General features: G+C 42.2%; 1 protein-coding gene across 2 annotated transcripts; it reads left to right on the forward strand.

Moving 5' to 3' along the window:
* The first annotated feature begins 23,355 nt into the window (after positions 1-23,355).
* Positions 23,356-80,288, forward strand: LOC136866443 (uncharacterized). Of its 2 annotated transcripts, none has more exons than XM_067143402.2 (3): positions 23,356-23,415; positions 73,290-73,616; positions 77,489-80,288. In XM_067143402.2, exons 1-3 carry the CDS (start codon positions 23,389-23,391, stop codon positions 78,683-78,685), a joined length of 1,551 nt encoding a protein of 516 aa, XP_066999503.2. In that variant the 5' UTR covers positions 23,356-23,388; the 3' UTR covers positions 78,686-80,288. The 2 variants fall into 2 exon arrangements, with proteins under 2 accessions (XP_066999503.2, XP_066999494.2); XM_067143393.2 differs by lacking the exon at positions 23,356-23,415 and adding an exon at positions 51,329-51,390.
* The last annotated feature ends 63,891 nt before the right edge of the window (positions 80,289-144,179 follow it).

The raw sequence follows: 144,179 nt of genomic DNA on the forward strand, positions 1-144,179 counted from the left end.
AGTACCTCGCCCAGGCGCCCTCACCTGCTATGCTGAAGAGGGGCCTTGTGGAGGGATGGGAAGATTGGAAGGGATAGACAGGGAAGATGGAAGGAAGCGGCCGTGGCCTTAAGTTAGGTACCATCCCGGCATTTGCCTGGAGGAGAAGTGGGAAACCACGGAAAACCACTTCCAGGATGGCTGAGGTGGGAATCGAACCCACCTCTACTCAGTTGACCTCCCGAGGCTGAGTGGACCCCGTTCCAGCCCTCGTACCACTTTTCAAATTTCGTGGCAGAGCCGGGAATCGAATCCGGATCTCCGGGGGTGGGAGCTAATCACGCTAACCACTACACCACAGAGGCGGCAGATGAGTACTTTTTGAGATGTAAATTGTTACAAGTGTAGAGGTAGTTTTACCCTCCTATTGAATTTTGCGTAAAGTAACCTATAAACTAAATATAAAAACTGAATATATTATAGTCACCCCTACCGAATATTTTTAAAATATACGGATAAAAAGTAGAAACGTTATGTAAAGATGTAGAGCAGGTAAAACGAATCATATTAAGCTAAATGTTTCTACGACTAGACTAGTTTAGGAGAACATTAATTTTAAAGTTAAAGGTTGTTTTCACCATCAACTTATTTTTATTACTCTAGAAGTCATTTAAAGTATCAGCCGAGAATTTTCGAATGTTAGAAGTAACATTTTACCCCGAAATTTTGAAAAGAAACAATTAGGGATGAGTTGATGTATGCCACCTGTTAGAGGATAATTTTTGAAACATTATCAGTTTATCGGCATAGAACTTTGGTCAGTAAGGTTGGCAGTCCCTCCCTCTGTCAGACTGCCAAGCCTGCACACGTAGCCATTAACGTCATGTGAAGTTAACGCCATTGCAAGGTTGAGCTTGCACACTGACCAGAATTACGTCATGGTAAGGTTAAGCGCACACACGTAGCCAGCGTGACGTCATGTGAGGTTAAGCCTGCACACGTAGCCACCGTGACGTCATGTCAGGTTAAGCGCACACACGTATCCAGCGTGACATCATGTGAGGTTAAGCGCACACACGTAGCCACCGTGACGTCATGTGAGGTTAAGCGCATACACGCAGTCAGCGTGACGTCATGTGAGGTTAAGCCTGCACACGTAGCCACCGTGACGTCATGTGAGGTTAAGAGCACACACGTAGCCAGCGTGACGTCATGTGAGGTTAAGCGCACACACGTAGCCACCGTGACGTCATGTGAGGTTAAGCATGCACAAGTAGCCAACCACGCCTGCTTTTCAAATCTTCCAGCGCTTAATCCAGTGCTATCACAGCCCTCCTTATAACATTATTGAGCCGAAATGTACAGGAACATATTGAAAGAGAACAAACTTTCTCTGAGCAACAGGACACTTGAAATGTGAATGTGCTTCATTAATCCACGAGATCAGCAATGTTCTCGTTATCGGCTTGTATCTCCCGGAACCAAAGTTTCGTCTGAGGCCAGAGAGATCGATGTGCACTTTGTGAGTGTGTGGACCACCAAAAAAAAAAATACGACACCACAAAAACACACTGTGGGGAGGGTTCTTCCTTCTTTAGATGGTAATATTGCATAGACCTTCCATGACCTATCCTAACCCTTATACAAAACTACGGCCACTCTCCGTGAAGGCCGGAAAGAGGACCGCCACACAGCAGTTGCCTTCTTAATTGCTCTCAACACCGAGCTCGATAGCTGCAGTCGCTTAAGTGCGGCAGTATCCAGTAATCGGGAGATAGTGGGTTCGAGCCCCACTGTCGGCAGCCCTGAAGATGGTTTTCCGTGGTTTCCAACTTTCCATTTTCACACCAGGCAAATGCTGGGGCAGTACCTGAATTAAGGCCATGGCCGCTTCCTTCCCACTCCTAACCATTTCCTATCCTGTCGTCGCCATAAGACCTATCTGTATCGGTGTGACGTAAATCAACTTGTAAAAAAATTGCTCTGAGCTTGTTAGGGGTTGAGATAGCTAGCCACTCCAAATTTGCCAGGAGCCAAGATGGTTCGACGTAGCTGAGAACAAATATCCCAGGCAGGCACTTTCGTAGGTCTAGATGTTAAAAGTATCGTATCTTTTTTCAGCTTAATCCGTAAGTTCGTTCCCACCGAGCTCGATAGCTGCAGTCGCTTAAGTGCGGCCAGTATCCAGTAATCGGGAGATAGTGGGTTCGAGCCCCACTGTCGGCAGCCCTGAAGATGGTTTTCCGTGGTTTCCCATTTTCACACCAGGCAAATGCTGGGGCTGTACCTTAATTAAGGCCACGGCCGCTTCCTTCCAATTCCTAGGCCTTTCCTCACCAATCGTCGCCATAAGGCCTATCTGTGTCGGTGCGACGTAAAGCAAAAAAAAAAAAAGTTCGTTCCTCGCAGTCCCCACGTGGCTTGGAAACCACTCGAGAAAGTGATTCTCTCCTACGAGCGAGTTGGCAGTACGGTTAGAGTCGCACAGCTGCGAGCTTGTATACAGGAGAATGTGGGTTCGAATTCCACCGTCGGCAACCCTGAAGATGGTTTTCCGTTTTTCCCCATTCTCACACCAGGCAAATGCTGGGGCTGTACATTTTCCCATAGTGGCGTCACCGGGAACGTTCGATGTGTTAGTACCACTAGCAAAAAACAAATAATTCCGCCTCTGTGGTGTAGTGGTTAGCGTGATTAGCTGCCACCCCTGGAGGTCCAGGTTTGATTCCCGGCTCTGCCACGAAATTTAAAATGGTACGAAGGCTGGGACGGGGTCCACTCAGCATCGGGAGGTCAACTGAGTGGGTTCGATTCCCGCCTCAGCCATCCTCGAAGTGGTTTTCCGTGGTTTCCCATTTCTCCTCCAGGCAAATGCCGGGATGGTACCTAACTTAAGGCCACGGCTGCTTCCTTCCCTCTTCCTTGCCTGCCCCATCCCTACACAAGGCCCCTGTTCAGCATAGTAATTGAGGCCATTGGGCGAGGTACTGGTCATTCTCCCCAGTTGTATCCCATGCCCAAAGTCTGAAGCTCCTGGTTTGGTTGCCTTCTGTACTCGCCATCTACTATGATCGGTACTAGTATCTTTCTCAAGATCTTCCTCTTCCAGTTTATCCATCAATCCTTTCCTGTTCAGCATCAAGCGTTCTATGGCGTATAGAGCTTTTGAGCGGATAACTACCTGGTAGTGCCTCAATTTGATGTTACTAGAGAGACATTTCGTGTTATAAATTTTTTTTTTGCTTTACGTCGTATCGACACAGATAGGTCTTATGGCGACGATGGGTCAGGAAAGGCCTAGGCGTGGGAAGGAAGCGGCCGTGGCCTTAATTAAGGTACAGCCCCAGCATTTGCCTGGTGTGAAAATGGGAAACCACGGAAAACCATCTTCAGGGTTGCCGACAGTGAGGTTCGAACCCACTATCTCCCGGATGCAAGCTCACAGCTGCACGACCCTAACCGCACGGCCAATTCGCCTGGTTATAAATGTTCTTGGTCAGTGATATGCTAACTCTAGTTTGTTAATCCGGGTTGTTAGTGCTACACCTTCTGACATATTGGGTTCCAACCATTCTCCCAAGTACTTACATCTGTTGAATTTCTCAATCTGGCCCTGTTCCAACTGTATTATTATTATTATTATTATTATTATTATTATTATTATTATTATTATTATTATTATTATTATTATTATTCCTGGCCGTTTCATAATTATTTGGGTTTGAGTCCACAAGTGGATTTTGTCCAGTCTTTGGGCAGAGTATCCTTCCTAACGCCAAGACTACTGTATGTAGAGGGATGTGCTAACTATGTACGTGTTTCTTTGGTGGTTGATAGTGTGATTTATTTTGTGTGTGTGTTTTTTTTGCTATTTGCTTTACGTCGCACCGACACAGATATGCCTTATGGGGACGATGGGATAGGAAAGGCCCAGGAAGTGGAAAGAAGCGGCCGTGGCCTTAATTAAGGTACAGCCCCGGCATTTGCCTGGTGTGAAAATGGGAAACCACGGAAAACCATCTTCAGGGCTGCCGACAGTGGGGCTCGAACCCACTATCTCCCGATTACTGGATACTGGGCGCACTTAAGCGACTGCAGCTATCGAGCTCGGTGGTTTTGTGTTTTAAGACGAACACAAACATCAGTCTCCGAGGCTAAAATACCCGGCTTGACCGGAACCGTGAATCGAATCCGGGACCCTCTGAACCGAAGTTGCTACGTTGTCCGTTCAGCAAGGGGATCGGTGTATTATTATTATTATTATTATTATTATTATTATTATTATTATTATTATTATTATTATTATGTCCGCCTTCGTAGCATAATGGTTCGTGTTATTAGCTGCCGTCCTCGAGGGCCAGGGTTCGATTCACGGTACTGCCATAAATTTAAGAAGGGCAGGAGGTCTGGTATGTGGTTAAAATGGTACGTACATGCAGCTCACCTCCACTGGGGGTGTGCGTGATAAGAGCTGCACCACCTGGGGATGGGAACACGAATTTGCATTATTATTACTTGAACCAAAGGTATCTATACTTAATTTTCCTTCCTTTCCATTCTTCCTTTGTCCTCACTTTGCTACTTATATATTGTGTCTTTCACTTCTTGTCTGCTACTAGATACCCATGTTACTACATTGGCATCTTGGAATTGCTACTCTATCTTCATTAATCACTATCCCTGGTTTTATGAGGGTACAGAAGGAGTGGTGATTAAATGTGACTTGAGAAATAAAGCGTTTCTAGACATTTTCTGAAAGCACTTACTCCAGACCAGGCCACCGACGAAATTTATAGTAGGCTTAAAACTGGGTCCTCCGGGCGAATAACCTGATTTTGCTTGGATTATGCTTGGATTTTTCTTGCCTGAGGTCTAAACGTGGTTTTCAGGGTGAGTAGCAAGGGACGAGGCAACTGGGACCGTCTCTGAGCAACAGACATGTCTCTCGTTATTGTTGAATCATGGCCTCTAACAAGCGCTCTGTAAGCATTTCAGTCTCGACAGCTCTAGATTACCATTTGTAGTAATAAGATTCGAATTCAATAGTAATAGCATTATGTCTGAAGAGAAGAACTACAATTATTATTTCACTCTACGACATTTACGATGTCGAATATGATAGCACGTTTCAACTACTATTCGTCAGTATCATTGGTAATGGAATGTTGTTGCTCGCTTAAATAATTGCATACCCAAGCAGAAAGAAAAGTACATTGCAAGCGACAGTTTTCCAAATGCAATACTTAATGAAAAACGGTACAGATACTGTATTCCGTTCAATACTGCAGTGATAATCTTGTTTTTCTGCCCCTAAGGTAACAATCACTTCCGTACTAGTACAGCTTCTTTTCGAATGTGGGACAGGATGACTAAAGTTGTATTTGTCGAACCATCAGTACGAACAAGTATAAATATCTCTGTTACACATAAAGATAACTAACCACTTGAACGTATGGACATTGTGTGATAATACGTATATCACACCCTCGAACTGTATGTAGAAGTTAGAGATATTATTGTCCGTATTCGATCTATTATTATTATTATTATTATTATTATTATTATTATTATTATCGGTATTTCATTTGTATGTTTTGTCATTCATATTTATAAGCTGGGAGATCTCCACATATGTAGGTATGAGTAATTTGTTTTGCACGAGTGGGAAAAAAATTGCTTTAATAACTCTGGTAATTTGGTTGAGTCATGTGGCTACCCCAGTGTCTTATGAGATGTATTTGTTGTTGTCGTCGGGAAGTTATATGAGTCATGTATATATCCCAGCCTGATGAGATGAGCTTGTTGTTGTACTAGGGAAGTTCGATGACTCATGTAATAAACCCGAGCGTTTGTTTATGTCTTGGGACCATGATTCGCTGGCAAGGACCAATCCAGACGTATCATCTGAGAGGAAGGGGGAATGCTGAGGTCTTTATATAGTTTGACGTCACTACGGAAGAGAACCACTCGGTACGGACAAGAATGACAACTGACACACTGTACGAGAAGGAAGTAGTGCTGATACACGGTACTGGAGTGACACGGCTGCAATGGACTGGACTTCAAACGTTCGTGGAGCGTAGTCTTGTTACGTTCGTGGAAAGTGGATGATTGTGGAGTGCTTGCGCATTAAGTATTGTAGCACCTGTGGCGGCCTGGCATTACATGTTGGTGAAAGCTATCTCAGACTTTCCATAATTTATGTTCAGGATCAATAAGCGTGTGTTACTTAAATGTATATATCTTTGCAACAAGTGTTAAAGTCTGTGAACACAGTATTACGAGGTACAGTATCTGTGTGATGTTGTAAGTAGCGATTTTGAGAATCAGCAAGTCGTATTGATGCAGAGACAGTGAAGGGTATTTATCTACATATATGTACATTGTTCATCGGACTATCTACAAATGGTAGCTTAGTTCTCGCTTTCGTTTTCCCACGGTTTTCATTATTGTTGTTGTTGTTGTAAATGGCGGACGCGTTAGAAGCGAACTGCAGTATTATGTACTTCTAAAGTGGTTTATCTTTCCGATACGGCGCTTTATTTGTATGTAAGTACACTAGCAATATCTAAGGCACAAGTGGATATATTGGTATTTACGAATTAAATTTACAGACCACAAGAAACGATATCGTAAACCGATACAGGTTAGAACAAAAGAGTCACTAAAAGACAGTCGCCATTCTCACGGAAGTCACGGTCAACTAGATTCACCGAACGCTGAAAATGCCTAACGTAGAGGTACAGAGTGATCTAGTGGAGCCTTGCAGAATATGTAGGTGTAGTTTTGAAGACGATGAGGACTCGGTGGAATGTGAAGCATGTGAGAAATGGGATCACAGGAAGTGTGTGGGTTTGACTCAAGGCGAATTTGACACACTTAAAACGGCTAATTGTAAACTCACATGGTTATGTAACAAGTGTAAGCCAAAAATAAGACAAATGGAGGATCAAGAGGTATTTATTCATAAATTTGTAAGATCCATGGAGTCTGTGCAGTCTGCTATAGATCATATGCAGCAGTGTATGGAGACTTTACTTACAAGAAAAGTTCAAGAAATAATAGCGTTAGAAATCGACAAAATCACTCGTCTTCAAGAACAAACAGACGTTGCAAATTACAAGAATTTGGACGCCCCGAGAATACAGGAAAATCATAAGCAGAAGCCGAGAATAAAATTGACAGAGTCACCAGCTGCATCTACACTTAGGAATTCCTTAAACGATCAGCAATCCGGGATAAACTCAAATGCTGTCACAATCGCACCACAAACTTTGGTGACAGAAACAGAAGATACAGGTGACCGATTCGTTGAAAGGGACGCCCAGCAGCCCACAGCTATGGGACTTAAGCGTAGACAAAACAGTCAATATCCAGAACAAGAATTGCAATCAAAAATCGGAAATTCACCAGACTTCCAAAGAGTTACTGCGCCAGTCGGCGTAGAGAGAGAGAGGCGGATGTAGATGAGGTAGTTGTACAACCCGGTAAAGAGGAAGCCCCATGGAAGAAAGTCATAGGACGCACACGTGGACAATACAATCAATATCCAGACCATCAGGTGCAATCAAGACGCAAAAGACCACCAGACGTTCAAAGAGGTACTGCAACAGTTGGAGCACTGAAAGCAGCAGAAAGAAATGTATGGATATATGTGGGTCACCTTAGCAGCGAAACAACTGCGTTTGACATCACCCAATATCAGAAGGAGAATGGTATTGATAATGTCACCGAATGTTCAATGTTGACCACCCAAGGATCAAACAAAGCCTTTAAGGTTGGAGTTCCCATCAAGTTTAAGGAGAGAATATTCAGCCCTGATTTTTGGCCAGAAGATGTGACTTTTCGCTCCTTTCGTATCCGACAGCAGTGAACTTACATGCCTCCTATGGAACGTCGAAGGCCTCAAGTCACTTATGCGCACTCCTGAGATATCCATATTAGTTCAAGATTTAATAATCCTAACTGAAACTTTCCTCCTGGAACCAGTCAGCATCAAGGGCTACTATTCGGTTCATTCACTGGCAACGATAGGACATCAAGGCAGATCGTCAGGAGGAGAATCCTGTTTCTACAAGCCGTCCATGGGTCAAATAGTTAGTGAATACACAGAATTCGACATCGTGATCGTCACTTTTAGACACTTTGCTGTAATCGGAATGTACATAAGACCCAAGAGCACAGAAGTTGTGATCGAAACCATTTTGCATGCTTTAGAAAAAGTGAGTAATAACATGCCAATACTACTAGCAGGGGACTTTAATTGCCGTCTGGACAAACCCGACCGTAAGGCTCTAACTGTTTTCGAAGCCCTTGAAGAACAAGGATTTTCTCTGGTCAACCAAGAACAACTCCCAACGTACATAGGTTACAATGGCTCGAGTGTCATAGACTTAATATTCTTCAAAGGTAACGAATTTCACATACTACGACAGAAACACATTTGGTTACCGATCAGAAAGCACATTCCAATACATACTAGTTTCAAAATAGATGACTTGGAAATCATTGACATTAAGCAACAATGGGCCCCACGGCACATCAACATAGCATTACTGGAACAGTCACTAGATAAAAACGCAATAACTTTATGTCTATCTAGAGGGAATATCGATAAGGCCTTAGACCTACTAGAAAATACCTTACTTAACTCAGCGGGAAAGATGCCCCGGAAAAGAATAAGCAAGCCCTGGTTTGACGAAGATTGTTACACCCAAAGGAAAGTAATCTTGGAGAAATTCCACAGATGGAGAGAACACAAAACAGAAATAACGCTGAAAGAATATTCAAAAGAAAGGAGTAAATACAAGGAATTAATCAGAAAGAAGCGACAAGACTTCATTGTAAAGCAAGAGCTGGAGACAATTGCAGTAGCAGAATCAAAACCGTATAGAATACTTGAACCCCACAGAACGAAAGTGAATCCCACTATACCGATGAAAATATGGGAGGAGCATTTTTCAAGTATATATCAAAGGACCCAAATGGCCGTCATACAGACTCGAACCACGCAGCAGGATCCAATCGTGCCAATCACAGTGGAAGAAGTATGGAATGCATTTCAAAGATGTAAACAAGGAAAAGCGCCAGGTCCGGACAACCTCACAAACGAGCTTCTAAAGGAATCAGTTTCTCTAACTGTAGTTATATGGACAGCAATATTCAATGAATGCATCGTACAGAGGAAAATCCCTAGGAGGTGGAGGGAATCTACTATCCAGGTGCTATATAAAGGAAAAGGGCCAAAGGACTCACCAGATTCTTATCGTGGGATAGCCCTCGAATGTGCTCCTTTTAAAGTATTTACCAAGTTAATATTAGATCGCATTCTACCACAAGCCATGATGTACATACCAGAAGAACAAGATGGATTTACTGCCGGTAGATCAACAATCCAAGCAATTGAGAGGGTACTTAGCATCATATGGGATGCTACAAGCATAACTGGAGGCTTCGTTTACGCTATCTTTGTGGATTATACTAAAGCGTTCGATGGAGTTAACAGAACCATTCTATTTAGGAAACTATATTTTATCTTAGGGCCAGGGAATCCACTATTGCACTTATTGGAAGATATACTAAGTTCTAACTGGCTTACGGTTAGTGATAAAGTAGGCCGGTCTGGACTTATAACCCAGACTAATGGCGTACTCCAAGGGGACCCTCTCAGCCCCATGCTTTTTAATCTGTTGACTCACGATGTCATCAGTGAGGTGGCCTAGGAAGATATTGCAATGTTCCTGTACGCTGATGACATGATATTGCTATCAAAAAAACAGAAAATCCCTGCAGCAAGGACTCAATAAGTTGAACGAATGGTCTCTGAGAAATGATCTAGAGATAAATACCAGCAAAACAAAAGTTATGAAATTTAGGAGAGGAGGAAATATCTCTACAGAATATGTCTTTGAGTGCGGCAATAACAAACTAGAGCTGGTAAACTCGTATCGTTATTTAGGCTTAACCTTGCAAGTAACTGGGAAGACGTTTACTAAACACATAGAGGAACGTTACACTGCAGCGATCAAATCCATATTTTAAATAAAGAGCATTGAGAAACTATCAGTAAGATCCGCCCTCATTCTCTTTAACATTAAGATAGCTCCAATAGCCTGCTATGCCATCAGCAAAATATGGATGCACATCACTATGGCCAACCTGGGGAGACTGGAAGCTGTGAAAGCCACCTACTTGAAAAGAGCATTACGGCTACACAGAACAGTTCGGACACGGTTAGTGTACAAACTTGTAGACACGGACTTTTTCATAAGGGAGATAATGATAAGCAATAATCTAGAATCCACCCCAGTATATGTAGCCCACATCGAACAAAGACAGCAAAAGCTTGCAGCAATAGATCCAGACTTCTATGAAACTCCAGCAATGAACACAGATGTATGGAAAGAGTCCAACTTTGAACTCCGACATGTCTTCACGCGGACTGCAGCGCACGGCTTTCACCACAGAATTTGTCACCAGGTTACCATCATGCTTCAACTCAGTGTTCCTGTTCGCTCTGCGGCTTGTATTGCCCTCAGTACCACTCGATCGATTGTAAGGAGAGGATAAATTCCCTGAATTTCTATGCAAACGATGATAACTTTCAAGGGACCTTATAACCATTATTTGTTAAAAGTACACAGTGTGTTTAATAAATCTATAATAATAAATAATTATAAATATATACCAATTTGTAAACAGCCGATACAGATAACTGATGATGAAATATACTCATAATGTTACGTGCCAGCCCTGTCGTAGCCCCCTTCTGTATTTCCTGGAAGGAATGAGTAAACCAGACCGGGACCACCGACCCGGCCCGAGGACATGCCGCGGCCTCTCCTTCCATTGTGCTTTCATCTGGTTTCCCCGTGTGCCTTCTCGAAGACGAAACGAAAATATTCCCTCACCGGCCGAACCCCGAAGATTCTAGTACTCCATCATCAGGTTATAAAAATGAGGCTGGCCGTGAACAGTGGGTAGTCAGAGTAGAGGGAGTGGGATGGCATTAGTGTAGACTGTCGTCAGTGTCCCACCAGACTCAGTGTCAGAGTAAAGTAGTGTTGGAGTGTTGCTGGTGTACTGTCCTGGATTACTGGGTGGAGTATTGTGTGTGTACTGTCCTGGAGTACTGAGTGGTACTGTGTGTGTACTGTCTTGGGGTACTGAGTGGAGTACTGTGTGTGTACTGCCCTGGAGTACTGAGTGGAATACTGTGTATGTACTGCCCTGGATTTCTGGGTGGCGTATTGTGTGTGCAATTCTCTGGAGTACTGTGTGAAGTACTGTGTGTGTTCTGCCTTGGAGTACTGAGTTGAGTACTGTGTGTACTGCCTTGGAGTACTGAGTGGAGTACTGTGTGTGTACTGCCCTGGAGTACTGAGTGGAATACTGTGTATGTACTGCCCTGGATTTCTGGGTGGCGTATTGTGTGTGCAATTCTCTGGAGTACTGTGTGAACTACTGTGTGTGTTCTGCCTTGGAGTACTGAGTTGAGTACTGTGTGTACTGCCTTGGAGTACTGAGTGGAGTACTGTGTGTACTGCCTTGGAGTACTGAGTGGAGTACTGTGTGTGTTCTGCCCTGGAGTAATGTGTGTGTGTGGAACAGTTGGTGTGAGTAGAGTTGGAGCAGTGTTAATTGTTATTGTTGTTGTGAGGAGTATCGTAGTGCCAATTAGCACTTTTGAGTTGTTGCTCTTTAGTTGTCAGTGCTGAGTAGTTCACTGTGTGGAGCGGCCACGTGAATATACCGTGTTGACTATATGAGTTACCGGACTCATCTGGAGTTGAACCACGGAATAGTCGCCGTTTGTTGCGGTGGTCAGATACCCTGTGTTCGAGCTTGTTGACGTGCAGCTGTTGTCTATGAAGTGACTGAGCTTGCGGAGTAACCTTCAACACAACATTGGTGGTACTGGGGGACTTATACACTGGATTTGGTGCACTTGATTCTTCTGCGGTAGTATTATTAGTATTATAAATTAATCTTAACATGGCTAGAAGTTTGAATCTATAAATAAGAATACTGGCAAGTCTTTCCACACAGATATAAAAGAACAAGTTTTTGGTCTTTCATTACTACACGTAGTTACGTACCCTACTCCATTTTTGTTAAACATGCTTCAGTACACTGTTATTTCACAAGTTTTTCAGTTCCCTAGTACTACCACACCGGACTGCACTGTACCACACGTGTTCGCAATTTCAACTCCACAGCTCGCTCTATGCTATTCGTTCGTATAGATCTTGGTTTCGCTCACAACTACAGCTTCTGATGGTCACTGTTATGTTGTAGACCAATGGTTCTGAAACTGTGGTATATGGGATCGCTGTAATCTTGAAGGGAGGGAAATTTTAGTTCTCACTTCTACCTACCTTCGCAGTTGGTTACACTAGGCATGGACGCAGTCAGATTACCAGCTCGTCAATGCCTACATAGTGCTCAGTATGCATAAGTTCTGAGCACATCATAGCTGCTCTGGGATATCACAGAGCACGGAACACATCAACCACTGGTCTCTATGACAGCCAAAAGGCAATGGGGTGAGGAATATTATCATACCAAATGAAAATAGTGGAATCGAAGATATTGTTGAAATAATATTTGAGAGGTGTCTGTTCAAAAGGTGCTATTTCCACTTCAAAAATATTCGTTATTTCGTCCACATGCATTGAATAGCTAAATACTGTCAATCCACATCAAAAGATGTTGCCTAATTCCTTAAAAGCTGTACCATATCCACTTACGGTACGTTCTTTCTAACTTTTATTAAATAGCATGTGCCCGCGGCTTTGCCCGCGTTTAGTAATTCAACCGTTAGATGTTGCTAAACTCTTTATTTAAAAGCACATTAAAGCATTATATTTATTAACTCACATCTTTTTGACGTAAATTGCATGAAATATATTATTTTATTTTTATTATTACGTTGTTACTTTCAATGCTTAAGGTACCGGGTTGATGGATAGTACAGATAATATTAAAACCATGTAAAAGACCATGTTACATAATACAAAATATATTGTTTCCTTAGAGCTTTGGAATAAAATATAACAATTCATTCCATTTGGAGGTAAGATGTGTACTGTATTGTGTTTGCCTTTCGAACTCTTGAACAATCCACGTACAGCTGACAATGGCAAAAGCACCGTTTTCGAAGATGGAGTCCTACAACGTTAAGCGATTGTCTTACGTCAAAATTTCAAATCACTGTGTGTCGTAGATTTGACTGGGCTTCGCATACATACACACAAACACTTCCGAATATTGCGGGCTGATGGTATATGATAGTAAGAATGAAGAGGATGAAACCCGGCGCCGGTATATAGCCCACTCCTCTCGAATAGCACAAGACTTTACATCCCGATCCGACGGACGAATCATCATCAACAGCGTCATATGCCCTCACAACATATAAGACCAAAACAGTTTCCTACGCCCTGGACGTAAAATGGCTCCTTGAATTGTGTTCTCTACCTATCTTATGTACGTTGCCTAGCGACAGCGACTCTATGCATTTAATCTTGGTGACAGCACGTTGGATTGTCATATCCGAATGCACGTTTTCCGATGGTTTTTCGTTCATAACTCACCAACGAAAGCGAAAATGAAAATTCCGGCTTCGAGGTGCATTCGGACCCCTTTCCATCTACCTATGTTCAAAATTTCAGATCTCTGTGTGCTGTAGATTTTGCTGGGCATCGCGCACAGACAGACAGACAGACAGACAGACAGACAGACAGACAGACAGACAGACAGACAGACAGACAGACAGACAGACAGACAGACAGACAGACAGACAGACAGACAGACAGACAGACACTTCCTTTTATTATAATAGATTTCTTGAGTTTTCCCACAACTTTCCTATGGTGGATATTTCTGATTTTAGTAGATTAACATTTGAGTCAGAAAAGGGAGGATTATCTTTAATCGACGAGGATGATGAAGAAGACGTTGACGATTCCGAAGCATTAGCAAAAAATTCGTCTGACGAGATAAAAGTCTTAGTCGTTGAACATCAGGATCAGATTTGCTTATGTAAATGTTAACGCCTTTCTTCCTACGAAAATTTATTTCACAAAACTGACACTGAATTCATTGAAACATCGTGCGGCTCAGATTCTTGGTATTTCATTTGTCAGTGCCTCAGACGGATTGTGTACAGACTAAGCTCATTGCTAATGGAATGGCTAATTTCCGCTATTCTATAACCACGGCCGACTGGATCCCTTGCTGCAAGGAGCTAGCTAGAGCGACGCATCAAGTCGGCCGTGCTATAACGTATCTGATTATGTATTTACTGCGTCAGTTGAGGGCTTTGGATATAGGAAGGGAAAATGACAGCCTCCTAATGGAATGGTGCATTGATGTATAACTTCCATGCTAAACTGATCTGGAAAGTATATTAGCTGTGTAAGTTGAGTGCTTTGGATCCAGAAAGGGAAACTGACAGCCGCCTAAATATCCTCTTCAATAATAATTTAAGTAGATGTTTTCTTACTTTTTTGTTGTTGTCGGCAGCCCTGAAAATGGTTTTCCGTGGTTTCCCATTTTCTCACCAGGCAAATGCTGGGGCTGTACCTTGATTAAGGCCACGGCCGCTTCCTTCCCACTCCTAGCCCTTTCATGTCCCATCGTCGCCATAAGACCTATGTGTGTCGGTGCGACGTAAAGCAACTAGCAAAAAAAAAAACAACTTTTTTTGTAGTTGAATACGTTAGACAACACTCCATTGTCTGCAGAGGAACTTGATATCAGCTATTATATGCGGGTTTTCTTTTTTAACAGGTAGAAACCTTGGGTTCGTACTTAAAGAAAACACACACCCAGCATTCAATTCAACTTACTGAGATTTTAATTGTTTCAACTTTCTAAAACCATTTATTATTATTATTATTATTATTATTATTATTATTATTATTATTATTATTATTATTATTATTATTATTATTATTATTGCGTCTGGCAGGTGGTATGTCATGAAAAAATGTTCGAGTCGCACTCCTATAGACAATGCATATATCTCATAACAGACCTCGCAACGCTATAAATGGATGGAACTAGCAAAGCTGCTATTGAGTTAGTGTTGTGATGATATCACTTTACGGCTTACCTGCACTCACGTTTGTGGAGATGATATATGAGTGGTAAGGGGTGGTACGGATATGCATGGTTCACCTGGAACCTCAGAAGTACCTGGACAAAATTAGAAACGAGAGACGCCCGTGGCCCTGAAGTACACTCAACCGACACAAAACATGAGTACCAAGTTAATTCGTGGGAGCTAATGTGGTCGCGCATATAGCTAAACACTCTATTCCACTTACTGCTGAGAAAACGGAAAATGAAATCCTTTATCTTTCATTCCTTCAATGTCCTTTATGTCCTCTACAAAGACGATTCTTTAATAATAATAATAATAATAATAATAATAATAATAATAATAATAATAATAATAATAATAATAAAGGTTTTACGGCCCACTGACTACTTGGACGGTTTTCGGAGAGGTTAACGTGCAGTAATTTTGTTCCGCAGTAGTTTATTTGTGTGCTAGTAGTAGTGACATTAAGACGCACCTGGCCTTTGGCCTAATGCGCATACGATGCTCTTATGGGACTTATTCTGGGGAGCTGGAGTCGGGCTATACTAAAAAATGGTTGCTATACATTGCTCTTATGAAACTAACACTGGGGTGCTGGCGCAGGATCTAATGAGTAAGATCGCTACTATACACTGGTCTCCTCCTCAGGGTTTTACAGCTTGTAACCTAGGACTCAACTAGAGTATGGTTCCAGTGTATGGGACCCTCACCAGGATTACCTGATTCAAGAACTGGAAAAAATCCAAAGAAAAGCAGCTCGATTTGTTCTGGGTGATTTCCGACAAAAGAGTAGCGTTACAAAAATGTTGCAATGTTTGGGTTGGGAAGAATTGAGAGAAAGAAGAAGAGCTGCTCGACTAAGTGGTATGTTCCGAGCTGTCAGCGGAGAGATGGCGTGGAATGACATTAGTAGACGAATACAGTAGGTTTGAATGGCGTCTATAAAAGTAGGAAAGATCACAATATGAAGATAAAGTTGGAATTCAAGAGGACAAACTGGGGCAAATATTCATTTATAGGAAGGGGAGTTAGGGATTGGAATAACTTACCAAGGGAGATGTTCAATAAATTTCCAATTTCTTTGAAATCATTTCGGAAAAGGCTAGGAAAGCAACAGATAGGGAATCTGCCACCTGGGCGACTGCCCTAAATGCAGATCAGTATTGATTGATTGATTGATAGAATAGCTGGTACAGGGTCTAATGCACATACATTCTCTTACGAGGCTAACTTTGGGGACCTGACACAGGGGCTAATGCGCATACATCGCTCCAAGTCTGTGGATTTATGGATGGTCTACATAATTATGTCGATGGATCTAGTAGCGTGGAGAGTCCTCGTATGTTGACCTACAGAGGGTCCACATACGAGGATGGAGCTAGCATTGTAGACAGTCCCCGATTCTAGTTTGTTCTGAGCTGAAGGATTCGATCCGCAAGTGTTCTAATGTAGCCTACTAGAAGTCTCTAGAGTTTTTAATCTAACAGCTCAATAGTTTAAATCAGAAATTGAGTATCCTTGTAATAAACAAAAACAGTGCCTGTGTTCAGAGAGTCATGCATAAAGACCAGCTTTGGCTAGCGCACTTCCATGAATATGTAAACGTGATCACCGCATGTCAAAACAACGAGAGTTTGGCGTGTCGCTTGCTCCACCCCACCATCTTGTTCACCCGTTCAACATAGCCGTCTCAATGGTTCACTTACCGAGCTTGTCATGACAGCTGTGAGGAACACGTGCTATGAAAGACAAACATGTCGAAACACATAAAGTAATGGTATGCCATATGATCCGTCATCTTATGTTTCAAAACATACGCACGAGATCGTGATGTAGACCTAGTAGCAAGGGCAGTATTTCCGTTTACCTTGTTCTGACAAATTTCAACCTGTCAAAAAATGCGGAGAAAACAATCTCTCTATCACGTGCTCTAGTAACGAATGGCAGCACTTTCGCTTACTCTGCTCTAACAAGTCTCTACCTGTCAAAACACGCGATCAAACTACAATCACGCATGTGCGCGTGGTTTTCATGACCCGCTACCTTATGCTCGACACATTCTCTGGATGTCAGCTAAAGAACTCTCACGTTCGATCTGCAGTTTATTAGCCATCTAAAGATGCCAGTACCATTTGCACGTGGTCGTAACAGCTATCAAAATGTTAAAACTGTGCGCTCCAATGCACATGATCTGCGACGGATGTCAAAGTAACAGGTCAAAGTAGCAGACGTCAAAGCCAGATGCCAGATGTCCACCATCTTGATTTATTGTCTATGGTGCTGCGCTTTATATCCACCTACCAGGTATGGATGGTGTAGCAGGGATCAACGCCCACGCCATCAGGAGGACAACGACCAATGTAGCCGCCACGCAGACATCCAAGAGGTACAAGGGGCTGAAGAAAATATCGGGTGGTACTGACTTGTGCACTGTAGTTACAACGGAGGCCAAGGACGTGATCGCAGAGGTGGATGGGGACACATCCAAGCTTGGAGATAGAGAGACTCAGGTCCTGTTGCCCTGTTTCTCCAAGTGGACGCAGACCGAAACCGCCTGGCAAGAAAATCCATCACCTGATCGGCCCTTCCCAGGAAGGACGCATCACTCGGGCGCAATCCAAGACGGTGTCCGGACAAATGAACGCAGCACGGGAGTGGAGGACCGGTCAGAGGCTACTACCCAAGTCTCCCGGCTCGCTAGTACCTTTTTTCACGGCACAGACGTCACTCCTTGCTGAACAGAGGTCGTCGAAGTAGGGACCAGCGAGAGGAGCACCCCATCACGTAACGGCAATCAGATGGGATCAACAAGAGCCCCTCAGCAGCGATTGCGGTATTTCCGCTGTATGTGGTGGGGACGTCGTTAGGTTAGCTGTGGGCTCCCGGTACGCTGCAATCGCTGTTCTGGTGACAAGCACCATACAGTTTTCACGGCACCTAGGGAAGCACCGCTGTGCACCAACTGCGCAGGAGGCCACCCGGACTATTTCAGACCGCATCCTTCAGATGTTCTATGTGGAAGATGCCAGATTTTGCGTGTAGACATATACCTCTTTCTGCCTGTGGGTTTCTTCCTGTCCTTTAGTACCAACCTCCAGTGCCACGTAGCCCAATACCTAATCTGCCCGATCGCATGTTTGGCATGAATTTACAGTAAGCTGGAGGCGATGCAGCTTGTGTTGATCACCACGCGGAAGGCGAGGCTTCGCTTTCCCCCCAACCCCCCACCCCCACCCCCCCGAATAAAAATATTAGAAACACTTAGCAGTCCACCGCTCTCGGGTTGAGGGGAACCGGGGGACTGTTGTGGAAACCGGTGAATGCTCACTGGGCCAAATGTTGTGAATTTGTTTGGTGGACCGTTGCAGGGTAACTCGTCTAGGGGGAGGGGTTATCCTCTCTCCCCCAAAACCGGTCACTAACCTGACCGATGGGCTCCTCCAAGGAGACTATGAGAATTGTTTAGGACTGTTAGATTAGAATAGGACGTCATGATCCATGTCCTCGATGATGTCAGAGGTCACTAACCCCGGATGTAATCTTACCCCTGTGGGAAAATGCTGATTCAGCTCCCATTATGTTTCAAACCCTGTTGTGTAAGAACTGACCTCATTTCTGAACTTTTATTATCTTCCGACCGAGACGGTATTTGGATTTCATGCCGTTTACTTTCTTTGATGATGATGCTTGTTGTTTAAAGGGGCAGGAATTATCCCATTTCAGATTAGTGTTAAGAAAAGATAGCGATCCAGTTGCACTTCATCGTAAAACACCATCACGGCCCATTTCCACCCACCACCAGAGAGGTCTGGATTTCTCAATGGGCCAGATAGGTCTGTGCTTAGGGAAGCACTTCGGTAAGCTCAGAAAGACTCTTTCTTTCCTTGTTTGCTTAAAAAGGATATTTTAAGAGATGACCAGCGCTACTTTGAAAAGCCAAAAATAATGACTTCTATTGATTGCCGACGTCGTTGTCAGGATTTAAAACAATTTTGGGGCTGAGCCGGATGGGTGACTGCTATATGAAATGAAAATCCATAGCCTGTTTCCAGTCATTCGACCGGGTCAAGAATGGATTGAATGAAGCCCCCATCTAACGGCGAGGATGGGAATTGTGCCGGCTGCCAAAGCCTATCGGACTCCTCTGGGGCAATGATTAATGAATGAGGATGAACTGAATGAAAGATGACAGGAAAAACCGGAGTACCCGGAGAAAAACCTGTCCCACCTCCGCTTTGTCCAACACAAATCTCACATGGATTTGAACCACGGAACCCAGCGGTGAGAGGCAGCGGCCGGCGCGCTGAGCCACGGAGGCACTGGGCGACTGCTATAATGCTTCAGTAATCACTATGATAACGTGGAAGAAACGCGCTATTCATGCAGTGCAAATTTTACGCATGCTGATCACCACACGTAGAATGAATGATTGCCCAGTTTTATTTCCTTTAAAAACAATAATCACCAACCACCACCACCACCACCATCACCACCACGCGTGGAGATTAGCGCTTGCTTTCTGAAGAACATTTGATCAGCTTGGCTGCGTAATATCGGGGAACTTTCCTCGTCCCTGTCGGCATGTCTGAAGACCTAGCCATACGAACTCGTATCGCTGCGACTTTGTATCTCTGTGTCAGCTTTTACACGAAGAGGATTTTAAGGAAGCGTTTTCAAACTTAGAAATACTCCTCAGATGGCACTGTGTGCATTGCCTAGGTCACCAACTGTTCGGAGAAATTCTCTTTCTCAATTATTCTGAGGCGCGTAAAATCTTGTCGGAGGTTATCCATGATGAGGAATGAATTTCGGTTCGTCACTTTTCAACAATGAAGGAAGGTTGATGCAGAAAACAGAATGTGATGAATTGATAGATTACTTTCTTGGCGTTAAGATAAGGCGGAAAGTATTCGCACAAAGGAGAGGTATATTACAATTTGTCTTCATCCTCCGCTTTTTTCCCCACTTTGATGGGATCGTATGTGCGAACAGCGTCGTACACTTGGACTTGGTCTTGTTTTACGGCCGGGTGCACTTCCTGACGCTAAGCCTCTGTGGAGACTACTGCGGTTCACTGCCGTGGTAGGCAGTGTGGCATATTCTGTGTATCAGAAGTGGAGAGTGTTGTGACGAACGCAAAAACCCAGTCCTTGACTAAGATGAATTAATCAAATGCGATGAAAATCCTCGTCTTTGCCGGGAATCAAACTGAGAAACATTTGAAACGAAGGCCTCTACGTTGACCATTCAGCTAAGGAGCCTGACGAGAGGTATATTACAATTAATTTATATCATCTCTTTATTAATTTTGTCGTCCGGCTCCATGGCTAAATAATTAGCGTGCTGGCCTTTGGTCACAGGGGTTCCGGGTTCGATTCCCGACAAGGTCGGGAATTTTAACCATAATTGGTTAATTTCGCTGGCACGGGGGCTGGGTGTATGTGTCGTCTACATCAACATTCCATCCTCATCACAACGCGCAGGTCACCTTCGGGAGTCAAATAAAAGACCTACATCTGGTGAACCAAACTTGTCTTCGGACACTCCCGGCACTAAAAGCCATACGCCATTTCTTTTTATTATATTTTGTACCAATTTCATGGTGTGGGGTAACTTGCCTGCCTCTTAACCGGAAGCCCCAGGTACGTTTCCCGGTCAGTCAAAAGATGACTATGGCCAAATAGCTTTATAATATGGTTGAGGATTTCCCTTATAATTTTTACGACAACAGGAATGCTGATATAATATTGATTTTCTTGTTGAAACAAAAACTATCAGTTCTATCCTGAAAATAGATGAAGACGCGTGGCCGCACTGGAAATCGATCTCGAACCAGTCGAGCACTACTGTATGTTGATAGAACTGGTCGGTTGTTTGCTTGGCAGCTGGAATAGTTTTAGAAAAAAAATGTTACTAGTTTTACATCCCACTAACTACTTTTATGATTTTCGGAGACGGCGAGGTGACAGAATTTTGTCCGACAGTTGTTCTTCTACGTGCCTGGAAATCTACCGACATGAGGTTAGTATATTTGAGCACCTTCAAATACCACCGGACTGAACAAGGATCGAATCTGCCAACTTGGAGTCAGAAGGCCAGCGCTCTACCGTCTGAGCTACTCTTGGCAGTTAGAACTGACCCTAAATTTCTAATGAGGCTCATTACAGGCATTACATATTTTGTGTCAACAATCAGACTGAAATGATTCCCCTGTGGGTGGGGCGATAGAATACATCTACGGTATCCCCTGCCTGTCATTAGAGGTGACTAAAAGGGAAGCCCGTGGGTTGGTGATTACGGGACTCTTAGCTAAGTATCCCATGTGGGTGGGGGCGATATAATGGAATTCCCTGCCTGTCAAACTAGGTGACTGCAATGGTGAACAGGGGGTTCTGAATTTGGGAGGGTACGTTGGTGAGCACTGTTCTCCTGGCTGAGCCTGATACTGGCTCCACTTGTGCCAGGTTCTTCGCTTTCATATTTCCTATCTGACCTTCCTTCGTCAACTCTTGTTCTCTTCCGACCTTGACGGTGTTATGTTTGCGAGGCCTAAGGCGTCCTTTTTTTTCGCCCTTCGTGGCCTTTCCCCTTTTTGCCGATACCTTCATTTTTCGAAGTGTCAGACCTTCTCATATTTCCCCTCAGATAAATTTTAATAGTGGATGGTCGCCCAGTTGTACTTCATCTTAAAGCAATAACCACCGAGCTCGATAGCTGCAGTCGCTTAATTGCGGCCAGTATCCAGTATTCGGGAGATAGTGGGTTCGAACCCCACTGTCGGCAGCCCTGAAGATGGTTTTCCGTGGTTCCCCATTTTCACACCAGACAAATGTTGGGGCTGTACCTAATTAAGGCCACGGCCGCTTCCTTCCCACTTCTTGCTCCTTCCTGTCCTATCGTCGCCATAAGACCTGTCTGTGTCGGTGCGACGTAACAGGAAAAAAAAAAAAAACCGTAACCACCATTACCACCACCACACTACTGACAATGTTTTGTAAGCGTGTGTGCTCAGGTAGTTGTAACGTGACTGTTATTGTTTTCCTGCCGGCGTATGGGAGTGGCGTCATTTTCAATAGTCCAGGCGCAGTGTTTTATACGTTGTAACATACATGCATACATCATCATTAAAGACTGTTATGCCTTTCAGCGTTCAGTCTGCAAGCCTCTGTGAATTTACTAAACGTCGCCACAATCCTCTATTTGCCACTAGTGCTGTGGCCTTATTTATTTCTATACCTCTTATCTTGAAATCGTTAGAAACCGAGTCTAACCATCGTCGTCTTTGTCTCCCTCTACTTCTCTTACCCTCCATAACAGAGTCCATTATTCTCCTAGGTAACCTATCCTCTTCCATCCGCCTCATATGACCCCACCGCCGAAGCCGGTTTATGCGTACAGCTTCATCCATCGAGTTCATTTCTAACTTAGCCTTTATCTCATCATTCCGAGTACCCTCCTGCCATTGTTCCCACCTGTTTGTACCAGCAATCATTCTCGCTACTTTCATGTCTGTTCTAATTTATGAATAAGATATCCTGAGTCCACCCAGCTTTCGCTCCTGTAAATCAAAGTTGGTCTGAAAACAGACCGATGTAAAGATACGTTGTAAAATTAAAAGAAATGTGAGTTCCTTTCTATGAAGCATATAAAATAAATACTGTTGTAAACGGTTATTGAAAATATACGAATTGTAATTGGGATCACCTACACCATTATTTTATATTTTGACCTACGTTAAAATATGTGTCAGGCAGCTAGCGTTCCCCAAGATTTAGGTAAATATTTTTAGGGTTCCTCGAAACAAAAAAAAAAAAGAAAGTTTGGAAACACCGGTGGAAGGCCTTAAAATAATAACCACCATTACCACGATGTTATGAATGTTCACAGTTCATTTATCATTCGAATTAAGACGGAGTAGGTAACAGTCACGCCTTCTTGTGTGGGAAGGATTGGTCCATTGAACTATCTTTTCCTGCAGGTCCAGGTCATTGTAGTCAGCTTCTTGTTACGAACAGGTTGGTATAAATCAAGATGCACCATAATCCCAAAACCTGTTTTTTAAACAGATAAGTTGTAAAATGCTCTAATTTAAATAATGACTAAAGTAAATAAAATTAACAAGCTTAATAGAAGTCATTCCGCTGCATCATTACATGCTGCCGTGCTCCAATAGCGCAATTCTTTGGTTGCTATAGCAACAGCAGCGAGAGCCACCTGCGGGTTCTTACCAAACAGTTGCGGTCCAGCCTGTACTGGTCTACCTGTTAGAAGCGCAGGAGCAGAAGACAACAACAGACAGCATGACCATGGGCCTTGCGATACAGCTGGTGAGTAACATCTAGTCTCCTTTCACCTTTAAGTTTTCTGAAACACATAAGCATAGAATTAAACAGAGGAATAGAAACACGATTGTGCAGAGTAGGCCTATATCATATTAATACAGTCATTGTTTTATCCTGATGTGTCTGTTTCCAAAGAGTATTTGTCATGCTTATTTGTGCTTCCATAGAAAGGATTGCTCTTAGCAAGGATGTTCATTGGAAATAAAGTAATTTAATGAAATATTTCATAACATATTAAGTAGCTCACGACTAAGTAGAGTAATCTTATATCCTGATCCATCCGATGATAATATCTCAATTCAATTACAGTTATCTTTTCACTGATGAATGAATTAATTGCATTGCATGAATTAAACATACAGTATTATATTATGTGTCGCTCTACTGACACCGTTATTTTTCGTTTTGGCGTACATATTAACTGTCTCACAATGAGTCTTTCTTCTGTAATGAAGTACCGGTAACGTTGCAATTTAAATTCTGGCGGCGAACCAGAACACGGTCAGTATCTTAACAGCTTATCTAACACGGCACCATGCGTACAACAGATACAGTGACAAATGCCAAGTTATTCATTGAAATTGCGATCGTTAATTTCGCATTTATCGTTTTGCTGTGTGAAAAGAACTTCGTAATGTTTCCAGCATCATGTAAGGTACATAGCAACACATTTGTATTTTTATAAAGCACTCGGTTTATTATCAATAATAATAATAATAATAATAATAATAATAATAATAATAATAATAATAATAATAATGGACTTAACCCCAATTTCTTTGGGGCGGCATTTCGTGTGGATTTTGCCCAGTTTTACGGCTAGATACGCTTCTTGAGGTCAGCCACCCGTAGAGGGATGCGTTCACTATTGTTTCTGTCGTGGTTGGTAGCTTGGTGTGTTATATACAAAGATGAACACAAACACCTAGTCCTCGAGATAGAGGAATTAATAATGCGTAGTAAAAATCCCCATCTAATCCGTAATCAAACCCAGGGCCCTCTGAACTGAAGGCAACTGCGTTGACGTCTCTACCAAGGAGCCGAATAATAATAATACAACGTATTTAATGCCCTTCAATTAATATGTTTTAAGAGACGCAGGTGTGCATGAATTGTTTCAGTAATTCGACTGACGTGGGTCACTAGTATTTAAGCACTGCTAAATTCTAAATTCTCTGTGCCAAGAATCAAAATTACAACGTTGAGCATAGAAGGTGAATATTTATTATTATTATTATTATTATTATTATTATTATTATTATTATTATTATTATTATTATTATTATTATTATTATTATTTCTGTCTGAGTCACTCAGCCCGGCGAAAAATAACACAATTCTAAGCCGGATGCCTGGTGGAATTGGTTAAGTATTCACCTTCTATGCTCAAGGTTGTAATTTTGATTCTTGGCACAGACGGTTGGAATTTAGCAGTTCTTAAATAGTAGTGACCCATGTCAGTCGAATTACTGAAACAATTCTTGCACACCTCCGTCTCTTAAAAACTGATAGTAATTGAAGGGCGTTAAATACATTGTATTATTATTGGAAATATTTTAGAAAAAATGTAAAATACAGGTGTTTGAGGTAACAATTACGGCTAGCATAAATTCCTTAAAATCAACGTTTTAAAGCCGTACGGGAAAAATGAAATGTCGTATGGCTTTTAGTGCCGGGATATCCCAGGACGGGTTCGGCTCGCCAAAGTGCAGGTCTTTCTATTTGACACCCGTAGGCGACCTGCGCGTCGTGATGAGGATGGAATGATGATGAAGACAACACATACACCCAGCCCCCGTGCCGTAGGAATTAACCAATTAAGGTTAAAATCCCCAACCAGGCCGGGAATTGAACCCGGGACCCTCTGAACCGAAAGCCAGTACGCTGACCGTTCAGCCAACGAGTCGGACGCCGTACGGGAAGAAAATATGAAATACTCTCCAACGGGTACCTCGGTACCTCCTGTTGGACGGGGTGGTAGAATATATCCACAGTATTTCCTGCCTGTCGTAAGAGGCGACTAAACGAGAGACCAGGAGCTAGGGATGTGGATTAGTAACCACGGTTCCCCTAGCTGAGGCTGAGCTGCTTCCGCTGGCTTGTGCTAGTCTCCTCGCTTTATTCTTTCCTATCTGACCTCAGTTGATTAATTCTTGTTCTTTTCCGACCTCGAATCCGAGACGTAGGGTGTCTTTCATTTTCACGCTCTGCTTGGCGGGCTCTTCTCTTCCTTTTGCCGGTACCTTCGGTTTTTTGAAGGGTCAGACTTCTTTCGTTTTTCCCTATGATTAATGTTATTTGCGCACTTGTACTTCCTCTTAACACAATAATCACCACAACAAGTCAATGAATTCCGATCTGAGTGGCTCAGACGATTTGAGGCGCTGGCCTTCTAACCCTAACTTGGCACTTTCGATCCTGGCTCAGTCCGGTGGTATTTGAAGGTGCTCAAATACGTCAGCCTCGTGTCGGTAGATTTACTGGCACGCAAAAGAACTCCTACGGGACAACATTCCAGCACCTCGGCGTCTCAGAAAACCTTCAGAAGTAGTTAGTGGAACTAAAAACAATAACATTATAAATAAATGTTTACGTACACTGAAAAATGTTTCTGATGGTATGTTTACATGTTGGAAGAAGTTCGTGCGGTAAGTAACTACAGTATCGAACAGTTTCACTTTTCACATTCTTTTGAAGAATCTAACCATACGAAATAATAGGAAGCAATGGCGGTTCGTGCAAGAAGGGCTTTTGGGCGCCCCTCCACCGCCTTTTCAAAAACACTTAGGCCTAACATAATTTCACTCTGTAACCGATCGCATAAAGAGATGGACAAATGTAGTTAAGTCGAACTTATGGTGATGTGCTATTCAGTTAAACAATATTTTGTGTATTATTTTGGCTGTAAATATTTCGCTTTATTGTTTTCAAAGATAGGGCAAAGGTTGTCAGACCGTGGCAGCTGTTCAGCAAGCACGATGTTTTCTCTTTAGTCGTGATGCTGTCGGGCTCTGGCAGGAGAGCCCTCTGTAGGTTCCTAGAATTTAGCAGGTGTGCGGAGTGCAGGAGAAGTGTGGAAGGACGATATGGGCTTGTCAGGTGAAGGAAGAGTGCAGGCGGGTGTATGGTCTGTTCGGCAGAGCCCGCAGCAACATCGCCTTAACTTTAGGATGTACCTAGGCTTTCCCCCTCACGTCTTACATTAATTGTTATTGGAAAATAATTCCAAAACATATTACAAAACAATGAATTCCATTATACTGACTATTTAAACAATTTATTCCTATAAAGAAGCTAAAATATTCAAAATGTAACCATAAGGTGACGGCATTATTTCTTGGTTGGTGAAATTGTTAAATACGTTTTTATGCTTTGAAATTTGGGCAAGACGAGAGAAATTCGGGCGTACACTGTGTATTTGGTTTCGTGAATGTTGTTATTGTCGCTTGTGATTGTGATTAGTTAAATAGTGCAGTGCCATAGTAGTGGTGATTACAGTAGCTGTTAGCTTGTTAATGTGTATGTATAAATACCATTGTAGTGTAGTTAATTAATTATTTAGTGTTGTAGTGCAACGAGCAGATTTCTATTCAGCCAGTGTCATCGGATTATTATTATTATTATTATTATTATTATTATTATTATTATTATTATTATTATTATTATTATTATTATTATTATGTCATCGGGTTGTTCTCCTTCTTCTTCTTCTTCTTCTTCTTCTTATAATAATATTTCATCTAAAAATATCGTGATGCTGGTCAGCGAACAGTGGACCGATTAGGAGGGGAAAGAGATGGCGGCATAGCCCTGCCAGAGTAAAATGTCACGAATCGCCACTGGTAGGAAGTTTGTATGTAATTTGAAGAGCAGCATGGGGCTCACGAGCTTCGGGTTGTGAATGCCTGCTCAGCCCATGACTCAGTGACTTCTTGTGAAGAAATGGCGATTGGCGCGATAAAACATTTCCATTGTATGTATTGGGGACAATGGACCGCTGGAGTCAAGAATCTGCTGACTTCGTCAGCCTGGTAGTTAAACCTACTCTACTCTTCCAAGGTTCATTAAGTGCTCCTAAAATAAATCTAAGAAGAATTCGTATGACTTCCATTTACTTCTGCCAATCCCTCTCCTTTAACTTTCCTACTCGTCGCCATAAGACCTATCTGTGTCAGTGCGACGTAAAGCAATTAGCAGAAAAAGAAACTTTCCTATCTCACCTCTTGTTCGTTTCCGACGCCAACGTACTAGCTTTGCGAGACCTGGAGAAGCTTTCAATTTCATTTTTATCATGGGCTTGTTCTTTCAGTAGTGGAAATTTTCATTCTTCAAAGAGTCGTACGACTTCCATCTTGTTGGTGGGGGCGGTCGAATTCATTCATGGTATCGCTTGCTTTCGTAAGAGGTGACTGGAAGGGGCCCAGAGGGTTCTCACATGGGAGCGTGGGTTGGCGACCACCGGGCTCTTTGCTTCCACTTGTGCCAGGCTCCCCACTTTGTTATCCGACCTCCCTTGGTCAACTCTTGTTCTTTTCCGACACCGACGGTATTAGGTTTGTGAAGCCGGGGTAGTCTGTCATTTTCATGACCTTTGTGGCCCTTGTCTTTCTTTTACCGATACCTTCATTCTTTGAAGTGTCGGGCTCTTCCGTTTTTCGTTTGGTTAGTGTTAATAGAGGCTGGTTGCCCACTTGCACTTTCTCTTTAAACAGTAATCACCACCACCACCACCACCACTTCTCTGTGAGTTCCATTGTTCGGACAATTTTCAGTATTGCAGGTTTTAGTGCAAAAGACTACACCAGGGCTATTCGTCTCATTTCAGCTATAGGAGTAGAGCATGGATTTAGGATGAATTTTAGCAATCTAAGACGGAATTCATCCTCAACTTGTCCCTGTGACGAATAGTGTGAATGTGTTGCTTATAGAGCCTGCTGGTATGTGCATTTAAGTAGGCTGGAAAGACTGATATCTAGTAACACATTTTGGCTCGGTGAGGAAAGCAACGCGAAGCTACCTTTCTCCTCATTGCCCTAGTACATTTTTATCACGGGCTTGTTCTTTCAGTACTGGAAATTTTCATTCTTCACTCACACACAAGCTGTCGTTGATAGCTAATGATGAACTGCCGGGGATCCAAACAGCCTTCCGGCTGAGGACTCAACAGATATGCTAGGCTAAATATGGCAAACTTTTATATAACAAGTTTAGCCCCTTTTCCTGTAATCCTCTGCGAGTGGGAGTGGCAGAATACATCCACAGTATCCCCTGCAAGTCGTGTTGACATAAAGGGGAACCAGGGGATCTCAACTTGGGAGTGTGGGTTGGCGTCCACGATCTTCCTAGCTGAGTCTACCACCCACTTTTTATCGTAAGAGACTTGAACCTCCCTCCATTAAAGAACTCTAACAAAACCGTTAACCGTAAGAATGGGCGTCAAATAAGAGCATATAGAACTCTTCTTTAGTCGTGGGTCGATGACTCTTTAACTCGACTATAATTGAGAGACATTCGTGCAGAAACTCACACCGGTTCTTCTAACATGTCCGTACTTCGGTGACCGACAGTGACTCCTTCGTGCACCTGTTCATGCCAGATTCCTGATTATGTTTTATCCACGTTTTCCATCTGAGGGGATTATAATAGCAATATCAAGGGTTCATCTGCAGGTTAGCCAGTCTGAGAACAGGTTTTGTAATGAGACTTCTCTTTCACACTAAGATATTAATGATGCCATTTGGCTTTGCCTGTAGTCCACACGGTCGTTCACTCCGGGTCTGTCGGCGAGGTCGCAACCAGGGGCTCTCAGCTAGGGACCACGGTTCCCCTAGCTGAATCTGACATTGCTTCCAATTACTTGTGCCAGACTCCTCACTTTCATATTTCCTCCCTTGGTCAACTCTTGTTCTCTTTCGACACCGATGGTATTAGATTTATAAGACCCAGAGAATCTTTCTTCCTCACGTCCTTCGCGGCCCTCACCTTTCTTTGACCCATATCTTCATTCTTTGAAGTGTTAGACATCTTCCAATGTCCTTCTGTTTAGTGTTAAGAGAGGATTGTCGCTTAGTTGTACCTCAATTTAAAGCGGCCACTCTCAGTGAGGTCTCCCAAAGTTCGAACACATCCTTCCTACGAATTGGAGAATCACTTACTTGTGAGTATGACGGTTGTCTTCTGAGTACATCAGTGATCATGTTGCCAGTTATGGGTTCTTAGATGATGACTTTTCTTCCTGGACTTTTACTCAATTTCTTGGGATAGGTATTTGATGTGGATTTGATCCAGTTTTACTACTGTATGCCCTTCCTGACACTAGCCCTATGCGGAGGGACATACTCACTATTGCGTGTTTATGTGGAGGCTGGTAGTGTGGTGTGTTGCATGAAGAAGAGAACACAACAACCCAGTCCCCGAGCCAAAATAATTAACAATATATAGTTAAAATCCCCAGTCCTCCCTGGGGCCACTCTCTGACTAGTCAGCCAAGAAGTAGTTCTTAGATGAGTCAAGAGATCAATTATTGTATAACCACAAGCTCTGCTGGCACATTTAAAAAAACCAAAGTTCCTTGTTATAGAACAATGTGGTCAGTTTCGTAATTTTCTCGTTCCTTTCTGTGACACCATCTTGTATTAGATTCGTGCTTTCGTAGCTGTTAATCAAAATATGATACGCCCCAAGGAAAATTCGTCACCACATCGGCAAAGGAACAGAATAATTTTATGGCCTCAGCTAACGTGTGCAGGTGTTTTTATTCTACCGGACGAGTTGGACGTGTGGTTAGGGGCGCGCAGCTGTGAGCTTGAATCGGGGGATAGTGGGTACGAATCCCACTGTCGGCAGCCCTGAAGATGGTTTTCCGTGGTTTCTCATTTTCATACAAGGAAAATGCTGGGTTTGTACCTTGAATAAGGCCACGGCCACTTCTTTCCCAGTCCTAGGCCTTTCCTATCCCATCGTCGCCATAAAACCTATCTGTGCCGGTGCGACGTAAAGCAAATTGTAAAAAATAAATAAAAAAAATAAATGACGCCATCTAGGATGCCTACTTATCAATTTAGACATTTTGTTTTACCGTACCGGCTCCATGGCTAAATGCTTGCCGTGCTGGCCTTTGGTCACAGAGGTCCCGGGTTCGATTCCCAGCAGGGTCGGGAATTTTAATCATTATTGGTTAATTTCGCTGGCACGGGGACTGGGTGTTTGCGTCGTCTTCATCATCATTTAATCCTCATCACGACGCGCAGATCGCCTACGGGAGTCAAATCTAAAGACCTGGCGAGCCGAACATGTCCTCGGGTACTGCCGGCACTAAAAGCCATACGCCATTTTATTTACCGTACCAGGTAGCAGAGTAAACCAGCTCTCTATGGCTAAGTTTTAATGTTGTCGTGTATGCATCAGTTGTGTCACCCGAGATCTTTCACATACCAATGTCGTACGACACTGAGTGTCGAAAGGGCTCTTTCCTCGGCCTTAAAAATCCGACCACCTTTGACAGGGTTTGAACCAGTGATCTTGAGATCTGGAGCCCGATATTCTACAATTGAGCTTACCATATTCTTCTTATCTACTGATCTATCCTGGATTTGCTGACAAGATTTCTGAACAGTTAAATAAGATTGGAACCTCATAACTCGAAGAACTCACAAACCGAAGTGAAGTACATTATGTCTACGGGATCTCATGTTTATTCTTTGAAAGGATCTAACTCACTCACTCACTCACTCACTCACTCACTTACTTACTTACTTACTATATCAGGCTTTTGTTTTCCCGAATAGTGCAGGCACTTTCTTTTCCTCTTCTAACCCCCTGTGGGTGGTAGAATATATCCACGGTATCAGTTGCTTGTCGTAAAAGGTAACTAATGAGGTGCCAGGGACTCTGAGCTTGGGAGAGTGTGTTGGCAACCACGGGGCCACTAGTTGAGTCTGTCCTTGCTTCCCCTTGCTTGTGTCAGGCTGCTGAATTTCTGCTTTCTTAACTGACCTCTCTTGGTCAATTCTTGTTCTCTTCTGACCCTGGCGGTACTAGGTTTGCGAGGCCCATGCCCTTCGTGGCCCTTGTCTTTCCTTTACCGATACCTTTATTTTTCGAAGTGTCGCATCTCTTCCTTTTCTGATTAGTGTGAAGAGAGGATGGTTGCTCAGTTGTACTTCTTCTGAAAACAATAATTACCAATCAATCAATCAATCAATCAATCAATCAATCAATCAATCAATCAATCAATCAATCAATCAATCAATCAATCAATCAATCAATCAATCAATCAATCAATCAATCAATCAATCAATCAATCAATCAACCAATCAATCAATCAATCAATCAATCAATCAATCAATCAATCAATCAATCAATCAATCAATCCTGATCTGCATTTAGGGCAGTCGCTCAGGTGGCAGATTCGCTATCTGTTGTTTTCCTAGCCTTTTCTTAAATGTGTAAAGAAATTGGGAATTTATTGTACATCTCCCTTGGTAAGTTATTCCAATTCCTAACTCCCCTTGCTATAAACTAATATTTACCCCAGTTTGTTGTCTTGAATCCCAACGTTATCTTCATATTGTAATCTTTCCTACTTGTAAAGACACTACTCAAACTTCTTTGTCTACTAATTGTGACGTACCCACTTGGCCCACAGATGTATGACAAATTTATAACGTGGCGGGTCACTTTAATATTAAAATAAATAAATGATATGTTATTGTTTCTCCAGAAACAGTATCCCAAGGGCGCCAGTCTTCAAGCTTATGGCTTGAAAACAAAAGTAGATAATTAATAATAATAATAATGCGTAATGAGACTCAAAAAACTCCCAGGGGTGAGGTGAACGGAACACAAATCATTAAGTACACTAACTTGGAATTTAAGGATCATTAATAATCATTTCATAAAATACAAATTAAAACAGCTATTTATTAAGATGAAAAACGTGACGTAACGGCGTTTTAACGACATCTGAACTTACGGAAGCAAAAGAAAAATTGAATGAAATTAATTTTAAAAATGAACTGTTGCGCGAAGACTTGCAGTAACTTATGCCATAAGCTCACCATATGTAGACTCTGTTGTCTTGAAGCTGATGATATGTGGATCTCGTACCGGCTGCCTTCTCTGTTGTTGGATTCCAGTCCTACTTCTACATTTCCTGTCCTTAACACTTCCTACTGTACTCCTTACATAAAGTCGTAATGCGTCCTAATTTTAAGTGCAAAACCACCATGGGTTATGTTCATGGAGAGAATACATTCGTATTCTTCCGTATTACGGAACAGTAGTGTAGCTAAATTCATAATAAGAGCTCTTCTGCCCTATACTAGTCAAAGCCGGTCTCCCGTTGACTACCTCTCGTCATTGAGATAACAAGTCCCAATGAGAGTAACTTTTGAGTAGAATATACTCAGATGCGAAGTGAACTAAGTTAAAATCTTCTCCGATGTGTAGACGTAGAATCGTAGTAAGAGTATCTTCCAAGCGTGAGAATCAGAATCATAATGTCCGAATACAAGTGACAATCTGCTCACGAGTAAGAATAAGAGTATGAATGTGAATCTCAATTTGAATAAGAATGCTAATGAGAATGTCCTCTCCAGCTCTTGTCGGTGGTATATATCGGTTCAAAAGTCTCCTTCCATCAGCCATATCACATGGTTCAGTAAGATTCGAGGTCTCATCCCTTCTCCGATGTATTGCTGTGAATCCATCACGTTGCTTCATTACGTTCATTCACTTAGGCTGAACTTTCCCGCTGAAATAAAGCGTCCCGAAGCGGAGTTTGAAAAGTGGGTGTTAATAATGTATCAACTGTCTCTTCATGAGGTAGAGAGGGTAAGGTCTCTCGTAACCTAGATGACGTACTTTTCCTGGAATTGGGCTGAAATTAGCCTGCTGACTCTGGTCACCTCACAACGGCTATTGGAAAATTTACTGCAAGTTATTAATATGCACGATGTTGAAATACTTTACCCAATAATTTGTTCGTTCAGAATACGTTATAGCCGCGAAACAAAGAAATGAAATGGTGATTGAAATGGATGATAAAAACCCTATATATATATATATATATATATATATATATACATATTAATTTAAACATGACCTATCAGTGATTAAATATACACATCTTATCAATTAATTGCATAGTTCAATAATTAAAAACATTCAGTGATGTCCCAAACATCACATATTTCATTCCACTCCATCTCTCCACTGACAGCTCGGAACCACTTAGTCGAGCAGCTCGTCTCCTTTCTCCCAAGTCTTCTCAGCCCGAACTTTGCAACTACTACCACCGTCTCTTTAACAGTTATTATAATGTTTAAATGTTTATAATTTTTCAATAAGAAGCTTGGGGGCCACAGCATTTACTCTGCAGGTCAGGTCTCATATCATCCACGAGCTAAGTTCAAGAGCGAGTGATTTACTTGAGTTAGGCTTATCACTTTCATCTTCCTCTCCGACCTTCTTTGGTTTTCGAAGTCGTTTCTTTTTTTTACGACCTTCGTGGCTCTTCCTTTTCTTTTACCATTCCCTTTATTTTTGAAGGATCATTTCTCTTCCTTCATCTTTTGATTAGAGTTAGCTGAACTTCCCCTTAAAACAATAACCACTACCACTAACATCTGCCGTCAAAACTAATTATTCTAACCTTTGTAGGTTGAACAGGAGTATCAGTTAAGATCTTAAAGTCTTGGGACTCGACCGTTTTCAATGTTGCAAAACCTGTCTGTATTCGATTATAATTCTCTAATTAGAACTTGGTTGACCGCTGCTAGCTAACTGCTTAATACTGTGAGCTTCGTGTTAAGAACATTTCTAAGAAGCTTTCTTTCCTGGTTTTCTCTTGAGATATGACGTATTTATGATCATAGTTGTGTGTAGGAAGGACAGAGAGAGAGAGTTATAATGGTGGAGGGGTCTTTTCATATTAGATTGCGGCAATATATTTTTCTCTGTACTATTCTTCAGGCAATCAATTCCTTGCCTGAGTTCTTCGTTTCATGTTAACATATTTTGATTGCACTGAGAAGACAAACCGTAACAAAGAGCTGATAGATTACATATGAATCTCCTGGAATAATTCATAGGTCATGAGATTCTGCTACCCTGCAGTTTAGGAAACTAAAAGGGCTTCTTGTAGGAGTGGGACGATAGGTTTAAATTCCACATTTTCCCATCCTAGACCTTATTTTCCGTGGATGTTCACTTGTAGTTCCCTTGTGGGCGGGGGCGGTAGAATAGGCCCACATCCACTGATCTCTTGACTGCCATAAGAAGCGGTTAAAGAGGATCAGGAGCATGGGTTGGTGACCACGGTTTCCGTACCCAAGTCTGGTATTACTTCTTCTTACTTAAATCAGGCTCGTCGCTTTCATCTTCCCTGTCTGACCTCCTTTGTCTGTTGTCACCACAAAGACGCATACATGACATGCTGTCAATTGTGTACACTATTTTATTTACAAATTATATACACATATTCTACACACATGCACTAATAAACTGTCATTTTGAACACTTGACTACTATGCTCTTGAACAAACCACTGTTACGAATAATAATAATAAGACTGCCACAATAGCATGTCAACGTAATATCAATCACAACATGAATTCACATACTCGATTAACGACTTTCACTCACAACTCTACTCAACCCTTAAGACTGCCTCTCTATATACATAGCCTGGCCAGGCTTCTAGAAGAATATGATACAACATGTTTTCTCGTAATTTTTAGTCTCCAACAACCTATTTACAATGAATGGATTTATTTTTCTGTAACTCTGTAGAGCCAAAGATACGTTGTTCCGGACTGTTACCGTGTGTTGCAAAATATTACATTGGATTTATACATCATATATACAGATAATAATTTATATACTATTAATTACGTGTTCTTACCTTAAATAAACTCATATTAATATACATACAGCATATGTTTCATGACATAACCTTACAAATAATATGATCATGATTTATACCAGATAAAGTCCGGACATAACTACATAAATAATAATACTAATAGATGTAAACAACTTCATAGCCACACCTCACAAGTAATAATAATAATAATAATAATAATAATAATAATAATAATAATCGATATTTCTATTATTTATCCAGGGGTTAGAGAATTGTTTCCAAGTTATACTAGTCCATTACACTTGCATCATGTCTAACTCTTGTTCTTTCCTGACCACGACGGCATTAACGCCCTTCATACCCCATCCCTTTCTCTGTCGGTACCTTCATTATTCGAAATGTTGAACCTCTTCCTTTTCTCCTTTTGATTAGTGTTAAGAGAGGAAGGTTGCTCAGTTGTACTTCCTCTTAAAACAATAATCAGCATCATCTCTCTATTTGTAATCCTGACAAATTTGTGAATAGTACCTCACATACGAAAAAAATAATAATAATGGCGCAACAGCCCATTAAGAACATAGGCCTTTCAAGACGACTGCTGCCGAACAAGATGGTCTTCAGATATTGTTTGTTGCGTGTCTTGGTTATCGTAATGCCATCTTCATCCGTACCACTTGCCGTTAGCAGACAGCTCCTCAGTTGATCTCAGGAGGCTGACTGAACCACGCTCTGGTCCTCAGTTCGTAATTTTAATCGACCGGCCATGAATCGAACCTGAGGCTGCGGTTAAGGGGCTGACATTCCACCTCCACACCACGGGGAAGGCCGCCTAACATAATTATGGTTACGAAATATTCCTTTCAAGTTCTAGCCTCAACTAATTAGAAAAACACTATACAAACCATCAGATAGACTTAACATGCATTCAGTAAACGATACTGTTGACCACAATGTCCGAAGCCCCTTATTTGAAACAACAATAACATAAACAACAATATCGACCTAATTCTGGAACTTGAGTACTAAATGATGGTCGCCTATGAATAGGACGGATGACCTGGAAGATAAATTAATAATAAAAATAATAATAATAATAATAATAATAATAATAATAATAATAATAATAATAAGGCTAATCCACAAGATGTTGATGTATACTGAAAAACTAAAGAACGTACCATGGATACAACACGTTAAAAATGATCTGGAAGAGGCCCAGATATAAACATCAGAAATACTGGACAGAAACATTTACCGTCAGAAGATAAATGGAGCTCGACTAAGTGGTATGTTCCGAGCTGTCAGCGGAGAGATGGCGTGGAATGACATTAGTACACGAATAAGTTCGAATGGCGTTTATAAAAGTAGGAAAGATCACAATATGAGGATAAAGTTGGAATTCAAGAGGACAAACTGGGGCAAATATTCATTTATAGGAAGGGGAGTTAGGGATTGGAATAACTTACCAAGGGAGATGTTCAATAAATTTCCAATTTCTTTGAAATCATTTAGGAAAAGGCTAGGAAAGCAACAGATAGGGAATCTGCCACCTCGGCGACTGCCCTAAATGCAGATCAGTATTGATTTATTGATTGAAAAATTGGGTAGTAAAGCCAGAGAATGAAGTCCCTAAAAGATCGGGGATTAACTGGTCAGAGGAAAGAAAACAGGCACACAGTGAATGAAAGCAATATGGTCTGTTAGAAAGGCGAATCATAACTACAATGCGTGATACAACAGGGTCCATACGCAAATAATAATAATAATAATAATAATAATAATAATAATAATAATAATAATAATAATGAAATGTCGTATGGCTTTTAGTGCCGGGATATCCCAGGATGGGTTCGGCTCGCCAGGTGCAGGTCTTTCTATTTGACTCCCGTAGGCGACCTGTGCGTCGTGATGAAGATGAAATGATGATGAAGACAACACATACACCCAGCCCCCGTGCCAATGGAATTAACCAATTAAGGTTAAAATCCCCGACCCGGCCGGGAATCGAACCCGGGACCCTCTGAACCGAAGGCAAGTACGTTGACCATTCAGCCAACGAGTCGGACATAATAATAATAATAATAATAATAATAATAATAATAATAATAATAATAATAATAATAATAATAATAATAACTAGCTGTTCAGACGATACCACGACACATACCGACACCCTGGCGTCTGTTAAGCCTGTTAACAGATTGAATAATAACTAGCTAACTAGAGATAGGTATTGGTAAGAGCACGTAAACACTCTTTTTACAAGTTGCTTTACGTCGCACAGACACAGATAGGTCTTATGGCGACGATGGGAGAGGAAAGGGCCACTCGGCTATCACGCTCCTAACCCCGAGGAACTCTCAGCTTGGGAGCGTGGGTTAGAAACCACGGGACTTCTAGCTGAGAATGGCATTGTTTCCACTTACTTGTCCCAGGCTTCTCACCTTTATATTTACTATCCAACTTTCCTTGGTCAACTCTTGTTCTCTACCAACTCCGATGATATTAGATTTGCCAGGTTTAGGGAGTCCTTCACTCTGATCCTTTGTGACTTTTCCCTTTCTTTTGCTGATACCTCATTCTTCGAAAGGTCAGACCTCTTCCATTTGTTTTCTGATCAGTTTTAAGGGAGGACCGTTGTTCAATTGTACTTCTCCTCAAAATAGTTATCATCACAATCAAAACTATCATGCCCCTAGCTTTCAGACCACTTTACACATAAATGTAAATAAGGTAAATGAGGTTCACAAAGTTATCATTAAATGAAATACCAAAGTAGCTGCTCCAAGTGCCCTGGTCGTTGACGTCTTGCTTGTAAATGTCTCTCCTCCCTCATCAGACGACAGAAGGACCTTCGATGAGAGTATTAGCATTCATTTAGAGAGGAGTGATTTACATAAATATCGACAATGTGGGAGGAGAAGCAGTTTGTTTACAAGGCCACAGTCTCTGGTGTCATCAGTGTTTAAAGAGTGAAATAATGCAGATGTGCTGCCATTTACTCAAGTTTGTGAAAGGACTACGTTTTAACACTATCTATTCTCTTCTATTACTGTAGTTACTGTAGTGGCTACACATAAAATAAAAATGGAATTCTAATAAGGTAATTCCGGTAGAGTTGCCGCACTTTTTATGTCTTTTGTTATATCTCGGTATATATACTTTAAAAATTGTTGCAAATTCATCGAGCATAATTTGAAAACATGTACATTTGATCAGAGATGAACAAAATATTGTTAATTGAAAGTAAATGGGAAAAAGGAGGGAACAAAGATATTGTTGCATCAACGGCGTCTCTCCCTGGATCCCGGTATAGATGCCGACTTTGCTCGGGACAGATGCCGCAAGTAAAATAATTAATGACGAAATCAAATTTAAGCCAATTTGTTCAACTTTAATATAACCGAACACTAGAACGTAATACAAGACAATTATATCCAAATAATATAATCATTCAATGGTAAAAGAATCTATCTGATAATTTACAACATTAAATTAATCATTAATAATAATTAATAATTAATTTCGATTTACTATGAATGTGCGTGTGCAATGGATTCTTCACTGTGTTATATAAAACCCCACGGCACTTAACGCCCTTGAAAAGGCTCTGGCCTGCCCAGCGAGCGCTGCTCAGCCCGAAGGCCTGCAGATTACGAGGGGCCATGTGGTCAGCACGACGCATCCTCTCGGCCGTTATTCTGGGCTTCCGATACCGGGGCCGCCATCTCACCGTCAGATAGTTCCTCAATTCTAATCACGTAGGCTGAGTGGACCTCTAACCAGCCCTCAGGTCGAGAGAAAAATCCCTGACTTGGCCGAAAATCGAACCCGGGGCCTCCGGGCGAGAGGCAGGCACGCTATCCCTACACCACGGGGCCGTCGTGTTATATAAAGGAAACATCAAAATCATAATGAATATAATTCTGTTTGGCACAGTAATGTGAAAACATGTCTAAGGCAGAATTCTTGAATCAAAAACTGATGTTTATCCTCTTACATGTTTTTTACAGATTGTTTCTTAAAACTTTGTTCTCTAGCAATCTTGCTGCAACAGTCGTTATATGTGGAGCAAGATTCATGCAGCCACTGTTTGTAACTCAAACACTAGATACAGTCATCCTTTTTTGAATATAATTTTGACTTCGGTGATTATTAAAGGAGCTATACCTGCTTGACTCAGAGAGCCTTTTTCCAGATTTCCTGACTGCATTCTAAGTTTGTGTTCGTTCAGGAATTCTGTAGTATGATTCTGCCTCCCTGATCAGTATTTCCTTGGCTTTCAGTCTTTTAACAGCCTCTCTTAAATTTTCCTCTGTCCATTGAGGTCTTTTAACAGTGCCCTTACTTTTATACTGAGCAAGCATTTGAAGCCAACTTAATATACAATAAATTAACACACGGAAAAACTGTCAGGAGGAAACATCTACTCGCCTCAAGATATCGGCTATAATTGGCGTAATATACGAGCAAATTTCGTCACACTTGCAGACAGTACTTCTTCCTTAGAAACTGAAAAAACACACATATTGCCATCTAGCTGTAACGATGGGAACCTTTAGCTACAGTGTATGCGGCATCTCTACTGGAGCGGCATCTGTCCCGGATTTACCTTATGATAAAGGCACTAACCACTATGGGTGCGGGTGGTAGAATACAACCAGCCTGTCGTAATAGGAGACGAACACGACGTAATCATCAGAGGTTGTTGTCTTTGCAGCGTGACTTGGAGACCACGAGGTACTTAACTGAGTCTAAGCAATAATTCTACGTGTCCGTGCTAAGCTTCTAGCTTTCTCTTTCCTATCCGACTTCGCTTGGTTAATACTTATCCTCTTCCGACCCCGACGGTATTAGATTTGCGAGTCGTAGGGAATAATTTTCATTCCCTTCGTGACATTTCCATTCTTTTGCCGACACTTGCATTCTTCGAAGATCCAATCTCTTACTTTTTCACTTCTGGTAAGTCTTCAGAGTAATTATTCCTCTTAAATCAATAATCACATGCACACCTAAGAAATACTATACATCCATGACATTTGTCATAAAGCCTTTTATTACTTCCCAGCCTTGTGAGTGTAGCGAGGCGACCATGTGCACACTAGCTGAGTTTGACATTGCTTCTATACTGAGTGGCCAAAAGTCACTCTAAGGGGTGTCCCACTAGAAAATGTGCCGTGTATGACCCCTGAGCGTTGCGGCTAGCTGTGGCGTAGCTGAACAATCTGTTGCATACACCATTGTCGTGAAGATGGCAACACGTCGCGAATTAACCGACTTTGAACGTGGGATGCTCATCGGCGCACGACGCATGGTTCATAGCATTGCGGAGATTACACGCGAATTCGGGCTTAAGAGGTCAAGAGAGTTGAGGGTGGATCTTCAATATCGCAGCGAGAATGTTACCACCCGCATAAACCGCCGCACGGAAAAAACCACGAGTGTTTAACGAACGGACATCACGTCGCCTCTGCCAGAACTATCCTGGGCGCTCGACGGGCTACTGTGAGTTAGGTCACCACCCAGTAGAATGTTGGGAATCAGGAACCCATTTCTACCAGGGCTGTAAGGAGGCAACTGCACTACATAGGCTTCACCAGCCGACAACCAACTCGTGTCCCTTTGCTGCTCAGCACAGAGCTCAACCATGTGCATGGACCCGCGAACATCGGCAATGGACCATGGAACATTGGCGGTGTGTGGTGTGGTCCGATGAATCCCAGTTCCAGTTGTATCGAGCTGATGGGCGCGTGAGAGTGTGGCGTATGCCCCGTGAAGCTATGGATCCTGCGTGTCAACAAGGTTGTGTCCATGCGGGAGGCGGCTCAGTTCTGGTCTGGGCGGCGTTCGCAGGCCCCATTTTTCGGCTGCAGGGAGCGCTGACAGGTGAACGTTATGGGGAAATTCTTTCAGACCATCTGTATTCCTTTCTGGCCCTAGAGTACCCTGATGGAGATGTCATGTTTCAACAGCACAATGCGCCATGTCACCACTGTGTGGGAGCACGCAGGTGGTTGGAGGATCACTCTAGTGAAGTTACGACCATAGATTGGCCCTCCAGATCCCCCGATCTTAATCCAGTCGAGCATTTATGGAATGTTGTCGATGCTGGTGTACGCTCCATGAACCCCGCACTGACTACACAGGACCAATTGTAGGTAGCAGTGCAAGATGCATGGCTCCAGATCCCTCCACTACGATTCCAACACCTTATAGAGTCAATCCCTCGCTGTATTGCTGCCGTTTTAAGGGCTCTTGGAGGAGCAACTCGTTATTAACATCACATTCAGTGTCTCCCTATGACTTCTGGCCACTCATTGTATTTACTTGTGTTAATCTCCTCACCTTCATATTGTCTATCCCACCTCCCTTAGTCAACCTGTGTTCTCCTCCAGCCTCGGAAATATTATATTTGAGAGGCCTAGGGCGTCTTTCAAAGTCATGTCCTTCGTTTCCCTCCCTCATCTTTTACCGATACCTTCCATCTTCGAGAGATCAGACGTCTTCCTTTTTCTCTTCTGATTTCGATGGTCCCCTTAAAACAGTAATAATCACTACCACCGGCACGATAATAGGAAGCAAGCCTGAGTGACTAAGTCAGTAGAATTTTGGCCTTCCGGGCCCACGTTGGTGGGTTCAACTACCGGCTCAGCCCGGTGGTATTTGAAGGTGCTCAAATATGCCAGCCTGCTGTCAATAGATTAACAGGCACGTAAAAGAACTCTTGCGGGACAAAATAACGGCTCTTCATAAAGGTAGTTAGAGGGACGTAAACACAATAATATTAATTAATTAATTTAAAATATGCTTGTAACAGAATTGTACTACAGTTTAACAGGCATAACGTAGTAGGTTCGAATCCCACCGTCGTTAGCCCTGAAGATGGTTTTCTGTGTTTTCCCATTTTCACACCAGGTAAATGCTGGGGTTGCATCTTACTTAAAACCACGTCCACTACCTCCACAAACTTAGCCCTTTCCCGTCCTCGCGTCGCCGAAAACCTTCGTGTGTTAGTGAGACGTTTACCACTAGTAAATATATATACTGTAACTGCAAAAAATTTAAATGAACTTCAACTGTTGGTTGTTTATTTTATTCAGTTAATCATTCACCTTATCTGTCAGTATATGCCCGTGCTTGCTCTCAAATATTTAGTTATTTGTCGCTTATAGAGTCAACGGCCGTAGCCGTGTTGAAACACCGGATCCCGTGAGATCTCCGAAGTTAAGCAACATTGGGCGTGGTCAGGAGTTGGATGGGTTGCCACGCGCTGTTGGTGGGGGGTAAGGGAATGGAGGAGCGGAAAGGAACTGGCCACCCTACCGCACGTAAACTTCGGCTCAGGAACACCTCTGCGGAGGTTCGGACCTGCCTTCGGGCAGAATAACCCTTACCTTACCTCTCGCTTATGGACTAAGTAGCCAGTAATTGTAAATTTAACGAGAACGGAATACTGATCGGTGGGGATAATTGTTTTAACTTATTGTTAATTTTTGTCACGTTTACATTATTATTATTATTATTATTATTATTATTATTATTATTATTATTATTATTATTATTATTATTATTATTATTATTGTCAGGCTCCATAGCTAAATGGTTAGCCGCTGGCATTTGGCCACAGGGGTCCCGGGTTGATTCCCGGTAGGATCGGGAATTTTAACCACCATTGGTTAATTTCGCTGGCATGAGGGCTGGGTGCATGTGTCGTCTTCATCTCTACTACTGATCCACTGAGGCAGTCTTTAAAAGTAAATTTAGTATTGATGGGGTAAACGACAGATTTATAATCCACATAATCTCTCTGGCTATACCAACTCTTTGAGTACCTAGTAAATACAATGGTATATTAAATTCTTCAGTTTTAATACACCATTCGAAACGAGAAATCAATTATTCCTACCATCTTTCTGGGTGAAGGACACTCATAAAGATGAGCGGTTTGGAAGTACAATAGTACTCTCTTGACTCTGCTGAACGTCGCAATCTTTGGATGGTCGACTTTGAATATTATCTAACGGTTAGCACGAGCCAAGTCATATCGTGACTTGTCCAAGGAGACTCCCCATAAGGCATTTTAATTATTGAGGCGAGACGTTTCGCAGAAGAGATGGACGGTGCTAGACCTGTTCTCAAAGTGATCTCTGTTGTGTAAGGCCGCACCCGTGTCGCCAGCAGCAGGCAAGTAAGGTGGAGCAGAGTAATATGTGCTTGATCTTTGTATACTTTATCATCGACATTGTGTCTGGCTCCTTGGCTGAATGGTCAGCATAGCGGCCCTCATTTCAGAGGCATCGGTTTCGATTCCCGGCCTTATCGGAGATTTTTATCTTAAATGGTTAATGCGTTAGCTCTCCCGAGGATGTGTGTGTTGTTCCCAATATTTCTGAAACTCATTTATCACACACAGCACTAGCGTCCACCACAGAAACACGAAGTTTTCTACGCACGGCAGATGCCACCCACTCTCGTCGGAGGGTCTGCGGTACAAGGACTGCACCAGGCTAGCAATAGCCACACGAAATTATAATATCGACATTATTATTATAGCCGTTCATAAGGTCAATCGAAGGAGAAAGGGCATGTTTGTGCGAGTTGGCTGAGTGGTACCAGACCATGTAGTTGTAAGCTTGCATTCGGGATGTGGTGGGTTCGAACCTCTGAAGATGGTATTCCATGGTTTCCCATTTTTCCACTAGAAGGTTTTTTTAGCGACGGAAAGATGAAAAGTGCGAGAACTAGGGAGGTAGTGACCGGGGACCGTGGGCTTAATTAAGGTACACCCCGAACATTTGTGAAAATGGGGAACCACTCAAAAATATCTTCAGGGCTGCCGACGGTGAGATTTGAACCCACAATCTCCCGAATGCAATCTCACAGCTACGCACCCCGAACTCCACGGCCAACTCGCTCGTAAATAGCACGGAGACTGAAGGTGTTGAGAGTTGGAGGTTAGCAAATCTTACCAAATGATGTCTAAGAATTCTCCGCTGATGACTTTTACAGTGTGTATGGAATGGGTTAGTTCTTTTATTCTATGACAGACTGCGTTTTGTAGCATTGGCAGACCAGGGCGTTTTGATCCCTCTAAGGTAAATTTACGCACATAATACATGAACATCACAGTACGTTAAAGACAATCTATATATATTATAAGAGTTTAGTCTGTACATTGCTCAGAATTTAAAAATAATGGTATTTCTGAATCGGTCGCGTCCACAGTAACAAGGAGATGCACTTTTTAATTTTCCGTAATTTCTGTCTGCCTGTTTGTCTGTCTGTCTGTCTGTCTGTCTGTCTGTATGTATGTATGTATGTATGTACACGCATCACGAGAAAACGGCTGAAGAAAATTTAATGAAAATCGGTATGTAAAGTCGGAGAATAAATCGCTAGAGTCTAGGCCATAAATAATTGTATTCACGGTAGTTTAGGTGAAGGTCTAAAGTTAAATTCTTAAATATATATGTTGTTAGTGGTCCTACCGATAAATACTACATAAATAAAGTTATATAGTATTAAATTTCCGTACAATTATTTCTTATACATTTTTACCCTGCCGGCTATGATAACAGAGATATTCATGAATTTGGATTTTTGTTGGTAAGTAATGAATAATAATGTTATTTGTTTTACGCCCCACTAACGACTCTTTTACGGTTTTCGGAGACGCCGAGGTGCCGGAATTTAGTCCCGCAGGAGTTCTTTTACGTGCCAGTAAATCTACCGACACGAGGCTGACGTATTTGAGCACCTTCAAATACCACCGGACTGAGCCAGGATCGAACCTGCCAAGTTGGGGTCAGAAGGCCAGCGCCTTAACCGTCTGAGCCACTCAGCCCGGCTTGTTGGTAAGTACATATCAACGCCGAGTCACGAGAAAACGGATAAACAGAATTCAGTGAAACGGTATGTAAAGCCGGAGAATAAGTAACTACAGTCTACGCTATAAATAATGTTATAAGATGCCCTAACATCACAGAGTCGGAAGAAAACTAAATGTGAAGGCCTACAATATAGAAAGCTCATAAAATTGATCAACAATAACATTTCAATGATCACTCATCTCCGAGAGATGGGATTACTGCTGCGTACCTAGTATAACAGACTGCCTGAATCTTGGCGAGAAGTAGCTGGGGAGTTAGTACTCTGTCTTCTTTAGCATGCCATTCCTCTGGGTCTTAAATGTTATGATACTACTAGTACGTAACACACTGGTTCATCATAGCATTCCAGCTATTCAGTACCTACTCTCAAGCACTGATTGGAATGATCAGTGTGTACATTTAACGGAATAATGGCAGAGGAGTGTTCACGGCTGTCTGCGGCCTGGTCATTCCAGCGCTGGAACTTTGGACTGTTAGATCGGCATCGTAGTACTGTTCGTTAAAAGTGAGAAAATCTGCGGTTTTTCATTTGATCGAATATTTTATATAACATTGCTTTTAATCACTACATTCCTACTGACGTCATTGTAATGACCTATGTTGACTTCAGTTGAGAAAACCACAAAGACAGCCTCTCTGAGAATTCCGTAGCGAAGCACGGGTACATCAGCTAGTATTAGCTATTATTGAGACTATTTTTGGATTTTGATAACGTAAATACAACACAGAATATACCCAAGTACAAATTTAGCTCAGAGGATCATTTTTCCCCGAGGTCTGGGGCAATATAATCCCTCTTTCTCTTAGATAGTTCAATATATATGTACTTGCCTCAAGATTTACTACAACGATGTATACTCTTTGCCATATGTTTGGAACAATTTATTAAATATCTGGGAAGAGAAGAGGAACATAAAATTATATATGAAATAATTCAGAAATTGCTTCATCCATTTGTTTATTCATCACAAATTGTGAAAATAAAATGTTAAAATATTGTTTTCAAGAACATATGAAATAATAAAAACATAAGGATCACTTTTAGATATTTAACTTCCTACGGCTTAGTGGGCATCCCTTTCTGTTAGGCCTACAATTAGGCCATCAACAATGAAATCATCATCATGATCATCAACATCATCCACTCCAGCTCACTGATCATGAGCCCATTGTTTGCACATTTGGCACATAATCCATCCTTCGCCAAGATCGTAAAATGTGACTTGTATGGCAACATTTCTAGCTGTCCCACAGGATTTTGAAATTGGCACAGTTGGCGTCAATTACACATCATACGTTGCTTATCAGTCTGTTGCATGGCGTGAACTTTCTACCAAGGATAGATTGTCAAGATGAATGACATGCAGTACTGCACGAATTTCTTTGAGTTAAACCTAACATGAAAACAAAACAATGTGACTATGGAAATGAAACCTGAAATGAGTCCATAAAACCGGTCACTTTCCTAACTTACCTCACTTCGTTAGGTCGAGTATCCGGTACTCTATGTGGAAGGAAGCTTGTGGTTTTACGTGACTGTTAATCGGGTCATTAAAAGCCACCGTGCCTATTACTTACGTGCAATCCGAACGAGCAGACGTGACATTTTCCTGGAAAATCTCAAATGCATTAATCAGAAATCGAACCCGGTTCGTCTTGGTGAGAGGCGAAGCAACCGGAGCGCTGTGCTATCGCGCCCTGTTCCGGGAATCTACTGTAATAATAATATGAATAATAATAATAATAATAATAATAATAATAATAATAATAATAATAATGGGGCATGATGTTCCCTCGGGATATAATGATCCCTTTCACTGATCGTTTTACCCCGTTTGTTCCTATCGCAGAAGACACAGTGCAATGCCTAACTGCCATCTAATGCGGACGAAATGAAGCGTTAGCAAGAAACTGCATTTAATGATCAAGACACTTACATACTCATGAATAAATTCAGTTATACACTGTGGGGCACAAGAATAATGAAAAAAACGATCACTGATCTCAGATCAGCATGCCTTAAAACCATGTCTTAATGTCTAACATTTTCAAAAATAAAGCTGAGCGAATCTAATTCACAACACAGATGTGACCTCAACTGCAGATTTAGCCTTCGAATTCTCCACACGGTGGCACCACCAATCGAGCAGATATTAACGATGATCGTTTTGCCCCGGGGGATCATTTTTCCCTGGCCTCCCCCAGTCAGGACAATCCGACGAGTTCAAGGAGAATTATGTTATGCTGTACGACATGTCCGACTCTCACAAGCAAATATTTTGGAGACTAGAAAAAGCGCGATAAAGATGAAACTTTCACCGGGACAGCAACAGTAGCTTGATCGTGGATATTGCACAGGAGCCTGTACATTCCCAGCACTCGCACTGCTCGCAAGATCCAGTTTTTTTCCTTTCAAGATCACAAGTCTTAACAGCAGCGGTTCTTCAAGCTCCAAAGCACTCGGTGCTCTAAGATCTGTAGGCTATCTCCTTGTGCTCACACATGCGAACTGCATGATGGTGAGGGGGTACAAAGTGTTTGGAGGGAAGCTCCTTGTAAGGGAGAGGTGCCGCACGCACCAATTTGTACTTGTGCTCACACATGCGAACTGCATGATGGTGAGGGGGTGCAAAGTGTTTGGAGGGAGGCTCCTTGTAAGGGTGAGGTGCCGCACGCACCAATTTGTACTTGTGCTCACACATGCGAACTGCATGATGGTGAGGGGGTGCAAAGTGTTTGGAGGGAGGCTCCTTGTAAGGGTGAGGTGCCGCACGCACCAATTTGTACTTGTGCTCACACATGCGAACTGCATGATGGTGAGGGGGTGCAAAGTGTTTGGAGGGAGGCTCCTTGTAAGGGTGAGGTGCCGCACGCACCAATTTGTACTTGTGCTCACACATGCGAACTGCATGATGGTGAGGGGGTACAAAGTGTTTGGAGGGAAGCTCCTTGTAAGGGAGAGGTGCCGCACGCACCAATTTGTACTTGTGCTCACACATGCGAACAGCACGATGGTGAGGGGATGTGAAGTGTAGGAGGGAGACTCCTTGCCATTAAGGGAGAGGTACCGCACGCACCAATTTGTACTTGTGCTCACACATGCGAACTGCATGATGGTGAGGGGGTGCAAAGTGTTTGGAGGGAGGCTCCTTGTAAGGGTGAGGTGCCGCACGCACCAATTTGTACTTGTGCTCACACATGCGAACTGCATGATGGTGAGGGGGTGCAAAGTGTTTGGAGGGAGGCTCCTTGTAAGGGTGAGGTGCCGCACGCACCAATTTGTACTTGTGCTCACACATGCGAACTGCATGATGGTGAGGGGGTGCAAAGTGTTTGGAGGGAGGCTCCTTGTAAGGGTGAGGTGCCGCACGCACCAATTTGTACTTGTGCTCACACATGCGAACTGCATGATGGTGAGGGGGTGCAAAGTGTTTGGAGGGAGGCTCCTTGTAAGGGTGAGGTGCCGCACGCACCAATTTGTACTTGTGCTCACACATGCGAACTGCATGATGGTGAGGGGATGCGAAGTGTTTGGAGGGAGGCTCCTTGTAAGGGTGAGGTGCCGCACGCACCAATTTGTACTTGTACTCACACATGCGAACTGCATGATGGTGAGGGGGTGCAAAGTGTTTGGAGGGAGGCTCCTTGCCATTAAGGGTGAGGTGCCGCACGCACCAATTTGTACTTGTGCTCACACTTGCGAACTGCATGATGGTGAGGGGGTGCAAAGTGTTTGGAGGGAGGCTCCTTGTAAGGGTGAGGTGCCGCACGCACCAATTTGTTCTTGTGCTCACACTTGCGAAAAGCATGATGGTGAGGGGGTGCAAAGTGTTTGGAGGGAGGCTCCTTGTAAGGGTGAGGTGCCGCACGCACCAATTTGTACTTGTGCTCACACATGCGAACTGCATGATGGTGAGGGGATGCGAAGTGTTTGGAGGGAGGCTCCTTGTAAGGGTGAGGTGCCGCACGCACCAATTTGTACTTGTGCTCACACATGCGAACTGCATGATGGTGAGGGGGTGCAAAGTGTTTGGAGGGAGGCTCCTTGCCATTAAGGGTGAGGTGCCGCACGCACCAATTTGTACTTGTGCTCACACATGCGAACTGCATGATGGTGAGGGGGTGCAAAGTGTTTGGAGGGAGGCTCCTTGTAAGGGTGAGGTGCCGCACGTACCAATTTGTACTTGTGCTCACACATGCGAACTGCATGATGGTGAGGGGGTACAAAGTGTTCGGAGGGAGGCTCCTTGTAAGGGTGAGGTGCCGCACGCACCAATTTGTGCTTGTGCTCACACATGCGAACTGCATGATGGTGAGGGGGTGCAAAGTGTTTGGAGGGAGGCTCCTTGCCATTAAGGGAGAGGTGCTGCACGCACCAATTTGTTCTTGTGCTCACACTTGCGAAAAGCATGATGGTGAGGGGATGCGAAGTGTTTGGAGGGAGGCTCCTTGTAAGGGTGAGGTGCCGCACGCACCAATTTGTAGCCTACTTGTGCTCACACATGCGAACAGCACGATGGTGAGGGGATGTGAAGTGTAGGAGGGAGACTCCTTGCCATTAAGGGAGAGGTACCGCACGCACCAATTTGTACTTGTGGGCACACACATAAAAATAGGTATCATGCACATGTGCTGCCTGAAACTCTTCTCGCATTGCGCACGTAGTATCTTTCCCTGTCATCTGGTGCAACCTGAGAAGTTCACTGTAAATTATACCAACTTAGGAATGCTGGAATTCTACAGTTTGCTACAAAGCTGGCGGGAAAAGATAAACTTTAGTTAAGTACAAGGTACCTTCAAAAAGTTAGGTTGCACGGAGAAACTCTCTTTTCAGGCGGATATTAGGATACGTAGTAGTCGGGCGTTGATACGCATTACTATTCAACATAGTCAGCATTCTTCATCATGCACTTGTTTCAACGGTACGCCAAGGCATCGATGATGGCAGAGAATAAATCTGCGCCACGTCATGGCGGCATACTGAACGGCCGTATCGTCGTTGAGTCGCTTACCACCCAGCTGCTTCTTCAATTGAAATCAACACCTCAACAAGTTGCCGACGAATATCCGTGGATGAGGTGTCCTTCAGACGCAAAAAAAAAAAAAAAAAAAAAAAATCCAAAAAATCACACTACGCACTTCTTTGTTTGACCATGTTTCCGAGCGCGTAGCCATCTTTGAACTGATATTGCGAGGGTTTGACTCAAGATATGCACCTTCTATTGGCTGCATGATAAAGCTGTGGTCTACTGCTTCGAGCCTGGTGAAAAAGTCGAACACGAGGGGAAATATGTCACTGTGAGGTAGGCTATGTTACCATCCTTGATCGATAAATTCATGTAAAATCGCGGAGGGAGGTGTGTTTTGCCCGTGAGAGAAAGTACCTGAAGTGCTTTCGCAATTAGAGTAGTTACTTTTTGAAAATAGCATTGTGCGTTGAATGTTAGGGTCTACATGTTTTTATTCTTATCTATGTCTGAAATTAGGAGCTTCTTCCTATGAACGAATATTTATCCCAGTTTGTCCTCTTGACTTCTTATTCATACCGTGATCTTTCCTACTTTCAAAAACTCCATTCAAGCTTAACCGTCTACTAATGTCATAGATCTTTCCACTGACGGCTTACAACATACCGCTTAGTCGAGCAACTTTCGATGCTGTATACGAAATGTCTTGCACCGAGCTCGATAGCTGCAGTCGCTTAAGTGCGGCCAGTATCCAGTAATTGAGAGATAGTGGGTTCGAGCCCCACTGTCTGCAGCCCTGAAGATGGTTTTCCGTGGTTTCCCATTTTCACACCAGGCAAATACCGGGGCTGTACCTAATTAAGGCCACGGCCGCTTCCTTCCACTTCCTAGGCCTTGCCTATCCCATCGTCGCCATAAGACCTATCTGTGTCGGTGTGACGTAAAACAAATAGCAAAAAAGAAAAAAGAAGAAATCTTGGGATTATAATCTTCGTTCGCAAAAATTGCTTCTTCTCCAGAAGATTATGTCATGGAATTCGAAATAGCTGTGATGTAGCAGGGACGTGATGGCCATGAGCGTTCCGCATGGCTTGTTCTCGTGCATTAGGAGGCCATGACTTCGGTAGGAAGTGGCATCCAATCTATAGATACACGATACGTTAGCAGGAGCTCTCGTATGAGTCTGTCAGCAAGCAATGGATGTACACACGCTTCAGGAGGTTTGAAGGGGATCAAGGTAAATAAGAAAATGAGTTAGGGAAGAGGTTAAAACAGAATGTGCAAAATAAGTACGGCTAGTCATCATTTGTCGTATCACGAAAAATGCTAGCCTCCTGATTACAATATAGAAAAAGCTTTTAAAAGGCGAGAGTTGTAAAACATAGCTTACGTAGTACTGAAGACAAAATGGAGAGTTTAGGTGTAAAATAGATTACGTAATGTTGAAAAAAAATTCAGTTTTTTTTTGCTAGGGGCTTTACGTCGCGCCGACACAGATAGGTCTTATGGCGACGATGGGATAGGAAAGGCCTAGGAGTTGGAAGGAAGCGGCCGTGGCCTTAATTAAGGTACAGCCCCAGCATTTGCCTGGTGAAATTCAGTTTTTGTGAAACATAGTTTACATAATACCGAAAACAAAATTGGGAGTTTATGTGAAACATATGGTTGTTTGTGGGTTACTGTAGTCACATCCTAGTTCGTGAACCATGGGCAACGGCTGAGTGGCCTAGTAAGTGGTCCTGAGAGTCGGGATACCAGTTGCTATGGAATGGGAGTGGGCATCTCGGACATATTCTGAGTCTTGGCCCTCCTTGTGCTCAAGCGGCTAGGACTATACAATTCACCGGTGGTCCATAACCCGTTGGAGGAGAGATCCTCACTTGGACTATGTGCAAGTAGGGTAGCATCCTGCTTCATGAATTTACCGAGCTCAGAACATTTTAAGCAAGCCTCGGACCTATGGGAGTAATGGAGTCCCACTCCCATTTGACAGGAGAGAGACTCCTTGGAAACAACTTGGCGAACAACACTAGTTGCAAATCGAGGATTGTGGCGACGTTTAGTAAATTCTCAGAGGCTTGCAGAGTGAACGCTGAAAGGCATAACAGTCTATAATGATAATGTATCTATGTATGTATGTGAAACATAGGTAGCGTAGTATGTGAAACGTAGATGACGAAATAATGATAACAAGATTGGGGGGAGGGAGTACTTCCCCTTAACTCAATAATCACCACCACCACCAAAATCGGGGATTTGTGTGAAACACAGCTTACATAATACTGAAAACAACATGGGAAGTTAAGTGAAACCGTAAGTTCCCGTAACTACTGTGTAGTCCAGGCATGCAACCATGGTCCATAGTATACTTTAGCGTTAAACACTTCTTAGTTCTCTGTTTTTCTGCATGGAACATAGAAGGTTAGTTAGTGGTGCCCTCTCCGGAGGAACTAATTTACTGCAAATAAAGAAGCGACAGCTGTAGACAGCTTTATTTGTGGAAGGCCATTTTGTTGTGCAGTGACATCTCTGCAAACTTTGTTGTTCATTGAGAGCAAGGTAAGAAACAATTTTAATTATATATATTGTATTTTAATTACATTATTTTATTGGTGATGTTTTCAAGATATCCCTGATTATTAAAATATACATGTGGTTGTTCATGTTTAAATGGAATATAGTAACTTGAAACACAACTATAGTCCAGTGTTTACAGAACATTACAGTTACATTAAACTTCACAAATTATATTTTAAATTGCTTATTAACGTTTTTAATATTTTAAAGAGTTTAAGAAGTTATAATTTTTAATGTCTGGTCATTGTTCCAAAAATCCTGTATTTTAATTTATAATTAATTAATCAATATGATTAGGCATCGCTGCAGATAATGGCGACAAGTATATTCCTTCTTCTTCTTAATCTGTTTACCCTCCAGGGTCGGTTTTTCCCTCGGACTCAGCGAGGCATCCCACCTCTACCGCCTCAAGGGCAGTGTCCTGGAGCTTCAGACTCTGGGTCGGGGAGACAACTGGGAAGGATGGCCAGTGTCTCGCCCAGGCTGCCTCACCTGCTATACTGAATAGGGGTCTTTCGGGGGGATGGGAAGACTGGAAGGGATAGACAAGGAAGAGGGAAGGAAGCGGCCGTGGCCTTAATTTAGGTACCATTCCGGTATTTACCTGGAGGAGAAGTGGGAAACCACGAAAAACCACTTCGAGGATGGCTGAGGAGTTGACCTCCCGAGGCTGAGTGGACCCCGTTCCAGCCCTCGTACCACTTTTCAAATTTCGTGGCAGAGCCGGGAATCGAACCCGGGCCTCTGGGGGTGGCAGCTAATCACACTAACTACTACACCACAGAGGCGGACTCCCTTAATATTCTTATGATAGAGTATTAGGATCGTGAGCACTTATTCAGCTATTGCGCGTGACTGATTCTGTGTGCCCATCAGATACTAATAATATAGGTCCTGAGAGTCTCTCTATTACTCTCTAACAGAGCTTTATAGTATCCAAATTAATAAAGATTATATCGTGATGTGCGAGAATCTGGTAATGATTCCACAATAATTCACTTTAAGCTGAACAACTGACAGATGGTATTTTCACTCTGATCTCCGAAATCTCTTGTATTTCTTTTTTTAAGGTAGAGAAACATAGTCAGTTATTGTCGGATTACGATAAAGTAGATAAAGTATGATCATGGTGCGAGCTATATGTATAAGTTTATAAATTGATGTTGAGCTCACAAATATAACTGATAGAGGAAGAATAGTGTACGTCCGACTCATTGGCTGAATGGTCAGTGTTGCGGTCTTCGGTTCAGAGGGACTCGGGTTCGATTTCCGGCCGGGTCGGAGATTTTAATCGCCTCTGATGTCCGTCTCGTTGGCTGAATGGTCAGCGTACTGGCCTTCGGTTCAGAGGGTCACGGGTTCGATTCCCTGCCCGGTCGGGGATTTTAACCTTCATTGGTTAATCCCAATGTCCCGGGAACTGGGTGTTTGTGCTGTCTCCAACATCCCTGCAACTCACACACCACACATAACACTATCCCCCACCACATTAACACTCAGTTACCTACACATGGCAGATGCAGCCCACCCTCATCGGAGGGTCTGCCTTACAAGGGCTGCACTCGTCTAGAAATAGCCACACGAAATTATTATTATTATTATTATTATTATTATTATTATTATTATTATTATTATTATTATTATTATTATTATTATTATTATTATTATCGCCTCTGATTAATTCCTCTTGTGTCCGACTCGTTGGCTGAATGGTTAGCGTACTGGCCTTCGGTTCAGAAGGTCCCGGGTTCGATTCCCGGCCGGGTCGGGGATTTTAGCCTTAATTGGTTAATTCGGGGGCTGGGTGTGTGTGGCGTATTCAACATTAGAAATCATCCTAGGTAGGGTCCTCATCTTCACAGACATGCAGGTCGCTTAATAGGCCGTCTACTAGAAAAAAGACCTGCACCAGGCCTCTCCGGAGGCTATACGCCATTATTATAATTCTGGTCCGGAGACTGAGTGTTTGTGTTTGTCCCAACACTTTCCTCTTCATATTCATACAACGCACTACACTATTAACCACCACATAAACACGCAATAGTGATTACATCGCTCCATATAGGGTTGGGAAGGGCATCCGGCCGTAAAACAGGGCCAAATCCACATGTGCGACACAGTTTGAACCCGTGACCCCACTAATGTGTGAAAACCGGTAGAAGAAGAAGATGAAGAATAGTGTAGTGCATTATTTTGTTAACGGTTTAGTTTCGCACGAACTCTGATAGGTTTTCGGTGACGAAGCGATAGGAAAGAGCTAAGACTAGCAAGGAAATGATCTTGGCCTTAATATTAGGGTTCAGTCTCAGCATTTGTCCGAAGTGAAAGTAGGAAACCCATAAAATATTCTTAGGGCTATCGATGGTGGAGTTCGATCACACCATCTCCTGAATGCAAGCTCACAGTTACGCGGTCGCTACGACGTATCTAATTCGTTCGGTACACCCCTGTGGGTGGGGCAGTAGGACACATCCTCGATATCTCTTGCATGTCGTAAGAGGCGACTTAAAGAGGGACCAGGGGCTCTCAAATGAGGGGAATGGGTTGTCGACCACGGTTCCCCTAGCTGAGTGCAATATTGCTTCCACTTCCTTGTGTCAGGCTCCTCACTTTCAACTATGTGACCTCTTTGGATCAACTCTTGTTCTTCTCTGAATCCGATGGTATTAGGTTTGCGAGGCCTAAAGATTCCTTCATACCGAGGGAGTTGGTCGTGCGCTTAGACTTGCGCAGCTTTGAGCTTACAATCGGGAGATAGTGGGTTCGAACCCCATTGTTGGCAGCCCTGAAGACGGTGTTCCGTGGTTTCCCTTTTTCACACCAAGCAAATGTTGGGGCTGTACCTTAAATAAGGCCACGGTCGCTTCCTCCCCACTCTTTCACTCCTAGCCCTGTCCCATCGTCGCCTTAAGACCTATCTCTGTGGGGGCGACGTACAACAAAAACACTTTCATTTTCACGAAGTTCTTCGTGGCCCTTCCCTTCCTTTTACCGATAGTTTCAGACTTCGAAGTGTCGGAACTCCTTCCGTTTTCTTCTGAATAGTGTTATTAGAGGATGCTTGCCCTGTTGTACCCTCTTAAAACAAAATCATCACTACCACCACCTTCATCACCAATTTATTTATTTAGGATAGATACCAGTCCACCTCTGTGGTGTAGTGGTTAGCGTGATTAGCTGCCACCCCCGGAGGTCCGGGTTCGATTCCCGGCTCTGCCACGTAATTTGAAAAGTGGTACGAGGGCTGGAACGGGGTCCACTCAGCCTCGGGAGGTCAACTGAGTAGAGGTGGGTTCGATTCGCACCTCAGCCATCCTGGAAGTGGTTTTCCGTGGTTTCCCATTTCTCCTCCAGGCAAATGCCGGGATGGTACCTAACTTAAGGCCACGGCCGCTTCCTCCCCTCTTCCTTGCCTGTCCCATCCAATCTTCCCATCCCTCCACAAGGCCCCTGTTCAGCATAGCAGGTTAGGCCGCCTGGGCGACGTACTGGTCATCCTCCCCAGTTGTACCCCCTACCCAGAGTCTGAAGCTCCAGGACACTGCCCTTGAGGCGGTGGAGGTGGGATTCGTCGCTGAGTCCGAGGGTAAAACCGACCCTGGAGGGAAAACAGATTAAGAAGAAGGAAGGATACCACTATAGAGTGCCACTTAACGGAAACCAATACGACTTCTCAGTTTATTAAATTATCGCCAATGGTGACAATTTCAAGTAAGTGTAACGAATAATGTATACATATTATTAAATTTTAAACGTTAGAAAACATTTTTTAAATTCCGACGACTTTTAGATTTTTCATTTTCTTCCCTTTCTCCCATGACAAAAAAATGTTCACTTTTCCCTCATTGCTAAAAATTTACGTTTTAGCAACACTGAATTGCCTTCGGTTCAGAGGACACCAGGTTCGATTTCCGGCCGGCTCGGGGATTTTAAGATTAAATCGTTAATTCCATTGAATCGGGGATTAGATTCTTGTGCTGTCCCCAACATGCATGAAACTCATACAATACACTATCCTCCACTACAATTACCGGCAGTTTTCATCCACCCTCGTTGCAGGGTCTGCATTACAAGAGCTGCACCAGGCTAGGAATAGCCATACGAAATTATCATTAGACCAGAACAAGAATAACCCCTGAACCATACATTCATATTATAGCCCATGCTGTAAAGGCTATTTTATATTGTTGTTGTGTATGTCGTCCTGCCCTTGTCGCTTTTCTCTACGGGGACGAGTATGAACTGAGATGAATTATGAAGTAAGATTTTGCGACCGGATGCCCTTCCTGACGTCATCCTAATCAGAGGAGTTTTTAAGATACAATGGAACCTCGATCTCGAATCACCTCGGGAGCTAAATTTTATTTCGAGTTATCGAAATTGAATCATATGTATCTACGGGATTATACTGAATACATTATTTTTAACAGTATTTACAAATATACAAACAAAACTCTATTTTATGGCATCACTTTAATTACAACTATTATTACAGTAACTGTTTAGAAGACAGGATACAGTACATACAGTAGTGTAACAAGAAACACATCTCGGTTAACACCTTTGGAAAAAAAAATCCGTCAGTCTCTTCTGTTTGTTAGTGTTAACCTTTCACGTTGAAACTTCTCGTCAATACCACGGAGTCGAGATTCGTAAATGGAGCTTGTAATCCGCGACTTAGGGGGTTGCTTTCCTGCGTAAGCGGTAATTAATTCACCCCCGAAAAACAGCCAGTCTTCACCGATTTTCTGACCATAGAAGTTTTAGTTTTTCGGTTCCCGTCATATTAGCCCCCAGCATCACTGTAAATCTTTCTTTACTTGTTCACTGTTCCTCACAAACCACAAATACCGTACTGCACAGTTAATGTTGCACAAAATTCGAGTTACAGAGTATTTTTTGCTTCAAGGGAGGAAATATTTGCTTCGAGAAATTCGTGTAACCGAATTTCGAGTGTCCGTCTCTGTGGTGTAGTGGTTAGCGTGATTAGCTGCCACCTCCGGAGGCGTGGGTTCGATTCCTGGCTCTGCCACGAAATTTGACAAGTGGTACGAGGGGTGGAACGGGGTCCACTCAGCCTCGGGAGGTCAACTGAATAGAGGGGGTTCGACTCCCACCTCAGCCATCCCGGAAGTGGTTTTCCGTGGTTTCCCACTTCTCCTTCAGGCAAATGCCGGGATGGTACCAAACTTAAGGCCACGGCCGCTTCCTTCCCCTCTTCCTTGCCTGTCCCTTCCAATCTTCCCACAAGGTCCCTGTTCAGCATAGCAGGTGAGGCCGCCTGGGCGAGGTACTGGTCATTCTCCCCAGTTGTATCCCCCGACCCAGAGTCTGAAGCTCCAGGCCAATGCCCTTGAGGAGGTAGAGGTAGGAACCCTCGCTGAGTCCGAGCGAAAAACTGATTTGGAGGGTAAACAGATGATGAAGAAGAATTTGGAGTAGTGGAGAAATAAATACACATAAAGAATAGGGCAAACGGCCGGGGAATTTATTTCGAGATACTGAAAATTGAAGTAATGGAGGTTCGAGATATCGAGGTTCTAGTATCTAGTGTATATGACGGTAGAAAGGGAGTGAGTGAAACCCGGTGCCGGCACGTAGCCTAATCCTGTCGAATAGCACCAAGGCGTCTGCTTAAGGCTTAACGTCCCCATTCGACGGACGAATCAGCATCAAGAGCGCCATTTACCCTCGCGCTATATGAACAGTGCGGAGAGGTTTGGGATTGAATGCAGGTTTTTGGCACGCAATCTAGTGAATAGAAATTGTATACCACCCCTCTCCTAACCTGCCTGTCATTCTGATAGTGAAAATCGTTTGGACCGGAATCGAACCGACTAACCGTTGTATCACACCATATAGACTTGACGCCTTAGCGATCATGACCATCATTGTTACTGAATAGTGAACGGCATACCTATGCTGAAACACTGGATTCCGTGCGGTCTCCCAAGTTAAAGCAACATTCAGCATGGTCAGCACTTGGATGAGTAGACCACCTGCTGTTGGTTAGAGGAGGAACGGGAAGGAAATGACTATCCTACAGCTCAGGACACCTGATCAGTGACCCTTAGCTTGGCTGAGCACAATGACTAGGTCCAGGTTTGGATAAACCACTTGGTTATTATTTATGAACTATTTTGGAAATAACTACTTGGTTAATCACAAAACATGTATTTTTAATGTTAAAGCTGATTTCTCCTGCAAACTATAGACTGACATAAACACATTTATTGACGGCCGCAGTTTATAGATAAGTAGGCCTAAATAATAATAATAATAATAATAATAATAATAATAATAATAATAATAATAATAATAATAATAATAGATTATTATTATGATGATGAATTCTTTAACTTGCCAGTAAATTTACCGATACTAGGCTGACGTATTTGAGCACCTTCAAATACCACTGGACTGGGCCGAAATCGAATCCACGCTCTACCACCACAGCTACCCAGCCCGGCTATTATTAACATATAATCAACCTTACATATAGATACATACCCTGTGGATACCCACAACAAATTATACGTATAGGTTCAATTGTTTCTGAGAAAAGTGTGCCTGCGGGGAACTTATAAAATATCTTGCGCTCATCCTTTCTTTGAGCGCCTGTACGTATTTAGCCATTCTTGAAAACGAAAACCTACAATCTCTTTTCCAGTCATTGACTGGGTCAGGGATGAAATGAATGAAGCCCCCATCTTATGGCGAGGATCGCAATTGTGCCGGCTGCCGAGGACTGGCGCACTCCTCTGGGGAAACGATGAATGACTGACAGATGAAATGAAGTGATATTGGAGAGTGTTGCTGGAATGAAAGATGCCAGGGAAAACCGGAGTACCTGGAGAAAAACCTGTTCCGCCTCCGCTTAGTCCAACACAAATCTCACATGGAGTGACCGGGATTTGAACCACGGAATTCAGCTGTGAGAGGCTGACGCGCTGCAGCCTGAGCCACCGAGGCTTAATTAGCCATTCTTACTGCGTATAAATCAGAGCCCTGATTATCACACGAGTCTGTAGAGCAACTTGTCTCAAGCCCTTGACAAGCTACAATAACAATGACTTGAGAAAGGTCGCTCTTCGAACGGTCAATGGCTGTTGAAAGAGAAACCGAAAGTATAATTTTCCTGTCACTCTTGACAAATGCTCCTTCAATACATGGCTAACGAATTCATTAGACTGGACGAATAACCATATAAATAAACGGGCATTTCTATTCAGTCAATATTTACAAGCATTTGTTAGACGCTAGTCGTGAAATAAAATGCATCCACTCATTAAAGACGGAGAAAGAAATGCTTACTTCATGACAAGAAGAACTGCAGCTTGTAATCGCCCTGTTCGAGATGAACAAAGCGAAGCCTGCCACAAATACAGTAGGGATAGGAATGTAGCTTCCCTTGAGGCTACGGTTGTCCTTAGCCGTGACTTTGAGGTGCACGGGTCAACATACGCACGACCTTCGCCTTGAGCTGCTGTTCAGGTTCAGAACTGACCCGGTGCACACCTGGACGGACTGTATAGTCTAGTCTCACACCAAGCAGAGTAGCTTCAACTGACAGTAGCCACGAGTTTTAGTGACTGTACAGCTTTGCTTTCGGAAAGCGGTGGGCTGGTCCTACCGTCGGTTGTCCCGAGAATGGTTTTCCGTGGTTGTCCGTTCTCTCCACTAAGGCGAACACCGGGACAGTTCCTTTTTTTACAGGCCACGGCCGCTCCTCTCTCAACTTCTCTGCACCTCAAATCACCATAACACGTCTTCTGGTCTGAGTGAGCGGGTCACCCTCTAGGAGACCCATTGGCAGCTTCCAAGTGGAGGAAGATTTTGAAAATAAAATTTTAAACAGGATACGAAATGAAAATACTTTGGTGATAGTAGGGTAGGCCTATAGTCTGCGTCAGATGACTTGAACCCCTTCGACCCTAGTGTTGAAAATTGGTTCTATTTATAACGGCACGGATAGCTCAATCCGACACCTGGTTCACTGTCAGCTGAAGAAAAGTTTTTTTTTTTTTTTTTGCAAGTTGCTTTACGTCGCACCGACGCAGATAGGTCTTATGGCGACGATGGGACAGGGAAGGGCTAGGAGTGGGAAGGAAGCAGCCATGGCCTTAATTAAGGTACAGCCCCAGCATTTGCCTGGTGTGAAAATGGGAAACCACGGAAAACCATTTTCAGGGCTGCCGACAGTGGGGTTCGAACCCACGATCTCCCGAATACTGGATACTCACCGCACTTAAGCGACTGCAGCTATCGAGCTCGGTCTGAAGGAAAGTAATTGTATATTGCGAATACAAGGGGCGAACTCAAGAAATACATGTTTTTAGGATAAAACATTTGGAATTATTTAATTCGGGCGAGCTCATCAAAAAGGGACTTACACAGGTTATTTACTCTTTCATTTAGGTAAAAACATTTAGGCTGTTCAGAAGACTTACGACTGAATAATTTTCTATTTTCTGTATTCTACACTTTAAAATATTTTCGAGGAATAAATATCTCCCATAAACAAATTAGGGGATACAATACAGGTTTTCTCCAATCATATTTTCGACTACTACTAATAGTACAGCGGTATGAGTTCTGCTTAGGATGCAGGGTCGCTGTCCAATGAAATCTTGTATTGGAAGAAAGAACACATGAAACGGGGCTGTGTCGGGGTCACGGCCGCAATTTTTCACGGAAATTACTTACTACGTATTTTCTTCTTTTTCTTTATCTGTTTACCCTCCAGGGTCAGTTTTCCCTCGGACTCAGCGAGGCATCCCACCTCTACCGCCACACGGGTAGTGTCCTGGAACTTCAGACTCTGTCTGTAGAGCAACTTTTTTCAAGCCCTTGACAAGCTACAACAACAATGATTTGAGAACTGGGGAGGATGACCAGTACCTCGCCGAGGCAGCCTCATCTGCTATGCTGAACAGGGGCCTTCCGGGGATGGGAAGATTGGAAGGGATAGATAAGGAAGAGGGAAAGAAGAGGCCGTAGCCTTAAATTAGGCACTATCCCGGCATTTGCCTGGAGGAGAAGTGGGAAACCACGGAAAACTACTTTCATAAAAAAGTAAGTTACAAGTTGTAATTTGTTTTGTACGTCGCACCGACACAGATAGGTCTTACGGCGACGATGGAATAGGAAAGGCCTGGGAGTGGGAAGGAAGCGGCCGTAGCCTTAATTAAGGTACATCCCCACCATTTGCCTGGTGTGAAATGTGAAACCACGGGAAACCATCTTCAGGGTTGGTGAACCCATTATCTCCCGGACGCAAGCTCACAGCTGCGCGAAGCTAACCGCACGGCCAACTCGCCCGGTGTAACTTACTTTTACGAAAGAAAGAAATTCTTCGCACTTTTCGTACCACAGTTGTCTCAGATATTACTGTTCTATTTCCTTTTCCCGTATACATGTAGAACCCGCTTAGACAAATCAATCTACACTTATCACGACGCGTCACCTCACTGGCGTCCAGGGATGCACTTATCGTTAGCCGCGCGGTACGGTGATTTTAGTATCTCAGGATGGCACAACTATTTCCTCATCCGGTGACGTCACATCGAGGTCAGGCCCTTCCTCTTAACAATCAGCTGGTGAACACTGTCTTCGCTCATGTTCTCTATGAATTACTTATATTTTTAAAACTTCCATCTTTTTATAGCACTCACCGGCTGAAGTACGATTTCAAGCTATAGACGTATTCGACGTCAAAATCAAATTATGTCACCGTCTTTATCATTGTCGCCGTCGTCACTGTAGTGTTTCTCTTGTTCTTATTCCTCACCTATGACATTGCAGGACTATGGCAATTGGACTGTTGTACAATTTTTTCAGAATATTTTTAATTGCAAGACAGGGTTTTCCAGGGTCGTATCTGTTGGCTTTCGACTTGGAAGTTTAACTGGCCTTTTAAATTCCAAATTATGTTCTTTGGCCCGCCTCTGTTGTGTAGTGGTTAGTGTGATTAGCTGCCACCCCCCGGAGGCCCGGGTTCGATTCCCGGTTCTGCCACGAAATTTGAAAAGTGGTACGAGGGCTGGAACTGGGTCCACTCAGCCTCGAGAGGTCAACTGAATAGAGGTGGGTTCGATTCTCACCTCAGTCATCCTGGAAGTGGTTTTCCGTGGTTTCCCACTTCTCTTCCAGGCAAATGCCGGGATGGTACCTAACTTAAGGCCACAGCCGCTTCCTTCCCTCTTCCTTGTCTGTCCCATCCAATCTTCCCATTCCTCCACAAGGCCCCTGTTCAGCATAGCTGGTGCGGCCGCCTGGGCGAGGCACTGGTCATCCTCCCCAGTTGTATCCCCCAACCCGATGTCTGTAGCTTCAGGACACTGCCCTTGAGGCGGTAGAGGTGGGATCCCTTGCTGAGTCCGAGGGAAAAACCGACCCTGGAGGGTAAACAGATTAAGAGAGAAATTATGTTCTTTGGCATACGTTCGTCAAGAAGAAAAAGTGGATGTACTCGGAGACGCTTACGTAAGAGAGCTATTGAGTTCGCTCCTCGTATTCGCAGCTACATCACTTGAAATCTTTGCTTAGTTTTCTTCAGTGCTTATTATTAAAAGGAATGAAGTGAGAATCTGATAAAGCTGGCTTTCATTACTGCTCTTCAGGGCTCGTAATTAAAAAAAATTAAATTAGACCATTTTCATTCACTGTGGAGTTCGCTCGTTGTCTTCACAGCGTCTCATATCGCCGTTGCGCCTGCGAAAACCGCTATGTTATAATATTGTTTGGAGAAATACTAACCCGCAGCACAGGTATTATGGAAAGCGAGAATACATTGACAATATTTGCACAATATTGATACCTTAAATGACAGAACCTTATCGGCCAAAGTTATGAGCTGAAACATAATCTTTATGAAGAGTTAACTAAAATGTAATAAATACCCATGATATTTATGCTCTGAAAATTTGAAGCAGGGTAAGGAGAAAGAACACTCATAATTATCTGCCTTCAAACCTAACCACAATATATTGCAGCCTACAGATGATTGCGAATTTCCTTCATATAACTAAAATTCTTTATTTTTCGCTATTTGTTTTACGTCGCATCGACACAGACAGGTATTTTTTCGACGATGGGATAAAAAAGGGATAGGACTGGGAAGGAAGCGACGGTGGACTTAAGTAAGTAACAGCCCGAGAATTTACTTACTGCTATCTCCCGAATGCAAGTTAAGAGCTACGTGGCTGAAATAGCGTTTCCACTTGCTCAAGGTATTGTTAGTGTACTTTTTCGCTCTATAGAAAGGTTTGTTTAAAAGTTTTAGTAGGCATTTTATCGTTTTTCTTTCATCAAAACACTTGACAACATTCGTGATGGTACTTCTCTTACCTGAAGTTGCTTTACCTAGGGTGAGGTGTTTACACCCTGAAGGGACTGAGACGACTGAGAAGTAGAGATTTGTGCAACTGAGGCCTGGAATCGAGAGGGTCAACTCCTTCGATTACGAATAGTGGGGTCGGTTCACACGAAGCCCCGAAACTTGGCGCATGCAGTATTACAAAGGAACGGACATAGTGAAGCGTGGAAATCCAACATGAAATATACGATGCATGTGTACTAATATAGTCGTTTCCCTCTGTGGATTTTTAAGTATGTTTTAGTATGAAGTATTGTTCATGAAGACGATGAACGTAATGCTATAACAGAAATACAGTGTGTCAAGTCAAAATTATTGGGATAAATGACCACAGGCCTCTATGATGTCAGGAAAACCGAGGTACTGTCAGTGAATGAATATGAATCTAGCGTTAGTAACACCATGAAACATAAACACGTTGAACGAAGCTTTAACAAACACTCAGTTGTCAACTACCATACATGTTTTTGCTTGCTATTTGCTTTACGTCGCACCGACACAGATAGGTCTTATGGCGACGATGGGACAGGAAAGGCCTATGAATGGGAAGGAAGTGGCCGTGGCCTTAATTAAGGTACAGTCCCAGCATTTTCCTGGTGTGAAAATGGGAAACCAAGGAAAAACCATCTTCAGGGCTGCCGACTGTGGGGTTTGAACCCACTATCTCCCGGATGCGAGCTCACAGCTGCACGCTCCTGACCGCACGGTCAACTCGTCCGGTACCGTACATGTTAGTGGCTATGTAGTCCGACTCGTTGGCTGAATGGTCAGCGTCCTGACCTTCGGTTCAGAGGCCCGGGTTCGATTCCCGGCCGGGTCGGGGATTTTAACCTTAATTGGTTAATTCCAATGGCCCAGGAGCTGGGCGTTTGTGCTGTCCCCAACATCCCTGCAACTCACACACCACACATAACACTATCTTCCACCACAATAACACGCAGTTACCTACATATGGCAGATGTCTCCCACCCTCATCGGAGGGTCTGCTTTACAAGGGCTGCACTCGGCTAGTAATAGCCATACGAAATTATTATTATAGTGGCTATGCAGCGTCCAGCGAATTCAGCCGTGACAGTGAACATCATGCGCCTGTTTCCCTAAATGAAGTTGGGCAAATGAAGGGTATGAATGATGTGTTTCACTAGGGTTAGTAAGGTGATTTAAAGCTACGGGTGATTCAAACAACAGTCATGAGCTAGACACCGATATACGGGGTTGGCTAGACTGATTTTCAGCGACTTCTCGCTTGTGAGTGTAGTGCTATCTATCGTCAGATGTATGAAGCTCATTTCGATTGTCTTATTTTCCTGTGTTTGCATCTGCTGATTATATCTTATATCTGTCCACTTCCAGAGTCGATACGCGGGCACGTGTTTCCGTGCCTGATTGTGCTAATAGGACGAGCTAGGAATTCATACATAACCTAGATGTTATTGTAGAGCAGAGTGGTTCAGTTTGTCTGATGAAGGCAGTACTGAGTCAATTTTTTCTTTTTTTCCCAGCTTTTCCCACACGTGTGGGGTCGCGGGTGTGAATTGCGTTGCACAGGTTGATTTGTCCCTGTTTTACGACTGGATGCCCTTCCTGACGACAACCCTATATGGAGGGATGTAATCGGTATTGCGTGTTTCTGTGGTGGTTGATAGTGGGGTATGTTGTCTGAATATGATGAGGAAAGCGTGTTGGGACGGACATATACACCCATTTCCTGAGCCAGAAGAATTAATCAGAAGCGATTAAAATCCCCGACCTCCCCGGGAATCGAACCCGGGGCCCTCTGAACCGAAGGCCGGTATGCTGACCATTCAGCCAACGAGTCGGATGGAGTCCATCTACAAAGTTTAAATTTTAAAGCTAAGTGCGAATACCTACCGACTGGGGTGTATAGGAACATCGTGAACATTGCTTGCTTGATCAACATTTAGAATAAATTGGAAATTTTATGTAATTATTGATGAATGAAATTTTCTCTAGAATAGTCCTTAAATCAGTACATCACTACTCGTGTTTCCTTATACTACATAAATTCTAAGAAAAATACTGAAATTAAACGAATATAATCGGCCGAGAAGCATTCCATGCATACGCGAACAAGATCATGATGTCATGTTGTCGTGCAGAGAGGGATTATTGTTTGTAAGTAAATCTAACTTTCGAAAAGGCAGTGGAACTTTGAACAATGACCAATGTAGTAGTCTTTCCAGCATATTATCATGTCTTCTTGAAACGTCTTGGATATTAAAAATTCCCAATAATCAAATGATCAGCCAGATTATCACGTCTTCAAAATAAGTATATGACCCGGCAAAAGATAGCATTAACTGTAAGAATCATCAGATGTCTAGCCTGGTAAGAGATGATGTGATACACCGATGCTCTCATGCCTTTGCGTATTACAGTAGACAGGGTATTAAGTCAATGCCAGTCGCGGACAAAAAATAGAATGATTGCTGACATGCTATGAAAATATGTCTCAGTGGAAAATAATTATAAACTCGATGTTAATATATTATTAATAGTCTGTTTAAGAATATAATACGCCGGCCCCGTGGTGTAGGGGTAGCGTGCCTGCCTCTCACTCGGAGGCCCCGCGTTCGATTCCCGGCCACGTCAGTGATTTTTACCTGTACCTGAGGGCTGGTTCGACGTCCACTCAGCCTACGTGATTAGAATTGAGGAGCTATCTGACGGTGAGATAGCGACCCCGGTCTAGAAAGCCAAGAATAACGGCCGAGAGGATTCGTCGTGCTGATCACACGACACCTCGTAATCTGCAGGCCTTCGAGCTGAGCAGTGGTCGCTTGGTAGGCCAAGGCCATTTAAGGGCTGTAGTGCCATGAGGGTTTGGGTTTGGTTTTTTAAGAATATAATAATGTTAGATGTTTCAACATTTTGGAACTTATAATCACATATATTATTAGAGGATACATATTCTGTTTTACCTTTGGGTTGTCCAGAATCATCTGAACATTTTAAGGTAAAAATGAATACAATTTTTTGTTTAGTATAACTATTCAGCAGAATATCTATATTTCTTGCATTACGTTATTGAATTAATTTTAGGCTCTTTTATTGATATCACGGGCGTATATAATAGAGTTGGTGGTGATGGTGTTGATAGTTATTGGTTCAGGGAGAAATACATCTAGGTAATCATTGACCTTAGCTCAATCAAGAGCCGGACAGAGTGGTTCAGCCAGTTAGAAGCACTAGGCTTCTGAGCCCAAGTTGCTAGGTTCAATCGCAGCTCAGTCCGGTGGTATTTGAAAGTGCTCAAATACGACAGCCTTATGCCGGTAGATTTACTGACACATAAAATAAGTTCTGCGCGACAAAACTTCGGTACCTCGACGCCTCTGAAAACCGTAAAAGTACTTAGTTTGACGTAAATTATTATTATTATTATTATTATTATTATTATTATTATTATTATTATTATTATTATTATTATTATTAAAACCATTATTCATCAAAATACATTTCTTTCATACGAGTTCTTAGTTCCAATTTAAGGCAATTTTGAAATCTCGGCTGTATAAAACTGGGCTGTCTTGAAGGTGATGGTGGTGATTATTATTTAAGGAGAAATACATTTGGTAGCATCCTCTAATAACAAGAAGGAGGAGATACTACCCTTTGATAAATAATGGTATCGGGGAAGGAGACGTTAGATAAGAAGAAATGAAAGTCTGGGACCTGGGACAAGTAATAGGAAGCAATTTTCACACCCATCTGTGGGTACTGTAGTCGCTAACATATGAGATCCCATTGAGAATACTCCCTTTAATCATCTTATATTACAAGAAGAGGATACCGTGGATTAATTCTGTGTCATCACTAAAGCCCGGATTACATGTAATATAAAAATGAGAAATATGTACATAAATATGTAGCTAAATTTGACAAAATATGTAGTTAAATATGCAATAAATAAAAAATATGTAACTTAATATCTAAGATTTACTTGATGTATTCTTGTTCACAGAAAAGGAGAGAAAACCGAAAAAGTTCAAACTGAAGATATTATTCAACCTCTTATTTTCATTTGGAGGCACAATTAATAACTAAATATTTTCTGCGGTCATCGAATGCCTTCTGTCTGCTAAGATAGTCTTATATATATATATAAAGACCTTTCAGCTTCACATGAAGTCACTGGTGTGTATTTCAAATTGCCCGGCAAAGAAATATTCAATTGCAGACTTGCTCAAGCAAGGAAGGTCCTGATCAAGAGAGAAGAAATTTGATCTCATCAAACACAAATATGCTTGTTAGAAAAGTGTTTCTGAAGACTTTTATGTAGTGTAGCCCTTTATGGAAGTAAAGCTTGGGGCAATAAGAGGTGCTTTTGACATATTACATTAAATCAAGGACTGGCGAAGGGATCACAAAGGAAGGGTCACTAAATCTGAGAAGAGAACAATGTGACAAAGTTTGTGCAAGGGAAGATTGATAGACACAGCTCGAGACACCCAAGACTTGTACCGTCAACATAGCTAAGGGATGTGATTCTTTGACAGAATACCTCACTTTAAATGTTAGATGTTAGAGACGTACAGGCTTTTTGAACTATTTTCAAGTGTTTAATTAAAAACTTAAAAATAGATATAAAATTAGTGAAAAAAGTTTCTTTCAAATGTGCTATATCCTTCAAAATATATTATTTATTATGCATCGAAATATGTAAAAATATGTAACTTCCTGAAATAATGATCCTTTCAGTGTGATTCGCCGACATTTTAGCTCTTCTTGTAGCTAAATATGTGGGAACAGAATATGTAATTACATATAATCCAGGCTCTAGCCATCACACACAGGAGGTGATTGGCTTAAAGACGGAGAAATGATTCTAGATATTTTTAATAAAAATATTACGTTTTTTTCATCCCGCTGACTACTACACAACACGAGCTTGGCGTGTCGGACTGAACCGGGATCGAATCTTTCTGGCCTTCTTCTCAATTACAAGGAGGTCGTCGTCTATGTGTTACGGGCAGATGCCCTTTCAGAAGCCAAGCCTCTGTGGAGGAATATATTCAATATAACGTATTTCTGTGGGGTTTGATAGAGCAGTGTGATGAACCAGCCCCGAGCAAGAGGAATAAGCTTGATGCGGCTAAAATTCCTAGGCCCGAACTAAAAATCGAACCCAAGACACTGACCATTCAGCCAAGGAACTGTCCTTCTTGAAAGCATTATTGAACTCATTAAAGTCTGCTGGTATCCAGATAGTTTCCTGATAAACCTGCTAAACTTGTCGCAGTGAAGTGGTGAATACATCCACAATATCTCCTGCCTGTCATAAAAGACGACGGGAAGAAGAATCCCAGGAGGTTCTCATCTTGGGGACGTGACTGTACGATCACGGGGTACCTTGTTGAGTCTGGCACTGCTTCCACTTGTGGTAGGCTCCTATTTACTTGGTAAACTCGTGTTCTCCACCGACACCGACCCAATGGTCTATGGAGTCCTTCATCTTCATGCCCATTCCATTCTTTTCCCGGTACCCTTGTTCTTTTTTTTTTTTTTTTTACAATTTGCTTTACGTCACACCGACAAAGATAGGTCTTATGGCGACGATGGGGTAGGAAAGGGCTAGTAATGGAAAGGAAGCGGCCGTGCCCTTAATTAAGGTGCAGCTCCAGCATTTGCCTGGTGTGAAAATAGGAAACTATGGAAAACCATCTGCAGGGCTGCCGACAGTGGAATTCGAACCCACTATCTCCCGAATGTAAAATCACAGCTGCGTGATCATAACCGCACGGCTAACTCGCTTGGGCCTTATTCTTCTAAGCGTCCGATTTCTTACATTTCCCCCTCCGATTACTGTTTAGAGAGGACGCTTACCCCGTCATCCTTTCTCGTAAAACAGTAACCACTACCATCTTAATGATTATAGCGTGTTGATTATTATTTAACGGACCCCCAATGATATGATGTTAATACATTTTTCCACAACCACGACGTAATGTTTTCATTTGAATATTTAACGCTATAGTGACACCAAATATGAATCAACGTTTGTTTATCTTTCTTCGAAGTAATGTCCTCAATGAAAAATAAGAAAGTAAATTCATTGCGAGCACGTAACTGCTCTCACAATAGGTATTTTAAGGCAGAAACAGGTTCCAAGAAGGACATTCCAGGAATAATTAATGAACAAGGGGAGTGTGTATGTGAGGATCTTCAAAAGGCAGAAGTATTCAGTCAGCAGTATGTAAAGATTGTTGGTTACAAGGATAATGTCCATATAGAGGAGGAGACAAATGCTAACGAAGTATTAAAATTTACATATGATAACAATGACATTTACAATAAGATACAAAAGTTTAAAACTAGAAAAGCGGCTGGAATTGATAAGATTTCTGGGGATATACTAAAGACAATGGATTGGGATATAGTACCATATCTGAAGTACTTATTTCATTATTGTTTGGTCGGAGGAGCTATACCAAATGAATGGAGAGTTGCTATAGTAGCCCCTGTGTATAAAGGAAAGGGTGATAGACATAAAGCTGAAAATTACAGGCCAGTCAGTTTGACATGCGTTGTATGTAAGCTTTGGGAAGGCATTCTTTCTGATCATGTTAGACATGCTTGCGAAATTAATAACTGGTTCGATAGAAGGTAGTTCGGTTTTAGGAAAGGTTATTCCACTGAAGATCAACTTGTAGGATTCCAGCAAGATATAGCAGATATCTTGGATTCTGGAGGTCAAATGGACTGTGTCGCGATTGACCTGTCTAAAGCATTTGATAGGGTGGACCATGGAAGACTACTGGAAAAAATGAGTGCAATTGACTAGACAAAAGAGTGACTGAATGGGTTCCTATATTTCTAGAAAATAGATCTCAGGGAATTAGAGTAGACGGAGCTTTATCTGATCCTGTAATAATTAAGAGGTTAATTCCTCAAGGCAGTATTATTGGACCTTTATGTTTTCTTATATGTATATACATGATATGAGTAAAAAATTGGAATCAGACGTATAGAGGTATAGAGTAATAATTAAGTTACAAGATTGTGGGCAACTGCAAAGGGACCTCGATAATGTTGTGAGATGGACACCAAGCAATGGTATGTTGATAAACGGGGTTAAAAGTCAGGTTGTGAGTTTCACAAATAGGAAAAGCCCTCTCAGTTTTAATTACTGCGTTGATGGGTTGAAAGTTGCTTTTGCGGATCATTGTAAGTATCTAAGTGTTAATATAAGGAAAGATCTTCACTGGGGTAATCACATAAATTGGATTGTAAAGGGTGTTTAGGGGTTGTAGTAAGGATGTAAAGGAGAGGGCATATAAATCTCTGGTAAGACCCCGACTACAGTATGGTTCCAGTATATGGGACCCTCACCTGGATTACCTGATTCAAGAACTGGACAAAATCCAAAGAAAAGCAGCTCGATTTGTTCTGGGTGATTTCGTACAAAAGAGTAGCGTCACAAAAATGTTGCAAAGTTTGAGCTGGGAAGACTTGGGAGAAAGGAGACGAGCTGCTCGACTAAGTGGTATGTTCCGAGCTGTCAGCGGAGAGATGGCGTGGAATGAAATTATTAGACGAATAAGTTTGAGTGGCGTATTTAAAAGTAGGAAAGATCACAATATTAAGTTGGAATTCAAGAAGACAAACTGGGGAAAATATTCACTTATAGGGATGGGAGGTAGGGACTGGAATAACTTACCAAGGGAGATGTTGAATACATTTCCAATTTCTTAGAAATAATTTAAGAAAATGCTAGGAAAACAACAGACAGGGAATCTGCTACCTGGGCGACTGCCCCAAATGCAAATCAGTATTGATTGATTGATTGATTTGATTGACTGTTAGACTAGAACTGATGAAACGTTGCGATTAACAAGGTCAGATATAGGATCTGTCATCAGTGATAAACTACTTGTAAACTGCTCAAATTCCGGAAGTTTCATTGGGCGCTACTAAGATGCAATCAGCCCGGATACACTATATTCGGAGCCTCCTCTTCTTAACCGTACAGAAAGCTTCAAGTGATTTTTCAATCAGAGAATTCTGAAGAGGTCATATGGCGAGAATATCTGGTGAATATGGTGGGCTTGATTGATTGAGTGTTTTGATCAGCTGCTCAGATGTCAATATCGAATCTCGTGACTTGTGAAACATACACCTGTGGAATATGTTATTTTACACCATTTTCAATTTCATTAGCCGATTCTGTAATTTGCTGTTCATCTGCCTGTTGCGACTTTATCCGAAATTTGGTAACCTCAAGTTTTCAAAGTCTAAGAGACCATTGGAATTTTGACTCAGTGGGTGTGTGCTTGTAAAGCATCAGTCCAATGTCACACGCGATGATAATTAACATTCATTTAATTGTTACAGCTTTTAAAAATGTCAGATTCCTTCAATTGTGCCCGAGATAGGAATTCGATCTCACCACCTTGAATGTAGAAGGTGAACATTAAACACAGTCAGCCGCTGAGAATTTTCTCCGACTGCTGGTCATTATCATGATAGGCTTCTCTCATGGTTCGATGAAGTCATGCCTGTATATTTGAATCTGGGCATATCTTTTAAGAAAACATTTTCTGTTGATTTTGTTGGCTGAACTGGTCGTAATTTACCAAAATATTTCTTACTGCGCACATCACTGATTTACCACGATCAAATTAAGAGAAATATCTTCTATTCTACTGTCCGATCAACAATGTGTGGAGGTTTTTCGTAATTTCCTACTTAGGTGTGTTGATTCCTCTAACATCGTATAATGCGACCTGTGAGATGTCTAGGAAAACAACACCCTCTCACTTTGCTAGTTCTGACTTCTTCTGATGACCATGTTTTGATGTATCTTTTCAAAATGAATATAGTCCACACTAGAATTGATATCCTGTTTATGAGAGGATTATTGTAGAGAGTATATTTGATATTTTATAACCGATATTCATCTCCCTTTCATGAGTATTTCACGTCCGTGATTGTTTTGCTTATTCTGCTCCCGATTCCGGGATCACATCCAGACTACATTGTTACTAAACTCGTGGTCGCCATTTCAACCGAGTTGATTCTAAATAAATAAATAAATAAATAAATAAATAAATAAATAAATAAATAAATAAATAAAATAAATAAATAAATAAATAAATAAATAAATAAATAAATAAATAAATCGTGCTCTGCTAGTAACACAAAGTGTTTGGTTGTTTCAGGCGAGCATCGTTCTTCTGGCTACGCTCTCGAAAGCACAGCAGGGTTATGGGCTATCTTACCCTCCACAGTTCTTCTACTTGGCACCCAGTGACGCTGCTGTAGTTCTGGCACAGCATGCGGGTACTTTAGTGCCGGAACCCACACGTAAAACTCTCCCAGTAGACGCCGAGGAAGGTGAGACGGCCCAGTTTCATTCCCAGGACGGCAAGGGACGTGCTGTGTTCGGCTACCTGTCTCCCGACCAGTCTCGAGTGGAGGAACGGAGCAGGGATGGCAGCGTGAGAGGAGCCTACAGTTATCTCGACCCGGACGGTCGAGCAGTCAAGGTATCTATTATTGTTTACTAATTAATACCCAATACAATTTTTTGTTGTCATAACCTCAACAGGTTCCGTGGATTATTTCAGTGCCCCCGCTCACATGGAGCGGCTGGCTTGGAGGTGGAAAAATTACTCAAGGTATCAGGTGTAAGCATAAATGTTTTCCGGTTTCACTAAGAGATGGCGCCAGCGAACATTAAGCAGCGTATGGATTTGACACATACGTCAGTTTGTTCGTCTGACATTAATCTACCAACTAGTGTCTGTGTTGTATCGTTCAGTGATCATGTCGACCTCTGTGCCTGAAAAAGACTTTTGTAGCACGCATTGCTTTTCTTATTTAATCAAAAGAAAAAGGCTGTGGAAAGTCATAGTTTGCTGGTAAAAACATATGGTGAACACGCTCCATTGATTAGAATATGTGATACATGGTTTCGACAATTTAAACGTGGTGATTTCGATGTGAAAGACAGTGCGCGCTCTGGCAGACGACAAAAGTTAATGCACAACGGTATCGCAAAAAAATATTAATTTAAATCACGCATTGATCGAAAGACGACCAGAATGGGCCAAACGACATGACAAAGTGATTTTGTTACACGACAATGAACCGTCTCACACAGCAAAACCAGTGAAAGACACCTTGAAATCGCTTGGATGGAGCATCCTTCCGCACCCGCCGTACTGCCCCGATCTGGCGCCATCTGACTATCACCTCTTCGCATCAATGGGGCACGCGCTCTCAGAGCAACACTTCAGCAATTTCGAGATAGTTGGGAAGTGGCTCGAGGAATGGTTTGCCGCAAAAGATAAGCAGTTTTTCTCGCATGGTATTCATAACTTACAAGCCGATGGCCAATATTTTAATAAACATAAAATTAATTTCCCTTGCAAAATTACGTGTTTTCTTTACCACAAATACCGGCAAAAAAGTATGCATATACTTGGTACAGTAGTTCTGGTAGTGTTTCAAGAGCCCGTATTTCTAAGCACGAATAGGTTTGTATGCAAACTTATTTAAGCAAGCTGCAAGTGTATTCTTACCTGAACAATGGTTCTGCAGTGAGATTTGTATAAATATTAGGAATACGACCTATCAGAACACCTACAATTCATACAACTTACCTACGGAACTTCAGAAAGGGATGGATGCAACTTGCTACTTGCTTAAGGAAGTTTGCATACTAACCTACAACAATCATATCTGGTAAACCTGAGCTCGAAGCTGCCAGGTTTTTAACTGAGTATTGAGCTTAACAGCACTCCAGATCACACGTCTTTTTTTTTTTGGTGTGGTATACCTTGTGTGGGTACAGTCCTGCAGACGCCACTAACCGGGTTATCGTCTGATAAGTTTGCATCTATACCAGAGATGCTCAGCTGGGCGCCTGTTGAGGCTAGCTCAGTGCGGCGAGGCTGACGTGACGTAAATGTGGGCAGTTTACGTAGCAAGCATACGTCACAGTGAAGCGAGAGAGCGAACGCTCTTTACAGGGAAGGGAACAGTGACGTTCGATTGTCATTACGTTAGTTGCTTTACGTCGCACTGACGCAGATAGGTCTTATGGCGACAATGGGACAGGAAAGGGCTAGGAGTGGGAAGGAAGCGGCCGTGGCCTTAATTAAGGTACAGCCCCAGCATTTGCCTGGTGTGAAAATGGGAAACCACGGAAAACCATTTTCAGGGCTGCCGACAGTGGGGTTCGAACCTACTATCTCCCGAATACTGGATACTGGCCGCACTTAAGCGACTGCAGCTATCGAGCTCGGTGTCTCCCAGTTGTTAACATCAACGTGGCACATCCTCATGTTAGCCTTAATTACATCGAAGTACAACAACATTGTAAGTGTACCTACCGAGTAGATAAATGACCTAACTGAAGTTATTCCCGGTAAGCATGATTGGATTGTTGGTGAGTTTATCAGATAATTAAAACCCAAGTAACCACAAGCCACAGATTATCCATCTTAAGTCTGTATTATATTAGAAATGCTTCTAAGAAAACTAAAGTTATCTCTGTACAGGCCATGAAGGCCCTTGGAGGGGTGGAAGGTAAAGGCTTCCACTATCCGTAACCTCGGCACTTGATGGGGTTGAGTGGTTAGCTCTATTCCCGGCCGCCTTTGCCCCCAGGAATTAACCTGGTACTCATTTTTGGTGTAGGCTGGGTGAACCTCAGGGCCATGTGCACCTCCGAAAGTGGAAATCTCTTTTCTTACATTTTCCGACTTCCTGACGGGGATTCGAACCCACGTTCTTCCGGGCAAACAAATGCTTCGAAAGCACCCCTTAAAATTTAATATACCGGGCGAGTTGGCCGTGCGCGTAGAGGCGCGAGGCTGTGAGCTTGCATCCGGGAGATAGTACGTTCGAATCCCACTATCGGCAGCCCTGAAAATGGTTTTCCGAGGTTTCCCATTTTCACACCAGGCAAATGCTGGGGCTGTACCTTAATTAAGGCCACGGCCGCTTCCTTCAAACTCCTAGGCCTTTCCTATCCCATCGTCGCCATAAGACCTATCTGTGTCGGTGCGACGTAAAGCCCCCTAGCAAAAAAAAAATAGTGAAAATTGTAATTCATTACGTACATTACACAAATATTTGAGGCTGTAGGCCTAATTCTTTATTATATCCGGTCAAAATGCATAAACTGCAATGAACATTAATAACTTAATTATTACAACGCAAATTGAAAATGACGAGGATTTATGCCCTCTTTCTTTCATTATTATCTGCCTCCATTTCAAACTCGTGTATCGCCGTAGTGATCGAGAGTGACTGGAAGAACTTTGCCCAACCTTGACGGCTTGTGACGTAATCAAAACGTCACTGGCTGAATAGCATACGCTCATGGCCTGCTTACAGTGCTGGGCACCCGCGGGACGAAATGGACTCTGGTCTATCATGTTCGTCGGCTAAACAGAAGCGTGATTATTTGTAAACGCAATTCCTCAATCTAGCGACAGAGTTCAATCTCCCATTGCAGCCTGGAAGCCTTCAGAGATGGCGACGAATACGGAAACTATAATGTAATAAATGCCAAACTGTTGGAGAAGATAATGGACAACGTGGTTATGTTATCTTTTTTAAAAATTTGCTTTACGTGGGCACCGGCACAGATAGGCATTATGTCGGCAGTGGGACAGGAAAGGGCTAGGAGTGGGAAGGAAGTGACCGTGGCCTTAATTAAGGTACAGCCCAAGCATTTGCTGGCGTGAAAATGGGAAGCCACGGAAAACCATCTTCAGGGCTGCTTACAGTAGGTTTCGAACCCACTATCTGCCGGATGCAAGCTCACAGCTGCGCACCCGTAACCGCACGGCCAACTCGCCCGGTGGTACTGACGCAGACAGTCACTCATGGATATCCATATGAGATAACGGTTCTCTCTAATAATTTGTCAGTGTCGGACATCCAGAATGACCTCTCCGTGCAATTTGTGCGTATTTAAACTAGTCTCTGCTCATTCTCTACACAAAAGAGACACTGCACCCTCGTGCAGTTTACTACAACGACGCATCGCACTCTCACATGTCAACAATGTGATTTCTTTCAGAGCCACTAATTTACTGTGCGTGACAACCTTAAAATAGCTTAAACAGACCACTGATAAATAAGTACTGACAGTTTGATAAAAACTCACGACATATTAAACCGATTTTGACTATTTCGTGCTATTGACTTGGATGTTGCCAATATCTAGGTCAGATAGAAGATACTCTAATAATACTGAGGTGAAGACCAAACTGGCTTGACTTGAAATAGGATTTTCGCTGAAAACAAATTGTATTGTGTGCTAGTGATTTATTTGTAGTATGTGTTTCATTCAATTCTTTACCAATGACACATTACAATATGTTTTATGTCGCTCTTTTAGGTGCAGTACTGGGACAATGGTGCTGGATTCCATTCAGCGGGAAATAATCTACCCTCAGTGCTACTCGGACTACCTCAGCCCATCCAGGATACACCAGAGGTACAATTGGCTAAGGAACAACACTTACATTTTTATCAGCAGACCTTATTGCATCACCAGCAGCAGTTGGAAGCAGCAGGACACAAAGAAGACGAGTTCTCCTCAAACGAATCAGCACACCAACCAAAGCCCGACATCCCTCAAAGTGGCGAAGCAGGCGCGAACAATGCATCCGTTCAGCAGTTCTTACTTGAACAGAAGAAACATCAGGAGCAGCAACTGAAACAGCTTGAGGCTTTAGGCACATTGTATGATAATGCATTAACACAGCAGTCTCTGGTTCAAAGCCCTCAACACAACACCGGTACGTTATCTGACAGTGTGGTGGTTGAGAGCGATAACAGTAATGTACAAGAAGATGATGGTACTGAACTTATCAGGTATCCAAATCTCGACAAGTTTCCTCAGAATCTTTACGACCCAACTCAAATTCATGACGCTAACAGGGATGCTGTTATTGTTGAAAGCTCTGATAGTGTTGGTGGAGAAACCAACAGCTTGAGGACTGGAAAAAGTACCAATATTGATTTGGTAGATAGTGATAAAGAAGCCTCATCCAATGTTGCACAAAGTGTGGAGAACAGCAAAGAGGAAGACAAAACTGCTGAAAGGACCTTTGAAAAAATGGAGGATAAAAATATTCTAGCAAAAGGAGAAAATAAAATAGAACCAGTTAAAAACCAAGGATTCTTCTACAGCTTTCAGCATCCAATTCCCATTTACGTTCAAGTGAAAACTATCACAGAAGATGAGGATAAAGGTAAATCAGGAAACGTACCGGCTGAGTCTCTGAGTCATTCACAACAGGCGGCTTACTTTGGTGCTATCCCCGTGGCTGCAGTGCATGATTTCCAGGTCCCTCCATGGCAGAGAGAGTCCTTTAAAAATGCTGGTCTGCCCCTATACACCGCTCCCATACCAGAGCGTAATCCAGAAACTAACAGGCCGTTCACGTACTCGCAGAAAGCCCATTACTTTGGGGCCATTCCTGTAGCAGCCGTTCATGACCAGCAAGTGCATCCTAAGCAGCAGGGCTCCTTTCCTGATCACCAGACTTCCCCACTTTACATCGAGACCAGCGTAGAGGACAATAAATAAGATGAGCAATAGACTATTATCTGTGCCTCCATAAGTCAAACGAATGTGATATGTTAAAAATTCAAACGCTTTTGCCGATTGATGTAAACAAGCGAGAGGTATTTGGAGTGTTTTCCGGAAAATGCGACCCATGCACTGGTTTTCCGATAGTATCCTATAGCGAAAGGCATGCGGCAGCTACCAACGAGCGGCAGCATGACAGCTGACGAGATTCAAGCCCACATCATACATGTAAGAGTAGAATAACAAATTCATGATATAACAATGTTTTTCTTCATCTACATTATTGTAATAGTTTAGATATGAATATTCACAATAATGATTTCAAATAACATTACGATCGGGTAACAACAACATAACCCGTTCTAGCAATATACAGTACTCTATACTACTATGGTCCTGATATTAAAAGAAGCGTTCTGACAACTAGCGCAGAAAGGAAGATCTACTGTAGTGCCGTTGGTGAAACGTGAAAAGTATGGCAATTCCAAGCAATTCCAAGTGGACGGCAGACTCGTCTCCATGGCGACTGCAGTGGGCCCGCCCATATTTCGATGGCTACTATACCACTACTCCCTTCTATCTAGCCAGGTAGGCAGTAAACGGACTCTCCCTTCGCTAGCTGTCAGAATGCTTCCTTTAATATTAGGACTATAAAGCAGATTTAACTAATTGCAAAGAATTATAGAGAAAGTGGAAGTACTGATATTTTGTTAACTTCCATTACGGCCCAGTAACTCTCCTTTCCTCTCCTCCTAAATACCTAAAAACGTAAAGCGAAAGGTATAGTTCTGTCAAACTTCTTGCACGTGGTCTGACCTACGTTAGACGTTGATGCACAGTTATTGCGAAGTACTTTCCCGGCTGAAGGCGAACTTCCTAGATGCTGGTCCCTCGCTTGCCGCGCGCTGTTCTTTAGTGCTTCTACCATTTGCTGGGTTATGCATCCATGTTAGACGCTGATGGGTCAAGCCATCTCCCGCGACGAGATAGGAGAAGTCTACCTGATTCCGTCAGCGTGACTATGTTCAGTATGGAAGGCATTTTGTTGGAGTGTATCAGATGTACTTGGGCTATTGTTTTCCGTTTGGGCAGCAGTAACATGCAGCGTGCTCGCCACCAGATGTTCACCTTTCCGCGCGACCAAAAATCCCAGCAACTAACAGCAGCGAGTTGCATTTCCTGGAAAACACCCTGTAAATTTCCTACGTTTAGACTATTACGAATTACATAGAAGAAACTTCAGTGACGTGGGATACGTTATAACAAAATTATACGTTTATTTCAAAATTTCCCGCAAACGATTTTGTTATTATTATTATAGTAGCTTATTCATGGCAAAAATGGATTACAAGTAGATCACCTTCATTTCTTCAATTACCGAATGAAATTACACTAGGTTTGAAATCTTGTCGAAAAGGAAAACTGGTGATAACAAACCTCACCGGTGGCAAAACGTAAACCTGCACCTTAATTTGATACCTATTATTTGTCGTGGATTGCATACATTTGTATGGTGTTCATTTGTGTTACTGTACAGTGCTTGATGATGTGAATTTGTCAATAAATGGACTGGACAGTGTTTACATTTTCTATAAAACAATTACTTTGTCTTATTTATTGAGCATAAGTGGATGCAATGAAGTATGCTTGTTTTCAATATCTGATGACTAGAGCTGGGATTTTTATGTAGTATCAAGTGGCATAATATGTACATAAATATGTAACAAAAAGCACCAAAATATGTAGAATGGGCAAAATATGTAATATCATATAATTAATATAAACTTACTTTTTTGACAGTTACAACACACTGAATACGCTTTATATTACATTTTGCAGCACAGTGAACAATTAAGTATTTTTCAATGTTCTTTGGAGTCATATTATATGAATATATCACACAGACATTCAATAGAAACTTATTATTTTCAACACTCAAAGCACGTTTATTCCTTAAATTTTGTAGCACAGTGAACTATTAAGTATTTTTCGATGTTCCCTGCGGTCATGGAAAGGCGTTTGTCACTTGGGATGTTCTTGTATGCAGAGAAAGATCTTTCAGCATCACATAATGTAAGTTGAGCAAATTTTAGGAGAGGAATTTTTGCTGGAGAAATGTCCTCGGGAGGATCAACGTCACCTCCATTTAGAATTCGGCACACACTGTGAAATGTTGAATAACCAGGATTTCTCTTCAACACGTTTTGCAATTTACTCAATACACTTGCACCAGTTTCCCCATGCACAGCACTTAGTTTTTCAATAGCATCCTCTGTGATGGCAATAGAATCTTGTAGTGACAGTCCTGATGTTTCTAGACGTTTGATGGTTTCTGGAAGCCAGCAGAAGTTGCCCCTGATGTAGGTGACTGAGGAGACCACTTTGAAGTCACTAAAGGCAGTTCGTGTTTCACTAATACATACAGCATTTTCAGGATCAAGAGAATCTCCCACGGTCTTTTAGCATCTAGATGCTGACTATAGAATTTAACACGCAAGAGTTTGCACCCGCGGCAATTTGCCGCACTTTTAAATATTTGTTAATAATTTCGTTGCTAGCCGCTGTAGGGCGTAGGGCTCTCGTTTCATCCCTTCCCTCCCTCTCTCTCGCCTGACGTTGATTATCGTCAGTGAATTGCCTGCTGCGTTCCGGAGTAGTTTAAGTTTTCTTTCACTCTCGCATCTGCCACGGCGTACTGCCTTCACGTGACCCCTCGCGTAGTGCATTCTTACATGACTGCATTTCCAAGAAAGTTTCTTAAGTAAAGTTCATGAGGTTTATGGTGGCTTTCAGTGAAGTGTGGTGCTGTAGTTTTATCTTCAATTGTGACCAAATCATTCACTGAAATGTACAAATGGAAACGTTGCGGCAATTTGCTCACGTGCGACCTCTCGTGCTCTTTTAAAACTCTCGTAACTTTACCAGATTTTGCGAAAAAATTCATTAATTTTTGTACATTGAGAAATTATTGTTACTGGGTAATTATGTTAGTACTAGTCGAAATGCAGTTACACAGGGTACATATTAATATTTTTATCAGAGCATTCACCGCCAAAGGAAAACAGCAGCTCATTAAAATATGAAGCGTGAGCAATTTGCCTTCGCGCGACCTCTCGCGTTCTAAAACGGGTGACCTCTCGCGTGTTAACTGCTTCTATCCATGTCCCCCCACCTCGTTAACACTGGTTCTGGCAGCAGTGGTATCTCTGGCAATTGCTGTTTGTAAGATAGCACTCGTTGAGCTTTTAGAAAAACTTTTTTGTTGCTGAAATTAATCTATTCACTTGTGGAAACTTATCTCTAATATCTTCGGCAACACGTTGCAGTCCATGAGCCAAGTATGTTAAATGGAACATATTGGGACAAAACACCTTCAAAGCAGTTGCAGCCTTAAACATACATGCTGCAGCATCAGAATACATCACTAATACCTTTTCCTTTTTCATCTCAGCCAGTCACAGAGCTCTTAATCCATCATTCACAAATCTCGCAAATAGTTGGGTGATTTGTATAGTCTAGCTCTTTAAAGTAGATCAAACATGGTTTTGAGGCGCTGTCAGGTTGTAGCTTCCCCACCACAAGATTTGCAATAAATCTACCCTTAGCATCTGTTGTTTCATCAATAGCAACCCATATGAAAGAATTTCCTATATGCTGTCTTATTTTGTGCATTACCTCGTCGTAGCAGACTTGAAGATAATTCTTGCGTAGTGTTGATTGGTTAGGAACATGTTGCTTGCAGTATTTTTCCAGAAAAGATGTGTGAATTCAGGCACTTCAAGTTTATACCATGGAATATTGGCTGCAATCATTGCACTGCATAAATCTTTATAAAAAGGGTCACTTGAAGGTGGAGGCTGCATTTGTGTTAAAAGGATTTGTTTCTTTTGTAGACCTAACTGTTGGTTTTTTCTATGCAGAGCACTTCGTGCATGTTGCTCAAGCTGGGATTTCATGGAACATGAGATATGTTTGTTGCATACTTGGCAAATCACTACTTTGCCATCAGTTGCAAATGACTCGTCAACTGCAGTCCATGATTTTAACTTTAAAGCCAGCGAGGACGCTACTGGTGCCATATTGACTCTAGAGGAAACTGATGTTCATGAACTATGTTCTTCAGCTGTTCAAAAGAAACTAAAACCTAATTGTGACATTTCAAAGGAAGACAGCTCTAGCAACAGATTTGGAAATTCCTAAGCACATAACAAAGAGGTCACAGAAATGCGCTTAAAAAATATTCCTGGAAACTCCAACATGAAAGTGGCTAGTTGTAAAGCAATTAACTCTAAAAGGGATGAAAGATTTAAGAATCACACATGTAAAGTAACAGTTTTCTTGCAGCTAATTGGAACCATTAGAATAACCTTCGATGCACCTATCATCCTCTCAAATACCTGTCACTCATAATTACCTAATCCCCCTGTTGAGAGAACAGACAAGAGCCCCACATTAAGTGTGAAACTTCAATTCAGCAATTTATTATATATGAAAACAGGAAAACTCTAAAATATGTAATTTTATGTAATATCACTAAGAATATGTAGAATGCCCACAAATATAAAAAAATATGTAAAATGAAATTCGGTAATAATAACCCTAATATAGTGTTTTGTGAACATATGACTTTTCCCAGCACCTAAATAGCAAGGAACAAAATATGTAATTACATAGAAATCCCAGCTCTACTGATGACTTTTAACGCCTTGCTACCTCATCCTTTAAACCTTTGTTACCTGACGGTACTTTCAAGTGCCATTTACGTCTGCCTCCATAGTGTAATGGTTAGTGCTGTTAGCTGCCGTCCAAGGAGCCCCGGATTCGATTCAGTGAATTGCCAGAAATTTAAGTTCGGTGGGAGGGCTGGTATGTGATTAAAATGGTACACGCAGCTCACCTCCATTGGAGGTGTGCCTGAAAAGAGCTGCGCCACCTAGGGACGGGGACACGAGCTTACTTAGTGTCACTTGGACTCTTTAAATTTATAAAATCTATATAATGAAGTTGTAGGGGGACCGCTGTCTGTAATTCCGTTCATTTTGCATGTTTTCAGATACTTATTCATTTTAGGGCAACTCACGATCTTACCAGTGGTTTTTAGCTTTCACTGTCACGGTGAAGAGGTTGGATAGATCTCGACCAAACTTCACATATAGAGTATACTCACCCAGCAGCAGGTCTTGATATATTTATGATCTAAAAATTACGGAATAGTCTGGGTGTTTATACAGATATCAAACGAGTTATTTGATATTTTCTTATACACTACTAGGAAATGTATGCGTGCTTCGTTACGGTATTCTACCTTGTAATTTCTACGTAAATAATTATACACGCAGTGAGTAAGAATATATTAAATTACATGTCTCTTAGCGCTATCCGAGAAACACCACGGGGAAGACCCTAGACGTTGTTTCCGACGTAAGGTGCTCGTTGGGGACTTTGGTGGTAATGGTAGGCCACGTTTCATACTGCCATTCACAATCGAGTTTCAGAGTTTCTACTATAACTGCAAGCTCATTTACCTACTGCGATTCACAATCAAGATTGGGAGTTTTTATTATAAAGACAGGCCCTTTTTCTTAACGCCATGCAAATTCGAGTTGGAGAGATTTGATTATAATCGAGAAATGCAGCTCTATCTAACGTATAAGGGATCGAGATACAACAAAAAGTCATAGGACCAAAGTTGTTGATCTCTCCAAATTGAGCGACGATTGTGCTATCTGTTTTGTGATACGACTTACTGATCAGATAATCATTATACAGAAACGACGACCTGCACCGTCATTGAAATTGTCTTCATATTTCGATTTTCTAGGGCCTAAAAGTTACAGATTTTAACAGCTTGGAATTATTAGGGAATAGCACTCGCATACATACGGAGAAATGAAGTGAGAAATTAATACTGTTAGGAAAGTCGACATTGATTGAAAATAGGATAACTGAGGAGAGCCGGATAGGACAAGTATGTAAAACCAAGTGGATGTATTGGATGAATGAAATGCCCTCACTAAATTCTGATTATATGAGTTATAGATTTAAGAAAGCGGTAACTGAGGAAACATTTATGCGCAGTGAAGAGGCAGCAAATTAAATCAGAAAACACAAGTAGAAGAGAAATACAGTAAAAATGTCAGAAAACAATTTACGGTGTGAATTAATTAGCTACACTGGCGGCACTCTTGAAATATTAACAGCCACCATTAGTGTTATTCGAAGACGATTGTAACCTCCAACGGCATTCCTCAAATATCCCGCAGAATGGCAGCCTGACGTCTCTCTCGCCTTCTACCCAAGGGACAACCATGAGTTTACAGGAATGATGACGAAAATGGCACTACGTTTCTTCTCTGCTGGCAATCAGCCAGAGACGTTGCCAAGGAAACCGGTGGGTACGCTGTCGGTCTGCGAGGGTGTCCGTCATCCAAGACAGAAAATACTAATTTTCTCCGTCATTTGAAGAGTAAGCGAAATTATGAATATAAAAGAAAGTTGTTTAATATAAAGGAATGTTTCATGTATAGTCTAAGGATTTCACAGAAAATCAGTGGTATAAGAGAAAATTGAAAAAGCCTGTTCTGATTTTCCTATAAACCCCCAGTACGTTCAGTGATTTTTTAATCAGACGCATATTTAAACCTGCTCCTGAATTAAGAAAGAAAGTCCATGAGAACAATTTTTGTTAACTTAATTTTCCTATGCGAATATGCAGAAGAAAATTAAATGTACCGTACCGCACTGTAGGAATGTACGTATGCTTCACGAATTTACGCACTCCTACAGTATAATGTATTTGACTGAATTTTCCTACACCTTATCATAGCAAATTAAACACAACGAAAAATGTTCAAATAGACAGCATATCCATATACCGCTGGGAGGCGTGACAAGTCTTAAAGATAATGATGGACGGGATGAGTATTATGAGATAGGCGGTACTGGTCGCGCTGGGGCGATTTGTATTTTCACAGACTGTAAATTGTTATTGTAGGAATATATCGACCTTGACATCATACTGAAATCAATTCAGACCAGAGTTAAATGTTTAATTTATTTATGAATTGACATACAGTATATAGCATGCATTCTGCCGCAATTGCATATATTTTAGCTAACGAGAAATTCAGTGCTCTAAATAGGTGTGGTTATATAGGGAAATGTCATAAGTCTCGGTGGTCTAGTGGGTTACCGGTTTACGGACTGTGAGAGCTGGGATCCTTGAAGGGGAAGCATTTTTACCGAGTGTAGGTACATAATGTAATTGAGTATGTGTGAAGAGACAATATCCAAGGGAGCATGTGGAAGGTGTCATGGCGAACTGCACGTGGAGACCTGGGACTTGGAAAGAAAGCAAGATATATCAGAAAATGAAAGTCGATGAACAATAAGAGGAATCCTTAGTAAGAGGGCAGCGATGGACGAATTAGGAAATTGGAATATGTGAGGGAGGATGTATCGGAATACGGGTGTAAATTTGGAGTAGCGCATGTAAGGTTCGTGACCCGCAAAGCGAGGTCAATGACCTACTTTTTAAACCAAGCGACATAGAGTCCCCCCTGTAATTAAGACAGTTGGGGTAATGGCTCCGGTGATCCTATGAATTCGTCGTGATCCCAACCACTAACCCGCATTGGCACTAACTTTATCAACAGACCAGCGATCATTCCTTTTACCAGTACGCCGGACATGCAGTTGTAACGAAACCAAGAAATTATTTAGTTGGTCATCTACCTTACAGGCGTTACACCCAATTTACACCCGCATTCAGACATTCCCTCCCTCACTCATTCCAACTTCCTAATTTCTCCCTCGCTCTCCTCTTACTTCGGATTTCTCTTATTTATATTGAATTTCTTTTTCCGATGCTTCTTGCTTTTCTTCGAAGTCCCCACGTTTCCATTTGCAGTTAACTTTTTTTGCTATTTGTTTTACGTCGCAACGACACAGATAGGTCCTATGGCGACGATGGGACAGCAAAGGCCTAGGAATGGGAAGGAAGCGGCCGTGACCTTAATTAAGGTACAGCCCTAGCATTTGCCTGGTGTGAAAATGGGAAACCACAGAAAACCATCTTCAGAGCTGCTGACAGTAGGATTCGAACCCACTATCTCCCGTATGTGAGGCCCCTGTTCAGAATAGCAGGTGAGGCCGCCTGGGCTAGGTACTGGTCATTCTCCCCAGTTGTATTCCCCGACCCAAAGTCTCATGCTCCAGGACACAGCCCTTGAGGCGGTAGAGGTGGGATCCCTCGCTGAGTCCGAGGGAAAAACCCACCTTAGAGGGTAAAGGGATTAAGAAGAACAAATATATAGTTGTTCAAAAGACTAAACCCTAATGAGAGTGGCATCTTGCTATCAAAATCCTGGTATTTTGATCTACTGTTAAACGTAGGTAAGTCTGTAAAAAAAAAAAAAAAGCAGTACAGATTACAAAATTAAATAAGAGTATTTGAATCTGAACGTAGCAGATGCACTACGAACCTTTACCTAGGGCTATACTTGAGAACTATTAGGAGAGGGAAACTAAAGCATTTGCACCATACTAAGTAAATAAATATTTCCTAGTTATTGCTTCAGAGGTACTTCTACAGTAACATGCTCGTACATCCACGGTCGAGTAAGTACATATTAAATAATTAAGTAAATATCTCTTTGGATACGACGATAATAATACAGATCGCATGAGCCGTATATTTAAATTACTTCGCAATGAATAACGCTGTCGAAGTGAACAGTAGTGCGCATGCGTGAGCACGTGATCGCTTACAACCAATCAGTAATCAGAAGCAAATCTTGAATTTGTGATCTGTTGATAAATGATAAAGCTGCCCAAACGAGACCCGCTGTAATAGATGCGGCGACCATCACCACCACACCGTCTGCCCAGTTCCAAGAGAAGAGACCAAGTGTGCCAGCTGAGAGGGTAAACACGCCGCCTCCTACCCATGATGTCCATTCCTCAAGAAAGAAATAAATGCTCACTAAATAGCGAGCAAACACCTCCGCCACCCATAAACAGCTAATCAACAACTCCCGTCTCTTCTAAACCTCAACCTCAAATCCACTTCCACGCACTACCTGGTGTAGTGGTTAGTGTGATTAGCTGCCACCCCCCAGAGGCTCGGGTTCGATTCCCGGCTCTGCCACGAAATTTAAAAAGTGGTACGAGGGCTGGAACGGGGTCCACTCAGCCTCGGGAGGTCATATGAGTAGAGGTGGGTACGATTCCCACCTCAGCCATCCTTGAAGTGATTTTTCGTAGTTTCCCACGTCTCCTCCAGGCAAATGCCAGGATGGTACCTAACTTACGGCCACGGCCGCTTCCTTCCCTCTTCCTTGCCTATCCCTTCCAATCTTCCCATCCCCCCACAAGGCCCCTGTTTAGCATAGCAGGTGAGGCCACTTGGGCGAGGCACTGGCCATTCTCCCCAGTTGTATCCCTCGACTCAATGTCTCACGCTCCACGACACTGCCCTTGAGGCGCTAGAGGTGGGACCCCTCGCTGAGTCCGAGGGTAAAACCAACCCTGGAGGGTATGCAGATTAAGAAAAAAAGGTGATGATGATGATGATGATGCTTGTTGTTTTAAGGGGCCTAACATCGAAGGTCATCGGCCCAAGAAAGAAAGAAAGAAAGAAAGAAAGAATGTGTTGTCATAAATAAGGGTGAGTTATTCACTATTCAGAAAAATCTCCGACGTACTGGGGTTCGAACTCCAGCGATCAGCATCCAAAACGCAGTGCGTCACCCCGAGACCACACACCACTGTCGAACGTTGGTATTGAGATGCTGGGTAATGAAGTTCAAAAGAGAAGGGAGCTAAAAAAATCCATTCGTGCTGGTAAGAGGAAGCTGTCTTAAATACAGGGAGGACTCTACGCCGGTTTATCCAAAATACTGTAGTTCGTTGACTCTTACCGTCCGGATTGCCTACCTCATAGGCGCATGTTTCACTTTCAGTGGCAGCTAATCACACTAACCATTATACGACAGAGAAAGACTCCAATTTTCTCCGGTCCTGCATATCGACGGTATGACAACATCTATTCAGCCCTTGCGTCTAGCTTCCTATTGGCTGCTCTGCTCCACTCACTTCCTTGACACTGTCTTAATAAAGACTATATCCATTTATTCAAGTTTTCCGCCACACTGGGATTGGAACTGCAGCCTTCACTATACATACTCCAGCGCTTTACGCCGAGACTACACATGACTATACTACAGTGGCGTTGATATCTGCGGAAATGAAATGCAAAACAGAACGGACCTAGTAAGAATCATTCACACAAGTACAACGAATTTGGTTTAGGGACCACAACACCACAGAGGCGGACATAAACTGAAAGTACCGTTCCAAAGGTAAATGGCATAACAGAAAATTGTCCTACACTGTGGTCTAGTGGCTAGTGTGAATAGTTGGCCCCATCGGAGGCCCGGGTTCGATTCCCGGCTCTGCCACGAAATTTTAAAAGTGGTACGAGGGCTGGAACGGGGTCTACTCAGCCTCGTGAGGTCATCTTATTAGAGGGGGTTTCGACTCCCACCTCAGACATCTTCGAAGTGGTTCTCTGTGGTTTCCCACTTCTCCAGGCAAATGCCGGGATGGTACCTAACTTAAGACCAAGGCCGCTTCCTTCCCTCTTTCTTGTCTATCCCTTCCAATCTTCCCATCCTCCACAAGGCTCCTGTTCGGCATAACAGGTGAGGCTGCCCGGGCGAGGTGCTGGTCCTCCTTCCCAGTTTCACCCCCCGACCCAAAGTCTCACGCTCCAGGAGACTGCCTTTGAGGCGGTAGACGTCGCATTCCTCACTGAGTCCGAGGGAAAACCCATCCTGGGAGGCTAAAGGGATTAGGAAAGGATGATAGAAGGTAAGATGGATGAGGAAGTTCCAAACCACGTGAATTTCTCAGTTGAATGTTTGCACCAGAACATGAAAAACTCAAATAAAAATAACGATGCCCGTAGAAATGCCGCATAGCTAGTGGTTCTGAACACATGATGAAGTAAAGCCGTGGCAGTGAGTGATCACAGTCAGAATTTAGTAAGTCACTAATGCAATCATATGAAGTTGAGCACATATATTTAACTTTCTAACTGCACCTAGTAATGGACAAGGGTACTGAAATCATTCAAACGATTTAGTAAATACTTCTTCTTGCTAGGGGCTTTACGTCGCACCGACACAGATACGTCTTATGGCGACGATGGGATAGGAAAGGCCTAGGAGTTGGAAGGAAGCGGCCGTGGCCTTAATTAAGGTACAGCCCCAGCATTTGCCTGGTGTGAAAATGGGAAACCACGGAAAACCATCTTCAGGGCTGCCGATAGTGGGATTCGAACCTACTATCTCCCGGATGCAAGCTCACAGCCGCGCGCCTCTATGCGCACGGCCAACTCGCCCGGTTTTTAGTAAATACTCAAGTGCTGAACATGTTTGTTGTACGTAGCAAAGTATCTCCTAAAATCCAATTACATGTTTTAGAAGGTATCTTTCAACCACTTAGGAGCTGGGCTGAGTGGCTCAGACGGTTGAGGCGCTGGCCTTGTAACCTCAACTTGGCAGGTTCGATCCTGGTTCAGTCCGATGGTATTTGAAGGTGCTCAGATACGTCAACCTCGTTTCGGTAGAATTACTGGAACGTAAAGGAACTCCTGCGAGACAAAATTCCGGCACCCCGGCGTCTTCGAAAACCGTTAAAGTAGTTCAAGTAGTGGGACGTAAAGCAATTTACATTAATTATTAACCATTTAGGCACACTTTGAACATTTTTACTGACCCAAAAATTCTCAACTATTCTTCTGCACATACCTGAAGTGAACGATTTAGGTAGCATAAACAAAGAAAGCGTTCGGATGGCCATTTATTTTACTTTGACTTGCTTCAGTAAATTCAACCATGATTGGTTATATCTTATCAGAGCAATAAATGGTTGATAATTGGTGAAAACTATATCAAAATGCACTCAGTTGTTCTTGAGATTAACCAAAACAGACAGACGCCTATCAGGACCTCAACATTTATTTACGGTATACACAGTAACTTAAAAGGGAAAACTATAAAGTAGCCTATACGTGAGAACAACTAAATTTGTGCTGCTGAAAGTATGGAAGATTTTACGGAATAATGTAAGGCCACCAACGTATTGATATATTGACGAATACTTTTCTAATTATTGATTAGCATCTATCTACTATAAATGCATACGACTGAGCAATAAATTTATTGATGATGATGATGATGATGCTTGTTGTTTAAAGGGGCCTAACATCTAGGTCATCGGCCACTAATAAATTTATTTATATGACTCTGATTGTCCGCCTCTGTGGTGTAGTGGTTAGTGCGATTAGCTGCCACCCCCGGAGGCCCGGGTTCGAGTCCTGGCTCTGTCACGAAATTTGAAAAGTGGTACGAGGGCTGGAACGAGGTCCACTCAGCCTCGGGAGATCAACTGAGTAGCGGTGGGTTCGATTCTCACCTCAGCCATCCTGGAAGTGGTTTACCGTGGTTTTCCACTTCTTCTCCAGGCAAATGCCGGGATGGTACCTAACTTAAGGCCACGGCTGCTTCCTTTCCTCTTCCTTATCTAACACTTCCAATCTTCCCATCCACCGCAAGGCCCGTGTTCAGCATAGCAGGTGAGGCCGCCTGGGCGAGGTACTGGTCATCCTCCCCAGTTGTATCCCCCGACCCAGAGTCTGAAGCTTCAAGACACTGCTCTTGAGGCGGTAGAGGTGGGTTCCTCCGCTGAGTCCGAGGGAAAAACCGGCCCTGGAGGATAACTAGATAAAGAAGAAGAAAAGGAAGAAGAAGAAGAAGTGACTCTGAGTCCTTGCGGCGTAAAACAAACAGAATCTCTTAACCTCATCTACATCCAACTGTTTTACGTTTGTGAGATTTGTCTATAATTCTCTTGCACCTCATGACCCTTCATTCTTCACAGGGTGGGTTCTGTTTTCCTTTCTCAGACGAATAATATACGGCTCTGTAAACTGTGCCGGATAATCCCTTTGTTTCCCGCCGAAAACAACGTTCACCACCAACAATGACTTAAATAACGGAACTAAAATATGGACAATAGTGAAATGTAGACTTCCGAATAATTAATCACTAACTTAAGTGATTGCTTGGTGGAGACGGTTAATGGGCAGATATCGCAAATACTCAAACTTACTGAGACAGTGTATATGTGTATAATAATTGAGGCTTTCATGGCCGGCGCTACAAAATCATAGGCTATCATTGTTTTCCGGGCTTGTAGGCCGTGGTCCAAGATGGTCCCGATGTTTCAAGACTGCATTCGGCATTGTTAAGGGTTCCGACTGACTTTGATAGCAGCGAAGCTCTCAGCTGAATGAAGTGCAGCATGGACCGTCTCATTGGTACAGGCAGGGCCTGAACCTTGAGATATTATAGCCCGTCGGCCTATTGAGGCCTTGAGTGCTATTATTGCTTGATGTTGTTTAAATCTAGCGACTGGATTGTTTTGGGTGGTCTGTTATCATAGGGTCATGGATTGTTAGAATGTGACCTGGTGTCGTACGGTTGTGATAGGAGGGGGGGGAGTGCCTTACGGCAGGTTGGGGGGTAGTGAGACTAAGACCTCAGGCCTCATAGTTACAGCAGAGGCCTTCGGTTTCATAATTCCCGAGCCCCTTAATGAGGGGGTTCCGGGTATTACCGAGTCTGTCATAGAGCTTCCTAGCTTGCTTCATAATGCGCTCGGTAATAGGCGCTATGTTATTGTCTCTGTGGAGATCTGAGTTACGTGTGAACCAAGGCGTCCCTGAAATAAAGCGCAGCGTCCTCGCCAAGTGCACTGCCCCAGACAGGACTGGCACACTCTAGGATCGGACGCATTGTAGTCTTGTGTGACAAGAGTCTGTTTTCACGGGTGAGCCCATTCTCGGATTTAATTAGCGGGAATAATTTGGAAAGGTGGCGGCCTGCTATTGCAACTGTAGTGTTGATGTGTTGGCGGTAGGTAAGTCCCCTTCTCGTGACTTACCTGTCCTGTAAGACGTTCTAGTAGGTTGGTCACCAGGCCATTTGAGTTGGCGTATTACCTGTCCTGCCGAGCGGTAAAGTACGGAGGTAAATTGTAGGTGCGAACTCTGTCCCGCAACTCCCGAAATAAAAGATCACTTAACTTCACTGTCCTTTATTACCCAGGACGACTATGTACACTATATACAAATTCATTTACAGGTTCTGAATAAGTCGGTCTGACAAGAGCTTGCTTCACGAGCCTAACCTACGGCTACGCGCTAAATCCGAATTCTGCCCTGTGCCATTTAAGTACAACTTCACTGTCACCACTAACTGCTCGGAAGAGCCTGGTCCTAAGAGTACGAATTACTGGTCGAGAGAGAGCCCCGCGCCATCTTGGCTTAGGGTTATATCTGCTCCTAGAAGCAAAGGTCGGTCCCTTCCCACTACCTTAGGGGTTGGGCCCATAGGCGTTACCTAGCTGATCACCTTTTAGGTGGCGCCCTCAGTTACTTTTCTGAACTAATTGTCTCAGTAGGTGCTGCCCTCTGGGCACTACTGTCTCTGTCCTTCTCCTTGCACTCTTGTTTCCTTGTCTCTACTAGAGTACAACTGTACTGGCTTTGTGCTTTTTGTCGGCGAGCCGCCGGCTCCTATCCCGACTATTAGACTCTGCTTGTCAATACACAAACAAGCAAACATCCGCTGTTGTAAACATATTTTCGTAGGCGCATTCCGCAAGGCCACTGCCTGACTAATGCTCTCCACTACTTGTAACTTCACTGAAAAACTTCTTCTTCCTTCAAATCATTAAATCTTAATATAATTACCATACAATTGTTCTGACACTACAAGGTGTCCCGTATTACTGGTTATTACTCTGACACTGATTTATTTCCCATTATTAAAATTAGGGTTATTAATAATAAAGTAATGACAAAGGTTTTTATTGAAGATAAATTCATCATCAGATGACTGAAAGTAAGTACTGGTCTCTTAAACCATTTTATAGTAATTAACACCTACTTCTAAGATCGAATCTCGGCTGAGAATCCCGGATGCCGTTCATCTGACAGTCCGCCGGTTCGAGCCCTTGGGAGGTCGGTACACGGCACCCTGTCTAATGTAATCCCTAGGTACTTGGTAGTGTCTGACCACTTGATCACCTCCCAAAAGAAGTTCTGGGGTCCAGGGTCACTTCTAGTTCTCTTAGAGAAGAGAGTGGTGGAACTCTTTTTAACATTAATTAATTTTGATTCTCCACTTCTCGAACCAAGGCTCAAGGGTGGAAAGCGCGTCCTGAAGGTTGGACTGCCATGAGACAGAGGAGATAGCCGTATCTTCCGCGTAAAGATAAACTTTTGCGCACGCCGGTTTAGGCATATTTGTCATGAACAGATTAAAAAGGTTGGGGGACAATAACCCACCTTGGGGCATATCGGCCGCGAGGGGGGTGGGGGTCTGAGAGGAAGGGTCCTGTCTGACAGATATCTTGTCATGTGCCTAATTATATAGTCCCTAGTTTTTGGACGTCTAGGATGGAGTACTCGCTGCATATCTTTATGGCAGTACCCGTTAGTGAGTAGAGCTATATTGAGGTGGCTGAGCTCCTCGTTCAAGTGCTGAGGTTGACAAATTCTCCTAGCACGGTCAGCTAGAGTCTTAATCACTCCGTAGTTTTGTCGTGGGTGTTGGCTGGACGTCTTCTGAAGATAGCGGTATGTGTGTGTACACTATGAGTCCCACATTTGAATCGACAGTCTTCATTACCAGAACATCGAGGGACGGGACTTTTCCTTCGTTCGCTGCCTCCATAGTGAACTCAATATTGGTGTTAATACTATTCGGATGCTGTAGAAACAGCTGTAGTTGCTCCTTTCCATGGCTCCAGACCACAAAGGTTTCATCTACGAAGCTCAGCCACACCTTAGGTTTCAGTGGTGCGGTCTCGGCTGCTGTTGGTTCTAATTTTTCCATAAAGAAATTTGCAATCACCGAAATCAGAGGACTGCCTATGGCGACACCGTCAATTTGTTCGTAGAAATTGCCATTTCACAGGAAGTAGCTTGTGGTGAGGCAATGGTTGAACAAGTTGGTAATGTCCTCAGAAAAAATCTGAACGATGTGGTCCAGGGCCTCATTTACAGGTACCTTAGAGAAGAGTGAGGCCACGTCAAAGCTGGCAAGCAAGTCTTCGACTTCTAACTGGAAGTTCTTCAGTTTTCCTATGGAGTGGCCTGAATATCTGACGCGCGACTGTGTGTCATCGATGTAAGGTTGTAGTAAAGTGGCCAGAAGTTTAGCAATATCTTAGTTCGGTAATCCAATAGCCAGGGCTGTCGCGTGGGTGGGGCGACCGAGGCGGTCGCCTTGGGCGCCGCGATCGCGGGGGGCGCCGCCGTGGGTAAAAAAGGAATATATTATGCGTTTGTAGTCTAATTCTATAGACGACTGTATTGGTCTCTGTGTTATACAATAATACAATGGATGCATGGCTGAGTGCGCACAAATTCTCTCTATTCATAATGCACTGTAGTAACCGTGTATACTGAGCAGCGCTGTCCGCCGTGGTAGCAGGTGGCGAGGGTGGAAGTAGGATCGTGACTCATCGGCGCCGGCGAGTCGACATCAACACCCCTCCCCACCCGCAGTGCGCGTCGGACACAGCTTACACTTATCTTGGCCACTTGGTTTTATAGTGACACTGATATAGACACGCCGTCGCCGTTTACGCCAATTGCTAATAGTTTATTTCTTCCGTGCATTAAGAGCTTTATGAATACTGAACGATGTTGTTGTGAAGTGCATAGTGATTGTGATTAGTGGAAAACTGAAGAAATATGTCGAAAAAGTTGTCAGGGGTGCAAAGGAGAAAGTTGTACAAGGAAAGTGAGTTAGTGAAAGAGGCTTTATTACGTAAAGTTCCAAAACTAAGTATTTTTTAAAACTAATATAAGACATAATGTTGTCGCGACTGAGACCAGCACGTCTGCACCTAGCTGTAGTTCCTCCTGACAAAGTAGCAGTCAAGAGGCCAAAGACACTGAATTTGTACCTGTACCTTCCCCTACTGATGATACCGTTACAAGCGATTGTGACCACAGTGATCGTGATAATGGCAATAAAAGAGTGATAGAACTGTCGACAGACATTGAAACTGCAATTGAATTTATTTCCAAATCGGTGCAGGTGGTTACTTTAGATCCTGTAACGTAGCCAGCGCACATTCAGCGTGATGAGTTTGTTTTGAAAGGGCCGATTGAATATTATAAAAAGACCATGATTACCAAAAAATTACGAAAACAGGCATTTTTCAAACCATTTTCGGTATCGGATTTTGGAAAATGGATAAAAAATATCAAGGCGATTGTTGATTTATTCAGAAAAATCAGATTATGTCTATTGTTTCTGTTGTAGATTGTTTAATCCCTCATCAAAGTCACATTTTGGTCAAGCAATCGGTTTTAACAACTGGAAAATTTGGCAGACCGTTTAAAATCCCATGAGTTGTCACCAGACCATTTCAAAAATATGGCTGCATGTTTTGAAGCAGAAAAAAGAATTGAATGAGACACATCAATCAACCAGCACATCATGAAGCAAATTGAAACTGAGGGCCAGAAGAAGTATTGCGACGGTTAGTGGAAATTACTTTATAACTAGCAGAGCACAATATGGCTTTTCGTGGGTCATATTCAAAAGTTTTCACAAAAAATAATGGAAACTATCTTGAACTTGTGCAACTTTTACGAACATTTGAAAATGTAGTAATGGAACACTTAACTTCTCTAGTTCAACGAAGCGCTGTTGTGTAATAAGCGACCATCTTAAAGCACTTACTTTAAAGCAAGTGTGTGAAACGCGTTGGGAACCTCGTATAAGTGTTGTTTAGGCTGTTAGATACCAATACGCGGAAGTTAGAGATGCATTGGTTGAGTTAGACGACAAAATTGATGACCCCCAAACAGCCTCTGAAGCTCAATCTTTGACTAATCAGATGGAAGACTTTTCATTCATCGTAACTTTGATCTTGTGGAATGACATTCATTTTGAAGTTAATTTGATCAGTAAAAGCATTCAAGAGAAAGAGGTAGACATCAGTAACTGTTTTGAAAAGTTCAACAAGTTTTTGGAGTTTTTAAACAGATTTAGAGATAATGGATATGTGGACGCAGTAATCTCTGCTAAAGGATCAGCTGCTGAAATTGGTATCGAACCTGCTTTTCCCGAGGAAAGGACTCGTAAACCTAAACGCGTTTTTTTGTATGAGTCTTCTGAGGAAGTGCAATCTTCACCTGAAGAAACCTTTATGAGAGAAGTTTTTTACCCGTTAGTGGATAAAGTTTCGAACTCACTTAAGAGGAGGTCAACTGCGTTGAAAGTACACCAACAAGTGTGGGGATTTTTGGGTAATGTTGCTCAACTTCCAGGAAAATAAAATCAAAAATAAAGTTGTTTGGACCTTGAAAAACATTTAACTGACCAAACAACCAAAGTCTCTGATATCAACGGCATTGAACTGTATCTTGAACTTTTACAAGTAAGTTCGATTTTGAATCATGGAAAGAACGCAGTCACACCGAAAGGAGTATTGCGTATGATCAAAAACACAAACAGTAAAGATTTGTTTACAAACTTGTGGGTCGCATTAAGAGTGTTACTAACAATACCCGTGACAGTTGCTAGTGCCGAACGAAGCTTTAGTAAGCTTAAGCTTATAAAAGTTATTTGCGCTCTACAGTAGCACAGGCAAGGCTGAACTCTCTCGCCATTCTAGCAATAGAAAATGACACTGCAAAATACTTTGACTTTAGAGAAATTCTGACAACATTTGCTCATGCAAAAGCCACGCGAATTCCTTTCAATGTTTGAAGTTTGTATATAGACGACAAAAAAGAGCACCAAAGGCAAGAACAAATAATGAAAAATCAAAGAATGTATTTTGTATATAAATAAATCCAATCTTAGTATATATATATCAAATATGTAGTGGAGGGTGCGTGGTCCGTGATGCTGTTATTTATAATAGCTGCCAGTTTTTCCAGTCCGCAACACGGCGGGTCCATAGGTGGTGGATAATGGAGTGGCTTTAAAGAGCTAGGGTATCATCCCCCCAAACCAAAACCGGAACGAACAAAATTACGAGTTTTACCGGGGGGAGGGACGCCGATTTAAGCCTTGCCTTGGGCACCTATATACCACGTGACGGGCCTGCCAATAGCACTCACGATGGGTCGTAGAGGTACATTGTCCTTGTGTATCTTGGGTAAGCCATATAGTATTGGAGGTAGAGCTTCACTTTTGGAGGTTTTCCTCTTCACATTGTCTGGCAATGATGAGTCCTTAATAACGCTGTTGGTGTTACGAAGAATCCGATTCGTTAGATTTTTCCGTAGTCTGCGGAAGGTCTCTGGGCCCAAAATCTCCGACATCTTCGCAGTGTATTCATTAGTAGCCATGATGCCAGTGGAGCTCCCTTTATCCACTGGGAGTACACTCTCGTCCATGTTCAGACTTTGATGGACTTTCGCTCTTGAACCGTGACGTTACACTTTAGTGCTGGTGCCTTTCTCAGTATCCGTGGGGCTTCGTGGCGGATTTCTTCTGCCTGGTCAGATGGTAAATTGCGAATACTGTAGCAGCTTCGACATTCGCGACGACCTCCTCCACGGTTGGTCAGGTTTACGATTACGATTGTCTGTGAGGTATCCAAACAGGCGCAGTCTTAGGCGTGGGGCAATTCTTCTGATATCGTTCGAACTTTTTCCTTTGCCGATAGGTCGACTGATCGAATGTAGAAGTCATGGAAAAGTGGGTGATACGATCTTTTTTTTTTCCCAGCCTGTGGTGAGAGTGTGGCGCTCAGAAGACAATGCGCCTGTAAAAGCGCCTGGTCGACGGGAGCGAGCTCTTTGCGCGTGGAGCTTATACGTTCCCGCAGCAGTGAGCGCTCCGTTCTGTCATAGGTACGATGTGACTGGGCAGAGCTGAACGGTAAATCTTGGGACACACACAGACCGCTATCTTCAGAAGACGTCCAACTACCACCTACGACAAAACTACGGAGTGATTAAGACGCTAGCTGCCCGTGCTAGGAGGATTTGTCAACCTCAGCACTTAAACGAGAAGCTCAGTATGGCCCTACTCGCTAACGGGTATAGCCATAAAGATATCCAGCGAGCAGTCCATCCCAGACGTCCAGAAAGTAGGGAGAAAGGAAAGGATCGGCTGGCAGCTAAAGCCTTTCTGCCGTACATTGGGAAAACAACTAACAGAATAGGGAGGCTACTGGAGTCCCATGGGGTTAAAAACATTTGTAGGCTAACGAATAAAATACAGGAACTACTTAGGTCTGCCAAAGACAAGCGCCATCCTTTCTCCACAGCAGGTGTCTACAAGATCCCGTGCAGCTGCGGCCAGGTGTACATAGGCACTACAAAACGCAGCATCGCCACACGATTGAAGGAGCACAACAGACATAGCCGGCTGTAACTAGCAAACGGATCATCAGTCGCTGAACACTCGCTGCTAGCAGGCCATGACGTATAGTACAGCGACACCAAAGTACTGTCAACTATTGTGTCTTACCACGCCTAGCTACAGAGAGAAGCCATTGAAATTCTGATGCACACCAACAGCTTCAACCGTAAGGAGGAATCTGAACGGGTAAAGAAAGCCTGGTTTCCTGTGCGGAAAGCCATAAATCCTGTAGGACATGATGGCCGAGGCAAGACAGAAAAAAGCAACGGGTGTTCAATTGCCTGTCTCCGTCAAAGCTGAAAGATATACATCGGGCTCCTTAATGCTTCAAACATTGGCCGAAAAACCGCCCCAGCATGACGGACCAATAGGCGAGCAGCGTTCCGTAGCCTGCACTATATAATGAGGTGGAATTACAACACCAAAACCGTCGCCGTCCAACGGTAGAGTATTCCCTATTAAAAAGTGTGCTGATTAAGTGGAATGAAGAAAATCCTGGAGGTTTCACCTCGGGACGAGCCCATCGACGACTTCCGCATTTCTGATCGACCGTATTTTGAGTGAACTCCAGAACATTAGTTACCATTGTACCCGACATAGTCAGTCTGCGAACACGAGACACCCCAGGGGTGCTCAGTTCGGTGGCTGTAGGCTTATAAAATAAATGAATGTGGCAGGATTTTTATAGGGTTCATTGAATAAGCACGTTCAGGTTTAGAACAAATATGACACTTTTATTTAATTGAATGAAATATTGGCCATCCTGAAATCTGTGATTATGACTATGATCGCTACGTTATGGAATTTAATATGGCTCTTGATGTAACAAACCTAGGTGCAAACAAATGGGATGGTACACGGCAGTTGTTTCCCTAATATTCTAACAGAGTGTTTACATAGTTAAAAATTTTTTTTATCGTCTTTAAAGTTATTAAATTATTTATTTAATGTTGAATCAAAAATTGTCATTCAGAAAAATGAGGTCTGGGCCAAGCCTTCATCGACAATCTGAAAAAAAATGCAGTAATTGTAAGAATGAATATAATAAAGAAAATATCCAAGATTCAAAAAGTTAACAATTATAACAAAAATAAAATTTACAGTCGTTATCTTAACAATTTTGTAATTATAAAATGAAAAGTTGAATTTGCCTTGGTTTTCTCTAAGTTAATCCGAGACGTCGGACATACCTGTTCACGTCATCTCACATCTCTTTTCGTGAGAATTAATACTGAACTTTAAGCATCTGATCAATCATTAAACAAAATAAAACGTCTTCTGGGCTTGCGAACGTAAGTAAATGGGGAGAATATCATCCGTGTGGAAATCCCGTCCACTATCAATCGATAATAAAAAAGTGTCACATATTTTCAGAACAGAACACATAGAAATTAATTCTCTAACTACTACAAATTACTACTTCTACAGCTAACTACGGAAATTATCCAGAAGACTGTGATTACTAAGAAGAAAATATCTACACTATGTACATGTCGACGAGTGTCGATCAATCATATTACTCTCCTGCTAACAGATTTATTGAGTTACAGCAAGATTGAGTTACCTCATGAGAGCGAAAAATTGCACCAACAAATGAACTTGCATAGTCACGAATCAAATATTATTTAGATATTTCGTCGAAGACCTGTTCTTCAGACCTAAGGCCTTCTCGAACTTTCACCTGTACCTTCAACTTGAAATTATTGAATTACTTGAGAAAAGTTGGGATATTCCCACGAATTAAGAAGTACATCGATTAACATGGACTTTCATTTTCTTCATCTGAAGACACTAATATTAGACTACACTGCATTCATCTCGAATAATCCATTAACATGTGAAAAGCTCAGTTTCACGAGGATTCATGTCATGCACAATTATTCCATATACTCTACACGTACAGTGTACTACCATGACGACTCTAACTTGTCGCATCCTGATCTCAAATATGTGTAACCGTGAAATATCAGGACCTACCATCGTCCTACAAATACATAATATCCACTTAAATGTGTCTCGATGATCAATTACTCCAATTAATTATCACATGCCCCAATGCAGATATTCTCATTAAATTCGTACATAGAATTCAGACTCAATATCCCGATGACATGTTTTCTCAAACACGAGGTACAAGTAGAAGTTCCATCACAAGGAAAATATTGAAAATATGGACGAAATATCCTACCATTAAATCCATCGGACATAAATTAATTCATATTCGTGACGAAATTCACTCAATAAGCAAAGATGGTGTCGATAACACATGGATAACTCTATCAGAACCCTCACTATCAAATTCATGGCCACATGGTCATTAAGGAATCGCATGTGCCAGTTTTACGATATATTCGAGCAAATATACAACCATAAAATATGTCAAAATAGCTTGCTAAGAAGAAAGAAAGAAAGAATAGAACAAAACTACATAGAACAGATATAAATGAGACGTAATCGACTTAACTTAAGGAGAAATCTTCATGTCTGGAAGTCTGGGTTCTCAATCAGCCATGCTAGGATGAAAGAATCTGCATCCCGACGCCGCCAACGGTGGTCGATAGTTTAGAACTTCATGGTGAAGCACTGGTAATCCATAATGCGAAGTTCCGTCCTCTTCTGGAAATGATCACGTCCACGTCTTCCGCGTCCACTCGTGAGAAAGCTGAAACTTACACAAAGTGCTTTAGCATAAACTCCAAACACACACGTAACTGTATTTTGGAAATGACACGTACTTAAGGGATTAATATCTCCACATTCGACGTCTGATCACAGCACTGTTCTAAGTTGTATATAATTATCAGAGGTGTAGAGCACAGGAGTGAAGCCACTATTCTTGACGACAGTATTCACGACGTTCCACGCTGAGCGACTGCAGATGATAGTCCAGGAACACGCCAGTGAGTGTGAGAGTGAGTACTCATATCACATGACTTAAATATCGTGTCTGGTGCACATGCACGGAAGTAAAGTCAATTTAGATACTAAATTCTTCTACTGTACGAATATACAACTTCATTACCATTTTAGCCACAAGGTCGTGTAAATTATTTCAAAATTTTAGTTTTTAATTTATATCCTCTAAATGTGCTATTTTTTATCCAGTTTATTTTAATTTAATCCTTGAGCCTTCCGTAATTATGCACGTCACGCCACCGAAGATATTATAAGTATTTCATTCATATCGTTCCTCGCAATTACAGGTGACACGCGCTGGTATCTCTCCTTCTCTCGCCAACCTTCATTTTTTTATTTTTATCCTGTTAGCCAGTCGGCCGGTCGCCCTCTTCACGTAAAAAAAACTTGTTCTCGTCCAAGGTCGCGCACACCCCATCTCGCCGACAAGCGCACACAAGCCACACCAACACCTGTTCACTCAGCTGTGGCCTCACGGTCACACCATGTTTCAATGCCCGTTTTATAGCACGGTCGCCACCACTTCGACGAATAACGTTACCACTACCACCACCAGCACCGTTACCAACTTCAACCAAATAGCCGAATTTGCCTACCATTTGGCTGTGATGTCCAGCTACGCTGGTCCTAATTATAAAGTCAGATATATTCCTGCGACACCAGCTCCACCTTTGGATGATTCAAGACCGCAATTTTACTTTACGAGTCTGGCTCCAAGATGAACTCCAGAACAAGTACCTGCCACACTGCTCTTGGAAGTGGCTCAGAACATATACCTCAACTAGCCACGTCACGTGACCCGACGCTCGCCATGGAAGTCAACACTCAGAGAGACCTTCCATCTGCAAACACCACCACCACCACCACCACCACCACATCTACTCTTCCCCAGCTTTCCTTTTTTGCTGAGTCCGGCACCATTTTCTTCAATCAACTCCGTCAGGTACACATTCCTTTTTAATTTCCCATCCCTCTCCTGTTTCCAATGACCTTAAACCATATTTGCCACTCTGCTTCGCTTCAACATGCGCCGGGAGGATATCGCGGACATCGGGAAAACTACTGCTGGAGTCATCATCCAGGTCAACAGGGATGCTGCTGCCAACCTGCTCACTACAACAGGACCTCATCATCTCGGTTCTAGCACCCCCTTCAACTCCTCCCACCCCCACCCATTAAAGCTCCAACTCCTCCTACACGCTATCGACTCCTCAGCTGCGTAATACGAGGTGTAGACCCCTCTATTACTGAATATAGCATCCTCGCCGAACTTAAAGCCGAAGGCATCCCTACGAGAAAGATATTCAGGATAAAGAACTCAACAGGACCCACCTACATGGTTCGGAACCTACTGCCGACACCTGAATACGTGGACCGAGTATTGGTCAGCGGAGTTGCAATCTACAGACACCATCACAAGTGGAGCCAATCCGAACCCCGCCACAACAGTCCATCAGGTGTGAGCGATGCCTCACATATAATAACCACCCTACCACTCAGTACACAGCAAAACGTCCTGTATGCGGTCATTGCAGCCAATAGCACTCTACATCCAGTTATTCCAACACCCGTAAACCTCCCCTGTGGCACACCTGTGGAGGCAATCATCCAGCATAATCACGCCGTTGCAGACGCCGTCCTGCACCTCCTCAAAACCGACCTGAGCTCATAGCTCCTGTTCGAACCATCGACATGTCCACACCACCCAACCGTTCCCTCTTCCCACCACCTGCAGTTGAAGATCTTCTTCCCTTCTCAACCATTTCCCCACTGAATATTGATCCCTACCAAAGATCGTTAGTCCTCACTCATCTACAAGCCGCGGCGCACCAAACATTCAACCTCCATTTTTCAACCACTCACTCGGGCTTAAACTCCCACTTCAGTTTCACATCTTTTGAAACCCTCGTCTAAAATCACTCCTCATTCTCTAACTCCAGCAAATAAGCTCCATCTTTCAGACATTTCGTCACTCATAAATGTAACCAATCAAATTATGATACATACTTGTTGGTGTGTCGATGTGCTAGGAGATCAAATTTATTGTATGTATTTAAATTCTATTTTCTATTACATACATGTCCTTCTAGGCGTAGGATGGACAAGAAAATTCCTAGTATATACTTTGTTAAAACTGTAGATTGTACATATGTTATACACAAAGAGAAAAACAGAAACAAATGGAAAAGAAAAGAAGAAATAAATAAATTGTAAAACCCTTAGACATAGGGAAATTTCCTCTCCCCCTCATATCCTTTACCCACCTCCTTCTTCCATCACATCTCCCCAACCCGCCCGCATCTCTTGGCCAGAGAGAGGGTGCAACCCTCTAGGTGGGAGATGAACAAATTAAAAAACACCACATCATTCCATTGAGTGCTTCGCTGTTATCGAAGTCAGTCGGAACCCTTCACAATGCCGAATGCAGTCTTCGGTGAAGCGTCGGGACCATCACGTGCTCCTGGACCACGGTCTACAAGCCCGGAAAACACTGATATAGTGTATATCAGTGAACCAGATTTTCAAAATAGGAAAATCACGCCCTAGTACTTAAGATACCACGCGTAGCGTAAGACGCGTGGCTTATAGATGACAACAGGGCATTTGCCATTCAGTTTTCTCTAACTAGAGGCTGCCCAGTAGATGAATGATGATGATGACGATGATTATGCTGTGTGAGTGTGTGTGTAAAAGAGAGAGATACGTCTACAAAAAAGTTTAAGGTCACTTGCACCGCATGAGAGAGATATGTGTACACAAAGAGAAAGGTCAGTTGTACTGCATATCATTTGCAAGTGTTATACAGATGGTTCTTCAAAATATCAACTAAATCATTCACAACCACCAAGGTCTCCGTGTTCATAAGGTTGCTATCCAATCTGAACACCTTACAGAACTGTACAAATCTGTTCCTGTGCCTCCAGCTCCAACAGTAAGACTAGTGGTTCGCTAGTGGTTCAACGTCACATTAAAACATCGAAGGGTTTCGGTGACACAAGGCTGGGAAAGGGCTAGGATTGGGAAGGTAGCAGCCGTGGACTTAATTAAGGAACAGCCCTAGTATTTTCCAGGTGTGAAAAGACCCACTACTTCTATAGATGTTAGCTTATATTTAGATACTACCTGATGTACCCTACTAGTATGTAGAATTTGTGGTGAAGTAGTGTACATGTTGTGAGTAAGATTTATTTAATTACATGGCTCTTAGCGTTACCTGAGATATTCGATGGAGAGATCACCACACGTCGTTTTTCACGTGCTGTCCGGGTTGGAACATTTTCGTAATGCCAGCCCTTATTGCCTACTGCCAGTCATAATAGAGTTGGGAAATTTTCATTATGGTGGCAGGCCCCCTTGTCTACTGTCAGTCACAAATGTACTGTACATTCAATGACTCCATTGTTAATACTACCGTTTAGCAGGGTATTCACTTTTAAGTGTCCCAGGCGTACATTTGATATTTCTTGCTTCATATTTTGTTTCCATGCACGACCTCCTTAAGATGCAATGGAATAGTAAGTAGCCTATATGCTAACCAAAGGTTTCAAATTTGAGCACGGTCCAGCAAGTAGTTTTTACTTGAAAGAGAGCAAGACAAAGAGAAGAAGGATAAAACATGCGCCAAATAAACAGAAAAACATTTTATCGAAAACTATTAGAGATAGGAAGATAATTCATATACTGTAATAAGATTCTGGGAAACTGAATTTTAAATACACTTGGTGCACTCCATTGTCGAATAGGAGTAACTGTTCAGGCAGAGTATTCAGTTTTAAGAGTTCCAGGAATACGTTTGCCTCTGAATTGCTTCACATTTTATCTTTGTACATGACCCAATTAAAAAGGGTGATAGTAAGATTTTTTGTTGCTAGTGGCTTTACGTCTCACCGACACAGATAGGTCTTATGGCGGTGATGGGATAGGAAAGGCCTAGGAGTTGGAAGGAAGCAGCCGTGACCTTAATTAAGGTACAGCCCCAGCATTTGCTTGGTGTGAAAATGGGAAATCGCGGAAAACCATCTTCAGGGCTGCCGACAGTGGGATTCGAACCCACTATCTCCCGGATGCAAGCTCACAGCCGCTTGCCCTTGACCGCAATGCCAACTCGCCCGGGAGGTGATTGTAAGTAGCCTAATATGTTAACCGAAGGTACCGATATAAGACCGCCAAATTTGAGCTCCATTATTCAAGTAGTTTTTACGTGAATAAAAACACAGACAAGCAAACATACAAACATTTAGATTTATTATTGATGCCGTTTTCTTCAATTACGATTCTCGAGGGAACCGTTTATATTCCGAGATGATACATAGCCTACGTTCACCGGAATGATATTACCTTTCAAATGGTGAAAGAAATGCCAAAATCGGTCCAGACCGGGCGAGTTGGCCGTGCGGTTAGGAACACGCAGCTGTGAGCTCGATTCGGGAGATAGTGGGTTCGAAACCCACTGTCGGCAGTGCTGAAGATGGTTTTCCGTGGTTTCCCATTTTCACACCAAGCAAATGCTGGGGATGTACCTTAATTAAGGCGACGGCCACTTCCTTCCCATTCCTAGGCCTTTCCTGTCCCATCGTCGCCATAAACCTATCTGTGTCGGTGCGACGTAAAGCAACTAGCAAAAAAAAAAAAAAAAAGTCCAGTCGTTTCCGAGATTACCCGTTACATACAAACAACCCACCGTCTCTCTTGACATTTTTGTACCGGTATAGATTAAAATAGTGGGCAAAATCTGTTCTTCTCTCACTTAAACTGAAATAAATCGAGAAGTATTGGAGCTACGACGAATCATGTGAGCTTAAAACTTCCAGGGCGTTACACATTATCGAATGAGCCATAATCTACGCGTCTAGTTCGCCGAACATTATGGTAAGTTATATTACTATTTTTAATATTATTAACGTTATTGATCATTTATGAACTTATTATGTAATAATAATAATAATAATAATAATAATAATAATAATAATAATAATAATAATAATAATAATAATAATAATAATAATAATGTTATTGGCTTAAGGTCTACGTCCAACTAGCTATGTTTGAAAGAAAAAAAATCAATTTTACAGAAAAGAAGAAGAAAATAATGCAGTTTCTTTGTATACCGAACAGTCGGAGTGTAAACTGATGAGCAGAATTGTTAGTACTTTCAAGTCATACGTCTTATTTCATATCCTGAAAATATTCAAAGAAGAGTGGTGCTTTTCGCCACATGCGGTGTCCATTGGCGTACTGATTACTAAGTCAATGTAAGCAAATTATTAACGTTTTTTTTAAAAAAGGTTTAGCACTGAAGTATACATGTTATCGCCGAAAATTTCGTCTAGGTTGTAATGGACCTTCAAGGGATTCTTCTATACACATTCTACTTTTAGTATATAGCCTGATTATACACAGAGGTGTGCACTAGTGTGCTCTCATTGGCTAATGTCACGAGCGTGCAAACGTCGCCTTGGTGTTGAGTACAGTTCACAGTGCCACGTGGTTTGGCAAGTAGTACTGCCATTCCTCCAATCCGAGCGAGAAGACGGATGGCTACATTTTGTTCTTTGTTTACATGAGTGCCTCCTGTAAAGGTGAAAATACCATAGCAGAGTATTTAGTAGCTGTTGATGATATTGTACCATGGCAGATTCTAGGACTACGATTTTGTAAGATATTGAATTTCTGCTGTTTGTACACTGGAGCGTTGGCATATGAAATACCTTCATAGTGTATAATAGACCGTATTATGGTCCGATAGAAAATTAGGGTCAGGATGGACGTTACAGTATACGTACTGTATAGTCGCTTAAAAATGAATGAGCGCCTTTTATTGTCTAAGTTCCTAGCAAGTATACTTTTCTCATAAACAATAGAAAATATAGATATAATGTTTGTTGCGTTTATCCACAGGGTTTGTATCTACGAGCGACGTGAATTATATTTTGATAATAATGTAGTAAAATGTTACATGCGAGGAACATACAATACCATGCGCTCATTCCTTTTTGAGCGACTGTACATTACAAGTGATTTTGCTGTTCCAATCCGTTTCTAGAAGGTATGGAGAAGAACGTATAGAGAACAAATATGGGTCAAGTTGAATTGTAGGTAGACGAGGTATTCTTTTTCTGGTGAAAATGATCGCTGATAATTTAGATGGAGGAATCGGAAGCCTGTATTGCGCAGTTCTCTCGCAGCAGTGTCTACTTGCTGTAGTGTAATAACCAAGCTGGACAATAGCGTGTATACAGTATGTATCTAAATTACACTGACAAAAAAAATCAAGGATGCTCCTCGAGTCATATAAAGAACGATGGCTCAATCGGATTGGCGTAAAAAAAAATATTTTCCAGGAAAATAAGTTTACTTTGTTATTGCCGGGCGTGCGATTCAAATTGACGAACTCATCGTATTTGCTGTGCTAGAGCTCAAACCGCTGCCCGCCGCTGTGCTTCGGAGAAGGGAGGCGAACTGGGCTGTGTGATGGACGGAGACAGATATAATGCTCCGCGCGAATGCACAAGTTTCCTCGTTCGACTCGCGCGGAATTGTGCTTGTCTCTTAGAGGCAATATCCAGAGTTTATTTATTAAGCAGCCGTAACTGCACATACAGTACAAGAACACACAGTAATTAAGACGCACTTATCAGTCAATAAATCCATCGGATCATGTCGTCTGTTGGTCTCAATAACGTTCTTTATTATTTAACATTCGCGAAGGTGCATCCCTGCCGCCACACCATAGTACATTCTCTTACGACATTTTATAAGGAGTGAAATACTGAACGAAAGAAACAATACGTCCAATGATTTGATTAAATACATCTTCAATATCCGCTCCTTTTACTTCGATCTTCACGTAACAAGAAAAGTCCATGGAAATTAAATTGGCTGAGCTGGCGGCCATTTAACTGACCAACCACGACCTGCCCATATCCCTAAATTTAAGTGCTGATTGAAATGGAGATTGAAATGCAGTGGGGCGGCATATAGCACAGGCATGTTTTCGTTGCCGAATACCCATGCGAACATCTTCCCAATAATCCAGGCAGTAATTCTATCGAGAGACGGTAGCATTCCTCACCGTTCAGGCAAGGAGGAAGGCTATGCGACCCAAGTAAACAGTCACCAACAATACGGGCCCAAATGTTAACACTAAAAATATGCTTAAATGTGTGCACTACTGTCACATGAGGGTTTTCTTCCGCCCTCCTGCCAATTGACATGAAGTTTGAACGATGACGTTAACGGCGATTAGCGTGCCAGACGCCATAATTCAGTGCAGCTTCCCTCCCGCTGCCTTAAGCTAGGCACATATCAGCCATTTATTCGTTGGTGTGCCGAAACGGAGCCATTCTCACCAATTTACGCTGCAAACGTGGTAGCTAATATAAATAGAACAAACTGCCACCAGTATATGGGACCCTCACCAGGATTACCTGATTCAAGAACTGGAAAAAATCCAAAGAAAAGCAGCTCGATTTGTTCTGGGTGATTTCCGACAAAAGAGTAGCGTTACAAAAATGTTGCAATGTTTGGGTTGGGAAGAATTGAGAGAAAGAAGAAGAGCTGCTAGACTAAGTGGTATGTTCCGAGCTGTCAGCGGAGAGATGGCGTGGAATGACATTAGTAGACGAATAGGTTTGAATGGCGTTTATAAAAGTAGGAAAGATCACGATATGAAGATAAAGAAGGAATTAAAGAGGACAAACTGGGGCAAATATTCATTTATAGGAAGGGGAGTTAGGGATTGGAATAACTTACCAAGGGAGATGTTCAATAAATTTCCAATTTCTTTGAAATCATTTCGGAAAAGGCTAGGAAATCAACAGATAGGGAATCTGCCACCTGGGCGACTGCCCTAAATGCAGACCAGTATTGATTGATTGATTGAAACTGTATACTGCCTACTGGAGCTAGAAAGTGGTGGCGCTAAACGAAGGAGAAACGTGTGCATTCGCACCGAGCATTATCGCTGTCTCCTTCTATCGTACACTCCACTTCTCCTCCCTTCTCTGAAGCACAGTGGCCGACAGCGGCTTGCGCTGTAACACAAACAATTCGGTGAATTCGTCATTTTGAGTCGGGCACCAGAAAGTAATAACGTAAACTCATTTTCTGGAAAATAAAATTTTCTCCGCCAATTCGATTGCGCATCCTTCTTTATATAACACGAAGAGCATCCCTGATTTTTTCGGTATAATTTAGATACACCCTGTGTACAGGCATCATCTGCACACTGGACTACTCTGATGGCAGGACTGAATATCTGATTTATGTATGATGAATGATTTGCATACAGCAACGGGGTCAGTTCTTTTCCTTATGGTAAGCCTTTGTTAACAATTCGTTTGCTTTGAATACATTTTCATATCTATTGTATATGACGCGTTGTCGAATTAAACTGCCGAGGAAGTGACTGACGCACGAGTTGTCTTGTAAGTAATCCACTCCCTTCTCACTAGGTGTCAGGAACTAACGCATTCGAGGCGAAATTTTGTCACGGCCGATTTGATGCGTCGCTCTAGGAGAGCAGCGAGGGATCCAGTCGGCCGTGATTTTGTTATTGTAGTTCCATTTATGACGCCAGGATGATGGGGTTTCTCCTCGTATGGAGTCGGACCTTAGATACGTCGGAAGATAGAAGAGTTTATGGAGGAAGTTAACCGATTTATGACAGAGGGGCGTGTGTAAAAGGACATTTTGAAACAGAGGCCGAAGTCACATTATGAAATGCCTTCAATGTCAAGACTATCTCACACAGGAGGGAAAACTACAGCTTGTGTGTTACAGTCTTCTGCGCATAGGTCTACACACAGTTATACAATTCATGTGGCTGATTACGTGAACGCTGGTGATCCACGAAATATCACTGTAATATTTGTCACAAATGGAAGGTAATCATTGATTTACTGAAATAAAGTCTCAAATCCCAGGTTGATTAAGAAATACCGTCGTTACTAGCAAGAAATATGAGTACGTACATACGAGCTGTAAACAGGAGTCCATTATGTTGCATTCCGCTGCTTGCGCCGTTTTTTGTTTCTTTCTTGAGGTCCAGGGCTGGCACCGATGAATGGGAGTGCTATGTCTGTGATCTTTGTTATCTTTGTCCATATGTCTTGCATTCCGTTGCTCGCGCCGTCGTTTGTTTTTTCTTAAGGTCCAGGGCTGGCACCGACGAGCTCTAGCTCTCTTTCTAACTCGTTGGCTGGCACCGATGAATGGGAGTGCGGGTATTTTGTTGAACCAAAAATAGCATGATCCCTGGATGAATACATATATATTAAAAGGAAAATAGCATGATCCGGACCAATAAATCGTTTAATGAATCAGTTATAGTGCTCTTGAAGTGACAGCCCATCAAATAACATCGAATGAGAAAAATCAATAAAACGACATCAAAGAACTTCAGTGAGCAAAGACATCACAGACGACAGTGTTGGACAAACAAAACACTTACGGAAGCGCTGCGACGTAGCAGAAATAGTTGTAAGGCAGTAAAGTATGTATTCTCTAAAATAAAATATTTCGTATTATTTCTTAATCAACCTGGGATTTGAGACTTTATTTGAGTAAAAACAATTACTCTCTTCAATCAACGAGTGGCAGATTAGCTAACAATCTGTTCTTCTGTTTTGAAAAGACATAAGGGACTTTCGGCTTAAATCTTTCAAAGCAACTTGAAGCAACTTTGTCCACGAAACATTCATGTAGAGGCAAGCAAAAGTGAAACAAATGGCGAAAGAGCATATGAAACGTTCTCTAACTTCAGTCCTGGGTGAACATTTAAGTCAAAAGAGCCTATTGCTGTATGAGTCTTGGTCATATGGCAAATATCGTAGCCTATTCGATGCAAATATCCCAAAGATACTTAAGATATTGCCACTTAAACCAAAAAATATTGCCATCCTATTGATGTGTATTTCTTTCGGCAATATCATCTTCATACGAGAATGATAGCTGAATTTGTAAAACTGCAATATGAAAAACCACAAGTAAAGTTACATGATCGGCATATCATCACCAGAATTCACTCTGTGATATGCAATCAATTTTCTGCACCAAAGTACAAGCCTATGTTGCAAAACGCTTGACAAAGAATACAGTTATGACAGTGACATAGGTACTCATATCATCGTCTGAAAGTGTAATTCGTGCGGCTTTTTATATTGGACTGCTTGAATGCAGAAGCAATGCTGCATGTGAAATTGTGACTATAGTGAGACTAGCTGATGTACTCGTCCTTTGCTACGGGATTCTACATTGTATACAGAATTCTAGGTTAGGTAGTGTACACGCTGTGAGCAAGACTGTATTAAATTGTATAGCTCTTAACGTTACGCTAGAAACGTGACGGGGAAGTCACCAAACGTCTTTTCTCATATGAAAACTGGGTTAGGGAATTTTCATTGTAATGGTAGGCCCGCTTGCTTACCATCAGTCACAATCAGGTTGGGGAATTTCATTATAATGGTAGACACTCACTCTCCACCTGCCTGTTTACATCCTCAGAAAGACTGTCTTAGTGGTTTTTCCAACTGAAACGAACATAGGTCATTACATTGACGTCAGTAGGAATGGCGCGAGTAAAAGCAATGCCTTCGTATGAAATATTCGATCAAATGAAAAACCACACATTTTCTCACTTTCAACGAACAGTACTACGCTGCCGATCTAACAGTCCAAAGTTCCAGAGCTGGAATGATCAGGCCGCAGGCAGCCGTGATCCGTGAACACTCTTATTCTTTTTTCGGAGGGGGGGGGGGGTCGAATAGTGGAGAGTCCCAGAGTAACTATGCCCTTTTACTAATCTGTTTCTTAGGAGTACCCGATGAGTCGGAAAATTTCAATTCACTAATCTGGCAGCGGAAGAATCTATCTGACTTGGAGGCAAATTTTTTCTCCTAGCCAGACAAGAAACGCCCTCTTTACTGCTAATTTAAAATAAAATGAATGTTGAATTTAATAAAAGTGAAGAGGAAGAAGCTCTTCTTAAGAAACGGCTCTTTCAGGGTTGAATTTTGAGTTATTTAGTGAATTGTGGTGCTATAATTTGGAATAGGCCTAATTGTGATTCTAGACCAGGTCATACTACTACTACTACTAAGTGAGCCTCTGCCTTAAGTGTGCACACTGCTCATTCAAAACAGCGTGTCGGTGTAGGGATCGAATAGCTGGAATACTATGATGAACCAGTGTGTTACGTACCAGCTGTATCAGAAAATGTATGAACCGGAGCAATGTCATGCTAAAGAAGAAAGTTTTCTAACTCCCCAGCTATTTCCCGCTATTCGGCCAGGCTGTTATACTCGGTTCGCAGCAGTAATCCCATCCATCGGAGTTGGAGCGGCAGCATAAGAGACAAAGAACATCACAACAAACAGCGGTCAGTGTACTGTTATTGTTGATCAATGTTACGCGCTTTCGATATTGTAGGCCTTCACATCTAGTTTTCTTCCGACTCTGAAATACCACTCTTACCATAGACCGTACGAAAAAAAAATAATAATCGGAAATTGTATTAACTTTTGTTATGTAGCACTTTTCGATGGGACAGATAAAATAGGTCTTAAAAATTAAATTTTAGGCGCCTTCCCCTAGAAACGTGACGGGGAAGTCACCAAACGTCTTTTCTCATATGAAAACTGGGTGAATAAAATTGTTTATAACTTAGACTGTAGTTTCTTATTCTCCGTCTCTATATACCAATTTTCATTAAATTCTGTCAACCCATTTTCTCGTGGCTCGGCGTTGATATGGACTTAGCAACAAAAATACAAATTCATGAATATCTGTGTTATCATAGCCGGTACGGTAATAATGTATGACATAAATGATCGAAAATTTAATTCCGTATAACTTTAGTTATGCAATATTTATCGATAGGACCATTAATAATATAAATATACATACATACATACATACATTATCATTATAGACTGTTATGCCTTTCAGCGTTCAGTCTGCAAGCCTCTGAGAATTAACTAAACGTCGCCACAATCCTCGATTTGCAACTAGTGTTGTGGCCTCATTTAGTTCTATACCTCTTATCTTTAAATCGTTAGAAACAGAGTCTAACAATCGTCGTCTTGGTCTCCCTCTACTTCTCTTACCCTCCATAACAGAGTCCATTATTCTCCTAGGTAACCTATCCTCCTCCATTCGCCTCACATGACCCCACCACCGAAGCCGGTTTATGCGTACAGCTTCATCCATCGAGTTCATTCCTAAATTAGCCTTTATCTCCTCATTCCGAGTACCCTCCTGCCATTGTTCCCACCTGTTTGTACCAGCAATCATTCTTGCTACTTTCATGTCTGTTACTTCTAACTTATGAATAAGATATCCTGAGTCCACCCAGCTTTCGCTCCCGTAAAGCAAAGTTGGTCTGAAAACAGACCGATGTAAAGATAGTTTCGTCTGGGAGCTGACTTCCTTCTTACAGAATACTGTTGATCGCAACTGCGAGCTCACTGCATTAGCTTTACTACACCTTGATTCAATCTCGCTTACTATATTACCATCATGGGAAAAAACACAACCTAAATACTTGAAATTATCGACCTGTTCTAGCTTTGTATCACCAATCTGACATTCAATTCTGTTGAATTTTTTACCTACTGACATCAATTTAGTCTTCGAGAGGCTAATTTTCATACCATACTCATTGCACCTATTTTCAAGTTCTAAGATGTTAGACTGCAGGCTTTCGGCACAGTCTGCCATTAAGACCAAGTCGTCAGCATAGGCCAAACTATTTACTACATTTCCACCTAACTGAATCCCTCCCTGCCATTTTATACCTTTCAGCAGATGATCCATGTAAACTACAAACAGCAAAGGTGAAGGATTACAGCCTTGTCTAACTCCTGTAAGTACCCTGAACCAAGAACTCATTCTACCATCAATTCTCACTGAAGCCCAATTGTCAACATAAATGCCTTTGATTGATTTTAATAATCTACCTTTAATTCCATAGTCCCCCAGTATAGCGAACATCTTTTCCCTCGGTACCCTGTCATATGCTTTCTCTAGATCTACGAAACATAAACACAGCTGCCTATTCCTCTCGTAGCATTTTTCAATTACCTGGCGCATACTGAAAATCTGATCCTGGTTTTCATCCAATTTCCTCTCAACGACTGATCGCACCCTCCCTTTCAAGATGCCAGTGAATACTTTGCCTGGTATACTAATCAATGAGATACCTCGATAGTTGTTGCAATCCTTCCTGTTCCCTTGCTTATAGATAGGTGCAATTACTGCTTTTGTCCAATCTGAAGGTACCTTACCAACACTCCACGCTAATTTTACTACTCTATGAAGCCATTTCATCCCTGCCTTCCCACTATACTTCACCATTTCAGGTCTAATTTCATCTATTCCTGCTGCCTTATGACAATGGAGTTTATTTACTATCCTTTCCACTTTCTCAAGCATAATTTCACCAACATCATTTTCCTCCTCCCCATGAGCTTGGCTATAAATATTTGAGAGTTAAATTTTAGGCCTTTCCCTAAACTACCATTTCACTCAGCGTTAATAAAATGATTTATAGCCTAGATTGTAGTGTCTCATCCCCCGACTTCACCTACCGATTTTCATTAAATTCTCTTCAGCCGTTTTCTCGTGATGCGTGTACAGACAGACAGACAGACAGACAGACAGACAGACAGACAGACAGACAGACAGACAGACAGACAGACAGACAGACAGACAGACAGACAGACAGACAGACAGACAGACAGACAGACAGACAGACAGACAGACAGACAGACATTACGGAAAAGTGCGTTTCCTTGTTACTGTGGACATGACCGATACAGAAATACCATTCTTTTCCAATTCTGAGCAATGTACAGACAAAACTCTTATTTTATGTATATAGATGTGCATATTGTTCTCTTCCACTTCATTGAAATCCCACATCCGCATTTTAAGATTTATAGCAGCACTATCAGATTAGTGGAACAATGTGTTTTACGTATCGTAATTACTTTAAACAGAGCGTTTGCGACACCATTGATGGAAAATGTAACAATATACTTACGGCATTGAGTGACGTGTATTTTTCCCATTATTACGTTGGTAGTATGTTTCCTTTCGTTACCCAAGTTCCTCTCTTGGACTTGAATAGATGATTACTCAGATATCTAATGAGGCAGAATGTAGCATTCTGCATGAAAATGACTCAGACAATTGTTATTTTGATGAAAGATCTATTTAAGGTTCTGAGCATATTTGAGATCAAGGCTGTTCCTTGAAAATGCCGAGCGTGCGAATAGTGGAAACCTGTACCTTTCACTCCTCCAAGGGTCTTTATGACTGCTTTTTTTTTTTTTTTTTTTTGCAAGTTGCTTTACGTTGCACCGACATAGATAGGTCTTATGGCGACGATGGGACAGGAAAGGGCTGGAAGTGGGAAGGAATCGGCCGTGACCTTATTTAAGGTACAGCCCCAGCATTTGCCTGGTGTGAAAATGGGAAACCACGGAAAACCATCTTCAGGGGGTGCCGACAGTGGGGCTCGAACCTCTTCCGAATACTGGATACTGGCCGCACTTAAGCGACTGCAGCTATCGAGCTCGGTCTTTATGATTTCTTTGGTTTATGGAACATAGTGGATTATTGCCTTCTACTCAACATGGATGCCTTGTCGCACTTAGTCTGGACTTGAATGCTGCTTGCAATGACGTGGATAATTCACTTCCACTGAGGAAATTGCAAGCTTTCAGTGCACCAAACAATTTATAAGTTGTATGGACAGTATGGACAGTTTCCCGTTGCTTTCTTCACCAAGCCAGAAGTTATTACATATTATTCTGCCAATCCCACTGAAATACATGCACCAACCAACCCTATCAGTGACATTTTCACACCATTCATCAGAGGGACTGGCTGAATAAGGAATGGCATTACTAGCATCACTTATACTTCAGTCACTTTCATATTGTCAAAGCCAGGTCAATGAAAGTAAGGCATTTGTTCTGACCCATACCAGAAGACATAACACGCTGTAAGCACTTAGTCCCGCCAGCAAAGGCACAAATAATAGATACGAATTGAAATTCGAAACGCAAAAGTGTTAACAGTGGCTGAGAGAAATGAAAAAAAAAAAAAAAAAAATGGAATTGGATGAGGTGAAATGAAATAAGATGCTAGTTTCAGCACATATATGAATGTTAATGCATTTATTAACAAATTAACTAATAAATTGCTCTATGTTATTTATATAATAATACAACAATTATCCTTTTAAAACGAAGATACCTACTTTTATTATACGAGCCACGTTGACTTCCTCGATCGCAAATCTGTCCAGCATTTTGATTTCTAGTGTTTGGAAACTCTGCCTGTATGTCACCCTACTTTCCCCACGAGACTCTGGATGAAAACTGCGAGTTACGAGATTGGTGCCTATCCTCAATTTATTTGTCCTGATTCTCTTTATTACCACCAGCGAATTTTTGACGGCATTTTTCCTACATTCTGTAGGTAAACAGTGTCATTAAACCCTTGCATACCTAACATCGTACTCATTAAATACAGCCAGTACGTTATGTATTCAAACATTTCAAACTGAATCTTCATTCTCTCGTTGTTGGCAGAATCTGTTACATCTATTGTGTGAGCCACGTTGTAGTTATTTCGTAATTGCACGTCTAGGTCAATCTATGCAAATTACGTCAGTTCAGTATGTTCAAAAAAGAAAAAAAGGTAAACTTTAATAATAACATTATTGTTTTTTATGCTTGTGGCTTTAAGTCGCACTGACACAAATAGGTCTTATGGCGACGATGGGACAGGAAAGGCCTAGGAGTTGGAAGGAAGCGGCCGTGGCCTTAATTAAGGTACAGCCCTAGCATTTGCCTGGTGTGAAAATGGGAAACGACGGAAAACCATCTTCAGGGCTGCCGACAATGGGATTCGAATCCACTGTCTCCCGGATGCAAGCTCACAGCCGCGCGCTTCTTACCGCACGGCCAACTCGCCCGGTCAGTTCAGTATCAAAGACGTTTTTCGAGGTATAGCTACTTCATATCATTAGAACTTCAAAATACAACTAAAGATCAATGATATAAAACGTATTACCGATACGATGAAGGTAGGCTTGGTCATTTTAATTAGGATTTTTTCTTTTATTCTTAATCATTACATATGAAAGGTTAGGTGAATACTGCTGTCAACACCCCCAAAATCAGTATCAAATATGTTCATACTCGCACGAGTCCTTAAAAAATGTACCCTTCTTCCACCTTACAGATCTAGTAAACCTAAGAATGTGGGACAAGGGTGTCGAAAAGGAGGGACATTGTCGAATTTTGGGGAACACAGCACAGTATAAAATTATGAGTCATAAATCATTCCTCTTTCTGTTCTTCCCTGATATAGGATTCGTTTTATTACATAGACCCAATTATACATTTTCGATGAGGACACAAGGAATAACAAATAATAACAAATGTCAAGTCTTGTAAGACATGGATAGACAACAGAAAGATAAAATTAATCTTTTACATTGTAGGCCTACTTACATTTCTAGAATCACAAGATATTATACACTTTTATATAGATGCACTTCCTGATTTGCCTCCATCTTTTTAGCACCATTTATGATGGATATATAACCATCATAATCACTTTCTGCAGCCATTTTCACAAAATTACAGCATTTTTAATGAACCCGACCCCAACCGTTGCCTCTCGTAGGCAACGCCCCAACTACACTGCTGTGTTAAGCAATGCTGCCAATATAAATGTTTCGGCATATCTTATGTTCAGGAGGTAAATTTTTCTGTCTTAGCATGGGCAACGTATTATTATCAATTATCCAAACCATCAAAGACCTTCGTAAGAGACACGCGAAGATAACAGTGAATTGTAACTAACTAAAGATGTAGTTGCGGGAGAATTTGAAAAGCCTCGAAATACAAGACTGCCCCGAAAACTTCGGGGCGGGTGGTTACCTAATATTTAATGGAGTTTACTATGAATATGGGGATCCTCCGTGGCTCAGACGGCAGCGCGTCGGCCTCTCACCGCTGGATACCGTGGTTCAAATCCCGGTGACTCCATGTGAGATTTGTGCTGGACAAAGCGGAGGCGAGACAGGCTTTTCTCCGGGTACTCCGGCTTCCCTGTCATCTTTCATTCCAGCAACACTCGCCATTATCATTTCATAGCATTTATCACTCTTTAATAAATCACCCTGGGAGTGGCGACCCCATTGTAATAACAGTCTATATATGTTTCATTCATTACATCCCTGACCCGGTCAATGACTGGAAAACAGGTTGTAGGTTTTCATTTTCACTATGAATATGAAATTTTAGTCTCTCCTGTAGTAAGTGCATATCTTGTATTAGATTAGAAGTAAATAAGTAACATATTATTTAAAATATTTTAGAGTGTTTTGCGATTTAAGCTACGAATAGTTGGAAAGCGAGATCATTTTTGCAGTAGGATCAGTTAACAGATGACAGCACAATACTGATATCAATTTTGAGCAAACGTTTTCCTGATAGAGATAGATAGACTACATTTCATCAAATCATTGTTGAAGACGAAAATATTTGACGAAATATTTAACCTTGAGCAAGGAGTTTATAAATAACTATTGTTTCTTCTGTAAACTCATTATTGGCGGTGCTTAATTTGGGTCGGAACGCGCCAAAACGAGGTTCAGGCACTTCCCAGGGATTTTCCTTTTTTTTTTTTTTTTTTCTGCACAGTGTGTTTAAGGGCATTGCTCTATAAAATGTTGCTGGAACATGCATACGTACAGTTTATCACACGTTTTCAAATATCAAAACTTGTGGCTTTTATGGGGGGGGGGGGGGAGAGGGTGGGCGCGTATGGTTGAAAAGCGGGCAACATGTGTGGGTATGCGTTCCGGCACCTGCATTTTTAGAAATTAAGCACTGATTATTGGGACGGTTTACTTACTGTACAAGAGCTCAGTATAATACGACTTTAATCTTTCCCATCTTCAGGGTCAAGGATAAAGTAGTACCAGATCATCCTGGTAGTCAACGTCCCAGTTACTGGTGCGTGATTTATTCAAATGGTACTCGCTGAAAAGTTTTGTTAAAAGTTGAATTCTTGGCTCTGAAGACTGCTGCCATCTGTTAATGATAGGCATTCTGCTAACGAAACTCATCATGGCACTGATCATGTCGGGCACGTTCACTTCTAGAGGAAGGAAGGGCAGGGCAGAAATAACATCACCAACAGACGGGAGAAACAGTCGGTTTACATGATCACCACTGACGTCACTTCGTGGCAGATACCAGACGAGATAGTTACCCAATCTTCCTGGAGGTAGCAGCACTGCTCTACGCTGCAATTGCTCACTTGCTTCAACTGGTGCGTAGTGTGCCATATTGCCGTCAGATGGGCTCCCATGTCCAACACCGCGATACCTACAACAAAGGCGCAATAAACAAATGAATAATCCGTACCAACTTTTAGAAGACAACACCTACAAATAACTGGTTCTCAGGAAACATATCATAATACCAAAAATCTAAGAATTATTAATACTCTTGTAAATTAACAATGGTGTCAAATTTCCCTTTGTAAAATCAAATGATCATAAATATGTCAATCAATCAATCAATCAATCAATCAATCAATCAATCAATCAATCAATCAATCAATCAATCAATCAATCAATCAATCAATCAATCAATCAATCAATCAATCAATCAATCAATCAATCAATCAATCAATCAATCAATCAATCAATCAATCAATCAATCAATCAATCAATCAATCAATCAATCAATCAATCAATCAATCAATCAATCAATCAATCAATCAATCCTGATCTGCATTTGGGCATTTCTTTAACGATTTCAAAGAAATTGGAAATTTATTGAACATCTCCCATGGTAAGTTATTCCAGTCCCTAACTCCCCTTCCTATAAATGAATATTTGCCACGATTTGTCCTCTTGAATTCCAACGTTACCTTCATATTGTGATATTTCCTACTTTTAAAGACGCCAGTCAAATTTATTCGTCTACTAATGTCATTCCACGCCATATCTCCGCTGACAGCTCGGAACATACGAGCAGTTCTTCTTCTTTCTCTCACTTCTTCCTATCCCAAACTTTGCAACATTTTTGTAACGCTACTCTTTTGTCGGAAATCACCCGGAACAAATCGAGCTGCTTTTCTTTGGATTTTTTCCAGTTCTTGAATCAAGTAATCCTGATAACGCGATAAGGGTCCCATACACTGGAACCATACTCTAGTTGGGGTCTTACCAGAGACTTATATGCCCTCTGTTGTGCATCCTTACTATAACCCCTAAACACCCTCATAACCATGTGCAGAGATCTGTACCCTTTATTTACAATCATATTTATGTGATTAGCCCAATGAAGATCTTTCCTTATATTAACACCTAGATACTTACAATGATTCCCTAAAGAAACTTTCTCCCCATCAACGCAGTAATTAAAACTGAAATGACTTTACATATTTGTGAAACTCACAACCCGACTTTTAACCCCGTTTATCATCATACTATTGCCTACTGTCCATCTCACAACATCATCGAGGTCATTTTGCAGTTGCTCACAATTTTATAAATTATTTATCACTCTATAGAGAATAACATCATCCGCAAAAAGCCTTACCTCTGATTCCACTTTACTCATATCATTTATATATATAAGAAAACATAACGGTCCAATAATACTGCTTTGAGGAATTCCCCTCTTAATTATTACAGGGTCAGATAAAGCTTCGCCTACTCTAATTCTCTGAGATCTATTTTCTAGAAATATAGCAACCCATTCAGTCACTCTTTTGTCTAGTCCAACTGCACTCATTTTTGCCAGTAGTCTCCCATGATCCACCCTATCAAATGCTTTAGACAGGTCAATCGCGATACAGTCCAATTGACCTCCAGAATCCAAGATATCTGCTATATCTTGCTGGAATCCTACAAGTTGAGCTTCAGTGGAATAACCTTTTCTAAAACCGAACTGCCTTCTATCGAACCAGTTATTAATTTCGCAAACATGTCTAATATGATCAGAAAGAATGCCTTTCTAAAGCTTACATACAATGCATGTCAAACTTATTGGCCTGTGATTTTCAGCTTTATGCCTATTACCCTTTCCTTTATACACAGGGCTTACTATAGCAACTCTCCATTCATTTGGTATAGCTCCTTCATGCAAACAATAATCAAACAAGTACTTCAGATATGGTACTATATCCCAACCCATTGTCTTTAGTATATCCCTAGAAATCTTATCAATTCCAGCCGCTTTTCTTGTTTTAAACTTTTGTATCTTATTGTAAATGTCATTGCTGTCATAGGTAAATTTTAATGTCTTTCAATAGATGACACTCAAATTGATAACGGATAATTTATTTGTATCTAATGAATCCTTTTCAAGAGACATCTCTGTAGAATTTGGAGGTGACAAGTATAGGTTTCAGTGCATCGAAATGGTGAAACTAACTCAAGGCTTATGAAACAGTCAATTCGCTAGACTATTGTGAGATGAGGCCTCCTTTATAGAATTGCCCTCACCCATGGCCATACATCAATATGTCACTTCGCAGCCTGCACCGTCACACATTTTGTATCCCTAATTTCAGAAGATCCCAACCATGACAAGAGAAATTATAGCAACTTCTGGCTCGGCGAGAAAAGCAACGGGAAACTACCTCACTCGTCATTTCGTAGGCCATCTATGACAGCTAGTAGTGGAGCTATTGAGGATCCAACTAACCTTCGGGCCGAGGACTGAACGTACGTACGTACATACATACATACATACATACATACATACATACATACATACATACATACATACATACATACATACATACATACATACATACATACATACATACATACATACATACAATAAATGTATGTGCTGGCAGCCTTAAAAACTCAAGTTCTTAATATATCATTCGCGGTTATATAGCATCGCTCATACCTCAGTCAATTTCATATTGTCAAAGCCCAGGACAAGACGGAGAGAGATCAATGAAAGTAACAAAATCGTTCTAGCCCATAGCAGAAGACATAGTACACTATAAACACTACAAAATATCGCCAGCAACGGCATATCAATTTATTACGTAATCTTAATAAATGCCTTTGTAAAATAAAGAAGAAAAGCATAATTTCTATTCATTAAAGAATATTTCCCAAACTTCGGGATTTCGATTTTAATTGAAGGTATTTCTTTCTTCTTTCTTAATCTGTTTACCCTCCAGGGTTGGTTTTTTCCTCGGACTCAGCGAGGGATCCCACCTCTACCGCCCGAAGGGCAGTGTCCTAGACCGTGATATTTTCGGTCGGGGATATACAGCTGGGGAGGAGGGCCAGTACTTGGCGCAGGCGGCCTCACCCGTCATGCTGAACAGGGGCCTTGTGAGGGGGGGGGGGAGATTGGAAGGGATAGACAAGGAAGAGAGAAGGAAGCGGCCGTGACCTTAAGTTAGGAACCATCCCGGCATTTGCCTGTAGGAGAAGTGGGAGGAAACCACGGGAAACTACTTCTAGAATGGCTGATGTGGGAATCGAACCCCCCGCCCTCTACTCAGTTGACCTCCCGAGGCTGAGTGAACCCCGTTCCAACCCTTGTAACACTTTTCTAATTTCATGGCAGAGCCTGAAATCGGGCCTCCGGTGGAGGCGAATTTTAATAGAATGTATACAGACATTTCGTAAAGAAACCCAACGTATGGCCTTGAGAAATTTAATTCATTGTTAAAGTGAAACTGTTTTCATCACCTTAAGCCGGAATTTGAACATCATGCAGATTCTGACCAGCTGATGTACCCGTGCTTCGCTAAGAATTCTACGTTAAGTAGTGTACACGTTGTGGGTATTACTGTATTAAATTGCATAGCTCTTACGTTATCCCAGAAACGTGACGGGAAAGTCACCATACGTTTTTTTTTTGCTACTTGCTTTACGTCGCACCGACACAGATAGGTCTTATGGCGACGATGGTATGGGAAAGGCCTAGGAGTTGGAAGGAAGCGGCCGTGGCCTTAATACCATACGTTTTCTCATGTGAAGACTGGGCCCTCTTGCCCACTATCGGCCACAATCAACTTGGGTGGTTTTCATTGTAATGGCAGACACTCACCCTCCACCTGCCTTTTCACATCCTCAGAGATACTGTCCTTGTAGTTTTCCTAACTGAAGTCAACACAGGTCATTATACTGACTTCAGTAGGAATGTGGTTATTAAAAGCAATGTTATCATACAAAATACTCGATCAAATGAAAAACTGCACATTTTCTCACTTTTAACGAACACCACGACGCTGCCGATCTAACAGTCCAAAGTTCCAGAGCTAGAAAATGATTCAGGACTGTGTTTTGGAAGCAGTTAGTTTCTGGGAAGGTGGGGGCGTTGCGGGTCGGATCCACTGATTGTATTAAATTCATAATCATTGTTCATAGTTGTCATTATTTTACATTTATATTCATCCATTCATTCTTCATCATCAAGTTTTGAATTCTGGTCAGTGGATGAATTTTGGAATTTTAAATTGTCATTACATGTCGTACCATTAGGGGCCGATGGCCTAGATGTTAAGCCCCTTTAAACAAAAATCATAATCATAATCATCATCATCATCATCATCATCATCATCATCCTCATCATCAAAATGTGCACCTTCACGTTTCACGCACCGTTCATGAGGTGGCCCTGTAGATTGTTAAACATCGATTAACACTGGTTGTCACAAGGACACAAAAATTACTGTATCGAATAGGAAAGGACTAGGACTGGGAGTTGAGCACCCAAACCTTAATTAAGATACAAGGTGGAAATACCAGACAACCATCTTCAGCGCTGCCGATTGCGGAGATCGAACCCATCATCTCCCGTAAGCTATTTTACAGCTACGCGAACTGTATCACGCAGTCATCTCGCAGTTGAAAGTCTAGTTTGAACATCTTGTGAGCTCCGACGATATAACTCTTATCCCCTATTGAACAAGTTCGTTTGAATAACTTACTGAGGAAAACTCTCAATCGGTCAAGGTTTTCCACCAGTGCCTAACATTGTGCATTTAAAGTAGACGTGTGCCTTTTTTTGTCAGCCTTGAAGGATGATGGGTTGCTTGTCCATGGAAACTGGGCCTTTCGGTTATTCGCAATTATACGACGGTACTGATTACATCAAAAGCGTTGTAATAATATACGATATTTTAAATTAAATTTAAAAATAAATTTATCTGAAGCTTTTCTATATTCCGTCTACTGTTTTAAAAATATGAACAAAAGACTGTTTCAGTCCCGTTTTTTCGTTTGAACATAATAAAAAGACACCAAGTTTGTATTATATATATTTCAAGCTACGCGAAATTATGAACAGCTGTTTTAACAAACAAACAAACAAACAAACAAACAAACAAACAAACAAACAAACAAACAAACAAAGAAAGAAACAAACAAACAAAGAAACAAACAAACAGACAGACAGTTCTCTTTTAAGTATGTTGTGTTATCCCATGAATTTCTAAAACGACAAAGCCAATGTATTTATACAAAATAAAGAGTTTTATCTGTACATTGCTCAGAATTTAAAAAAGAATGGTATTTATGTATCCGTCACGCCCACAATAACAAGGTAATGACTCTTCAAATTTTCCGTAATTTCTGTCTATCTGTATGTATGTACGCGGATCACGAGAAAATGGCTGAAGAGAATTTAATGAAAATCAGCATGTAATGTCGGGGAATGAGCCACTACAATCTAGGCTATAAATAATTTTATTCACGCTCAGTGAACTGGTAGTTGAGGGGAAAGCCTAAAATTTAATTCCAGTAATTTATATCTTATAGATTTTTTTTACCGTACCGGCTATGATAACAGAGATATTCATAGATTTCGATTTTTGTTTTAAGTCCATATGAAAGCCGAGGCACGAGAAAATGGGTGAAGAGAATTTAATGAAAATTGGTGTGGAGAGTCGGGGAATAAGAAACTCCAGTCAAGGCTGTAAATAATTTTATTCACACTGGTGGTTTAGGGGAAGGCGCCTAAAATTTAATTTTTAAATACCTGTGTTATTAATCCTACATGTCTTATGTCTTATTTAGTTGTATCGTACCGACTATGATAAGAGTGCTGGGGGTGGTGATTATTGTTTCAAGAGGAAGAACAACTAGACATCATCCTCTACATATCACTAATTAGAAAGAAAAAATGGAAGAAGACCGACACTTCGAAAAAAGAAGGTACCTGACTAAGAAAGAAAAGGGCCTCGAAGGGCGCGAAAATGAAACGCTCCCTATGGAGATACGTAATACTGTCGGGGTCAGAAAAGAACAAGAGTTGACCAAGAGAGGTCGGATAGGGTAGGGTAGGATAGGATAGGATAGGATAGGATAGGATAGGATAGATGCCAGTGAGAAGCCTGGCACAAGTAAGTGGAAGAAATGCCAGGACTCAGCTATGGGCCCCGTAGTCACAACCCACGCTCTCAAGTTCAAAGACCATCTCGGTCCCCTTTTAGTCGCCTCTTACGACAGGCAGGGGGATACCGTGGTTGTATTCTTCGTTTGCGTCCCCCACCCCCAGGAGGTAACACATTTTGAACATTTGCAGTTAGATTCGTGTTGCTATAGTCACTTTGCACGTTATAATGGCTATCTTGATGTGAATGAATGCTCTCTCTCCTAATCACGGATGACCGGACTGGGGAGAGAGTAGTCGTTTATTGTAACCATAACTATTACACAGAGTCAGTATTTGTTAGTCCTACAACATACCAAATATATTCTAAATATCTAAATGTTACAAGAAAGAATTAAAATATACTGTATAATACGTATCTGTCCGGGTACTCCCGTTTTCCCTGTCATATTTCATCCAGCAACACTCTCCAATAACATTTCATTTCATCTGTCAGTCATTTATCATCGGCCCAGAGGAGTGCGACAGGCTTCGGCAGCTGGCACATTTCCTATCCTCGCCGGTAGATGGGGGCTTCATTCATTCCATTCCTGACCCGGTCAAATGACTGGAAACAGGCTGTGGATCTTCATTTCAATACGTATCCAATAAAAATTACGTAGGCTTATCTTAAAAGATAGATAGCCTTAGTCTTATGAGGTATTTCCTGGACTTCAGGATACCTCCTCATGCATATTTTTACTACATATGAATAAACGAAGACAATGAACAGAAACCGCCACAGTCACAGATGAGCACCAACAGGAGGAGAGAGCATATTCCAATTCACAATTGGTCACAAAACATAATTAAACTGTAATTTACCGATGCGTTACCTATTCCATTAACGTTATTTGGACTTATCTTTGGAAGTTGGACAACCCAGCCTTTCGCGGTATTTCTTAGACCTTAACTAAGTTATGTAATCAACTACATGTAATCTCTGTTTTCGCCTTCTTTAGACTTCATTTCCCATATTCCCCTCATAATTTTGCTGTTCTTTCTGGTTTCTTCCATTCTCTGTGTAATAGCTTAGCAAGTGCATAAAGTTCAGGTTCATTTTCAGTTTTACCTACCCCTTTCCCGTCTATATACTTCTCGTTTCTTTAGTGTCTTTTAGTAGATGTGATATTTCCATATGCTTTATTTTGGTAGGCCTATACTCCCATCAATCACCAAATTATTCCCCTCATTCCTTTTTTACCGCGTGACTTGGCCGTGCGGTTAGGATCGCGTAGCTGTGAGCTTGCATTCAGGGGATGGTGGGTTCGAACCTCACCATTGGCAGCCCTGAAGATGTTTTCTAGCGGTTTCCCATTTTCAAACCAGGAAAATGCTGGGCCTGTCTCTTAATAAAGTCCACGGCTGCTACCTTCCCAGTCCTAGCCCTTTCCTATTCTTGCGTCGCTGAAAACCATCGATGTGTTAGTGCGACGTTAAGCCACTAGCAACAAAATAAAATAAAAAAATAAATAAAAATTGCGTCCTCACTGTCATATTTTCATGTACTTTTTACAAAATTTTACTAGTGTCCTCTTCTTATTACATTCTGTTCTTACAATTTTTCTTTCTCTGTCTCTCCTGTCATCCCTTGCTAAAATTCTTTCCCAGTAGCACCCCATTCCTACGTCTTCTAGTAGCTTCTTCACTCCATCCACCCTCATTTTGATGTTTCATTTGGTGCTGATATGCTAAGCGGCGGCGAAGTGGCAGCCATAAATCTCGGGCATTATAGTTTCTTCCGGAGACTGTAATTCTGTAACAACCACCGAAGTCTCCATGGGACTGTGTCAAACCACTCACCTAACCCTAACCCCATGGCACTACAGGCCCTGAAGGGCCTTGGACTACCAAGCAATCACTGCTCAACCGGAAGGACTGCAGATTACGAGGTGTCGTGTGGTCAGCACGACAAATCCTCTCGGCCGTTATTCTGGGCTTTCTAGACCGGGGCCGCTATCTCACCGTCAGATAACTCCTCAATTCTAAACAAGTAGGCTGAGTGGATCTCGAATCAGCCCTCAGATTCACGTAAAAATCCCTGACCTGGCCGGGAATCGCACCAGGGGCCTCCGGTTAAGAGGCAGGCACGCTACTCCTACATCACTCACCTTTGTTTTTGCAGTTCTCCGGTGGTACTTGTCTTAGTTCACATGGCCATGGAAGCAAGTGTGTGCGGGGCGGTAAACTTAAGCGGATATGGGGGTGAATGACCTACGGATTACCTTATTTACAAATCATCTCTTGGTATGTCCTGACTACGCCCAGTTTCTTATCCCAGAGCAAAGCAATTACAAGATCATTAGCACAGGAAAGCACTTAATACATTATGCACCAGCAAATACGAGGCAATCCCTATATATTGTTTGAAAGTCTTAAAGAACCGTCTTACCACAATGGATGTGTTGACCAGGTATTTTCGTTCGGTAAGAATGTTCCGTCAGGAAGTGGACTCCCCTCACACATTGTAAGAGTGACTAACATCAACACGACAATCATATTCTGAAATGAAGAAAATACACTTGTCATTCATTGATATGATGTTTATTAAGGAACAAGCTAAGAACAGTGGTTCACAGACTTTGAATAATATAAAGTGTACTTATATACGACTGATAATAGGCTAAGTCATCCAGATTGAACAGGGCATAGGCCTACTCAAGTTTAAAGTACTCCTAACCCGTGAAAGTTAATTATTTTACAGAATAGCCCGTTATTTTATTTAAATACGATTATGCTTGACAATTAATAATTCGTGATGTTGCACCAGATGAGAGGTATAATGTTAGTGAAGTTTAAAAATTACTGTAATACAACACTTTTGCGGAATTAAGCACTACCTTGGCGCGTAACTCACATTTTACTTCTTTTTTCTAATGACACTACTACTACTACTACTACTACTACTACTACTCAAATAGCAGCAATTCATTATTCATATTTAAATAGTTTGCAGCACACCGTCCTGCTGTCCCCGTTCCTCTTAGCATGTTCCCCCGTCCCCCTACTCGTAGGTAATCTCACAGCGCGCTTTGAGAACCTCGGCCAAAATGATCCTCAGTAAACTTTGCCATAGGTTTTGAGGCAGTTATAGAGTAACCTCAAAAATTCAGAGAAGTGCTATGATGAGGTAAAACCGGTAAGAAGAATAGTGAGGTAAGTTTCCATTGCTTTCCCCATAAAGCCGGAAAGTGTTATCACATAACAACTGAGCATACGAAGAAAGAAAACATTTCCACCAACTCTGTCATGATACTGATAAGATAACATATAAAGATTGTATTCCGAGAGGCAGGTCTCACCAATGCATTCATTTGACTTGCAATTTCCATCGTATTATGGATACCGTACGTCATGATATTGTATTAATTTTAAATGACAATATTTGTTCACATTCGTAGGATATGCAACCCACCCAACACTTCCGCAAGCGGGTTGTCTATTAATTATAATTACTGGACTTATTTTAAAAGTAGCTGATGTACCCGTGCTTCGCTACGGAATTCTACATTGTATACGAAATTTTAGTGTCCACGTTGTGAGCAAGATTGTATTAAATTGCATACCACTTAACGTTGCCCTAGAAACGCGACGGGGAAGTCACCAAACATATTTTCCCACATGAAGACTGAGTTAGGGAATTTTCACTGTAATGGTAGACACTCACTCTCCACTTGCCTTTTTACATCCTCAGAAAGACTGTCTTAGTGGTTTTCCCAACTGAAATGAACATACATTACAATGGCGTCAGTAGGAATGGCGCGATTAAAAGCAATGCTTTCATATGAAATACTCGATCAAATGAAACACCACACATTTTCTCACTTTTTACGAACAGTACTACACTGCCGATCTAACAGTCCAAAGTTCCAGAGCTGGAATGACCAAGCTGCAGACAGCCGGGATTCGTGAACACTCTTCGTCTATTTTCGGCGGGGAGAGGGTCGAATAGTGGAGACTCCCAGGGCAAAAACTATGCCCTTTTACTAATCTGTTTCCTAGGATTACCCGATGAGTTGGATAGTATCAATTCACTACACTGGCGGCGGAAAAATCTGACTTGGAGGCAAATTTTTCCTCCAGGCCACAGGATAAACCCTCTCTTCATTGATAATTTGGAATAAAATGAATGTAGAATCTGATAAAAGTGAAGAGGAAGAAGCTTTTCTTAAGAAACGGCTCTTTTCAGGGTTGAATTTTGAGTTATTTAGTGAACTGCGGTGCTAAAATTTGGAATAGACCAAAATTGTTATTCTAGACCAGGCCCTACTACTACTACTACTACTACTACTACTACTACTACTACTACTACTACCACCACCACCACTAAGTCAGCCTGTGCACACTGGTCATTCGAAGCAGCGCGTCAAAGTAGGGATTGAATAACGGGAATGCTATGAAGAACCAGTGCGTTACGTATCACCTGTATCAGAAAACGTATAAACCGGAGGAATGGCATGCTAAAGAAGACAGTTTTCTAACTCCCCGGCTATTTCCCGCCAATATTAAGCCAGGCTATTATACTCGGTATGCAACAGTAATCCCATCTACCGGAGTTGAGAGCCAGCATAAGAGACAAATAACATCACAACAAACAATGGCCAATGTAATGTTATTGTTGATCAATGTTATGCGCTTTCGATATTGTAGGCCTTCACATTTAGTTTTCTTCCGACTCTGAATTACCACTCATCATAGTCGGTACGGTAAAACTGAATGAAACATAAATGATCGGTAATTGTATTCTCTGTAAATTTTGTTATGTAGTACTTTTCAGTAGGACCAATAACATAGGTATTTAAAAATTAAATTTTAGGCGCCTTCCCCTAAACTACAATTTCATCCAGGCTGAATAAAATTGTTTATAGCCTAGACTGTAGTTTCTCATTCTCCGACTCTATATACTGATTTCCATTAAATTCTATTAATCCATTTTCTTGTGGCTGGGCGTCGATATGGACTTAGCAAAAATACAAATTCATGAATATCTGTGTTGTCATAGCCGGTACGGTAAAAATGTATAAGAGAGAAATGGTCGGAAATTTAATTCTATATACTTTGCTTATGTAGTATTTATTGATACGACCACTAATAACATAAATATTTAAAAATTAAATTTTAGGCCTTCCCCTAAACTACCATTTCTATCAGCGTGAATAAAATTATTTATGGCTTAGATTGTAGCGACATATTCCCCGACATTGCATACCGATTTTAATTAAATTCTCTTCAGCCGTTTTCTAGTGATGCGTGTACAGACAGACAGACAGACAGACAGACAGACAGACAGACAGACAGACAGACAGACAGACAGACAGACAGACAGACAGACAGACAGACAGACAGACAGACAGACAGACAGACAGACAGACAGACAGACAGACAGACAGACAGACAGACAGACAGACAGACAGACAGACAGACAGACAGACAGACAGACAGACAGACAGACAGACAGACAGACAGACAGACAGACAGACAGACAGACAGACAGACATTACGGAAAAGTAAAAAGTGCATTTCCTTGTTACTGTGGACATGACTGATACAGAAATACCATTCCTTTCAAATTTTGAGCAATATACAGACAAAACTCTTATTTTTTATATATAGATGTGCGCCCGCCTACTGCATGTTTCACCAATGCATTCATTTGACATGCAATTTACATCTTATTATGGATACCGTACGTCATGATATTGTATTAATTTTAAATGACAATATTTTGTTCACATTCGTAGGACATGCAACCCACCCAACACTTCCGCAAGCGGGTTGTCTATTAATTATAATTATTGGACCTATTGAAATGTGCGCCCGTCTACTGCACGTCGAACAGCAGTTCACTATAGGGGATTGTATTGTTTTTTATCTACTCCGTTGTGTACGGAAAGCGTGCCTGACACGCATTGGATCTGGGTTCGATTCTTGGCTCATCCAGAAACTGTATTCCTGAAAGAAAGAAAAACAAGTTTGGAATTGGTGGTGGTGGTGGGAGGGGGGCATGATCCAGGGGTTCTTTTACGTGCTAGTAAATCTACCGACACGAGGCTGGCGTATTTGAGCACCTTCGAATTCCACCGCACTGAGCCAGGATCGAACTTGTCAAGTTGGGGTCGGAAGAACAGGGCCTCAACCGTTTGAGCCACTCAACCCGGCATGAAAGTAAGAAATACGGCTAAGGATGTCATCGTACTGATGATGTTAGGCCATATGAATGGCAATAGTATTGACAAGGGAAATGCGCTTAATAAGATGCATGCCACAGGTTTGTTTATTTCTTTGTTTGTTTGTTTGGTTGGTTGGTTGGTTTCGTTCTTCTTCCTTTGCCACACTTCCCATACCATGGTGAGGTCGTGGATGTGTTCGAAGTTGCACATGTAGACTTGGCCTAATTTCTTCGGTCGGATGCACTTCTTGACATCGAACGCTATGCGGGGGGATGTGTGCTATCACGCCTGTGTGTTTTCGTGGTGGCTGGTAGTGTGGTGTGCTGTATATGTACGGAGTGAAGTGTACTGAGACAAAAACAAACAGCCAGTTCCCGCGCATGAGGAATTAATCGGGCCTGGCCAGGAATCAAACCAGGACTGTCTGAACCGAGCCGCTACAGTGAACATTGAGCCAAGTACGAATAGTTGGGCTTGCTTGATTTTGTTGTCTTTAATTATGTATCATGCACTTCCATGGTCAGCCAACGTCCGTAGCCGTGTTGAAACACCGGATCCCGTGAGATCTCCGAAGTTAAGCAACATTGGGCGTGGTCAGGAGTAGGATGGGTTGCCACGCGCTGTTGGTAGGGGGTAAGGGAATGGAGGAGCGGAAAGGAACTGGCCACCCTACCGCACGTAAACTCCGGCTCAGGAACACCTCTGCGGAGGTTCGGACCTGCCTTCGGGCAGAACAACCCTTACCTTACCTACTTCCATGGTATTTTGTACCAGTGTATAGCATCGAAATCCTCGTACATGACAATCAATTCTCATGAACTGAAAGTAATATTTTTCTTCCTCTTTTACCGCCTTTCCCACATCCTTGTAGGGTCGCGGATGTGAACTTGGTTGAATGTGTAGATTTGGCTCTTTTTTTACGGCCAGATCCCCTCCTGGCACCAACCATATGTTGAGGGATGTATTCACTACCGCGTGTTTCTGTGGTGGTTGGTAGTTTCGCGTGTTGTGTCTATATGGAGACGAACGTGCCGGGAAAACACGAACACCTAGTTCCCGAGTCAGAAAATTAAGCAAACACCATTACAATCCCCCGCCCGAAAGGAAATCGAAACCGGTGCCCTCGTAATTGAAGTCCTTAACGCTGACCATTCGGTCAAGTAGCCGGCCTATTCCAAGATTTTTTTTGTTGCTAGGGGCTTTACGTCGCACCGACACAGATAGGTCTTTTTTTTTTGCTAGTTGTTTTACGTCGCACCGACACAGATAGGTCTTACGGCGACGATGGGACAGGAAAGGGCTAGGAGTGGGAAGGAAGCGGCCGTGGCCTTAATTTAGGTACAGCCCCAGCATTTGCCTGGTGTGAAAATGGGAAACCACGGTAAACCATCTTCAAGGCTGCCGATAGTGGGATTCGAACCTACTATCTCCCGGATGCAAGGTCACAGCCGCGCGCCTCTACGCGCACGGCCAACTCGCCCGGTATTCCAAGATGTAATATTGATACATTCACAAAAGAGTGGTATTAATATTGTTAGTGGTATTAATTGTTAATCGCTGATCTAAGAATTTATTCAATAGATTTCTAATTCCTTCAATACCTGGTGGAGATATTTCACGATTAAATTTTTCGTCGACAAACGTAGGTAATTAGAACATTACTGTGTCGTGCATCTTTTGCAGACTTTTCCCACATAAACAGATTGTATCAACACTGGAATAATACCGATAGACTGTGCTCAGAGAAATGGACATGATTGAATATTACGAAAACAGGTGATCCAAGAATTAATATACACAGTACCAGTTCCAAGTTTCCTTTTGATCCAAGAAAAGTGTAAACAATTGTGAAGACCTTTAGATGGTAAAATTAGGATTAAGTTAATGGAGCGGAGAGGCCGCGCGCGTTAACTATGTACGCCTATGGGGCCAAGCTCTGCATTCTGGGTTCGAACCCCACCGTCGGCTGTCCTGAGAATGGTTTTTGTGGTTTTTCATTTTCACTTCCAGGAAAATGCGGAGAAAGTTCCATTTAATAGGCCAAAGTCTATTCCTTCCACCTCCTTATCCAATTTTATTCACCATCATTCATTTCATCTTCATTAGCTCCTCAAGTGGGCTTGGCGTCAGGAAAGGTGTTCGGCCGTAAAGCATGCCATATAAATTCATCTCGCCTAATCTCCGACCCCTTAACAAGAAACGGGTGTAGACAAACAATTAGGATTATATTACTTATATAGTGATGAATTGGTCTTTGTTGAAAGACATTGCCATTATTTTCTGTATCGGGATAATTGAAAAATGCGAGTTTTCTCACTTAGTAGTTAAGTGTTTTGTTGTAAGCATTACTCACCACAATACTGTACTAAAAAGTGTATTCGGTTGGTTGTATCCTGTTCGAAATCAGAAAGTAGAAAAATACCTGACTTAGTTTTCTTTAACTACGAATCGCACGTTTAGTAAATAGAAGATTCATTTTCATTTCAAATTTACGTTAGCCACTAATGCATATTCATGTATATTCAAATCAAGGCCACACAAGATTGGAAATATAACAAGCAACGAAATACTGTGACAGTTCTCTTTAGCACTGAATATTAAAGTCAGCTGCTGATTTTACCATTAAAGAAGGGCAGACTTACTGTTATTCGCTGAGTGGGTTGGCCATATGGTTAGGGTCGCGTACCTGTGAGCCAGGATTCGGGAGATGGTGGGTTCGAATCACTCTGTCGGCAGCCCTGATGATGTTTTCCGTGGTTTCCTATTTACACACCAGGAAAATGCTTACCTTAATTTAGATCATGGGCACTACCTTCCCAATCCTAGCCCTTTCCCATCCTTCGATGCGTTAGAGCGATGTTAAACCACGAGTTGGCCGTGCGGTTAGGGTGCGCAGCTGTGATCTTACATCCGGGAGATAGTGGGTTCGAACCGCACTGTCGGCAGCCCTGAATATGGTTTCCCATGGTTTCCCATTTTCACACCAGGCAAATGCTCGGGATGTACCTTAATTAAGGCCACGGTCGCTTCCTTCCCACTCCTAGCCTTTTCCTATCCCATCGTCGCCATAAGACCTGTCTGTGCTGGTGCGACGCAAAGCCACTAGCATTAAAAAGCACTGGTGAAAAATACTTCAGTTTCTTGTTAACATGATAATGAAATGAGTATCAAGAAAAGTGTCATTTTCGTCAAAAATTGAGTTAGTGCCTCCTGACAATGATCGATTCATTTATAGACAAATTTCCAATGGCTATATCCCTCCTTCTTTGTTGGAAATATGTTAGAATACAGTGTGTCCTAGTTTGTGCCACCATTGGTTCCATCTACTGCTGTACTCTGTTATAGGCTATACTTTCATCTGATCTCCATAGGCTATATCTTGTTTCCCATTGGCATTGCTATGGCAGTTATATTTCATATTATTTTATTTTGACACAATACCTTTATGGACAGAATGGTTGTGACTGCAATGGAAGGAAGTCGGTGTCAAGATACGTTTCAATCAGATCTGTCAGAGCCTTTAACAAGTACCATTGTGTGAAGGCAAGGTGATTCATCCTCATGCTTGCTCTTCAATATAGCTTAGGCGAAAGCTGTCAGAGATGCAGGTATTCAGATAAGGGGTACAATATTCTATAAACCTATTCGCCTGTCAGCATATGCTAATGACATTGATGTTATTGGAATGTCAAAAGACATTAAACCAGTACTCTTTCTTTCTTAATCTGCTTACCCTCCAGGGTTGGATTTCCCCTCGGACTCAGCGAGGGATACCACCTCTACCGCCTCAAGGGCAGTGTCCTGGAGCGTGAGGCATTGGGTCGGGGATACAACCGGGGAGAATGAGGCGGCCTCACCTGCTATGCTGAACAGTGCCCTTGGTGGGGGACGGGAAGATTGGAAGGGATAAACAAGGAAGAGGGAAGGAAGCGGCCGTGGCCTTAAGTTAGGTACCATCCCGGTATTTGCCTGGAGGAGAAGTAAGAAACCACGAAAAACCACTTCCAGGATGGCTGAGGTGGGAATCGAACCCACCTCTACTCAGTTGACCTCCCGAGGCTGAGTGGACCCCGTTCCAACCCTCGTACCACTTTTCAAATTTCGTGGCAGAGTTGGGAATTGAAACCGGGCCTCCGGGGGTGGCAGCTAATCACACTAACCACTACATCACAGAGGCGAACTAAACCAGTATTCACAGCTCGATATCACTCATCTGGAAAGATGTGACTAAGAGTAAATAAAGAGAAGACTAAATACTGTACTTGGTGGTCCTAAGTAACAGAACCTCTTGTTTAAAAGTATCTCATATCAACATAATGGATTATCGGGCGAGTTGGCCATGCGGTTAGGGGTGCGCATCTATGAGCTTGTATCCGGTAGATGGTGCGTTCGAACCCCACTGTCGGCATCCCTGAAGATGGTTGTCCGTGGTTCCCCACTTTCCCAACATGCAACTGCTGGGGCTGTACATTAATAAAGGCCACGGATGCTTCCTTCCCACTCGAAATATCTCACACCGTTGTCATTTTATCAGCTGTTGAAGTTAGCCAATCAGATCGCTTCGCGGGCGAATTAAAATGTCATTTGCGCGGCGCTGTTGCTAAATCTGCACGTGACCGCTTGAGAAGCATGTTGAGAAATCAGCATCAAACACAAACACACCGCGTGCTTCAGCGAGTGTCGCCGTAACGTACTTTCTTTAGAGCGATCTTATCAGTTCGGAGATCTGTACTCAAAACCCTCTTCTGGTAAAGTTTTATCCTTCAATCGAAGAATATCAATATCGAATAATTTCTTTCAAATTATTTATAAGCACGACCAACTCTCTAGTGCTCAAATACCCGGTTCACGCTGTTTCCGACCACCCCGTATGAAACCAGTTTTGTTATATGGATGAGAGACTCTACTATAGTCGTCTGACCAGAAGTCGCATGAATGCTGGGTAAGAGCTGCGAGGGGTAAGCATGGCTGCGCGCATGCGCCCATCTCAAGTCTCAAGGCCTGACAATAAACATCTGTTCCGTCCGCGGTGACTCTTGCAAACTGAGGTGCTGTAGTGTAGTTTCAAAGTGGTAGTGTAATTGTGCCTTATTTACACCTTTACTGTATGTATTGCATAATGAACAGGTTGAAAATGAATATTCACTGATTGAGAGAGCTCGCACTGTCTGTCATGACTGATGTTTGTAGCTAAGAGTGCAGTGTCTGTTACTCGAGCCGTACCTAGAAGCTGCCGTGACTTCTCTTCAGACGGTGATAGTAGCTGATGTTTATAGATAAGATTGTAGTATCTGTTACTCGAGCCGTACCTACAAGCTGCCGTGACTTCTCGTCAGACGGTGATAGTAGCTGATGTTTGTAGCTAAGAGTGTAGTATCTGTTACTCCTGCCCTACCTACAAGTTGCCCTGACTTCTCGTCAGACGGTGATAGTCTGATGTTTATAGCTAAGAGTATAGTATCTGTTACTCCCTACAAGCTGCCGTGACTTTTCTTCAGACGGTGATATTAGCTGATGTTTATAGCTAAGATTGTAGTATCTGTTACTCGAGCCGTACCTACAAGCTGTCGTGACTTCTCGTCAGACGGTGATAGTAGCTGATGTTTATAGCTAAGAGTGTAGTATCTGTTACTCCTGCCGTACCTACAAGCTGTCGTGACTTCTCGTCAGACGGTGATAGTAGCTGATGTTTATAGCTAAGAGTGTAGTATCTGTTACTCCTGCCGTACTTACACGCTGCCGTGACTTCTCGTCAGACGCAGATGGTACGTAGGTCGAGTCATAAGTCATGACAACTATTTTCTTTCTCGCGAACAAGAGACAACACGGAAAATCTAAGTTATGCGTTTGGAAACGTACGGTATGTACTTGCGTATGTTGCCACTAGATGGTGTATGTACACAACAGTGTGGGTCTAAACATGTCCCCAAGTTCAGTGTGTGAGTAAGAGCGCCACAAAATGGAAGTCAACAAGCAGGAGCAACGATCGTATATTAAAATAGCAGTTATCCACGGCAGAAATTCACGCCAATGCCATGCAGAGCTGCGGGAAACATTAGGTGTGCATGCTATGCCATAATTCATAATCCAGCTCACACAGCAGCCATCGTTCAGCGTCGCTTTCAACGGGGGGGATGGGAGGTTCTTCCACACCCGCCTTATTCGCCTGATCTGAGCCGATGTGACTATGATCTAATCCCCAAAGTCAAGAAGCCATTACATGGACAACGGTTTGCTAACAGAGAGGACATCGTAACAGCATTTCGGAGAGGGGTGTCACACGTTAGCGATACACATGCAGCGAATGGTATTCAGCGCCTGCCCCAGCGCTGGCAACCTTGGATGATTATTTTGAAGGTCTGTAACCTGTGGAGACCTGTTCTTTGTACGTAGACTTGTGTATTTGCTGTCTATACTAATATACTACTGTATAATAAAACAATGTTTACCAATGGCTTGTGTTTTGTCACTTTCCTACGAGAATCTCCTGAGGTCAGAATTTGTCTTCAGGCACTATTCATAAGTGCATGCACTATATTTCCAAATACATATCTTAGATTTTTCGTGTTGTCTCCTGTCCGCGAGAAAAAAATGTAGTTGCCATGACTTATTTTTTTGTATTGGCTTTACGTCGCACTGACAGAGACAGGTCTTATGGCAACGATGGGACAGGAAAGGGCTAGGACTGGGAATGAAGCGGCCGTGGCCTTAATTAAGGTACAGCCCCAGCATTTTCCTGGTGTGAAAATGGGAAACCATGGAAAACCATCTTCAGGACTGCCGACAGTGGGGTTCGAACCTACTATCTCCCGAATACTGGCCGCACTTAAGCGACTGCAGTTATCGAGCTCGGTTGCCATGACTTATGACTCCACCCTCGTATATGAAGTGTTCCAACTTGTAACTGTGAAAAGTATGGCGCATTTAAGGAAGGGGAGAAAATGTAAAATGAGATATAACAAAGAGCTCTACCAACTGTGCAGATCACCTGACGCTGTAATCTCAGTTAAAACAAGTAGACCAATATGGGTAGAAAATGTGTAATGAACGATGAGGAAATAAGAAAGTTATTAAATACATCCCATCAGGGAACAGAAAATGTGGAAGACCTAAACAATTTTGGATTGATGTAGTCTGAAAAGGATTTACAGAGACTTGTAGTGTACAACTTATGGATAGATGCCAAGGATAGGGAAGCTTTGAGGAAGATCCTATGGGAAGCTGAGGCTTACGCTGGGCTGTAGAGCTACTGAAGATGATCACTTGTACAATCATTGTTCTTAACCGATACCCTCGATACAGGTCTTTAATATTACCTCTATCCAGAATATACACTGCCAGATAAAAAAAAGAAAAAGAAAGAAAAAGAAGCACCTAGAAGAGGAGGAGGAAAGGAAATGAAACTTCACGTGTTGAGTGGGTATGTGATGTTATTTCAGTGATTTCAAAAAACAGTCAAATTTATAAAGTACTTGGTAGTGCGAGCCCACTTATCAGCAAGACGTTCCACCCCCTGGTCGGGATCCATGCACTGATTCGGTTGGGAAGGGTATCTCCTAGATGAAAGCTCACATCTTCGCGCCCCTAACTGCACGGTCAACTTGCTCGGTAAGAAGAAAGATGAACAGAAACTTAAATGTTACTGAAATGAGGATGCTGCGATGGGTTCGTGGAGAGCAGGCTAGACAAAATCCGAAATGGCATTGTTCGTCAATCTCTGAGAGTAACACTGATCTCACAAAATTAAAAGAAATCCGACTCGGATGGTTTGGTCGTACTAGAAGACGACCTGAGGAGTATGTAGTTTGCTGAAATCAGAAGATGCTACCAGAGGTAAACCGGTACTCGGACGATCGAAAGTAAGATTAAGAACTAGAACTATGAAGGACTTGGACCGTTGCCGTGCTTATTCTACTGGGGCCCAAGACTGCAGGAGTGTGACCACAAAGGACGACCTCGTTTAACCAGAAAAAGGCATGGAATAATAATAATAATAATAATAATAATAATAATAATAATAATAATAATAATAATAATAATAATAATAATAATATTTTCAAAGATTCCCATTGTCACCGATTACAATTCTGAAAGCCTTCACACAGTAATCTAATTTCTACCCGTAGTCCATATAGGCCTATCCATATCATACTGCCTGTCAAGACGTCAACCCGGAGGTTGGTTGCATCCTCATCAAATCAAATCAAAATATATTTATTTGCAAATGAGGTGTCTACCTCAGTGACAAATGGTACACTAAAATACAGTATTATAAAGCACTAAATTTTAAATTAATAAGAGAAGAAGAACATTTTCCTAAAATACAATATTATACAATTTACGCTAACAATTTTTTCTATTAAACACACAGCTCATCCTTAATAAATTCATATTGTTTACAAAATTCTACTTATAATATCTCCGGTACTTACAAACATAGTCAACTCATATACAGTATGTGGAATTGCTTCAAATAATACTGTACAACTGGTATAATATTAAAATTTACATTGCATTTATTTATTTATTTATTTATTTTTTACCCATTTTGAAACCTAAGTAGCATAACGACATGATGCGTCATAACCAGAGCCCCTTTTGCCACCACTTTTCAGAGTTCCTGAAGGGCCTTCACAGCTACCGTAGCGGTCCCATGGCCCTCGAAGTCCCCACTGTACTTCACCCCTACAGGCAGTCCCCCTACTTCGGCTGTCCAAACTCCATAGACCAGGAGATTGAATTAATTTATTCACACACATTTTTTATTTACAATAACATACACTGGTCGAATGCCCTCTAACATTTCATTTATTTTCTCTGTTGCTGTTTATTCTCTTCTTGAATATCTGTACAGATTTTGGAAAAGGATCAAACACTACCCCTGGTAAACTGTTCCACTCCTTCACGCCCTTCCCAATGAATGAAAATTTACCTCAATCGTTTCTGTTAAAATTCCTTCTAATTTTATACTTACGGTCAGTTCTGCTGATATAATTATTTTCAAACTGAAGCCTCTCACGGATTTCTCCCCATGCTTCTTCTCCTGTATAGGCTCTATATAATCCTATAAGTCTAGTTTTCTCCCTTCTCTTAAAGTTTCCCACCCAAGTTCCTCTAACATTTCTGATACACTACTTTTTCTCCTGAAATCCCCTGTTCCAAATCTTGCTGCTTTCTTCTGCACGCTATCTATTTCTTTTATTAGGTATAGGGGCCGATGACCTTCGATGTTAGGCCCCTTAAAACACCAAGCATCATCATTTTATTAGGTATTCGTGGTGAGGATCCCAAACACTGTTTGCATATTCCAATAATGGACGAACCATACTTCAGTAACTTTTCTCTTTTAATTCTTTGTTACATCCTTTAAGTAGCCTCATTATGACATGTAACGATCTGTATGCTTTTCCAACAATGTCATCAACATGACCCTTCCAGTGCAAATTACTTTCAAATCTCACACCTAAGTATTTGCACTTGCCATCTTTTGGGATAACTACCTCATCCAAAGTATATTCAAATTCAGTTTTAAAGCTCCTGTTTGTAAATGTTGTAACAGTTGATTTGCCTCCATTATCCTTCATATTAGAGCCTCCGTGGCTCAGACGGCAGCGCGTCGGCCTCTCACCGCTGGATACCGTGGTTCAAATCCCGGTGACTCCATGTGAGATTTGTGCTGGACAAAGCGGAGGCGGGACAGGTTTTTCTCCCGGTACTCCGGTTTTCCCTGTCATATTTCATTCCAGCAACACTCTCCATTATCATTTCATAGCATTTATCACTCATTAATAAATCACCTTGGGAGTGGCGACCCCATTGTAATAATAGCCTATGTCTGTCTGTTAGGTCATCAGCCCAGAGGCTGGTTGGATCCTCAAATAGCACCACCAAAGGTTATGCGGTTATAAGGAAACCCCAAAAACCAATGGCAGCACCAAAATGAGGCGTACTAGGCAAGATGAGGAGTGAGGTAGTTTGCCATTGCTTTCCTCACTGGGTCAGAAAGTACTATTGCAGCACGACTGACCCTATGAGCAGCACCTTTCATAACACTCAGATGCACTAGTCGTGCTCTGAATGCCATTACTCAGCACTACCCATACCCCAGTAATTTCCATATTGTCACAGCCATGGATGTTGACTGGGACTTCGGTGGAAGCTACACTTTACTCTGGCCTGTGCCAAGAGATGGATGCAAAAGTACTGCATCCATCAAGAAATGACAGCAGGCAGAATAATAGCCTATATATGTTTCATTCATTACATCCCTGACCCGGTCAATGACTTGTAAACAGGTTGTAGGTTTTCATTTTTCATTTTTCAACCTTCATATTTTTTTCTTCAACCCATTGTTGGATACTCTCAAGGTCCCTTTGTAATTCTGAACAATCCTCAATGTTATTTATTTCCCTATAGCACCAACTAAGTTTATGCAGTTATAAGGAACCGAAAAAGGTGATGGTGGTGTTACGGAGAGTCATGACGAGGAGCGAGGTAGTTCGCCATTGCTTTCCTGACAGACGCAGAAATTTCTACTGTAGCTCGACTGACACCGTTCACAGCGTTCAGACGCACTAATTGTGTTCTGAATGTCATTACTCGTCTGCCTTCGTGGTTTAGTGGTTAGTGTGATTAGCTGCCATCCCTGAAGTCCCGGGTTCGATTTCCGGCTCTGCCACGAAATTCGAAAAGTGGTTCGAGGGCTGGAACGGGGTCCATTCAGCTTCGGGAGGTAAACCGAGTAGAGGGGGATTGATTACTCCCTCAAGCACCCTTGAAGTGGATTTCCGTGGCTTCCCACTTCCCCTCTAGGCAAATGCTGGGATGGCACCTAACGTAAGGCCTCGGCAGCTTTTTTTCCTCTTCCTTGTCTATTCTTCCCAATATTTCCATCATCCACAAGGCCCCTGTTCAGCATAGCAGGTGAGGCCGCCTGGGTGAGGTACTGGTCCTCCTCCCAAGCTGTATGCTCCCGAACCAAGGTCTCGCGCTCCAGAACACTGCCCTTGAGGCGGTAGAGGTGAGATATCTTGCAGAGTCCGAGGAAAAAATAACCCTGGAGTGTAAACGGGTTAAGAAAGCAAGAAATGTCATTACTCAGTACCATCTATACCTCTGCAGCTCCCATATTGTCATAGCCATAAATGAAACATACGTCAGTAGAAGTGGCAAGAGACAGATGAAGAAATACTTCATCCAACAAGAATAGGCACATGCGAAATAAATCTATTGATGCCGTTAACACATTAACAGGAGTTGACAGTCGAAACTCACAGACACATGCAAATCCAAAAGGTTCCTATCTGTAAAATAATCAAGAACACTTGAACTGCAGAGTGAGAATATATTTTAAAATAATGTAGAAATATTTACTTGACTACATATATACTTTTCAGGGTTTGAGCTGACTGAAATGCCTTGCAGTACAGCCGTTAGACAAAACTTAATTCCCACAGAGTTTCATCAGATTCGGACATCTGTCAGA

Source organism: Anabrus simplex, chromosome 1 (assembly GCF_040414725.1).
Source record: "Anabrus simplex isolate iqAnaSimp1 chromosome 1, ASM4041472v1, whole genome shotgun sequence".
NCBI classification, from domain to species: domain Eukaryota; kingdom Metazoa; phylum Arthropoda; class Insecta; order Orthoptera; family Tettigoniidae; genus Anabrus; species Anabrus simplex.

Coding starts and splice junctions, on each gene's coding strand:
- LOC136866443 (XM_067143393.2), top strand. CDS start 51,331: ATGAGTCTGTCAGCAAGCAATGGATGTACACACGCTTCAGGAGGTTTG. Junction 51,391..73,289: donor GAGGTTTGAAGGGGATCAAG/GTAAATAAGAAA, acceptor TGGTTGTTTCAG/GCGAGCATCGTTCTTCTGGC. Junction 73,617..77,488: donor CGGACGGTCGAGCAGTCAAG/GTATCTATTATT, acceptor TCGCTCTTTTAG/GTGCAGTACTGGGACAATGG.